At 39.6% G+C, this 144,179-nt stretch overlaps 3 protein-coding genes across 3 annotated transcripts in view; 1 reads left to right on the top strand and 2 right to left on the bottom strand.

The window, feature by feature from the left end:
• The window catches only part of LOC138819666 (T-box transcription factor TBX19), a 23,704-nt gene extending 19,980 nt beyond the window's left edge, over nt 1–3,724 (bottom strand). The window contains exon 1 of the mRNA XM_070011156.1: nt 3,314–3,724. Within this exon, the coding sequence (XP_069867257.1) occupies nt 3,314–3,510 (197 nt within the window). The 5' untranslated portion in view covers nt 3,511–3,724. The remainder of the gene's footprint in view (nt 1–3,313) is intronic.
• Nucleotides 3,725–30,122: 26,398 nt separating this feature from the next.
• On the bottom strand, nt 30,123–31,244 carry LOC138819696 (uncharacterized). Its single transcript, XM_070011202.1, has one exon. It carries the CDS (start codon nt 31,242–31,244, stop codon nt 30,123–30,125), a length of 1,122 nt encoding a protein of 373 aa, XP_069867303.1.
• A 9-nt stretch (nt 31,245–31,253) lies between these two features.
• On the top strand, nt 31,254–119,940 carry LOC138819727 (protein Largen-like). The gene is made up of 3 exons (XM_070011280.1): nt 31,254–31,473; nt 119,218–119,729; nt 119,793–119,940. The coding sequence occupies exons 1-3, from the start codon at nt 31,327–31,329 to the stop codon at nt 119,938–119,940; spliced, it is 807 nt and encodes a 268-aa protein (XP_069867381.1). The 5' UTR covers nt 31,254–31,326.
• The last annotated feature ends 24,239 nt before the right edge of the window (nt 119,941–144,179 follow it).

Raw genomic sequence — 144,179 nt, forward strand, 5'->3', positions numbered from 1 at the left:
GAACTGTCTGCCAACTTGCTAAAGGTCCTGGAACTGGACCTAGGCTTGTCTCTCAGCCAGTTCATCTACTGTCACATTTATAAACACGTTCCTCCATCTCCTCACCAAACAATGTTAGTCATCAAGTACACAATAGCCTTTCCAAAGGGATGTGTGTGTGTGTGTGTGTGTGTGTGTGTGTGTGTGTGTATGTGTGTGTGTGTGTGTATACTGAGTGATACACATGGTGCGTGGATGTGGATTAGTTAAAGTGAGCAGGTATAAGACAGCAGTGATGTCAGTTACATGAAAACCAAAGAGGAAAACCAAGAGTAGAAGCTGGGAGGGAAGATTGTCCAGCAGAGGCAGGTAACAGGAGCCCACAAGACCCTCTTAGCTGTAACTGTAAAGTTCAAAGGACACAAATCATGGGCTCCATTTCCCAACCTGGACTTGAGCCCACTGCAGGTGCAAGCTTAATTTTCTCCTCTCCTGCATTCTCCTCAGTAGAAGAAACTCACCAGGTACAAACTCTGTCATTCCCAGCACTTATTCATGATAGCAAAGGGATACACTGGGAAAATCGGAAAATGCTCCAAAGCTCTTAAACCTACTGAAGGCAAATTAAGTAAAAAAAAACATGTAATTGTGTGGGAAGACACATGAAATGCAGCATTTTCCCACTGGATGAATGAACACCTTAACATTAAAGAAAGGAAGTGTTGAGATGTAATCTATTTGCCTCTCTTGTTGGAAATGTCACACACAGCACAAGTCCTCAGCATAAAGGATAGAAATGAAAGGAAATCCAGGCTGGCTGCCTGGAAATCCAGGCTGGCTGCCCTAGAGCTGACTCAAACGAGCAGTATTACAACTGTCACTGTTACATCTAAAATCCATTTAATAAAAGTTTTAAATAAAAAAGACAGGGCAGAAGGAAAGAAGGAGGAGGTAAAGAAAAGAAGTAGGAAGAAGGAAAGGAAGTGAGAGGAAAGAAAGAGCAGAGGTCCCGCTAGGAACCCAGTTTCTGGAGATCATAGGGAATACATTTCCAGAGGAAATCCACTCTACAGAACATCTAATCAGCGTCAGAGACAAGTCTCTCGCTTGCATATATTTATACACATGAAAGATGTCCCCTTGAAAACAAGTCTCAGCTCTTCCTCAGCCCGTCCTATGGGAGCTTAAATTGTGCCATTACGCAGAACAATGAGGCACAAAGGTACAGGATCTCACCCCTGAAATAAGTGAAGAGGTCAGTCAGGAAATGAGAGCGAAAGGGACTGAGCTACATATTCCAATCTACTCCACCAGAAGGGTGACGAGTCTCCCTGGATCCGGTGAGGAGATGGTGAGGAAGGCAGAGGTCTCTGGAAAAAAGAGACTGGGCAGAAGGAAAACCTGAGGGATGGGTCGGGGAGGGAGGGACGGAGAATGAAAGGGGTAAAGAAGAGGTGAAGCAAGAAATCTCTGGGTCAAGAACACAATGTTCTACTAATGTCTTCATCTGAGAAATAAGGAGGTGGAGGGTGATTCTATACTGTCATTCGTTATCGATGACACCAACGTTCTGAGGACGTTTCTCACCTCTTTCTAAAGAGGAAGGGACTTTTCTACCTCCTGAAACGATCTGAACCTGAGGGGTTCAAAGCTCTAAAGAGCCTCAGAAAAAGATTCTAATCACAAAAAGGGGAAGAGCTACAGGACGCATTTGACCACAATCAGACTTCTTGTATAAAAGGTATTTTTCAGATAGGTAATATGAATTCCTTCAAACCTGAATTTTAAACTGTAACTACTGGGTGAAGATTTACTTAGATGAGAAAAGATAAACACTACTCTTAAATGGTAAACGTACATTCAGCTATAAATTATTTCATTGGATCTTATAATGCTTCAGAAATGTTCATGTTGTTGAAACATAGGAACCATATTTTAGTTTGTTTACTGTTTTATTGTAATCTATGGCCACACTGACAGCAAGATAGTTGAAGCTAGGATCTTAAACTACTATCCAAAAGACCAATCCATTAATAGTAAGTTCTTTCTACAAACCATACATAATAAAAATTTGACAATTGTGTCATCAGATCATATAAAAGTCAGTTTTATATTTAAGTCAGTTATATATATATATAAGTTCATAATCTTGCTCCCGGATAACCACAAATGTTTCCAAATGCCCTTACAGTGCAACCTCCCTTTGAAAAGCCTTTCAATATTATGCAAAAGCTCCCAAGTTCATAATTCTCCTAGATGAGAAAAAATCATTTATTTCTTATGCTGTTTTTATTCAAAATTAGAAAGCCAAGACATCAGGAACGGAAGCATTTTGTATAAGGACAGAAGCCTGCCAAAGGTTCAGCAGCCTTCTACTTTTCCCTGTTAGCAAAATTTCTCTCCAGGTGTGCTAAGAGTCCTGTCTGAACTAACCTGGCTGAAAATGCCTGCAGGGGATTTGTACTTTTGTGCCCCTGAGTAGCAAAAGCTACGTGAGTATCACCTGAGCGCATGTGAATGCACAGCCGTGACATTTGATTTCAGAATATTTGCATCTCCTCTGCTAGGCAAAAACATCAGATATTACTCCGACTTTCCATGACCCAAGAAATGCCCACAAAGTTCAGTTTCCTTCAACCCTTAATTCACTGCGGTGACAAAAACAGAAGGAAATGTGTTTAAGGCAGCTTACCATCGCTTCATTCACAATCACTGTTTCACAAGCACACCATCACAAATGAACACTCACCCTCAAACACACACGTGAAAGGAAGCAGTCCCCCAGCCCACCTCTTGGCTCCTCGGTCTCCCACTAATCAAGAATTCTGGCAAGTTTTCTGTGCTTAATAAGTAACCTTCCAACTTCCAGACAGAACTGACTTTTACATGATCTGAATGGAGTAAAGCTCAGGTCTCTGCCAGAGTACATTGCCAAAAATCAATACTGTTGCCTGACATTTGAGTGCATTTCTCCACATATATTCATACATACACAATACATATATATATACGTATATATATATATATATATATATATATATATATATGTCCTACATAAATATATGTAGGACATCAGCTCTTTGTGGTGATTGCCCAGAATCTCTCCATTTACAATGCCTGTGAGGCAGGTGGCTTCCTCTTCCACTCCTCAAGTGATCTCAGAAAAATTAATTAAGTTGGCTGGGGGACAGCCATGTGAGCGAGTTCTCTGAACGTGTCTAAGCGGACAGACCCTGCCACCTCTGGGTGGAGAGCGGCGGCCTCTTCCACATTCAAGGGCCTCTCCTCCCTTGCCTGCCAGCGCCGGCCGGGCCAGTGCAGCAGACAGACTCACCTGCCATTCTTGGTCACAATCATCTCATTAGTGATGTCTTTGAATCTCTGCCAGAGGGGCGCATCCTCCAGGACGATCTGAAGCTGCTTCTCTGTGGGGTCGCCTTTCTCCCTCCCTGCCTGGAGCTCACTTTCCACCACATTGAGCAGACGAGACACAGAACCATCGCTGTTCTTCTGAGGACCTGGATCACTCATGGCTACGGGGCCTCTCAAACTTTGCTGAGAGCCAGTGCTTAACTCACCTCCTTCTAGCGCCTTCCTTCCCTTACTTGCCTGCTTTTCCCACCCAGCTGCACGGTGCCTGGGGGTACTGGAAAAAAGTGCTGGGGCTCTTGCCTGAGCTCTTAGTCTGCCACCCCTGAAAGTCTCCAAATTATACCACCAACCTGTTAAGCTTCAGTTGGGGAGCGGGGTGGAGGGAGGGGAGAGGTAGGGAAGAATAAGCCCTCTCTTAATTACTCATTGGATCAGGTGGGAGCGAGCCTGGCTTTCCCATTGGCTGCCGTGCCTAGAGTAGACGTTTAAGAAGGGTACTCCATCCAAATTATCAGGCTTTTATCTTGTTGTACCTGAAGAGGTCTAATCGGTGTATTGAGTACCATTTTCCCGTTAATTAAAATTATTCCAGGCCCAGACTGCCACACTCAGGCAAATCATGTTTGTGTATAAATCATGGCATATGGCACCTATAGGGAAGGAGCTCCTGGGCAGAATTACGAAACTTGATGGCTGTTCTGATACAGTAGAGAATCTAAATCTCTCCGCTACTCCCCAGCACCCTGGACAGGTTATTGAGGCTTTAGAAAGACAGTTGGCAGGTTTGGAAGGTCAAAGGCACAGTGCCAAGAAACAAGACTATTGTACCAGGGAGCAAAAAATAAAAAAGGATGCTCAGTGTGCCACACTCAAGGGTCTGAGTTCAGGAAAAGGAAAGAGGAAAGGACCTCTTCCACCCAGAGGAATCGCTTCTGCTCATGTCTCTCCCAAGGGATCTCACACAGTCTTACACCCTACCCACCAAAAGGTTTCTGTCCCCCTTAGAATCCAGCACTCCAATTTGCCTTATGCCTATTTTTAGCCAAAGAGAAGGAATCAAAAGGCAATTAGTGGCATATTATTCTAAGAAATTGCTTGTTTGAACTCACCATGTGGAAACAAAACGTACACACAACTACGCAGAGCAATTTTAATCCTTGGTCTGCTAGGACATTCCAGTTTCTCCTTCAGATAAGACTATTCTAGCCTTCCAGGGTAAATCCCCACACTTCCTTGATGATACAACTGGTAGAAGAAAACTTTCCTTCACACACAACATATTAAGGAACAGGAAGCCAGGGCTGAGGGAACACAGGAACAGAGGTAGGTCTAACCCACTAACTCTGAGCACAGCATGCAGATGGCTTTGTAAAAATCTCTCATTAAAATAGAAAGTAAGAATAACAAACACTAAAAAGCTAAGGTAAAGTGAGGGTAAAGATGATGCAGCACGTTCATTCAGCATTTTAATGAGAGTATCGGATTTATTTTCATGATGTAGATGAAAATGGCATAAGAAAGAAAAATAACTTGTCCAATAAACAATAAGCCAGGAGAAGAAATAGCCAAGGAATAACCTTTCCACCCCTGACTCATCGGAGGACCCTTTGTACAAATAATGGAGCCGGAAGAAGTTTTCTCCTGAGTGCTCCTCCATTCTCTCTTGGACTTGGTTAACAGGAAACTAGCTGCGAGGGTCCTCCCAACCTTCTTTATCTTGCTTGCCCTTTGGAACATCCCATGAACTCTTATTCTTTAGTCAGCATCTTGCTATGTATCCGAGGCTATACCAAATTCTTGTTCCTATTACCTCAACTTCCGAAGTGCTGGAAGTACAGGTAATGTATCACCATGCTAGGCCCATAGAAATTGTTTTTTCTGTGTGTTAATCACACTTCTCACTACCATCCCAAATGCCCAAAGATTTTAAAAAGTGAGTGTAAGGGAGAAGGGATTTATTTCGGCTCAGGGTTTTAGAAGTTCCGTGTGTCTAGGCACTGTTGTAATGAGGCAGAGCATTATGGGAGAAGGTACAGTGGAGAAAAGTTACTCGTATGTGGCAGCCAGGGAGCAGAGAGAGACAGAAGAAGAGACGAGGGACAAGATTCACCCTTCAAAATGCTCTCCGTGGTTCACTTCCTCCGAACTTTGTAAAAGTGTTCACCACTTCTCAATCATGCTATCAAATTATAAACCCATCAGTGGCTTAACCCATTGATTAGATCAAAGATGACAAAAACCCACAAAACTTCATGATCCAATTATCTCTCGATAACTGAACCACTCAGCTATGGACCAAACCTCCAACATATGATGTTTTAAGAGGAGATGACACTTCATATTCAAATCCTAACAGTGTCTTGTAGGAAGTTCTTGTTGGAAATAGATATTTTTAAAATAGATTTTAAAACTTTGGATCCAAAGTGTCAGACACAGTGATGCTTAAGATATTTCCCAATTCCCCATTCTATGCATATTTTAAAAGGTGTTTTTAAAAATATTTCCTAACAAGCTGGGTGCCGGTGGCTCACACCTGTACTCCAAACTACTCAGGAGGCTGAGATCTGAAGATTGTAGTTCAACACCAGCCCAGGCAGAAAAGTTCCTGAGACTCTTATCTCCAATAAACCACTCAAAAAAGACTGGAAGTGATGCTGTGGCTCATGTGGTAGAACACTCTGGAGGAAAAGAAGCTCAGGGACAGCGCCCCGGCCCTGAGTTCAAGCCCCAAGACCAGAAAAAAAAAAATTTCCTAACAACTCCATAAAAATCTCATCTTCCTCGGTTATCGTACCACAATCTGATTTTTTACCTGAGTGGATTACTGCTTTCTAAACTGCTTTACAGACGCCTCATAGCCGTGCCCCTTACAAGTTTTGTAAGTACAGGACATAGTCAAGCATCTCAACAAACAAATCACTCATTTTCTTGCTTCCAGAATCTCTACAGCACTGAGCTTTTCTGAAATAAAAGTTAAATCTTAGACAATTTGCAATAGGTTATTGCATCTTCAATACTTGAAAGGTCTCATCTCTGCATTTGATTGGTTTATGCATTTTATTTCCATCTCCTATATCATAGACCATGCTTTTAAATATAAAGTCTAGTAGCTAGCACACAACAAGTCATCGAGGATTATTGTTGGTTTATCATTCAGTCTATCACAACATAATAAAGCACATGCTAATACAAAGACAAATGAACTTTCCAGGCACCAGTAGTTCACGCCTGTAATCCTAGCTACTCAGGAGGCTGAGATATGAGGACTGCTGTTAAAAGCCAGCTTAGATGGAAAAATCTGTGAGACTATCTCCAACTAGCTAGCAGAAAACTTTTACTGGAGATGTGGCTGAAGTGGTAGAACACCCACCATGAAAAAAAATAGTCAAGCAAAGCACAGAGCCCTGAGTTTAAACCCTTGTACTAAAAAGGTTTTTTAAAAAAGAGAAAAGAAAAAGGGACAAGGGCAAAGAAAGAAAAGGAAACTGAAAAACACTATAACTTCCACTCCAAAATTTAAAACTTACCAAAAAATGAATACAACGAATAATAAAACTACCATACTTTAGTCAAATTCACATAGACGGTGGCAGGGGTCTGTGGTCCCAACTTCTGAGAAGGGAGGGCCACTTAAGCCCAGGAGGTTTAGACCAGCAGAGGCTGATCTCAGAGCCACACTTCCTCCCATAATCAGGAAATGCTGGATTTCCAACAAAGTGTTGAATCAAATAAAACACACACACACATACACACACTTCCAAAAATTAATTTCTAGTCTGTGAAGAAGCTGATTTAATATGCGATTGGAGATAGGAGAACTGAGATCTGAAGCCAATTCCCAGGCTCTTCAAATTCTGACCCCTGCTAAGTCTTCCCAGGTAGGGAATATTGCCCCCTTGGCTCCATCACACGTCAGTGATGTCCACAACCTGCCGCTTCCACTTTCTGGCTGTCCAGCAACCTGTGCCAGTAGGCACTAGCGGCATACAGATGTCCCCTACAGAGATCATTAAGGGTCGATGCGGGATCACACAACAGACATGTTGGGATGTCATCCAAATTGCCTAAATCTTGTTTGTCTATCAACTAAGCGTAACAGCAAAGCTTGCTATTTAGCTAATCTGATTGTGGATCGCGTACTAGAATGAAGACTGCTGAAACTAACCACCCCTAAAGCATGTGCGTGCACATCTGGGCTTTCACTTAGAGGTCCTCTTCAAAGAAGGCCCGGAGGAAGCATCTAGGAAAGAGTGGAGAATTAGAAGAAAGTCTCCACATGGGAAGAACCCCAAGAATGAGGAACAATCAAACAGCCAGGCACAGGGTGGGCTAGAAGTATTTCCCTTCCTGACCCGCCATGTCTGGTTCTCACACTAAGGAGCTGTATTCCTGTGAAAGTCCAGCTCTTGCAGGAAATATGCGAATTCTTTATCCGTTGTTTACAACAAGAACTCCAGCCAGGAAATATCTGGCGGGAGGGACCAGGGGAGTCCTGGTCACTGGGAACTTTGCTCCCCAGGTTGGAGCCTCTAATACCCCCCACTCAATGCAGGCCAGATCATCAGGAGAAATCATAAATGCTGAGATCCGCGGGAAAGGGTGTAATCATGTGAGTTGTAAACTTTGCCAAGAATTACCTGTGTCTGTGAACAATTAATTTTGCTGTACCTCTTCAGAGGCTACAAGACACGAGAGGAAATCTCTGAACTCTCTCCATGTTCTTTGGCTTTTTTAAATGAGGCCAATGATCACATTTCCCTGGCATCACCTCACATTGTCATCTGCCCAGCATCATCGAGGGCTTACTTTAGGCCAGGCTTCAGATCTGACCCCAGGGAGAGACCACAGGTGGGGGAAGATTGTCAAGTTTCCTGCCATGAAAGTTGGGAAGGGAAATTGCCAAAGGAAGCAGAGCATAGAGAAAGCCCACCATTCTCTGCAGGAGCCAGGAAGAACTTCCCAGAGCACAGCACACTTCCACTCAGTTGTGAAGAAGTACAAGTTCAGCCTGGGTCCAGGGGAGAGCTACATTCCAGGATGAGAGAAAATTCCAGAAAAAGGTCAGAAGGCACAAAAACATCAAGTATTCAAGTAACATCAAGATTAGCCAGTGGACCATTAGACTAGACAGGGATGGTTAAGGGTTCTCAATGTTCACTGTTTCCCAGAAGGAAACTATTTTAGGTAGCATATGAACTAATAGTTATTATTACAATAGTTGCATGTAACACCCATCCATTGAAGGATAATATTGCTTAGGACAAAGAAAAGGATAAAATTAGTTTACCTAGCATGAGCTCAACCCCCAGCACCACTAAAACAAACCGGGGAATGAAGTAGTTCAAACTAAAATGCTAATAAAGCAACAACAGAAGTGAAGCTTGAAATCGCAAAAGACACCAAGAAGATAACTGAAGTTTAGCTAAGGTCATTGTAAGTGGGGAGGAAGGCTGAGTAATCCTGACGGGGGAGGAGCCCCTGGATGGCAGGGTGGATGGGAAAGCCATGGAACTCACACACATTCTGTGGGAAGGGGTGTGAATGAGCAGGCGTGGAGGAGGAGGAGGGAACGCAGCCCATGGAGAGCCATTCTGAAGGCACAGCCACAGGCATGCAGGGCTTTCCAAGGAAGAAGGCATCCACGATGATCGTTCAGGTGACCAGTTGTACAAGGGAGAAAATGACAGGACCGTTTGTTCACCAGTCTAGAGAACACAAGAATTCAAGAGCTGGAAGGAATGGCACTACGTGTTCACTATGAGCAAGCGCATTAATTCTTTCCTTCCATTGTTGGGGATGGCACCCAAGGCTTCAGGCATGCTAGGCATCCTGGGAACTCATCCGCTCTGATGAACATGTAGCTGTTCCTTGGAAATCACCTGAATATTCGGAACCAGGAACTGAGGGAAGGAAATGAGCTGGTCTATAAGCTCTGGCCTGAGTCCTGCTGAAGAGATCAGGGAAGGGCCAAATCTTCCTCTTCTGCCTGGCAACTTGATGTCTACCCCACTGGCCCAGCAACTGCCCTGGTTTTGTTGGCAGGGTAACAGTGGGGGAACAAGGGACTGGAAGGTGATGAGCTATTAATTAAAGTGCACAGTCTAGCTGATACCTGACAGTACTGTTCTGTCCTCTGGCACACAGTGACCCAGGTCTCCAACTTAAGGGACAGAAATTAAAAGCCCCGTCACCTGAGCTCACAAGCTAGAGCTCTCGTGCACTCTGCTTGGGTCCCAAGACCCAGACCAGGTCCAGTCTACATCTGCACAGTCAGTCCCCGCAGACTGCAGAAACCTAACACCCTTCTCCACCACAGCCAGCGCCAGCAGGAAATTAACACTCACCCAGGTACTAGGACATAATTAAACTCAACAAAAAGGCAGCTGCTCTTACCTTTCCTTTTTAATCACCTCCGTGAAGCCTGGGGATTACTAGCTTTGGGGTGACTCAGAGAGGATTACTCTTTCATTAGTGTCTAGGGTCCGTTCCAATACCAAGTCCTAAGAGCCTGTGCAGATGCCCTCCCTTCTCATTTCTAGAGGGGTAGATTTTGCAAGCCACTGGCAATGTACTCTTGTCAGATGCCCCTTCCCCAAATATCTATGAAACACTGCACACAGAAAGGATCTATGCTCTAAGTTTCTAGGTGAATACAAGAACGCCATCCTAAATCCCCAATAACCATAACCAGGACTAACTTTGGTCATCGTGCAGGATGACAAAGGCAAAAAGTCCCCTGACTTCCCCACAGTTAGCCAGGGTCTATCTACCATGGCCTCAGGAGACACCAACATGCTGATAATCTAGGAAATCACCCTCAGGCAGCCTTTCCACACAGTATTCTCTGTCACCCCTTCTTCTCTCACAGTGCCTACTGGCCCCAGGAAGGTGAGATCCAACTCAACTTCCAAGAAAAGGTAGAAATGAGGCTCTGAAGAGAAAAACCTGGCTGGTCCAAGCTAGGGATTTAAGCCAACTGTCTTATTGTAAAAACCCCTGCATCCTATAGCTCTTTGCATTCCCTCAGCCTTTAAAGATGAGGATTTGAAGCCAGTGACTTATGTCTGTAACTCTAGCTACTCAAGAGGTTGAGATCTGAGGATCGCAGCTAAAAGCCAGCCAGGGCAATGAGGCACGTGAGACTTCACTTCAATAAATCTCGCTCTCTGTCTCTCTGTCTCTCTGTCTCTGTCCCTCTCTCTCTCTCTCTCTCTCTCTCTTTCACACACACACACACACACACACACACACACACACACACACACGGAGCTGTGGCTCAATGGTAGAGCACTAGTCTTGAGCAAAAAATGTCAGGGACAGAACCCAGACCGGAAGTTGTTCAAGCCACAAAGGGAGAGAGAGAGAGAGAGAGAGAGAGAGAGAGAGAGAGAGAGAGAGAGAGAGAGAGAGAGAGAGAGAGAGAGAGAGAGAGAGAGAGAGAGAGAGAGAGAGAGAGAGAGAGAGAGAGAGAGAGAGAGAGAGAGAGAGAGAGAGAGAGAGAGAGAAGAGAGAGAGAGAGATTGGTCATCTCCATACCTCCTTTTTCTCAGGACTAATCATTTTTTGTCATGAGGTCTTAACTCTTGCCAGTTTCCAATTGTACAACCTGCAATCTAATATTATATAGCTATTAACTGGAAGGTCTAAACTTGCATCTGTTCTAAACCTGTATCTGTTCTCACATTGTGGAGGGGAAATCTGAGCAAGCAGTGAGGGAAGGAGATTGAAACTGTTGCTATTTCTAACAGGAACCTTAAGTATATTAAGGCAAGACCAGAAATACCCCCTATTCCCAAGCCTGAAAAAGAACTAACTAGTTCCAGATACTGTTTTCTTAGAAGTGATAACAGAGAAAATCTCAGGAATAGGCTTGTATACACCTGTTTCTTTCCACAAAAGAGGAAAATGAATAAAACCTTAGCTATAGTGATGAAGGCAAAAAGAAAAAATGACTCAAATTGCTAATACCAAACTGGACTAATAGGACTGAAGCAGTCTCTGTTACTGACAGATAAGTATAGCCCAAATCATACTCTATACATAGTGACTTGAACCCTAAAGTCTAAACAAATTGTAACCCAAGAATACATTCTCAGAATCAAGCAACCAAGTTAGCCAATCACAGCCATTTAGAGCTTCAGCCAATCACAGACTGCCTGTAGCTATGTAGGGAAAATTCCAACTGCAGCCAGTTAAGGTGTTTCCAGATGTCACTTCTGTTTGCTCTGTCTATAAATCTAACTCGGCGGGCAGTGGGTGGGACGTTCTGAACTATATTTGGTCTCAGATACTGCTGGCTTCTAAAACTATTTTCTCTCAAGTAAATCCTAAATCCTTAGGAAGGAGGAACACAAAGATGAGGGGCTAGCATCCCCTCGAGACCCTGGGTGAGGGCCCCCGGGGCCTGCTCCCACTGCAAGCCAGACCCACGCCCGCCCCAGAAGGGCTGCCCAAAGCCACACTGCCACCAGGAAGCTCCGGTGCTCCCCCTGCCTGCTCCCTTTCCCTTCCCAAGGTTCCCCCACATGGGATACTGTAAGAAAACAAGCAGAAAATGAGACTCCTCCATCTCGTAGAAGCAGTGACAATAAACCGATGGTCACCTCTAAAATAAAAAATAAGGACATACAGGAAAATGGACCCTTAGATATGTATTTTAATGTTTTTTTCTTTCATGCATGTGTTTCTAACGCATTTATAAGATTATCTCTTTGTTGCTTTGTATGTCCCTCCCCCACAGTATAACCCCTGCTTTCACTATATTTGATGTCAGTATAACTTGTGGAGGAGATGGGGAAAAACCAGTTGTTTAAGGATACAGGTGGACCTGTTGCAACAATGAGAAGTACAAGTTGTCATGTCCAAAACGAGCTTTACAACGTCGGTGCGGGGGGGTGGGGGTGGGGGAAGGGGGAGGAAGGAGAAGGATTGGGATTGGGGGGGGAGGGGGGAGGCTGGGAAGGGATGTGAAGGGTAAACAAAGGAGGAGGCTGCAATGCTTGGTAAGAAATGTACGCATTATCCTGCCCATGTAATTGTAACCTCTCTGTACAGTATGTTCACAAATAAAATAAAATTAAATTAAAAAAAAATAAGGACATAAAACCTCAAAAGCACAGAGGAAGAACGATCCTGTGCTGATATGTATTTGATATCACAGATGATGTGTCTGGGAGCGAGTTGTACATGTCCACACTTTAGTAGTGATTTAGTTGGCGTCACTGGACAGGCTGCCTTAGCTTCTCAATCATCAATAAAACAGTCATGTAAGCGTTGCCTATTTAGCCGGAAGAATTTTGACAGGTACTCTCTAAAACTAAAACTTCTCAACTGAAAGGCCCTGTGCAAAGTGATCGCCAACTATACAGACGCAACTGCATCTCCAAATAAACACAGTTAGTCTGACCTTGCAAATGGCATGCAGGATAGGCTACACCTACCATGGAGAGCAAACAAAAGGCCAAGCTGAATAAAGGTTTGTGGAGAGGACTCATTCCTGCTCCTGAGTTCTCAGAGTACCGACCCTGATTTATCTACGCCCGCTGTCCTCCCTGGCCTAGGCGTGTGCATGCACATGCGCACACAAAACTTTACCAGATGCAAAGCTGCAGCCATCGAAGAGGGGCAAAAACGCCCTGTGACAATAATCCTAAAGCCTGCAGCTGCACTGGGCTTCGGCCGTTATCAAATGAGCCAACAACAGGCACCAAAAATAGGCGGAGTTCAGAGATCCAGGTGCCAAGAAACTGTTCCGAAAGCACTGCAAATAAAGTCCAGAACAGTCCTCTTCAAATACTTTATAAACCCTCATCCGAATTGAACTTTGACTCAGCTGCAAATGCTCTTCTACTAATTAGAAAAAGAAAACCACTACCCACTCTATGCTCACTATGGAGTGAATATCTATGAGAGGCTTCAAGCCCCTGGTGGGCCCCAGTGAGCTCAGGATGGTGTGGAGAGGAGACTCTACAAGTCAAAACTCAATACCCAGGTGTCAGACAAGACAGAATCTAATCAAACAAAATAAGAAAAGCAACACATCATCATTCATCTCACCCATAAAAATGCTGGCCCTTTGAAACTTGCTTCATAATCCAGAAGCAATAAAAATAGAAAGAAAGAAAGAAAGAAAGAAAGAAAGAAAGAAAGAAAGAAAGAAAGAAAGAAAGAAAGAAAGAAAGAAAAAAGAGAGAGAGAAAGAGAGAAAGAGAAAGAAAGAGAGAAAGGAAGGAAGGAAGGAAGGAAGGAAGGAAGGAAGGAAGGAAAAAAGGAAGGAAGGAAGGAAGAAAGAGAAACAGAGAGAGCTGTATGTAGCTGAGTACCAATTTCTTCCCTCAGAAGAAAATAAAAATATCAACATAAGCCACCAAACTCAGCCTCTGCAGCACCTACAAGCAACATATGGGTCATTAAAACCAGATCTCCATGCTGCTTCATACCTTTTGCTTTCCAAGTACACGAGCTCATTCACTTGTGAACTGCCAATTCTAAAAGGCAGTTTGAAAGTATATTTATTCAAAAGTTCAAAATACTAAAATGAGGGGTTACAGATAAGCTTACAGTCTCACAACGTATTTCTGGCAGGTGCCAGTGACTCACACCTATAATCCTAGCTAATCAGGAAGCTGAGATATGACAAAAATGGTTTGAAGCCAGCCTGGGAAGGAAAAGCCCATGAGACTTTTACTTCCATTGAACCACCATAAAGCCAGAAGTAGAGTGATGGATCGAGTGGAAGAGCACTTGTCTTGAGCAAAAAAATTCAGGGACAGTGCATAGGCCCTGAGTTCAAGCCCCAGAATTGGCAAAAATAAGAATAAAAGATGTATTTCTACCAAGTGGGAGTTCACTGGTCCTGGGAGCTAGCAACTGTCCACAATCCTCTTTTCCCAAAATTGTAGTGAAATTTGTGTTTCCAAAATAGATCAGTCACTTCTCCACTGAAACTGTTCTGCCCAATAGCATCCCTTGATTCTACCTTCCTCTCCCTTGGGTTATTGTGCAGGTCTGTGAAGGCCATCAACCACAGCACCATTCATGGTTTTTTAAAAAAAAATTTTGTCAACGAGCTTTACAACGTCGGTGCGGGGAGGGGGGGAAGGGGGGGGAAGGAGAAGGATTGGGATTGGGGGGGAGGGGGGAGGCTGGGAAGGGCTGTGAAGGGTAAACAAAGAAGGCTGCAATGCTTGGTAAGAAATGTACGCATTATCCTGCCCATGTAATTGTAACCCCTCTGTACAGTATGTTCACAAATAAAATAAAATTAAATTAAAAAAAAATTTTGTCTCCAATTCCCTTTCCATTAGGTTTGGCCATTGAGCTAAGAGTCTTCAGCTAGAATCTCAGGCTAACAGGCTTCATTGTAATCACTGATCCCATCGCCTGCAGCCATGACGCAGCCAGCCTCGCCTCCTCTCCCACAGAAAGTTCCCTCTCTGTCCTTCCGTTCAATGGTTCATTCCATCATCACTGTAACAATTCTTGTTTTTCTTACCACTTTCCCCTTTCTGTTACTGACTCACCGCCTCCTCTTACCAGTTCTTACCATATTTTCATTGTACTTCCCGCATATGAGTATTCTCATAACATTTGTACCTCTCCAAACACCCATGAACTCAACAACAACAACCAAATGCTTAACAGCCATCCAACCACCCAAGACCACCAACACCATCTGCTGCGTGTGGCCCAGGAACCTGACCTCACTTGAGCGACGGGGAATTCTTCAAGGGCAGAGCTTCTGTATGCTGCGAATCCTCACACCCACCACACATGGGGTTTATCCCCTCCGTGGCAGGAGTTAGAGTTTTGAGTGGGGGGGCTCCTGCAAAGGTTACCCACCACGTCAAGGGCAAAGACCGCAGAATGCGGAAGATGAGCACAAGAAAGAAAGACCATACAGTCCCTGGGAAGTAGGTGACAATGGGCCTGAACCCCAAAAGTTACAGGATTTCACAGACTTCAGTTACCCACCAACAGGCAGAACGCAGGGTTAGCATAAAACACATGTAGAAGGAGAGAGGAAAGATTTAAGTAACACAATAATAATGAGGGAAATCTATCAAGACTTGCAAGGCACAGCAATTCCTGTCAGGCTGCATGAGTCAGAGTCTGTGATGAGCATGACAATCTCCAGCATCCTTCACTTCACAGCCGTTGGCCAGCTAAGGTCCATGCCGGGCAGAAGTGCTAAAATCTCCAAGAAATCAGATCAGCCAACAAGATTGAAGAGGGAAAGATGCTTCTCTATTTACAAGCATTCTTCGGACCCAGCCATTCACCCATCCACCTTTTCATTCAAACACACGGTGCGTCACACGAACCTGTGTGGTTTAATTCTTGCAAAACACCAGTCTCTGGAACAGCTTCCATCGCCAACTTGACTACTTCTCAACACGTAAAGGCTTCTGGAAAATTTTGGTAGTGTTATTAACAAAAGCAAATATGTGTGTATGATGAAATATATCAAAATTTAGGAGATTTGCATACTTCTCTTAAACAAATATTTTCAATGACTCCTTTCCCAATTAGCTTTTGCTTTTGATTTCTCCAATGAGAAGGATCTCCCAAGTTGGCGAGGTGTCTTTTTATTGGGATCCCATACCGCACAAGGTGTACTTCAGAACTGTCAAACTATATAAGTATGCCTTCACTTCTCTATATTTTCAAACAAAAAAAGTCAAGATTTGTATCTTGTGTATTATTCTACTTCTATTGGCAGACATAGCGCCTCTGCACAATGCCAAATAACAATAAGAAAATACCTAAATAACAATAATAAAAAGACATTACAATAGCTCTAGTGTAATGTGATGGTTACAAGTCATATGGCAGGGCTGAGTGCAAATTAATGCTTTAATAATCTAACGTCGTTTGAAAAAGTTTAAACTCAAAAATTTTCCTTAAATATGTGAAATACTTTGTATCACCTGCATTTCAATTAGGAAAAAAAAATCTACTAACCAAAAATTCTATGAACCATAGCAAATCTCATGCAGTTCATTTTAGTAGTTAATTAGGAAAAATATTCACGTAGTTCTAAGAAACTGTCAAATATTTGTGAGCAATTTGAAATAATCTTGAATAGGAAACATATGCAGTAGTCATATTCAAAATGATAAAAGTATGCATAGTTGAGCACTGTGGCTTACACTAGCTACTCAGGAGATTGAAGTATGAAGAACCAAGTTTTAAGCCAGCTAAGGAAAAAAATTCCATGAGATTCTTATCTCCAATTAACCAGCAAAAAGCTGGAAGTTAGCTGGGTGCTGGTAGTTCATGCCTGTAATCCTAACTACTCAGGAGGCTGAGATAGGAGGATCTCGGTTCAAAGCCAGCCCGGGAAAGTCTGTGAAACTCTTATCTCCAATAAACCACCAGAAAACCGAAAGTGGTGCTGTAGCTCAAGTGGTAGAGTGCTAGCCTTGAACTGAAGAGCTGAGGGGCAGCGCCCAGGCCCAGAGTTCAGGTCCCATGATCGACAAAAAAAAAAAAAAGCTGGAAGTGGCTCAAATGGTAGCTCCCTAGCTTTCACACTCACACGATGCTTAACACAAAGTTATATGGCCTAATTTATGTGTAAAAATACAACTGCTCCAAAAATTCAGATTGTTTTAGGTCTTGAACAGAAGGAATCCAAATTCAGAGAAGCGTTTGTGTGGATGATAGAGGAACTGTAGTGTTAATCAAAGATGAGGGAGCTCAGAAATTATTAGGAGATGGAATCATGACTACCTTGTGCAAAAAAAAAAAAAAAAAGTTGATACTGATGTGGAATTTCGGCTGCTCAGAGAGAGCTAGAGCCTCATCCAGCAGCATTCAGCAACTAGGGTAAGGTCTGTTGTAAGTAATTGAGAAAATACAATCAGCCACAGATAGTCTCACGGTACCTAACTCCTCCCTACCCCCTAACACAAGAAGAAATACTTTTATTTCTTTACTTATTCCCACCTCCCAGTTTCCATCCTGGGTAAATCTGCCTAGCAACCAGTTGGTAAGAGAGTTGGCTGATTGAGTAGGAGGGAGACAGGATAAGAATTTGTGGAGTCATAAACAAATATCTAACATAGATGCAGACTAATCAGTGCATGAGCCATTCTCTGAATAATGGTGTACAACAATAATTCAGTGAAGGCAAATTCAATGGCTATGTTTTCCTGGAACTATTATATCAAAAGAACATCAATCAAAATATATCTCTTTTAAAATGACTGTGTTATGCAGGCATCAAACCTATGTTTGCTCCAAAGATGTTATTCCCATAGTAAATAGGAAAATGTGTCTTCCATAATGAGTAACATGGCTCATACTCAGAGACAATGAGAAATATGAGAGGAATAATTTCCAGTGTGTATAGCCAGCTAGAAACACAAAGTACAACATAGGAAAGCATTTGCTTTTACAAATGTGGAAAACATTTACAGCTATTGGAATATAAATTGTACAATCATAAAATCTGTGTTTTTCTGACATTATTTTTATGAGTCAAGTAATAGCCTTTAATCATCAGGGTAAACATTCCAGAGCTTTGGTTCATTTATTTTTATTATTAAATAACTACAGGGGAAATAAAAAAAAATAGTCAATTATGTAAATGTGGGGGGTAATAATGAATATACTCTGCTGTTTCTTTTTTTTAAAATTTTTTCCCACATTTATTGTAATGGTGGTGAGTAGGCTGGAGTTACAGATACATAAGCTACATAAGTAAGGTGATGAGCACATTTCTTTTTGAACACTGTTACTTTCTCCCTCATTTTCTCCTACCACTCACCTCCCTGCAAGACATAAAGTTCATTTCCAACATAGTGTCTAGTGAATATCAATTACTGCTGTTTCTGTGATTCCCTTTCCTTTCCACGGATCAGGTGAGCTTATATACAAGACAAAGGGTACAGAAAACTAAAACAGAAAGAAAAAACATAGAAATAATGGCATACAGGCCATAATAAGAACTTCCTATTTCCAGTACTTGGAATTCATTTTGATATGCTTCATTATATATGGTCCTATGCACTTAGCGATTTGGCTATTGTGATCCTTTGCTAAGAATAACATAGACATATTCTAGTTATTACAAATGAGGGAAACCATGAGATCTATATTTCCTTGACCTCTTTCTACAATAAAGGGTGAGAAAGATGTGTGCCAACTGTTGAATTAGATTTTTGTTTCTTTAAGATGAGATAGCTAGGAAAAGAAGCAAAAATACACCTGGTCCAGACTCTTCTGAAAAAAAAAATAATGTAAAATATGAATGTTTTGAGCTTATATGATTCACATAATCTAGTGGTGCATTTTTAATAAGGCGATTTTACAAATATTTGAAAATCTGGGACATTATAGATAGAAAATTTCCTAGACATGATCAAGTAAAATGTCTTCATTATGAGGATAATGAAGAAAAGACAACAATTCTTCTAGTTGTAGATACATGATAGATAACAACCCCTTTTCTTGGGTTCCTTTTCTTCACCCTGAGACATGTAAAAAGGGTCTTCTGAGATCTTGTGGCCCATGCCTGTATTTCAGACTACTCTGATGACTGTGGTATGGAAACCCACTTGGGCAGGAAGGTCTGTGAGATGCTCGTCTCCAATAAACTACCAAAAAGGCCAGAAGTGAAGCTGTGGCTCAAATGGTAGAGGACCATCCTTGAACAAAAGAAGGTCAGGGCTAATGCAGCCCAGGCCCTCAGTTCAAGCCTCAGGACTAGCAGAAAAATGAACTTAGAGGTATGAAGTTGGAACGCATGGCAAGTATGGCTTTTCTGAAGGAAATGGCGAGACCTAGCATTGAATTCGAAAACGTAAACAACCCATAATACAATTGGCCTTAAAGGCAAAAGTGAGGTCTTCCATATACGCACCACTCTGAGTTGTTTATAGAATGGCTGCAAAGCGGTGAGGAGCTAGGTCTCCTGCCAGAGGCTCTGGGCAGGGCAAGCAGACAGCATGTGGGCAGCACAGAGAGCGAGGCTCAGGAGGAGGTAAAATCCAACACACAGATGAGTGCTGGACAAGGCCCACATTTCTTGGCATTTTAAAGTTATGCGGTAGATTTGGGGTTTGGTGGCAGCTTCTTAGTAATGTTAATGCACTGAAAAGAGGACTTACAAGGCTCCACATGTCCACCTACCAACTTACAGCAAAGCAAAAATCAAGAGAGTAGCAGTAAAGAAATTCTCCAACTCCTGTAACGAGAAAGCAGGTTTTACTGAAGAAAAACATAGGCTCACAATGCAGTCACAAAACTCAGAAGTAAATGTTTAGAGAAGGCGCAACTCACTGAAATGGCTCATGTTTTTAAAATAAGGCCTTCCTGCAGGTAATACACTCAAAATTATTCTTCCTTAGACTCATTTTCAAAAACCTATCTTCAATGCAGGAGGCAAAAGAATACATGAACAGTGTACAGGTGAAAGCTTTGTGCGTAAATGTCTTCAGACAATAGTGGACGGTGTGTTTGGTTTTGTTCATTTAAATCCACTCTGGCAACTCACAGATAGGGCTTTATTGATCTAACCTCTTACCCTCCACCTGTGATGTAGTACACATTATGTGATAGCGAAATAATTTCAATAAAAAATTATTTAGGCTCCCTATTTTATTTTGCTAACATTGTTACAATTTTCACAAATTTTAAGGTACATAAGGCCAAGTCGATGTGCTAAAATTAATTTTATGTATAGTCAATAAATTTATTAAAATATATATTATCTGATTTTTAAAAGTTTAAAGATACATGGGTTTTCATATGAATAAAAATGTGTATTTTTTACTAGATTTATCCATTTTAGTTGTTGATCTAGTGCAGCAAATAATAAATCCATGTAAATCCAGAGTTAGGAGTAAATTGAACCCAATGGTCATGTTACTGAATAATGCTATAGGAGAATTTGCCAAGTTACCTGACTTTTAGGCTATGGAGAAGAAAGTGATTGACATACTTGCATATAACATAGACTCAAAGTGTTTTCCATTTTTGTGTGCCAGTGCTAGGGCTTGAACTCAGAGGCTCAGCTTTTTCTTCTCAGAGCTGTAGCTCTATCACTTGAGCTACAGCTCTACTTCTGGTTGATAATTGGAGATGAGTCAAACTTTCCTTCCCAGGCTGGATTTGAACTGCAATCCTCAGATCTCAGATCCCCTCCTTAGTGACCAACATACAGGCATGAACTACTGACATCTGGTGTAGACACAACTCCTAAACACCAGTTTGCTTTTTCATGGAGGTGTTTAGTATGTAGTTGGCGCCTCTTTCCATTCCAAATGCCCTCTTTAATATATACATTTCATGTGCAATGGCTGATCATTTTTTTCTATGTCAACCAATCTCTAGGTGATGCCATCAATCTTCATGAATTTAAGAATTTAAGATACAAAAGAAAACAAACTGAACTTTTACTCAGCTAAAGGAAAAACAGGTGAGGATATCAATATGTTCAAGTAGTATTAGAACCTGAAATTCTAAGATTATTTGGGGCTGTTTCTTTCTGTTTATATCATCTCCCACTCCACTACTCCTTCGCGAATTAGTTTCTTTTACAGCAATTTCAACAAGTTGCAGCTTGATTACTAATGAATCAAAGTATACATTTTATAGTTTTACCACTGGATAGGGATGAAGTCATGACAACAATTTTTATAAAGCCATCTTAGGGCATGGACACACTCAGCGCTCACTGTGGCTTTGTTGGTAAGGAACTGTATTGTGCCATTCATATACCACTATTTTCCAGAAGATGGCAGTAAATGCATTATTTTTACCACAATCTGTATATTCTGATAATTTTCTGAAACATGAAAGTAAGCACTTTTGATGTATCAGAAATCTTGACTTATTTTTTAAATTTAAAAAAAAAAGCCATTTGGCTTTCTCAAGATACTACAAATAGAGAGCAGAAAAAGCTCTCTGACTAAGTCAAGGTTTAGGTATTCCAGGCGAGTCTAGAAAGCTGTAATTATAGAGATATACACTGATCTGGCTGGCTAGTTGAGCACATACCTTTAAAGAGCCCAAATAGAAAAGAAGCAGGAAGAAGAAGACACAGCCAAAACGATCACATCCAGACAGAGGGACAATTCACCTCCCTGCTGGACAGTCTGAATCCTCACCAGGAACGGTGAGGACATTTCCCCAGGAGAACAGCATCTGGGCTGGGGGACCCCTTCCCCACCCAGGAAGTGCCACTCTACCGAGGCATCTTTGCCTTCAGAGAATCTAGCCAAGGAACACTTGCCAGAAAAGCGGCACTGTTTTCAAAAAGCCCAAAGGAATCTGACAGCTTTCACCACTCCTCTCTGACTTTGAGCAAAAGACCAGCAGGGGGCAGTCCTACCCTTTGCAGCAGCAAGCAACAAGGTTAGCAGGCTTAAGATTCTGCCGCCAGCCCAGCACCCAGGAATGACAAAACCTAAAGTCTCTAAAATCTCACTGCAACAACCCAGACAGGTCATAAAAACCTACTGCATTTCCAGGCTGTCCTGAGAGTGGGAACTGAGGTATAGACACACTCCCATATATATCAGGGATGGCTACAGCTTCCGGTTCTGCCTCAGCTCTGCCACACCTGCAAGCACTCTGCAGAATCTAGGCTGCAGATAAGAGCCACCTGTGAACTAAAGGAACCTCCCCCACCACCACCCCTCCAGTGCTGCCCAATCTAGGCTGGGAGGAAAGCTGCAGAAACTACATCTGGAGACTCAAGGTGCCTCAGACAAACTCATTAGAGAATTCATCTATTGTCTATGAAACCTTCATGTCAGGAAAACTACAGGTTCTCAGCTGAGACCATGGAAATAAGGAGAGCCTAGAATGATGTATACCAAACCCAACAGGCAAATAACTACCAATCAAGAATGTTGTACCTGGGAAAGCTCTTCTTTATAAGCATAGGAGAAATAAAAACATTTTTAACTCTAAATGTTAATGGACTTAACTCTCCAATTAAAAGTCATGGATTGACTAGCTGAATCAAAGAGCAAGGGCAGCTAGAGCTCCTGGAATCCTAGCTACTCAAGAGGCTATGATCTGAGGGTCACGATTCCAAGCCCGTCTAGGCAGGAAAGTCTGTGTGACTCTTATCTCCGACAAACTATTCAGAAAAAGCTTGAAGTAGTGCTGTGGCTCAAGTGGCAGAACACTAGCCTTGAGAAAAAGAAACTGTGGGACAGCACTCAAGCCCAGAGTTCAAGCTTTAGGACAAGCAAAAAAAGAAAAAGCAAGACCCATCCATCTTCTCTCTACAAGAGATACATCTTGCTGACAAAAACAGACATATTCTCAAAAGTGAAAGTCTGGAATAAAAATCTATCAAGCAAATGGCCCCATAAAAGTACAATTAGTATTAGCAATACTAATAGCCAATAAAATAGATTTCAAATTAAACTTAGTAAGAAGTGACAAAGAAGGACGTTACATGCTATTAAAATGGAACTCACCATAACAATTCTAGATATCTATGCACCAAATGTTGGAGTACCCAACTTCATCAAACAAATACTATTTAACATAAAAGCACACATAAATCCAAACACATTGATTGTTAGCCACTTCAACACATCACTGTTGTCTCTTGATAAATCATCTAGGCAAAAACCCAGCAAAGATACCTTAGATCTAAGTAATTACATTGACAAAACTAGACTTAACAGAGATCTACTGAATATTTGACCCAGCAGTATCAGAATATACATTCTTCTCAGTAGACCATGGAACATTCTCCAAAATTGATCATATTTTAGATCACAGGAAAACATGTAAAAATTCAAAAATTTGAATTTATTCTCTATGTTCTGTCAGACCACAACACCAAAGACTATCACAGAAAAGTAACTCATGGAGATTGAGCAACATTTTGTTGAATGACCAGTGGTCATTCAGTGAAGAGATTAGAAGGAAAATTCAGACATTTATGAATTTAGTAAAAATGAGCATAGAAATAACAGCTCTCTGGGACACAACTAAGGCAGTACTCAGAGGAAAATTGATAAAACTCAGTGCTTACATCATCAAATTGGAGAAATCTCAAATCAATACTTTAATGATGCACCTCAGGCTCTTTGAAAAACAGAACAAGCCAAACCACATAGCAGCAGATGGAAATAAATAATAAAAATTAAATCAGAAACAAATTAATTAGAGCCTAAAAAACTATAGAGAGAATCAACAAAACAAAGAGTTTGTTCTTTGAATAAATTAATAAAATTGGCATACCCTTTGTAAATCTGAAAAAAGAAGAGCATAGACCCCGATAAATAAAATTAGAGAGTAAAATTGGAACATGATAACAAGAAAAAAGCAAGATTTAGAATATTATAAGAGAATGCTTTGCAAACCTTTATGCCAACCAAATCGGAGAATATAGAAGAAATGGAAGCATTCCAAGAAGATTTAAACCAAACCAACAGACCCATAACAAGTAATGAAATTGAAATGACAATAAAAGACCTCCCAACCAGAAAGCCCAGGACCAGATGGATTAATAGCCAAATTCTGTAAGGCCTTCAAGGAGAATGCATGCCAACACTCCTCAAACTTTTTAATGAAATTGAAAGCAAGAAATCACTACTGAACTTGTTCTATGAGGTCAGCATAACCCTCATCCCAAAACCAGATAGGGACCCTTCAAAGAAAGAGAACTATAGATCCATCTCTTTGATGAACATCAATGCAAAATTTCTCATTACAATTCTGGCCAACGGAATTGAACACCTACCAAAAAAATCATACACTGTGATCAAACAAGATTAAATCCATGGATGCAAAGCAAGCTGGTTCAATATATGCAAGCCAATTAATGTGTTGCTTATTTTTTTTGTCAGTCATGGGGCTTGAACTCTGGGCCTGGGCACTGTCCCCCAGCTCCTTAGCTCAAGGCTAGCATTCTACCACTTGCGCCACAGTGCCACTTCCAGTTTTCTGAGTGGTTTATTGGAGATCAGAGTCTCATGGACTTTCATGCCTGGGCTGACTTTGAACCGAGATCCTGAGATCTCAGCCTCCTGAGTAGCTAGGACTACAGGTGTGAGCCACCAGCGGGCCCCCGCCCCCCAGTTGCAAGTCAATTAACGTAATTCAACATGTCAATAGAAGCAAAGACAAGAACCACATAATCATGTCAACAGATGTAAAGAAAACATTTGAACTGACCCACCACTGCTTAAGTGAAATGCTCTGGAGAAGCTTGGAATCCTTGGAACATTCCTCAATATAATAAAGGCTGTATATGACAAACCCACAGCCAGCATTCTACTTAATAATGAAAATTGAAAACAATTTTCTCTAAAATCAGGAATGAGAAAAGGATGTCCACGCTCTCCATTCCTCTTCAGTATACAACTAGGATTCCTAGCAAGACAATAAGGCAAGAGAAAAACATAAAGGGGATCTAATTAGCCAACGAAGTTAAACTATCCCTTTTTGCAGATGACATGATCCTGTATTTAAAGAACCCTATAGATACCTCCCAAGTTACTTGAGCTTATCTGAATCTTTGGAAAAGAAGCAGGGTATAAAATTAACAGAAAAAAAATCAGTTGCTTTTCTGTATGTCAACAATGAGAAGAGACTGTATTAGCCTTAAAAAATAATAGCTTGGAAATAACAAAAGGCTGAAACAAGGATACAGGCTGACCCATTGTAATAATGAGATGTACATGACACTATCTTAAAAATGAACTTTACAACTTCATGGGGTGGAGAAGGGAAGAGTTGGGGAGGGGGGAGGGAAGGAATGGCTGGGGAAAAACAAAGGAGGAGGTAACAATACCTAATTGGAAAAGTACTCATTACCTTACTCATGTGACTGTAACCCCTCTGTATACTATCTTTACAATAAAAAATATAAAAAAGAAAAAAACTGAAAGGGAAAAAAGTAATAGATGGGAATTAGCTTAACCAAAGATGTGAAGGACCTTACAAAGCTGAAAAAAGAAATTCAAGCAGATTTAAGGAAATGGAAAAACCTTCCATGCACCTGTATTGAAAGATTAACATTGTGAAAATGTATGTACTGCCCAAATCAATTTACAAATTCAATTCAACATCTGCCAAAATTCTAACAACAGTCTCCAAAGCAATCCAAAGATTCATATGCAATAATAAAAGACCCCAAATACCAAAAACAAACAATCCTTAGCAGGAAGAACAGTACTGGAGGAATATCAACACCAAACTTCAAACTATTACAAAGACATAGGAATAAAAACAACTTGGTAATGCCATAAGAACAGGGCTGAGGACCTATGGAACAGAAGACCCAGAAATGAACCCACAGAACTAGAGCCACCTAATATTTGATAAGGGAGCCAAAAGCACAAGTTGGAAGAGAGCTTATTTAACAAATGCTGCTAAAAAAAAACAAAAACAAAAAAACAAAAAAATGATGCTGGCAAAATTGGCTAAACAAATGCAAAAACTCAAGCTAGGTCTTTATATATTACCCTGCACCAGAATCATTTCCAAATCGATCAAAAACCTTAATGTAAGTCCAGATAGGATGAAACTATTACAGGAAGAAATAAAGGAAACACTAGGGCTTCTTGGAATGGGTCAAAACTTCCTAAGATCAGATCCAGAAACACAATATATCAAAGAAAGACTGGATGAATGGGATTGCATCAAACTGAAGAGTTTCTGCATGGCAAAGGACATAACTGGCAAGATAAACAAAGCGCACAGAACGGGAGAAGATCTTTACTAGCTGTGCATCAGACAAGGGCTTCATAGCTAGAATGTACTTAGAACCCAAAAAATTAACCCCCCAAAAACAAATCCTTAAAGAAAACAACCCAATTAATAAATGGACTAAAGATTTAAAGAGAGGCATCTCAGAAGAACTAAGAATGACCAATAGACACATGAAGAAATGTTCTACATCTCTGGTCATCAAGGAAATGCAAATCCAAAGAACATTAAGATTCCACCTTACCTCCAGTTAGAAAGGCTATTATCAAGAGAACTAACAATAACAAATGCTGGTGGGGATGTGGACAAAAGGGAACGCGATTACATATTGTTGAAAATGTAAACTTGTTCAACCACTCTGAAAAGCAGTGTAGAAATTCTTCAGAAAACTAAAAATAGAGCTTCCTTATAACCTAATAATTTCAGTCCTGGCAATTCATGGAAATAACCACAAGCAAGTCCACACTAAAGCTACCAACACAACCATGTTCACTGAGCATTATTTCCCTTAGCCAAGATATGGAATCAGCTCAGATGCTCCTCAGTCGACAAATAGCTCAAGAAAATATGGTATATACACAATGGAATTCTAGTCCCCCATCAAAAAGAATGACATGGCACATTTTGTAAGGAACTGGAAAGACTTAGAGAAAATCATATTAAATAAAATTAGTGAGTCTCAAAGAAACATAGGTTGCATGCTTTTCCTCATTTGTTGTAACTAGCAAGTGCCTATAAATCTACACAAAAACACACTGAATTGTAAAAGAGAATAAAAATACACTTAGATATGATTAATTATACAGGACTCCAGACGTATTCACACAATGAGACAAAGGTGGGTATTCTTAGGACAGAAACACAAAGGCTCAATAGCTATTTGCATATGCTCATATAAGATTACATATATATATATATATATATATATATATATATATTGTTTTTGTTTTTGTTCCCTGGACCTTTTGGGTTGTATGCAAGTTTATCTGTTTGGGGGAGGGCAAAGGGGGGTGAACATATGCAGCAGTGATACTAGACACTATGTTGAAAGTGAATCATACAAGTTTGTGAGAGGAGGGAGTGAAGAACTAGTAGAGAGAGAGGAAAAGGGTGACATAGTTCAAATAGAAAGGTGCTCATTACCTGACTTCTGTAACTGTAGCCCCTCGGTACACCACCTTCACCGTAACAACTTCAAAAATTCCTGATAAGGTAATCAAAACGTTTAATAGGTCAAATAAATAAATCATGTGATAGCAAAACTTTGTGTTTAAACATTCAGATCACATTTAGTAATCCCTTAACCAATATTCACATACAATATGTAGCTTTCATTACAATAGCAGATGATACTTTGTGTTTGTTATTTTAAAATTATGTCAGTACTACAGGATTTCCTCCTGAAAGTTGATTTTAGGGGTTAGACATACACATATATCATATATACATTTTGCACACATCACACACAAACATACTTGAAAATACTGATAAGGGCTTATAACTGATGGAACTGAAGATGATCACCTGTAATCAGTAGGTGACTTCATCAAATCACCAGGTAATCTACTATAAAACCTGAAGTATAATGAATAATGATGTAAAAAAGAAAAAAATAATGTACAATTAGTTTATTAAAGATTCTTCTTCATTTAGAAATCTATGATTTGAGATCTATGATTTTGTCTGTTTCCCATATGATTTTGGTTTGTACTCCGCTTCAGATAGCTATAGTTCATAAATACATTTAAAGAGAGACTCATTACAAGAGTGTGTGTGTGTGTGTGTGTGTGTGTGTGTGTGTGTGTGTGTGTGTGTGTCATGAGGCTTGAACTCAGGGCCTGGACGCTATTCCTGAGCCTTTTTTTTCTCAAGGCTAGTGCACTACCACTTTGAGCCACTCTGCCACTGGTTTTCTGAGCTAAGTGTCTCACAGACTGTTGGGGCTTGCCTTGAACTGTGATGCTCAGATCTCAGCTGCTTAAGCAGCTAGGATTACAAGGGTGAGCCACCAAGGCCTGGCCTGTAGACAGGCTATGGTTCTTCTAGTGCTTTCCTGTGTCACTGGTGACTATAGTGCATCCACAACCACACTCAGCCATTGATTAACATGGAGGGTGGTAAATGTTTATGCCCAGACTGGCTTTGACCCCAAATCCTCTGATTTCCTCTCTCCCAAGCAGCTAGGTTGAAAGGTTTGAGCCAACTTGCACAAAGAACTTTTCCACTTTTAGTTGGCTTGCTCTTTTGATTTAGTAGCCGCAGTGATGTCATAGGGGGACAGGTTTTTGTTGTTGTTTAATCTTTTGTGAAGGAGATGGAAAGTAGCATAGGCATGTTCTTATATTTTGAGATTATTTTTGTCACTGGAGAAGAAAATATTGCTACCTTTTCTCCTGTCTATCATTCTGCTATAAGCTACTTTGAGTTTTCCAAGTTTCCTTATTCTTCTGTTGAGAGTCAAAAATTGAAATGTAGACAAGCCATCTTTTCCTCCCATTAGGTGATGCCATTTCTGGCCATTTACCTTTGTGCAGATATGAAATAATAAGATATGAAATTATGCGGAATTTCTAGTGTGGGTATGTTAAGACCTAGTTTTCCTCCTACAGCTTTATAAAGAACTGCAAGAGGCAGGCATGGTTGGTGGCTCACACCTGTAATCCCAGCTAATTGCAGGAGGCTGAGATCAGACGATCAAGGTGTGAGTACAGACCAGGCAGAGAAATCCTGGAAACCCCATCTCAAATTATCCGGAAAAAAATGTTGGACTGTGGTGTCACAAGTGATGGAGCTCTAGTCATGACTGAGAAAGCTCCGTGAGAATTGGAGGCCTGAGTTCGAGACCTAATACCAGCACAAAACAAAGAGAATAAAGAAGAACCTGAAGAGGTAAAGCAAGCTCAAGAAAACCTACTGGCAACACAAGCACACTACTTCTTTACCTGTCCCAGCATGTTTTTCTGTTCTCCACTGGCTCACCACAACGTGTCTGACCACTTTGGTACTTCGTAGCATGCTCTTCTGTCTTTTCCTTGACATTATATTTGACTTCGAACTTTCCAATGCATTTGTTGAGTGCTGTGCTGCTTTCTCTTACTACCACTTCCCAACGTCTCTCTTTTCTTCTATTCTCCTTCTTCTTCCTCATTCCAAAGACAGCTTCCAGAACCATCATCCAGACCCAGGATTCCCAGCAGAGCAGTGAGTAGGTGTGGCGAGGAGGGTGTAAAGGTTTCCTCCATCTCTGGGGAGGGTCCTGAGGTCTCCACAGTGTGACAAGCACCGCACCACGACTCCTGCTGCGGCGATGATGATGGTGATGATGATGGTGATGATGATGATGGTGGTGATGATGATGGTGATGATGATGGTGATGATGATGGTGATGATGGTGATGATGATGATGGTGATGATGATGATGGTGATGATGATGATGATGGTGATGATGATGATGATGGTGAGATGGTGATGATGGTGATGATGATGGTGATGATGGTGATGATGGTGATGATGGTGATGATGGTGATGATGGTCGTGATGATGATGATGGTGATGATGATGGTGATGATGATGATGATGGTGATGATGATGATGATGATGATGATGATGGGGATGATGATGATGATGATGGCGGTGGTGATGGTGGTGGTGATGATGATGATGATGATGATGGTGATGATGATGATGATGGTGAGATGGTGATGATGATGATGATGATGATGGTGATGATGTGATGATGGTGAGATGGTGATGATGATGATGATGATGATGATGGTGATGATGATGGTGATGATGATGATGATGATGATGATGATGATGATGATGATGGGGATGATGATGATGATGATGGCGGTGGTGATGGTGGTGGTGATGATGATGATGATGATGATAATGATAATGATAAGAGAAAGAAGCCTATGAGGAAATGATTTAAGGCAGCCAGAGCGAGGGCCTGAATTCAATCCCCAGCACTATTAAAAATCTCGAAACAATCACACACATACACACTGCTAGATGGTGCTACAAGATTCGGTAGGCCCCCTCCCCCCCAGCCCGCCTAGGAGGGCAGCGGAAGTAGTAACTCAACATGGACAGAAAGTTCGAGCAGCGCCACTCCTGTCGGGAGGGGCTCTGGTGACCCCAGGCTCTGTGGGATCGCAGCCCGTGTCCTCGGGTCTCAGGAGCACAGGTGAAAGGTCAGGGGTCGGGGCCCAGGGGACGCAGGAGGCAGGGGCTCGACCTCCGCGGGTGTCGCCGGCGCCGCGGGGCCCACGGGGCCCGGAGTTCGGCCGCCCGGCGGCGCTGCGGGGCTGAGCGCGGGGCTGAGAGCGGGGCTGAGCGCGGGGCTGAGCGCGGGGCTGAGCGCGGGGACGGACGGACCTGAGCTGGCAGCAGCCTGGAGGGCGGGGGTCCAGGGTGGGGTCCCGGGGAGGGGCGCCAGGAGGGGATTCCGGGCGGGGGTCGGGGGCGCTGGGAGGGGGTTCCGGGCGGGGGTCGGGGGGCGCCGGGCGGGGGTCCCGGGTGGGGGTCCCAGGCGGGGGTCCCAGGAGGGGGTCGGGGGTCCCAGGCGGGGGTCGGGGGTCCCAGGCGGGGGTCCCAGGCGAGGGTCTCAGGCGGGGTTCGGGGGTCCCAGGCGAGGGGCGCGGGTCCCAGGCGGGAGGCGGGGGTCCCGGGCGGGGGTCCCGGGCGGGGGTCGGGGGTCCCAGGCGGGGGTCGGGGGGGTCCCGGGTGGGGTCCCGGGCGGGGGTCGGGAGGTCCCGGGCGGGGGTCGGGGGTCCCAGGCGGGGGTCGGGGGGGTCCCGGGTGGGGTCCCGGGCGGGGGTCGGGTGGTCCCGGGCGGGGGTCGGAGGTCCCGGGCGGGGGTCGGGAGGTCCCGGGCGGGGGTCGGGGGGTCCCGGGCGGGGGTCCCGGGCGGGGGTCGGGGGGTCCCGGGCGGGGGTCCCGGGCGGGGGTCCCGGGCGGGGGTCCCGGGCGGGGGTCCGGGCCCGGCCCGGCGAGCGCGCGCGGCGGCGGCGGCGGAGGCGCAGGCGCAGGCGCGCGGCGGGCCGGGCTGCAGCCGCGGGAGCTCCGCGCCCAGCGCCACGCCGCGCCGCGCCTCCGCCGGAGAGAGCGCGGCCGCCGGCCCGGGCCCCGCCGGCCCCCGCCGGCCCCGGCCCCGGCCCCGGGCGCCCCCCGCCGCTGCCCGCGGGAGCACCGGCGAGCATGAGGGGGAGCCCGGGCGCCCGACCCCGGGGCGCGCCGCAGCCCGGGCTCCGTCGGTCCTGACGCGCCCGCCTGCGCCCGAGAATGTCAGCCCCGTCCCGGGGGCCCCCGCCCGCGTCCCCGCCGCCCGCCGCCGGCCGAGCCCGGGTGAAGGAGCAGATCCGGATCATCGTGGAGGACCTGGAACTGGTCCTGGGCGACCTGAAGGACGTGGCCAGAGAACTGAAGGAGGTGAGGACGGGGAGAGCGGGAGACAGACAGACAGAGAGAGAGAGAGAGCGAGAGAGAGAGAGAGACAGAGACAGAGACAGAGACAGAGACAGAGACAGAGAGACAGAGACAGAGAGAGACAGAGACAGAGACAGAGACAGAGACAGAGACAGAGACAGAGACAGAGAGACAGAGACAGAGAGAGACAGAGAGAGAGACAGAGAGACAGACAGACAGAGAGACAGACAGAGACAGACAGACACAGAGAGAGACACAGAGAGAGACACAAGAAAGAGATACACACAGAGAGACAGAGAGATAGAGACAGAGAGAGCGGGAGGGAGAGACAGACAGAGACCGAGACGAGAGATAAGAGAGACAGACAGACAGCGCGCGCCGGCGCCCCTGGCCGTCTGGGCAGCGCCGCTCGGGACGGCCGGGTCTCCAAACTCGCGGCCCGGCCCCGGCCCCGGCCCCGCGCGGGCGGCCGCTGCGGTTCTGGTTTTAATCCAGAAGAAATCAACTAGTGCCGCGGGTCGCGGAGTGGGGTGCGGGGCCTCCGCGCCAGGGTGGGGCCGGGGTTCGCCGGGGGCGTGTCCCCGAGAGTGCGCGGGACCCCGGAGCCGGCGCCGCCCCAGCCCGCGCCGCCCCAGCCCGCGGGACCCGGAGCCCGCGCCACCCCAGCCCGCGCCGCCCCAGCCGCGGGGACCCGGAGCCCGCGCCGCCCCAGCCCGCGCCGCCCCAGCCGCGGGGACCCGGAGCCCGCGCCGCCCCAGCCGCGGGGACCCGGAGCCCGCGCCGCCTCCCCAGCCCGCGGGCGAGTCGCGGCTTGCGGGCACCCCGTCCCCCAGGGGCAGGAGCTTTGGGCTCCGGGCGGGCGGGGGGCGGGAGACCCCGGTGCCCCTTGCTTCCCGATCCCTGCTGGGAAGGAGGGGCCTGGGCCGCGGGCGGGCGGCGCGGGCTTCCCCACGGGCGCCACTCGACCGGCTGCGCTCTGCTCCGACGCCTTCACCTTCTTGGCTTTGGGAGGCAGCGGCCCCTTCCCTCCGCCCGCCACTTCCTGAGCCTGAGGAGTAGGGCTGCAGGGTGTGCGGGTGTGTGTGTGTGCATGTGTGTGTATGTGTGTGTGCGGGTGTGTGCATGTGCGGGTATGTGTGTGTGCGGGTGTGTGCATGTGCGGGTGTGTGCATGTGCAGGTGTGTGCATGTGCGTGTGTGTATGTGTGTGTGCGGGTGTGTTCATATGCGTGTGTGTGCGTGTGCATGTGCATGTATGCGGATGTGCCTGTGTGTGAGGGTATGTGTGCGAGTGTGTACGTGCGTGTGCACGCATGTGTGTGAGGGTATGTGTGCGCGTGTGTATGTGTACATGTGCGTGCGTGTGTGTGCATGCGTATGTGTGGGTGTGCGGGCGTGTGCATGTGCATGTATGCGGATGTGCCTGTGTGTGAGCGTATTGTGCGCCTGTGTGCATGTGTACGTGCGTGTGCGCGTTTGTGTGCGTGTGCGTGCACGTGTGTGCATGCGCATGTGCGCGCGCGTGCATATGTACGGGTGCGCGTGCATGTGTGCGTGCACGTGTGTGCGTGTGCAAGTGTGCGCGTGCGCGTGTGCGTGTGCATGTGTGTGCGTGCGCGTCTGTGTGCGCGTCTGCCATCTTGTCATTTACATCCTTGCTCTTGGGAATGTGGACTTGGCCCCCTCCTGTCCCACGCCCGCCATCGGTTGTCCGCTGTCCGCTGTCGGCTGTCTGATGCCTGCCGTCCACTGTCCGCCGTCCGCTGTCCGGCCCCCTCCCGTCCCACGCCCGCCGTCCGCCGTCCGCTGTCGCCCATGGCTCTCCCGCGTGGATGAAGAGAAGGGAGTTCTCAGCGCTGGAGCCCAGCGCTTCGCCGCCGCTCTGCCCGGAGCGGGGGTCAGGCCAGGCTGGACGGGGCTCAGGTGAGGCCGGGCTGCCTTGGGGGCCTCCTGAAGAGGGCGGCCGGGTCCAGCCCGTCCCAGCCCAGCCCAATCCCAGCCCAGTCCCGTCCCAGCCAGGCCCAGCCCAGCCCTGTCCCAGCCCGGCCCAGGCCCAGCACACGATCCCACCCCCAGATGGACTTGGGGCGCACTGGTGACACAGCCTGCCTTCTGGTTGTGCCATGCCTCTGCACCCCGGCGGTGGTAGTGCTCGCCGGCTCTGGCGGAGAACAGAGATGGCCTCCCAGTCCAAATCCGACCTGCAACCTGGGGCTTCAAGCCAGGCCGGGGGCCTTGGGATCGTGGGACTACTGGCCATTTGGGTTATTGATCACAAGGAGTTTTTGCTCCTGTAATTCCCAACCCGAATTTGGGTCATTTACTCCACAAACTGAACTGCACTGTGTGTGTGTGTGTGTGTGTGTGTGTGTGTGTGTGCGCGCGCGCGCGCGCCAAGTTTAAAATCGGGTTGAATGTTCCAGTCCTTCCTGATTCTGTCTGTGGCAGTAACCAGGAGCTAATTACCACTAAGGTCCTGAGAGTAGTGGTGGTTGACACAGAAGCGGACATAATATTTGCATTTTCAGGGCTTCTCCAGGGTTATTCTTTAATACTCGGTTGAAAGGTGGAGGACTGTGAATTGAAAGTCAAGTCTGAAGATGTGGTTTCTTTATTTTCTGGGTGAAACGTTTGGCAAGCAGTGTTTTCCTTCACAGCCTGATGGAGGTTTAAAAGCTGTCCATTCTTTTGGCTCGATCATGTTTGGTCCATGTGGAAGTTTTTAAGGTGGGGAGGTGGGGTATCTATCTACATCAGTATGGTGGCACATTTATTTTCTTCTCCAGCCTGAGATTAAGAGAAAGGGTAATCAAAATCCTGCAGCTACCTTCCCTACTTCCTTAGGTTTCCTGTCCTTTCTCTCAGTACTTTGGACAGAAAAAATAACGAGCAAGTTGTGACACATAGGAAAAAGAGGATACAAAGTCAGGGCTTTGCTGTGCACCATTATTCTATGGACATCTGGAGACTAGTCAGGTCTACAGGAAAATATCTAACCTCTCTCTAGGGCCTGTTGTTCCTGTGTCTTCCTTTATTTCATTGCAAGATATAAGTAAGGGAGCCTGTTGATCTCTCTGTACTTTCCATTATTTTGAGATCTTTATCCAGAAAAGTAAGCAATTTCTGAAGGAATAAAAACGCGTAAGTATTGCACACCAAATATATGAAGAGACCTGAGCAGTTAGACACTCAATTTCTACTTGATGTTTTGGAATTTTCATTGACTACCAGAGCCTATTCTAGTAAAAAAAAATCTCAAAATTGAAAGTAAAATGTACCAAAGATAAGTGATGCAGTGTTATTGCTGATCACATTGGGATCGTATTGACCATCATGGGTTTCAACTTGGAAATGCATAATCTCTGACTGGACCCCAAAGCCCTAGTTATTAATAGATTATGAATGGGAGTTATTTGGAGAACAGTGTATTTACAGGGCAGGCTTAACCTCTGACACCTTGCAGCTGTCCAGCATTTATCTGTTCTGGAGAATGCTTCCTATGTGACTGAACATGCCTTTCATGTGTCTCTGAAGAAGAGAACAACTGAAAATTTGTACACTGCAAAGCTTATTGCTGTGAGAAGTAACAAATTATAAGAATCAGTGACTTAGAAATGTACAATTGATTTATCAATGGTCACATTTAATACTGTGGCATTTATAATGGCATTTAGTTTTACTTCAAGTCTAACAGCTTATATCACATGTAATATAATTCTAATAAGAAATTATAATTATATGATGGCTGTTGCTTTGCTTTTAAACCTCATGTAAATTAAGCCATAATATAAAATAGGAATGAGCTCTTATTAATTTAAAATGAAATTAAAGATAAATGGTTATGACTGGATTAATATGTCTATCAATATATAGTATTTTTCTCAATCCTATTAAAGTTCACCTTTTAATTTTTTCCTTACCTTTGCATAAATTTCTGCACCAACACTATTGGATATTATTTAAAGTTAATTTAATATTACTTTTCTTTATAACCCTTTGAATTATAGTTACTCATCTGAACTCAGACATGACGGTAGATATGAACATTGCAGTAGCTATTAGAAACATGATAATAATGAGAAACATAATAACAAAACAGCACTATACATAGCAAGAAAAGTTGTAATTGCAAATGCCTTAGTAGTTATTGAGTTAGAATTATTTAACCAGTTATATTTGAATTGTCTACTGGCAGAAGAGAAATATGATTTTCAGAAAAGATAAGGGCAGTCGTGTTCTACCCCTTATAATTGAGTAAAGCTTCACATGGCGAGTTTTCAGATAGTAAAGTACTTGCTTTTCATGATATAATGGGAAATAAATATATAATATATTCCTATAGTCCATTCTCCCTTCTCCTACTAAGATGAATATGTCATTTATGGTGTCATTAGACTCAAAAGTTTATTTGGGGGATACATATATTCTGTGTTTAATAAGGCATTTAAACTTAAAAAGCATTACTGCTGTTACTGGCCAATTTAATATGGGGTTAGCTGAAAATCATTCACTATGCAGCCATTTGCATATGCTTAGTGATGTAGCACTCCTGTGGTTTAAAAAAAGTAAATTTTTTTAAAAAGCCAAATATGAGCTTTATACTTTTTCCATATTTTCATGGTTAACATAAGGGGACCCATGCCATACACAGATCACATATCCAAACATTGTAACTACTCAAGACTTCCCTAAAGGTTTGTAAAAACAGTCAATACAGAATGGTGTTGAATTGTTCTGTAACATTTGAAGACAATATTTGAAGACGTAAGTGAATAGACAACAACACTGTAATACATGTTTTACATGTATTAGTAGATGTAAATTTAATATTAACACATGTAAATTCACTAATAGATGTAATACATGTTTATTTTACTTCACATTGAAGAAGTTAATAAATCCTAGTGAAATTCTGGAGGGTTTTGAATACCATAACTGGTATAGAAGGTATTGGAGATGCTTTTATACTAAGAAATTTAGAAATAAAACGATTATTATTTTGTTTTTGCTGGTTGGGGTTTCGTGTCAGGGTGCAGGCATTACTCTGAGCTCTCTTCCTCAAGGCTGGCGCTCTGTCATTGCAGTCATAGCTACACCTCTGGAATTGTGCTGGTAAATTGGAGATAGCAATCTCATGGACTTCTCTACCTGAGATTGTTTGGAACTGTGATCCTCAGATCTCAGCTCCCGAGTAGCTAGGATTATAGGAATGAGCCACTGGCTCATTGATTTAAAAACAAATCTGTATTTTATTATGTTTATATATATATATATTTGTCGGTTGTGGGGCTTGAACTCTGGGCCTGGGCGCTGTCCCTCAGCTCTTCAGCTCAAGGCTAGCACTCTACCACGAGCTACAGCGCCACTTCCAGCTTTTTCTGCTTACGTGGTGCTGAGGAATCAAACCCAGGGCCTCATACATGCAAGGCAAGCACTCTACCACTGAGCCACTTTCCCAGCCCATATGTTATATATTTTATTATGATTATTAAAAAAATAATCAAATAATCTGACATCTTTGATAGCAATTTGCTTGCTTTTTGCTGAAGATTTCTTTTGCATGAAATGTTTAGTTATGAAATTGGAGATACTAATGGTTGGACAGAGAGAGAGATCTGAATCTCTACTAAACAGACTTTATTTGAAAACAGAATTCATTATTGCCTCAACATAATTTTCTCTTAGTTTATAATGTTTATAAACATGAACATATAGCATTTTCATGTTAAGTAAAAATATTATGAATTGAAAAATCATTAATGTACATATATAGTTCTTATAGAATGGTGAGTATAGTTAGCTCTTATAACGTAATTATTATACTATATATAAAGTAATTACATATGTAACCTTTTTGAAAGTCTTTGTAGGTAGACCAAACTCTTAGAGAGTGCAAGTTAAGATGGGAGTGTTTTGGTCAGGGACTACTGCTCAGTGATGGCACTTCCAAAAATTAGCAGATGCTCGACGTGGCACTTAGCTGGAAAGCACTCATGATTTTTTTCTGTAATGTTGGCAAAATAAATAGGTTAAACCTTAGTTTAGTATTAAGAAACCTGATGAGCAATAGGAAAGTCTGATCTGGGGTTTTTGTAAATAGAATTAACAATCATCTGCAAATTATTTTACATTTAAATGTGACTTCCATAGTGAGGTGCAAGCGTATCTCTGTAGATTATTGCTCTGGGAAAGCCCAAGTAATGTTTTTGGTTAATGAGTCTAGGCATATAAAACTCATTACTAGAGTGAATTATAGAATAATTTCTAGTTTCAAGCTATAAAGTTATAAATGAATGAAGAATGAATGAAAATTAGCTGGATAGGAGTAGGAGTAACTGTTTTTAACGTGTGTGTGTGTCTATGTGTCTATGCGTGCATGTACATCAGTCCTAGGGCTTGAACTCAGGGCCTGAACACTATTCCTGAGCTCTTTTGCTCAAAGCTTTTGTTCTCCCATGTGAGCCACAGCTCTACTTCTGGAGTTTTGGTGGTTAATTGAAGATAAGAGTCCCAGGGATGGTCCAGGCTGGCTTTGAGCTGCAATCCTCAGGTATCAGCCTCCTGAGTAAGATTATAGATGTGAGCCACAGGAGCCTTTGTACAATGTTTTTCCTTCTCAAAATGGGACATTTTTTTTTTTTACCAATTTCTAAAATACTTTATTTTTTCCTATAAGTATGATACCTTAGCATTGTTCCTGAAAGAAGACAAATTTGCAAAAGAAATAGCCAGTAGAACTATTCACTACCATCTTTCTCTCTTACCTCTAAATGTGCTTTGTTTAAAATTTTGTTTAATAAGATATGCAGTTGACTTCTATAACTCATCATGGTTTAGAGATGTAAGAACCAGCCATTAAAGCTAATACATGTTGCTTATTTATTTTGACACTAGAAAAATATCTAAATATATTTTAAAATTTCCACCAGAATTTATCTTTCTGTAACAGATAAATCTAAATTTTTTTCAATGAGAATCTTTGTCGTCAGAAACATTGAATGGTTTAGAAAATAATTCTTTATTTTACATTATTGTTATTTACATTATGATTCTTCTAAAAACTTATTATTAAACTATTAATTTTTTACATATTAAATCTTTGTACGTGTATGGTTTCTATATTTGCAGTTAATTTGAATAAGAATTCTGGAGAACTATAAAGAATTTATGATAGCTCTGTAGTTCAACTATAATTGAGGATAACTATTTTTCTAAGATTTTTAAGTAGGTTTTTGGTTTTATTTTATGAAGTTTAAGTTTTATTGTAAAGGTGATATTCAGAGGAAGTACAGTTACGTAAGTAAGGTGATGAGAACATTTCTTTTTGAGCAGTTACCCCTCCCTCATATTCTTCCATTTTACCCCTCTTCTTCCCCAGTTGTGGAGTTCATTTCCAACACAGTGTCTAGTGAGTATCATTGCTGAAGTGGTTCACCCTTTGTTCCACTGTTTCTGTGCTTCTCCTCCTCCTAATCAGATAAACTTATATATAAGACAAAGGGTGCAGATATCAAAATCAGTGACAACAGGGAATGAACCAAAGGAAAAAAATAAAGGAAAAAGCAGTAATTCCAAACAATACAATAAAAATCCTCTTGCTTTCATTTCTTGGAGTTCATTTCAATCAGCATCCTTTTATATGGTCATATGAACGTAGCTATTGAGCCATTTCTAATTTTAAATTAGAAATATCAGAGATATTTATGTATGCTAAAATTATAGAACAAAGCATAGATTGACTAATCTCTTCCTTGAATATTTCAAAGTTTTTGATAAATATCTGAATTAAATATGGAATGTTAGAGGCTGGGCTACATTGCTCTCAGTATAGAACATGCTGTAGAACAGCAGTGAGGGACAAGTTATATAGAAGTTTGAGGTACAATATCATATAAACTATGACTATTAAAGTAAGACGATAGAATAATAAAAAGGTTAGCTCTGAGCTGCTTGGATAGCTTTTCATGGTTCACATGCTGTTATGAAATATTGGGCATGTTATTTAAACAATCACTGCCTTCATTTTCTCCTTAAAATGGCAATAGCAAGACGTTACCATCACTGGGTATGGAGAAGAAATGAATGTGTATAAGGCGCATCAGGCATTAGCATGCGTGAAGTAAGCCCTGCAAGTGTACTTATTATTATTTAAATTTGTTTGGCCTTCTTTAATAATTTATTCAGCAAATAGCTGTTTAGGGCCCTTGTATGCCCCATCCTATTTTGGTTTCCAGGAGAGTAGTGGTGAGTAAAACAGACTAAATTCATGGAACATATGTAGTGCATGTGGAGGGTATGGCTAATGTATAAATATGCAATAAGTATCAAGTACGAGAAGGGGACAAGTCCTATAAATATAAGAGACGCTTACACTGGGATACACAGGGATGAGGAATTGCTCCAGCACATAGCGGGAAAGGGCGTAGCGGTATTCGAGGGCAGGCTTGCAGGTGGGGGGAGCTTGTGCTCTGGAAATGGAAGGTGACACTTTCTCAGGCCTTGGACTGTCCAAGGCCTGGGTGAGGACCTGTGCATCTCCAGAAAGCAAGAGGACAGCATGTGGAGATGCACAAGCAAGGAACAGTGTAGCGGGCGACGGGGTGAGCTGGGGGCATTTCTAGGGATGGTGCCTCTTACTGGGAGTGAAGTGGACAGGTGATGGGGCTGTAGGGGTGGAGCTGCTGTGCTTCCCACGGTGAGGGGAGGAAGATGGTGACGCTGAGTACAGACAAGGCCCCGCAATGCAGACTCACTTGGTTTGATACTTCTTATCTCTGTGGCGACACCGAGGTTAGATGACACACATTCCAGAAGAAATCTGGTGATGGAAATAATAAGGGTGCACAGAGCAGACAAGTGCTAAGTGCTTGAAGCATGTTAGGGGTGGTCCCGAGGAAGCAGAGATGCCAGCGATCAATCTTGAAAGTGCGTGATGGAGCGGAACCCTGTGGGTCCTGCTTTAAACGTTGTCACCACCAGCGACCCCCTCCTGAGAGCCATACACTTCAACACAGTCTCTTCTAACACTTCCTTCACCCCATACTTCCTTCACCCCTCTATTTCTTTCCCCCATTTATTCCTCTTCATTCCCTCCTTTCTCTCATTTTGCTTTAGGTTCCTCGCCTACTTCTTTGATAGGCCTTGGCTATAGTATATTCTTCTGAGCCTCCACTAGTAGGTTGATGAATCTTGAACTGGGTATTCAGCTCATCATAGCGGGCATCTACTAGGACATCTCTACTAGGGCATATCAGATACATCTTCCCCTGGCCACCATGTCTAAACCAGAGCTCCCTGAATTCTGTCTTCTGTAACCCCAAGTCACTTGGAAGAGGCTGTCTCTAGGCCTTGAAACCTTTATCAATTATTCTTTCTCCTATCAATTATCTCAAAGTAATCAGAAAAATTGGGTGGATCTATATTCAAATTCTTTCTAGACACTGGCCAGTTCTTATCTCTAATAATCCTGGCTCAAGTGAATATCCTCCCTCATTTGAATGTTTCAATGCTGTCTTTATTATGCTCCTTCCTTTTTGCTCTTGTTAGGGCCCAGCTCTCCTGTCCTGCTGCTTTTCTTCAGTACGCCTTACTTCAGCAACAGGATTCTTGCTATGTATGTTTCAGGCCCAACTCCACCTTTGGGCTAACTGGCTGAATTTATTCAAGATGGGATCAGTTCTCACCCCAGTGTGGGCTGCTCCCACAACTCTCTGTGGAATTAAAGTTTGTTGTGCAGTACTCATCACAGTACTCCTGGGCTTTTCAAGCACCAGGGAGCTTATTGCACATGCATATTCATTATTGTTTATTTTCCACCTCAGGGTTGTTAGCTTCTGGAGCTTGTGACTTCTTTTTTTTGTTCTTGTAAGTATACAAAGTTTTTCAGGCAGTGGCTGACAGACAGTGGATTCTCATAAACCGACTTTGTAAATAGGCAGATCTTTTCCAACCTGAAACTTATCTTTCCAAATGTATCTATGAATGGATCAAGACATATCACCTTTTATTTTTCACTGAATATCCAATACTTACACAGAATTAACACACAACAATCTGTATGAAATGTACTCTGCGGATTTCTTATCATTCTCACATAATGGTGATTTATTACTTGTTGGGAGCTCTTGCCTTTTCTGCTTTCATAATCACTTACTCATATTAAAGCTGTCCTGTTAAACTAAATCAGGGCTGAGGAACCTAGCTCAGTGCCTGGCATGTACAAAACCTTGGGATCTTGTGCTTTGCGTGGTCAGTGAATCTTTTAGTCTGAGCTAAATTGTTAACTATATTGCTCACTTTGCATCAGTGTTGAGTTAAAAAAAGATAATCCATTACTTTCTCATGCTTCTCTTGTAATATCAAGTAAATCCAAATTTATCCCTCTCATATAAAAACTTGGTACAATTCTTTCTATATAAATGATAACTTTGGGCTGCAAATTTAAGGCTTGCCATCAGAAAAATATCTTGATCTGATTTGAGAATGCTCATTTTTCCCTTTGGAACAGGATGCTGTAAAGTACATGAAGTACTTAGAAGTGTAGCTTCCTGGTCAGGTATACCTTTTTCTTCTACAATGATACTCACAAGACACTATGTTGGAAATGAATTTTATAACTTTGGCGGGGGTGGGGGAGTGAGGGAGGTCGGGAAGGAAAGGGATCGTGGGAGAACAACAAAGGAGGAGGTAACAAAGCTTGACAAGAAAAGTACTCATCACCTTACTCATGTAACTGTGACCCCTCTGTACAACATCTGTACAATAAAATTTAAAATTAAAAAAATCTGTAATGTCAAATAAAGAGGGAGGATGTTTACTTTTTATAATTTCCTTTCTTTTCTTTTTCTTTTTTTCCTCCTTCCTTCCTTCCTTCCTTCCTTCCTTCCTTCCTTCCTTCCTTCCTTCCTTCCTTCCTTTCTTTCTTTTTTCTTTCTTTCTTTCTTTCTTTCTTTCTTTTTTTGTCAGTCGTGGGGCTTGAACTCTGGGCCTGGGTGCTGTCCCTGCGCTATTCAGCTCAAGGCGAGCTCTCTACCTCTTGAGCACCACTTGATACTTTTATACAGCATTTATACTTCATTATTTTAATATCATGTGCCTTGCCATTTATTCTTACACAACTTAAGTGACATAACTTAAAATGGTATATTGAAAGGGATAGCCAATAGTATTTAAATATATTTTAAGGCCTTGTAGAATTCTGTTGTAAAACCATCTGGTCCTGGGCTTTTCGTAGATGGGAGGTCTCTTATTGCTGTTTCTATTTCAATGCTTGATATGGGCCTGTTAAGCTGGTTTAACTCATCTTGGTTTAGTTTTGGCATGTCGATATTTGCTAGGAAAAGGTCCATTTCTGCCATGTTCTCAAACTTATTAGCATAAAGTTTTGAGAAGTATTCCCTTATAATGTTCTGAATCTTGGTTGTTTCTGTGGTGATGTTTCCATTCTCATCTCTGAGTTTATTTATTTGGGTGTGTTCTCTTCTTTTTCTGATAAGATTTGCTAAGGATCTGTCTATTTTGTTATTTTTTTTGAAGAACCAACACTTTGTATTGTTGATTCTTTCTATGTTTTTTTTGGATTCTAATTCATTTACTTCTGATTTAATTTTAATTATTTCTTTCCATCTACTGGATTGGGGTTTATCTTGCTGCTCTTTTTGAAGGATGCTCAGATGTCTCATTAAATTGTTGGTTTCAGATCTCTCCAATTTGTTGATGTAGGAACTCATAAACTTGCCCCTGAGTACTGCCTTTGCTGTGTCCCAGAGGAGCTGGTAATTTGTGTGCTCATTTTTATTGAATATCATGAACATTTGAATTTCATTTCTAATCTCTTCCATGACCCACTGGTCTTTCAACCATGTGTTGTTCAGCCTCCATGTGTTACAGGACTTTCTTTGGTGGCCTTACCAATACTCCTTCAACTCTTCAATGAACTTGAAAGAGAAAGTTCACTACTGAACTCATTCTATGAAGCCATAATAACCCTCATCCCAAAACCAGGCAGGGACTCATCAAAGAAAGAGAACTGTAGACCCATTTCTTTGATGAGCATTGATAAAAACTTCTCAACAAAATTTTGGCCAGTCGACTTCAACATTCATCCAAAAAAATCATACGCCATGATCAAACAGGATTCATTTCAGGGATGCAAAGCTGGTTCAATATACGCCAATCAATTAATATGATTCATTACACCAACAAGAGCAAGGATAAGAACCACATGGTTATCGCAATAGATGCAGAAAAAGCATTTGACATGATCCAACATCTCTTTATGATGAAGGTTCTGGAAAAATTAGGAATCCAGAGAACATTCCTCAATACAATAAAGGCTGTATATGACAAACCTACAGTCAGCATTATACTCAATGGTGAAAAACTAAAGCCATTTCCTCTTAACTCAGGAATGAGACAAGGATGTCCACTCTCTCTACTGCTCTTCAATCTAGTATTAGAATGCCTAGCTACAGCAATAAGACAAGATGCAGACATAAAGGGGATCCAAATAGGGAAGGAAGAAGTAAAACTCTTCCCCTTTGCAGGTGACATGATCTTGTATTTAAAGAATCCCATGGACTCTACTCGCAAATTACTCAAGCTGATTCAAAACTTTGGCAAAGTAGCAGGGTACAAAATTAACCCTCAAAAATCAATGGCTTTTCTGTATGCCAACAATGAGAAAAGCATGGCTGAAATCAGGAAGCAACTCCATTCGTAATAGCCCCATGAAAAATAAAATATCTAGGAATTAACCAAAGAAGTGAAGGACCTCTATGATGAAAACATTAAAAACCTGAAAAAGGAAATCAAAACAGAACTCAGAAAGTGGCAAAAACTCCCATGCTCCTGGATTGGAAAGATCAACATCATGAAAATGGCAATACTTCCCAAGGCTATCTACAAATTCAATGCGATACCCATCAAAATTCCAACCTCATTCTTCAAGGAAATAGAAGAGGCAATCCAAAAATTCATATGGAACAACAAAAGACCCCGAATAGCAAAAACGATCCTTAACAGAAAGAACAGTGCTGGAGGAATATCAATACCGAATTCCAAACTCTACTACAAAGCCATAGTCATCAAAACAGCTTAGTACTGGCACAAGAACAGACCTCAGGACCAATGGAATAGAATTGAAAACCCAGAAATGAACCTACAGACCTACAGCCATCTAATCTTCACTAAGGGAGCTAAACAAATAGAATGGAAGAAAGACAACCTCTTCAGTAAATGGTGCTGGCAAAATTGGTTAACTACTTGTAGAAAACTAAAGCTAGATCCTTATATATCACCCTGCACCAGAATCAACTCCAAATGGACCAAAGACCTCAGAGTCAAAGCAGACACCCTGAAAGCATTACAGGATGGAATAGGAGAACCCTGGGTCTCCTTGGCTCAGGCCAAAATTTTCTGAAGAGACCCAGAAACACAGCAAATCAAAGAAAGGTTGGACAAATGGGATGGCATGAAATTGCAGAGCTTCTGCATGGCAAAGGACATAGCTAGCAAGATCAATAGAAAGCCCACGGATTGGGAGAAGATCTTCACTAGCCATACAATGGACAAGGGTCTCATATCTAAAATATACCTGGAACTCAAAAAATTAAATCCCCCAACAACAAATCTTCAAAGAAACAACTTCCCAATAAATAAGTGGGCTAAAGACATAAAGAGAAACTTCTCTAAAGAGGAAAGAAGGATGGCCAACCGACACATGAAGTAATGCTCAACCTCTCTAGCCATAAAAGAAATGCAGATCAGGGGCTGGGAAGGTGACTCAGTGGTAGAGCACTTGCCTTGCATGCCTGAGGCCCTGGGTTCGATTCCTCAGCACCACATAAGCAAAAAAAAAAAGCCAGAAGCGTGCTGTGGCTCAAGTGGTAGAGTGTTAGCCTTGAGCTGAAGAGCTGAGGGACAGCACCCAGGCCCAGAGTTCAGGCCCCACAAAAAAGAAATGCAAATCAAAAAACATTGAGATACCACCTCACCCCAGTTAGAATGGCTATAATCAAGTATTCTAATAACAACAGATGCTGGAGGGGATGTGGACAGAAGGGAACCTTACTGCATTGTTGGTGAGAGTGTAAACTTGTTCAACCACTTTGGAAAGCAGTATGGAGGTTCCTCAAAAGACTCCACATAGAGCTCCCCTATGACCCAGCAATCCCACTTTTGGGCATTTACCCAAATGTTTACAAACAAGACCATAGTAATGCTACCAGCACAACTATGTTTATTGTAGCATTATTTACCATCTAATCTGCCTTTTCCTATAAGATATGGAACCAACCCAGATGCCCCTCAGTAGATGAATGGATCAAGAAAATGTGGTATATATACACAATGGAATTCAATGCCTCCATCAGAAAGAATGACATTGCTCCATTTGTTAGGAAATGAAAAGACTTGGAAAAAATTATATTAAGTAAAGTAAGCCAGGCCCAAAGAAACATAGGTCCCATGGTTGCCCTTATTTGCAATAATCAGTGTATGTCTGAGTCAAGCAGAAAAGGTTAGGTAAGTTGATGTTAGGGGAATGAACCCCAAGATAAGTGTTCAAATGTTTTTTTTTCTTTCATGAAATTGTTTCTAGTATAATTATAAGATGATTTCTTTGTTGCTTTGTATGTCCCTTCCCCACGCTATAACCCATGTTTTCACTATATTTGATGTTGGTATAATTTGTGGAGGGGAAGGGAAAAAATCAATTGTTTAAATGGGGATACAGGTGCACCCATTGCAATAATTAGATGTACAAGTTGTTATGTCGAAAAACAAACTTTACAACTTTGGTGGGGGGGAGGATAGGGTGGGGGGGTAAAGGGGGGTTCTGCAAAGGGATGGGAAGGGGAAACAAAGAAGGAGGCTACAATGCTTGATAAGAAATGTACTCATTATCTTGCCCATGTGATTGTAATCCCTCTGTACGGTATATTCACAATAAAAAATACATTTTAAGCATTACTATTAAGGAATAATAAGCAGATTATTAAGACCTAATGTACAAAGCACAAAAGAGCTAAGTAATATCAATGTTTTGCTTCCTTTATTGTTTCTTTCATACACTCCCTCTAGTGTTCAAAAACATAGGTACTTATGTAATTAGCATATTTAATATAAAAGTGTAATTATTAATAAGTAGAATTTTGTTAAACAAATATTATTTTATTTAGAAGATCATATTGTCAAATTATTGGACTTTCTGAATGTTGTATGAAAATCACATTCTCTCTGCCTTTTCCTATAAAGATGGGTTCATTCAACAGGTGAGAAAATTAGACTTCTGTATTTAGGACTCTGTGGGGTTGGACATTTAGTTCACTTGTTCATATGATGTGGGAATTTTAACATTCTGTTTTCATAATTAAAGGATTAACTCCCAACAAGGGTATTGAAATATTTAATGACATAATTTTATTTTACTATCCTGGAATGTTGCTTAATATATTGGGTACAAATTTCCATGAGAAATAGTCAAATTATCTCTAGGAATAACAAATCAAAAGAAAAAGGGCTGGGAAGGTGCTCAATGATAGAGCGCTTGCCTTGCATGCCTGAGGCCCTGGGTTCGATTCCTCAGCACCACATAAGCAAAAAGAAAAAAGCCGGAAGTGCTGGAGGAATATCAATACCAAATTCCAAACTCTACTACAAAGCCATAGTCATCAAAACAGCTTAGTACTGGCACAAGAACAGACCTCAGGACCAATGGAATAGAATTGAAAACCCAGAAATGAACCTACAGACCTACAGCCATCTAATCTTCACTAAGGGAGCTAAACAAATAGAATGGAAGAAAGACAACCTCTTCAGTAAATGGTGCTGGCAAAATTGGTTAACTACTTGTAGAAAACTAAAGCTAGATCCTTATATATCACCCTGCACCAGGGTGGCGCGGTGGCTCAAGTGGTAGAGAGCTAGCCTTCAGCTGAAGAGCTGAGGGACAGTGCCCAGGCCCAGCGTTCAGGCCCCACGACCGGCCCCCCAAAAAAATCAAAAGAAAAAACATATATAGGGCTGTTAGTGACTATAGAATATTGATATTTGCTAGTATATCTGAGAAAGAAAATTGTTTTAAATTGTGAAGTTAAAGTGTTGCTATTTGCTGGATTTAAAAACATTCAGGGACAGTTCAGAAAAATTAAACTGAAATTAAACTAAAATTAAACTGTCATTTATGTTTGTTTAGTGCTTTATAATTTTAAGGCATTTTTATGTCTAGTATTTGACTTACTCATCATTATATCAAAGTTAAAAATAATAAAATTATGTTCTGTAATTTTCAGACATTGATTCCTAACCTCCATTGATGCCCTAAAAGTATGTTATGTTATAATGATGAATTTCACTTTAAGAGTACTCAAAATTCAGTGTTCACCGGTAATGTTTTTTTCATAGAGATTTACATCCAGTACTAAAACCTTATTCACCGCAGGCTTCATGGAATACCCTGGGGAAAACTTTCATTTTTCATATAGTGAATAATGTGGTACAGCATGTGAATTTATGCTTGTTTCATTAATCACAGATGATGTTCTCCCAAATGCTTGTGAGTTTAACGTCTGCTCTCTGGAGCCACTCATGCTTAGAAGAGCTCATGTGTTCTGAGACAATGATCTCTTAGATTACCTGAGCTCTGTAACTCATCAAATACTTGGTCAGAAATAACACATTTAAGATTTGGGTGGGGGGATAATATTGAGAAACTGTGCAGGAAAATTTTTATTTAAAATACTCTTTTTCATTGTTATAGCAATAAGAAGCCCTGGCGTACACTACAACTTAGTGTAAATTCCAGTAGCATGCAGCTTAGCTCTGTCTTTGATATGAAATAATTCCAATTATTTTATGTTCTTACTGGCTTCTGACATTTAATGAGAAATCTCTGACACTTGAGCAGAGATGTAAGCTAAGGGAAATTCATAGCCAGGGCTATCAGTGAATAAAGACTACACTGCAAAGCTCCTTTGTGTACAGATAGGGGACAATTGTGATATTTAGTGCTACACTAAATATCATTTTGAAATACTAAATATTAATACTACTAGGCTGATACAAGATAATGAGTTTCTTATATTGTGAAGGAAAATAAACCAGTTAAGAATTTTTTATTCAGAAGTTTTGACCTATGTAATTTAAAAATGTTTTTGTGTCAGTCTAGTCTAACAGTAAATATATAAGAACTGAGTCGTTTTATGTCTTCATACCTTCTCTTGTAAACCACATTGATTTAGCATTCATTTGAAGTACTTTAGAAGGCTATAAAGTCCACAGCAAGCAAAAAATTTGGTTGATATACTCTTTTTGTAGTTTATTTTCAGATAAAAATGCAGCTACTTTATCAACATTTTGTTGTATCATTAAAGATACTTGGCTTGTCCTTGTATAGAAAAGAAATTAGTATATATATATGTGTCTTAACCTTTTCTGGAAGACATTGGAAGAGACTTTTTGTAGTAGAGATAAAATCTGAAAGTGGTAAAGCAATTGCCCTTAGTTAAATCCCAAGTACCAACAAAGAGGGGGGCTGGATAGACCTCCAAGCAATTAGTAGTAGTAGTAAAATTATACATTTTATTGTACATTATAGTAACATGCTTCTCCTAAACTGTAGAAAGTACCTATTTTCAGTATAGGCAGAGGGAAATACATTAATGTAGCTAGAATTATAATTAAAAAATAAGATGCTATTACAAATTTAGAAATAACATCTGAAGTCTGGGAAGGTGGCTCAGTGGTAGAGTGCTTGCCTCGTCTGCATGAGGCCCTGGGTTCGATTCCTCAGCACCACATAAGCAGATAAAGCCGGAAGTGGTTCTGGGGCTCAAGAAGTAGAGCACTAGCCTTGAGCTGATGAGCTGAGGGACAGCCCAGAGTTCAAGCCCCAGGACCGACCAAAAAAAATGTGTAAAAACATCTGAATAAAAGTAATGTTTTGCTTACACGTTGTAAAAACTAAATTTGATTTGTGGTAAGAAACACTTTAGCGTTAGCTTGAATATGTCCGGTGATATCTAATGGCCTTGTTTAGGGAGACTCAGCAAACTTTAAGAGAAGGAATTTTCCCACTGAACTTCAAAAAAAAAAAAAATCTGGATTCTGGGCCTCACGTTTTTACAGCTTACATTCTACCACTCGAACCATGCCTCCAGCCCAACTTTTTGCTGGTTAGTTTAGACATGGTGTGTAGAAACTCTTCTGCCCAGGTTGGCTTTGAGCCAGGATCTTCTAGATTTCATTCCCCAGAGAAGCTACAATTGTAGTCACGAGCCACTATCAAAATAGCTAAATTGTAGTGTTTTAATAAAACAAAGTGAAATTTATTTCAATGGTCTAGAATAATTTTTTCTTTCAGAATTAATTTTGAAATAGTTTAATGATTACATTCAAGTAAATCTGTATTTCTCAAGAGAACCCAAAACTGCTCAATTTGTTTTAGTAATGAATCTATCATTCTAACAGATAATGACTAATGCTTCCTTTTTATGTTGCCAATTCTGCTATAATGTTAGTGCATTTTAAAAATAGGTTTAGCAAAGAAATAGAAATTACATAAACATTTAACACAACAGAAAAATTGCTACCTCTTTTTAAGAACATACATTCACTGGGCATTTTCTTCCTTACAATCACGAGTGAAAACTATGTATATTAACTTACTTTATTAGCTTACTGCACTGCTTTCTACGTAGCAGGCTAGTACAGTCTATTTAATGAAGAAGGTCTATACACAGAAAACTTAGTTTACTTCCTGAAAAATATATTTAGTTGGCATCTAGTGAGTAAGGTATTTGTAATGTATACAATCTACAATTATAGTCTTCATTCAGTTCCAAATATGTTGCCTTTATTGTTTCAGAGTTCAAATGTAATTTTTTAGGACAGGGTAAGTTCTGTCATAGTAAAACGTTAGCCTTAAAATCTCAGTGCTTATCTCCACAAAGTGAGTTCTCCAAAGCAATTTCATTGGGAGCTCTGCCCCAATGGTCTGCGAAGGGTCAGGCTCTTCTGGTACCGTTATCAACATAAGGATGCACATGGAAAAAAGTGGTACAGGAATTCATACCACACTTCTGCACTTCAGTCATAATTGATACAAATATGATTTTTGGTACTGTGAAAATTACAGCCCCAACAGAAAACAAGGAAAGTGGAGCCTTATAAACACACGATAGAAAGGAAACCTTTTTGAACATGAAGAATCTATAACTATCTTGGACATAACTTTATTATATTCTAGATTCTTTCTCTTCAGAGTAACATTTACAGAGTACTAATTCCATTGGGTAGGTTACACGTAAACCTCTTTCTCCCCCCCCTTCTCTCTCTCTCTCACACACACATACACATACACCTTCAGTACAAGCAGGTTCACATTCAGTATTAAACTTACTATATTAGCACTGTCTTCCAGATTTGGGAGTTATAAAGCTACTGCTTTTTCAAAATTGCATATCATTTCTCTTAGCATCTTATATAGTCATATGAACATAGCTTTTGGGCTTTTCTGCTCATCTGATAAATTATCCTAGTCATATACTAATTATTACAAATGAGGGAAGCCATGGGACCTATATTTCTTTTGGTCTTTCTTACTTAATATGATTTTTTCCAAGAAATGAACCCCAAGATCTGCACACAAGAAGTATTTCTTTGTTGTTGTTGTTGTTGTTGTTGTTAATGTACCATGTGATTTTTTTGTTTCCTTTTTATGTTCTTCCCCCTGTTGTCACTGTATTTGATTTTAGTGCCCTGCATCTTGTATAGGCATTTGTCTAATTAGGGGAGGGGAAGGGGAATAACAAAACGCTAAGCAAGGACCCAGGACGACCCATTGCAGCAAGGATACCCACAACACACTATTTTGGAAATGAACTTTACAACTTCGGGCTGTGGGGGGGTGGGGAGGGTGGAGTGAGGGAGGTGGGGCAGGGAAGGGATAGTAGGGAACAACAAAGGAGGGGAGAACAATGCTCCACAACAGGTGGACTCATGGCCTTACTCATGTAACTGTGACCCCTCTGTACAAAGGAGGGGTAACAAGAAATGGACTCATGGCCTTACTCATGTAACTGTGACCCCTCTGTACAGCATCTTTACCATAAAATAAAAATTTAAAAAACAACAACAAAAAACTGCATATCAGAATTAGCCATCCATAGAGGAATTTTACAAAATTCTGTTCTTGATCATCTGCATTGAAGAAGTGTCAGAATGTTACAAAGGGAGGAAAGTGACTTTGAATAGAATCTTTAGCTTATAGGTAATCATGGATTTAATCACTTTTTTATTGTACTTGTTTCAAAAAGCATCTCATGGGTTTTATTATGTTTGAACCTAAAATTAAACGGGATTCTTAAGCAAGAATAAAAATTAAACAGGATTCTTAAGCAAGAATAATGCACTTAAAAGAAACGTATTGTAATTTTTTGTCTCTACCAAGTTAGAATAAGTAGCCAGTGTTCTTCTCCAATTCCAGGATTTATACATTGGCACAAGCATGAAACCATAGCTTTAACACAAAGAACAGAATAACTATTAAACAGCAAGTAAACTCAACACTAGTATTAATGATCACAATGTGTCACGTCTTTATGTTCTATATTTTAATTTTCACAAATGCAGTGCACTTTTATTTGAGACTTCCTCTTCGCAAGTCTTCTGTTTAGCTTTGAAGTATCTGTCATTTTAAATTTCTCTTTTGTTATTCATTCCTAATTTGCTTCTTTTGAAGTAAGAGAACGAACTGCAGTATAGTTCCATTTCTTTTATACTAGTTGAGGTTTGTTTTAAGGCCCAGGGTATTTTCTATCTTGGCTGTTATTTCATGAACACTTGAAAGGATGTGCATGGGGCACTGCATGGAATGTTCCATAAATACTCACTCCTGTTTGGGATGGCATTGGTACATTTTGTATCCTATATCAGTGTTCATTTTGCAGTTGTCCTCTCTGGTCTCAGAGCTGAAGTTTCCAATTATAGTTGTGGCTTTGTATTTCATTTCAACTATGTCATTTTTGTTTCACCTATTTTAATGGTGTTTTGTTCCATACACATTAGGCGTGCTATAAACTTGATGGAGTAATCCTTTCTTATTATATAATGAGAGAGGATATTATATTATTGTATTAGATTGAATTCTATATTACATACAAAATAGAAAATGCATTATAGGCAAACATGTATACATATGTATTTCTCTGAAGATTCTTGTGTCCAATCAGGCCTACTCATAAGGATATAAATTGCTGAGCTATCACTGGAGCTGTGGACGTGATTGGAAGAGGGGGGACTGTTAAGACAGCCGCTCTTGCCTTTGTTTAAATCACTGTCTGAATGACATGTCTTTTTGCCTGTGGTCACCTGTTTCTATCATCAGCATAACCGCTCTCGCCTTTTGGATCATCATCTGAATGACACATCTCATCAGGAAACCCTGGTTTCTTACTCTGTAGATAGATCTATTGACAAATGGGGGACATTTTCAGCCATTACTTCTGTGACACGGTTTCGGTCCTGCCCTCTCCCTGAGGTTGGGAGGTGAGTGTTAGCTCCCACAGATTCCTTGGTGTCTTTTTTATTTTTTCAGTTTGCTTTCTCTCTGTTCAGACTGTGGGGTACGGGAGGCAGGGCCATTCGTGAGTAAAGTTTAGATGCGGCATTCACTGCCTCACCTCAACGCCCAGCATCAGCAAACCAAGGCTGCAGAGCCTCCTTGCGCTCTTTGAGGGAGGAGACCTTGGCTTCTCATTTGTCCGTTGTTCAGACAGGTAGGGTGATAGCAGAGTTTTTCCAGGGTGTTTAGTTGAAGTAGAATAACCTCTCGCAGTAAGTTTTCTGCTTTGTTAGACTATTCAATTACTAGTGATTTGCCTAGACATAGAAAGGTTTGGCTGGTGTTTGTTTGTTTGTTACTATCCTTCCCATTTCCAGGGTCCTGAACTTTTCGTCTCTACGTCTGAATTACCTATGGCTAAAAGAAAACCCAGAGTTTCTTGCAGGGCGGGGGTGGGGTGGGAGGCTGGGGGAGGGAGCATCTTGAGTTTTCTTTTTTTTTTTAAATTTAATTTTATTTTATTTGTGAACATACTGTACAGAGGAGTTACAATTACATGGGCAGGATAATGCGTACATTTCTTACCAAGCATTGCAGCCTCCTCCTTTGTTTACCCTTCACATTCCCTTCCCAGCCTCCCCCCTCCCCCCCATCCCAATCCTTCTCCTTCCCCCCCATCCCCCTTCCCCCCTGCCCCCCCCCCCCCCCCGCATCTTGAGTTTTCTAACTTGTCTTCCTTCTTTACTTACCCATTAAGGATGTAGTTAGTTTTGTCTTTAATATCCAGGGGCTTTTTATGCTTTTGGAAATAATAGAAGAAACTACACCTTCCCTTTCTGAAAGCAGAAATACTTTTCTTACAGGAAGGTACTTTTGACAATACATATTTTGGCATTTGGTAACACAGACATGATGTAGAAATGAAACATTTTAGTGAATACATTACATTTTAAATTGTGGCTTAAATATATGTAGTTTCCAAAGAAAAGCATGTATTTCTGATGTTATGCATATTTCTCATGAGGCAATAGCAACACTGTATAGAAACTGAATTTTAAGTAATTTGGGCTCTTTATACATCTCATCAAATTATGCCATAGGACCAAAATAATGCTGATTGTAACATTTAAGCATGCCAATTAAATCCATGGAAAGAGTATCATAAAATTTCAAATTCAAATTGGATAATTCTGTAAATTTTATGTCATTTCTTTATATTGTATGTTGGATACATTTATAGTTCATATAATACCAATTTATGTTTTAGTTTCTGATCTTATGCTTACATAATACCTAAAAATACTTAAAAATAAAGTGTATGTCTCCCCACAAGAGAAGAAGCTCAAATACTTCTTTCTAAATAATTCATTTAGTATCACATAAAAGAAGCATAAATTTGATCATTTGAATTGATACAAAATGTTCTGTAGCAATAAAGGACTGTGAAATGGCTTAGGGAGGTATATAGAATTAACTTAATGAAGAAATCCTCATAGAACAGTAGACCTACATTCGGAGTCTTGTTTCAACTCTAGAAAGACAAACTAAAAGGGATCTAAGTTTCTTTAAATTCTCATCAGATATTTTACCACTGAGCCACCTTCCAAGCCATCATCAGATATTTTAAAAACATAGTGTTGATAAATTTCTGAGATGCGGATATATATATGCTTGTCTTATTCATCTACCTGGGGACTGTCTACTTTGAAGAAATCTATTGTATCATTTTAAAAAATGACATGTTTAAAAGAAACTGCTTTATTCCAGGATTTAAGAAATATTTCCAGTTAACAAAGAGAACAGTGAATCATTCTTCATAGTGTTGACACAGATAATGAGCATTTGCTCTCAGAAGGTCAGAATCTCTGGGATACAATATTGGTGTGGTCACAGAAACTCAGTGGGAATTCAGAAAAGGCACCATAAGTCCTGACTGCTAAGATGCCCAAGTCTGCTCAGTCACAGGAGAGACCTCTAGAGCCAAGTTCCTTAAAGTGCGATAACTGTGCCATTTTGATACTGCTTCTGAGTTATATTAATTGGGTATCAGAGAGCCACACACTGTGAAATCACGGGCAATGCCATAACAAATCCTGAAGACTAAAGTCATAAGCCTGTAGGCAAGGAAATACCTTGTGTCTTTGACCACACCAACAGAAACTAGAAGGAAGGGTTGATAACAGAGGGATGATCTTTTACTGTCACCACTTTCTATTAAGAATTCACTAAGTGAGGAGCCAGTGGTTCACAGCTATAATACTTACTACTCAAGAGGCTGAGATCTGAGAATTGAGGTACAAAACCAACCTGGATAGGAAAGTCAGAGGTAAGATTCTTATCTCCAATTAACCACCAAAAACAAACCAACACTTAGAAGTGGAGTGTGCCTCAAAAAAAGCTTAGAGACAGTACCCAAGCCCTGAGTTCAAGTCCCAGTACTAGCAAAAAAGATGATTTGCTAATAGTTTACCTACACTCTGGAATATAATCTGAAATGTCAAGCTATCTTCCAGTCATTTTAGAGATAATACAAATAAACTGAATCCTACCGCAGTTAATTCTCTCTTTTCCTTTGCCTTCTTTTCTTTTTCTTTTTTTGTGGTACAGAGCCTTGAACCCCTTGGCTTGCTTGCTTTCTTATATAGCTCTCTACCTACTGAGCCATTCCTACAGCCCTGGTTTTTGCTGATTATTTTGGAAATCAAGTCTCCGGTACTTTTCTGCCATAGGCTGTTTTCTAAACTGTAATCCTCCAGGTCTTGGCTTCTTAAAGGATCTGAGAGTACAGGCATAAAGCACTAGCACCAGACTTTTTCTCTTATTTCTTCTCTTCTGACTTATTTTTCTTCTGTTTCACTTTGGAAATGAATCCCCAGATAATATAAATTTAATGAGGCGCCTCATAAGTATTTGAATTGAGAAATTAATGTCTTTAAAATGCTGATAGTATTCTTAATAAAGAAACAGTTCCTAATCCATTTGCTTATTGAATTGCTCCTGCCCAGTACATTAAGAGCCTCCATGTCAAGAGCCTGGCTGCATTGACTGTTGAGCGGCACCCAGCGCGAGCACATGACCAGCAATAAATGAACTTCCTAAATGGGCTTCTTTGCACCCCTTTGCCAGATGAGAAAGAAGAGCAATCAGAGCTGAGATGTCAAACCTGCTTCTCGATTTTCCTTCTAATCATAAAAAGTATTAGTTTACCTGTCTCTAGAGGACACTTGGCGGATATATAAATGTCAAACTACTTTAATGGATTCAGTATTCTGGGATTTTTCACTTTTATAACAGATTTCTACAACGTGAAGCATTAAGCAGGTCAAACATTTTGTTTTTTATCTATTTGAATTATTTCTCAAAACTATAAAGTAAAATATAAAATTCGTACATTTTTGGTATATTTATTTTGTCAATAACTTACCTATTACTTTCCTGAAAGTATGTATTTACATACACATATGAATATATGAACATATGTGTATTCATAATATATATATTCATATATAAACAAACCTTAGTGTACATAAAGTTAAGGTATATGTGTGTATTAACATATACATCCTTTCTGTGTGAAGTGTATAACTTCTTCATGTATACATCCATATCAAGGGCAAAGAATATAATTTTCATCCCTTTGAAAACCTCAAAGTATTGATTTTCACAAATGATACTTAAAATTAAGCAGATGGATCAAAAATACTTTATAGAAGGTGAGATGTATTTCCTATCAATTATCAAGTGTGTATACTTGTTTTAAACTGAAAGTTTTATAGAAAGTAATTTAAGTATTCATTAAGGCTTCTTCTAATATGTCAATTTTTTAATGGAAAGAATTACATGAATATTTAGAATATATTAGAACATATTTTTATTGATTATTTCTTTATTTTTGTGTCCTAGTCCTGGCACTTGAACCCAGAACACCAGCTTGGCTGGTGTTCCAACACTTGAACCACATCTCTACTTCCAGCCCTTCCTGGTTAATTAGAGATAAGAGTGCAATGGAGGTTTTTCACAGGCTAGTTTGAGTCTCAATCCTTAGATCTCAATCACCTAAATAGCTAGCATTTCTAGGTGTCAGCCACCAGTGCCTAGCCTTGATTGACTATTTCTTTTAAAAACTAAAACAATACCAGCAATGTGACCTGATATTTCACGAATACATATGATGAAGCTGAACTTGCTCCTATCATTGAGGGCTGTGTTCAGCTGTAAAATGTAGAAATATTATCAAGTATGTTTTAAACTTAGGCTAAGTGTTTTTCTAAGATTACAGTTTCTGCAAAAGGTAGTGGAGAGCTAAGGCCATAGGTGCTAGGTACCACCAGTTTTCTGTCTTTCTATTTCTTTATCCAGACTGTACTTTTTTTCCTCTTAAGGTGTGACTGTGGCTGCAGTAGCCCTAGCTGCCACATCGGGCCTCCAAGCAGAAAAGAGACAGCCAACAGACTAAAACAGAACTAAGGAGCTTTGCCGCCCAGTCTTTCCACTTGAAAAACTTGCATTGGCCACATTTGGGTCCTGTGTGTGGCCCCTCCTCCACAGGAGAGCTGGATGGGAGGGGAGTTCAGCCAGCTGGTCTCAGGAGAAGATGAACCTGAACCTGTCTGGTGTATTGTGGGTGAAAGTAAGTTGGGGGCATGCCACTCTGATAGTTTTAACTTTCTGTCAGTGGTCATCACTACGCTGAAGAAACCTAACGAGATAAATCATTTGTGTTAAAGGATAGATCTGTATCCAGAAATCCTGAAGAAACTAGAAATGAATGGGCATTAGCAATTGTACCTTGTATGAGATGTAATATACATTTAGCGTTAAATTTGAGAATTTACACTCTTGAAGACAAAACGTATATATATATACCTATGCTTTCGAATGTAAAATAGGTACTAAAATCCATTTCTGATTTTGATTGTCAGAAAATATTTCCTCAATTGTAAAGCAAGCTTTTCGGTATTCATCCTCTTAGTATGTGGAGAGTTTTTCTCATTGTATAAACCCTGAGGTTAGCAAAGGTGACAAGTGAGTTACTAATGTGGGACAGGTGATACGTATTACAATTGAGGCTGGTCCCCATACAGATCTGCATAACTTCCCAGGATCAGCATACCGTCCTTTCACACTGGTAAAGATAGCTGTAGAAAGGTGTCGATAGTAGGATTCAAGTAGGATTCAGTAAATAGAGAAGCTGAGGGGTCTAATTCAGTACTTGAAGCCTTTGCTCATTGGCTGACACTCTACCAATTGAGCCACTCTTCCAACCCCTATTTCATACCTTTTAATGTGAAAGAATGACATTTTCTTACAACTACTAAGGATGGGGTAGGAAAATACTGTGGAAAAGACAGGCGAGTTGATCATAATTAATGCCAGTCATATTGGTGGTGACAGCAGAAGGCAGGAGGTAAAAATTAGAGAGTGAACATGGGTGCATTTTATCACAAATGCAATGTATGTGTACAGGAATATGTGTATATATATATATATATATATATATATATGTATTGCACACACATGTATGCAATGACAATTGCTGAACTTATTTTAGGGAAGGGAGAGGAAATGAGGGAGAGACATGGAGAGGTGACTTGAATTAGGGAACCTTGCATACCTGTGAGAAAATGCTATCATGAAGCTCTCGCTTTGTTAAATGAACATATGCCAGTACTATCTTTTATAAAATAAAAGCAAACAAAAATGGCAGTTTGAGTTCGAATGTCTCTGGGATAAAAATTGCCATATGATGAAAGAAGTATTAAAAAAAAGATAACTCTGTAGAGACTCAATATGATGCTGTTTGGACACAGAATCACTGGACATCCACACAAAACCATGTATTACAATACCAGATACTACTGGTTGCCCACTCGTCAGTTACCCGTTTGTCCCTTTGAATCACGGTCCTATTTTGGCTTCAAACGTGTGTACCTAGATTCTACTGTGTGGCACCATCAGGTTAGCTCTTAATGACGTCATTAGCACAGCTTCCTTAAACGGGACGAAAGGGAGTAGACGCATTCGCACACACTCCCTGTTATCTTCCTTTCTTCTGCATCTGGCTGGGACAGAGATGACTGCCGAGACTCATAGGTCGTGGGATGGGTGGTGTGGGGCGTTTACTCCAGAGTTCTTGTAGTTATTGCACTATGCCTAGATAGTTAAAACTTGACTTCCTGTTAGATGGAATTCTGTGTACTCGTGGAAGTGTTATTTGAGTTTTCTTTTCTGCACAACGAAAGACACTTTTCAACTCTTGTCGAAATGTGCAGAGTCTCATAATAATCTCGCAGTTCTTATCAGTGTGTGGCAGTACGCCGGATCCGTGTTTGATTCCTCTGCAGACAAGCAATGATGTGGGAGGCCTCAGTTATTTCAGAGATTACATCAAGAAAATAAAAGGCTGCAGAGCAATGGTCTCACCTCCTCTCTGAATTGTGACATTTCCTTCCGTACGGTGGTAGGGAGGCTTCTCCAACACATCAAGAACGTACTCATAAAACCTGACTTTATTTAATAGAGCTTTTTGTGGGTAGTGTTTTTCCATATTTATTGTACTTTTGCAGCTTGGGTGGTTTTTCTCAATTACAGGGATCATTTAAGGTTTAAAAGTGTTAATATAAGAACAGAGTATCATATAAGTACAGCCTGTTTTGTCAGCAATTCAATATGTGACATATATAAATGCTGCCATGGAATAAGCTAAACCATGAGAAATACTAGAATGTTCTGAATTCGAGTATTTTTTTTGCCATATGCATTTTTTAATATAACCTCTAACTTTGGTTTGGGTGGGTAGTAGTGATGATGATAATTTGGTTAGTATAATAAATTAGTATATTTGAAAGTGTATGTTGATAACATTAGCTTGTCCTAAAAAGTGCTGCCACTTTAGAGTATATATTCCTATTTTGCGTGTATGTTTCTTGTGAAACAAAATATTTATCTGGCAAAATACAGTAGCCCATTAACTCTTTGGATTATACACGCCCATGCTTTATGTTTCTTGTACTTATCCTCTACACACTAAAACTCACACAGTTTATGAGCTCACAGGAATAGAACATCTGCAGGCCAGATTTCCCCCATATTTTTTAATTTTCTCTATACATATGTTGGGACTCTTTGTAGCCAGATGTCTTGGAATTATGAAAGAAAGGATAGTCTGAGGCCGAGGAAAGAAGGGCAAGTCACTGCGAACCACTGAAATCTTTTGGTTAGGCGCAGTTTTGTCTGGAAAGCCCGCTGGGCCGCTATGGTGGTTGGTTGGTGGAGCACAGGAAGAATGGACGAGAAAGTTTCCCTCACAAAAGATTTGTTTATTGAGTGGCAGTTGCAATTATTTTCAGAGTTAAGTGCAACATCTAAGCGTTACCTAATACCTGGTAGGAGGGTTTTAGGTTTATAAGAAAACATCCATTTTAAGCTACTGATGGCTGTTGAATTTTCATTGTCTAATAGTAAATGCATTAGGATTTTATCCTGTCATATTCGAGTTGCAGCAAAGGAAATCATTGTGGGTTGGTATTATATGACTATAAACGCAGTTCAGTTATTTTATGTAATCAGTTGAAAATTTCACTAACAGAATAACCTTCTATATTAATGTGGTATGTGGATACATTTGCTCAGATAATATGTAATCTATAATGACTTTTCAGGTCTTGATGTTGTTTTATGGGAATCTTTTTCCAGTTGGGTGTGCTGATGAACAAGACAATAAATTCTTTGTTTATCACACTGTTTTCTATAGGTGTGTACGTACGTTTGGACTTATGAATCAGTAAGGCTTCTATTAGCACAAAAGGATGCTTCAGAAAGATTCAGTCCACACATGTTAAAAGACATCTACAGTAGCCTGGACAAAGTTGGGTAAATATAAATTTTATTCCAGCTACTTTTGACTTTTGTCATTGATCTACTCTGCCTTAATGTTAATTTCTCAACTTTAAAATTCAATGATTTGCACCTGTCTTTGAGGAATTGATATAATGAGCACAGTAGTCATGAATATTTGATTTTCTTAAAAAGCCAGTTAAACACTAAATAATATTCAGTTTGTCACACAGGAGCTTGTTAATATGTTAGAATACAGTTCATAATGCAAATATGATCAATTGATAGGTCTTGACAGTAGAAATTGTTCCTTAGTTGAAATTGCTAAAAGAAAAAAATTACTGTCTGTCATGCTTTGTAGATAGCTAGCCTGCTATTTGTGAGTTTATTTTGCATTTTCTGTCATTGTAGAAGTGATGTCTCATGAAAAGCATCTGCATCCCTATATTGGATCTTAGACATGAGGTGATATTACCAATTTTAAAACTCTCAGAAACAGCCTTATGCATCACAGACAAAAGAAATAGAATACATTGAGCAAGGGAACAAGCTGGAAAGTAATTTATTTAGGGGAGTCATTTATACATTGCATGGACCCCAAATTAGAGTACTGAATTTTTGCATATCTGGACCTTGAAAGTTAGGTAGAATCAAGGACTAATGAGTCGTAGACATCTTGGATGTGGTAATGTTGCAGTGGAAGAGAAGGTGGGCAAAGACTGAGGAGGCTTATCTATTGATCCAAACTACTGTGTACGAGCCATTTGAATTTAGTGATCTCATCTGTAAATTGTGCGGGTTATTTTCCCCCAATTGTTTTAGAAAACAAGGAGCACATTGATGAGCGTGGAGGGCAGTATTGTGAACTATGATCTTGATTTTAAAATCTGCATCTCTGAAAACTGATTTATTTCATTCTGAATGTGGTTCTATCTCTAAGTAGTCCATATATAAGCTCCTGGAAATAATGATCATCATCTTTTAAATAGCTGCTTCTTTCCCTAAAGGCTAAATACTTTGGAAACACAATGTAATTAAAAATTTGTCTGGGTCACATGGAATGAGTTTAAATTAAATGACATCAAATCTACAATATCCTAACTCATACAAATAGAGTTCTGGTTGTCTTTGAGACATAAGTGATTGTTGGACTGAAGCATATTCTCACTAGGACTGGATCTTTGATTAAGTTCATTTCCAATATATTTTTATATTTTGATTGCTGACTCTTGTGAGTTGGTCATTAATATTGAGTTCACTCATTTAATAGCCAGTTAATTGCAATATTTGGAAAACTCGGGCCAGGGTCCAGGTGGCTCTTGCCTGTAATTCTACGTATTCAGGATCAAAGCTCTGAGGATTATGGTTTGAAGCCGGCTCTAGTAAGAAAGTCCATGAGACACTTATCTCTAATTGACTGCCACACACATTCAAAATGAACTACCGCCCCGCCACATACACACAAGTGCAACTGTGGCTCAAGTGGTATAGCACTATCCTTGTAAAAATGCTCAGGGAGGACACCGAGGCCCTGAGTGCTAGACTCAGGATTGACACAAACAAAACAAAATAAAACAAACCATAAAAATTCAGATCTAAGAAAAACTTCCAGTCACTTTCTCTATTTTGGAAGTTCCTAATGTTTAAGAGTCCAGTAGTTTACTTAGAATTCACTTTCATCCTATTGGGAAAAAAATCAACTTCCTTGGAAAAACTAGATAAGGAACCAGACCTTTTTGATGTAATCAAGAAAGAAGATGCAAATGCATGGACTAAAGCCTGAAACGTAACTCCTCCACATGTATCATTCCCTTTCAGCTGGTTCATTTATAAAACTGAGGAAACTTTCCCTTTCTTGAGACCTTCCAGAAAAATGAAAAGTTATTCTTTTCCAACATTTCAGTGTAAGAGAAAGGCATTTGGAGGCTCTGAAACTCACAGTTAAATTATTCAGTCCTATCACTCACCCTAACAATTAGTAATATTTTATTAATGTACTTAAGGAGCCCAAACTGGAAAGGAGTTAATGACATTTCACAAACACTACCTCCATTCTGAATTTCAGACCTTCCCCAGACTTGAGATCAGACAGTCAGAACCTAGAATCCCTCACAGATTTTAGACTCCCTTTCCTTGGTCACATTTTCCTCTGGAAACGTGAGTACCCCATAGGTAGCATGTCTCCTGCATCAGCTGCCACTAATCACTTTGTGAGGCCTCGTTTTTTTCATTTCCCTAGAGTCATGGAGGCATGAAGTTGGGACAGTTGTTATTGAACAAATACATATGAGATCATGACTGTAGCTCTGCTCCTGGCTGAAAATTCTCAGCACTCTCAGGGACAAGGGAGGAATTTCTAGTAAAACTAGCGGACACTGATGAAAATACCTTACTGGGAAGACGTTCTTCTGACAGTCCTTCCTGGATGTTTGGAAGGGAAGTATGAGTTGCATCTTTCAAATGCTTGGTTTCTGCCAGTCCAATCAACCAAAGAAACAAGCAAGCAAGCAAGCAAAGACTCAGTTTATTATGGCATTCGAATCCCCTTATTTCATTCATATGATAAAAAGATGGAGTATGGAACACAGATCACAAGCAAAGATCCTTCTCCTTAGAATCTGTGCTATATTTCCAGGATGTCTACGCATCCCCCCTCTAGGAACTCTCCACAAGCAGCTGCTCCAAAGTAACACTAACCATTTAAAAATATACTTTCAGTGACTTCCCAATGAATATAGACTTTTTTTCTTTTTTTATTGATTGCAAAGGTACTGAATAGGAGGTTTACAGTTACAAAAGTAAGATAATGAACATTTTTACCCCCTCCTTCATTTTCTCTTGTTTACCACACCCCCCAAGTTGTAAAGTTCATTTCCAACGTAGTGTCTAGTGAGTATCATTGTCACAATAGTTCATCTGTGATTCCCTTTCCTTTCCATAGATCAGATAAGCTTATATACAACACCAATGATACAGAATGCTAAAACAGAAAGAAAAACATGCAGGACATAAAAACAACCTCTTGTTTCCAATTCTTGGAGTTCATTTTGAGACACTTTACCATGCAACCTTTATTTCTTCGGGCCTGGCTTGCTTTGCTTAATCTAATTTCCTCCAGGTCTTTCCATTTCCTTATGGGTGGATTTAGTCTCTTGTTGTATGTCTAACATTTTCAGAGCTCACCTCATTTGCTCAATTATTGTCTAGTCACAGTCACCTCATTCCAGTTCTCAAATATTTCAGAGGCTCAGGGCTCAGTGTCTATGCATGCTTCCTCTTCCTGTCTCCTCTCACCTGCTTTTCTATCCTGAGCTGGAATGCTGCTCCTCACCCACCCTTCCTACCATAATATTCTTTGTTTCATCATCTTGATTACTACTGGTGCTTTGCCACTTGAGCCATGCCTCCAGCCTAGCTTTTTCTGGTTGATTGGAAATGGAGGATTGTGGGCTTTCCTACTCAGGTTTTTCTTGAACCATGAACCTCTACGTCTCACTCAGTCCTTAGCCTCTTGTGAAGGATTTAGGGAAGGGCCATTGGCATCTGTCCCCTTTTGCTTTCTTCTTTTTGAAGCATGGTGAATATGCTTAGCTGTCCCCTCCTGTTGTTAATAAAAGTCTTTTGCTAAAATAGTTTACTTATAAATAGGCTGAAATTTTACCTTGGATAAATAATGGTGCTGATATAAACCACCGATGACATGGATGGGGGGTCACGTGGGATCTTGCCTGGGTAGGCAGCCTTGGGGACGGCTGCGATCTGGTCACTTTGTTTCTTAAACTATTTAATCACTCCAATGTTTAAAAGAGACAACAGCTTCATCGCATATTGCAGACACCTGCCACAGTCTCTACAGGTAGATGAAAATAATTTAAATAATACATACAGCCCATTTCTTGTCGCCAGTTTTAAGCAACATGTATGGGAAAAGAACAACCGTGTCTCTGTATGGATTGCGGGTCATTTCCCTCAGGTGACTCATTGAACTCTGGAACTTCTATAGACTTTATTTAATAGGGATTTCTATGCATTTATTTCTTCAAGGATTTCTTGCTGGAGAGGGCCTGACAAAAATGTCTCTCAACTTAAAATACATTGTAGTTCTCTCCTCATTGAGAATTTGGGTGGACACTGTTCTCACTTTCCTAAGGTTTTCTTCCTTTAGGACAGTTGCTTCCCTAGATTGTACCCAGGATGCAATTTGGCATTAAATATTTTCTGTTAGAAAGGAAAATTTAACTAGGGCTTCGATGTTATCTCTCAAGAGATAAGTACAAACATTAGTGATTATTAAGATATTGACATTGTGCTGTGAAAAAATCACCTAGAGAATACTAATACTGCCAAGGATAGTGTGGCTCATGGATGATTCGACTTTTCCATTTTTCTCTTTCAAAATGTAGTTTTCTCAGAAATTACTCCAGATAATCATTTCTCAGAAATTTATTTCCTTTATAAAGGACATTGCCTATCACACTGCATTTTTAATATTCTATGGATATTGTACATTTGAAGCATAGCAAGCAATGCTTTGTGCCACAGACTCATGCTAATTCTACCCTGCCTAGGGTAGCTGGTGACTTCAAAGCCTGCTGCTTCATTTCCTGATTTTGTCGTTTCCAGATGGCTCAAATGGCTCATGCCAGCATTGCTTTGCCAGGTAGTACAACCTCATTGCCTGAGGCATCTTGCAGATCCTTCTGGGTCTGGATCTTAAACAAGAGCAATTACTATTGTTAGGAATTTTTGTGAGAAATCCTCACATGGTAAGTAAGACCCAAAGAAAAAGCTGGTTTGTGATTTCCTCCAGACAGCGTCGAAACTGGTGGGAAGGAAACCTTGGCAGCAGAAACACTGCTGTGCTGGAAAAATGTATGATTAATTTTTTTCCTTTTAAAAATTGTATTTTGCTATTTTAGGTATTTGTACAAGGGAGTTGCCAGCCAGTGTTCAGTTTATGAACACACACTTCTTAATCAGGGTCGCCCTCTCATCTGTCTCAGGGAAATGCTGAGAACACCCTTACACAATCGGCTCTGCTTAAGAGTCCTTTTCAAAGGCCTACCTAACAATTATCTTAAAATATGAACTCCACTACATCATTTCATTTACCAATTATGCTGGCAATGCAAACATTCAATACATAGCATATGAAAATAAATCTAAGTTACTCTTAAGCAGAAATCTGCTTAGCTTCTTATCTGCATCCCCCGTTATTCTCCACCCATTTCTACAAACCCACAATTACCATTCTTTTTTTTTTTTTTTGCCAGTCCTGGGGCTTGAACTCAGGGCCTAGACATTGTCCCTGAGCTTCTTTTGTTCAAACCTAATGCTCTACCACTTGAGTCACAGCGCCACTTCTGGCTTTTCTGTGTATGTGGTCCTGAGGAATCGGATCTTGGGCTTCATGTATGCTAGGCAAGCACTCTACTACTAAGCCATATTCCCAGCCCGCAAACATTCTTAACACTTTGGATATTTTAAAAAAGTATATTCATACTTTTAAGATATTTAAAAAGGTATATTTCACATATGTCAGTGGAGTTTCATAGAAAATATCTCATTTTCTTGGTGTTAGTAAATAATAAATGGAAGAGAGCTAACCTTTGGGCAGTGACAAAACTTTCTTACAGAACCTCCAAAGTTTACCATAATAGTTTTATGCAGTGGGTTTCTATGTGAGACATAAATACCTAAGAGGTTCTGAGATTTTATTTTAGTATTCTGACAAGGCAATAGTGCCTCATACCCATAATCCCACCTACTCAGAAGGCTGATATCTGAGGACTGAGGTTTGAAGCCACTCTGGGCAGACAAATAGAGACACCCATTTCCAATTAACCTTTAAAATGCTGAACGTGGAAGGGTTACTTAAATGGTCGAGCACCAGCCTTGAGCAAAAGAGCCAAGCCAGGTGCAAGCCACACTAAAAGAGCAATTGTAAACAATTCATGCTTAATTAGTTGTGTGTAGCATAAAATGATTTGTCAGAAACTCTCCTACTGAGCAGAACTATTAGTTACAGACAGCATACAGCTACAGTATTATATTTACAATAGTAGAAAGAAGCTACTGTTTTGTTTGAGATACTATTGTTTTCAATTTACTGTTAAGTAATGGGGTTTCAATGTGACATGTCAGTTTATGAGTATAATTTATCTTGATCAACATCACCCCTTTGTATCACCATCCCTTAGCTCATCCCGCCCGTGCATCCCTTCAAGTTACCGGGTTCTGTTTCGAGATATGTGTACTCTTCATCTTTGCATTCATCTAGTAGTTTTATTCACTGAGTCTCCATGCTTAATGCAATGCTGAGAGTTTGGGACTAAAGAAGTCTTGGTTACATTGATGCAGTGAAATTCCTGTCCCAAGCTGTCCAGAAATGTCTTCTGCACGGTTACTCAGATGACTGAGTGTTTAGCGCCCAGTAAGAATCTGGAACCCAGAACATGAACTGGGCTCTGTGGTGGTAGAGGCATGATGATTCTTTTCCATCCATAAAAGAGCTTTACTTGCTCTAATGGCGAATACAGGAAGCGATAGACTATGTAGTAATAATTATATAATAAAAGAATGCTACTTCCTTAGCAGGAAGTGGATTTATTGGAATTTGTGTTAACAATCTTTACTATGTAAACTTTGAGGAAGGAAATAACCACCAATTTTAGAGCATTCTATAATAAGTGAAAGTACTTTCTGTGGCGAGCATCCTAAGGCAAATACAAACAAACCCTTTGGAGGAGAATTCTGGTATCATTTCATCCAACGGGAACTGCACATGGTGGCATGTGAACAGTCCTGCCAGTGTCGACTGGCACTAATGTTAGCAAGAATTAATTATGGTTCTTTCAGTTGTTCACTGAAGTCTCTTAGGAACTTGTGTACGCATCCCACCGAAAACATTCCTTGCAGCAACAAGTAGCAGCTCTGTTTTTTAATGTCACACCGTTTTAAATGTGTGATATTTTTCTGACTCTTCAGATTTGGAGTTAACCTCATATCAATAGCTTCCTAGAGTTGAAAGATAATCAAATAGGTTGATGTTCTTATTTGAACTCTCAATTATAAGTGTTTTTTTTAAATCTTATTGCAGGTTTCTAGTTATTTTAGGTCATCCTTCTGGAGATATATTATTGAACAAATGCTTCTGGTTGTTCTTTGTTGAATCTTCCCTAGTCTCCATTAGTCTTGGACAGCGTTGTTCTAAAAAGCCCCATAGGCTGATAAAGAAACTGAATCAGTAATAAGAATCAAGATGGTGGAGTAGAACAGGGAAAACCTGAGCCTCCTCTGATCAAACATAGGATGGGGGGAGGGGCCTCTAACACGTGACTCCACTTCAAGATACCATACCAAACAAACCAGAAATAATCCAGGTTTGCTACCAACCAGAAGATTCAAATGTAAGTGACTGCAAGAGAGGAAGGAGACACAGAGAAATTGAAGTAGGAGCAGACACAACTACACTGTAACCACAGGCTACAGCCAGAGAGCATCCCAGTGATTTCTTCTTTTTATCCCCTTACCCCCCTTTTCTCCCCTTTCTCCCCTCCAGTAACTCCTCCTCACCAGCAGATAGGAAAAATACATACCTGTGATCCAGAAGCCGAACCTCCGAAGTGGATACAGTAGCCGCAGGGGCATACACTATTTCAGAGACAGTGACAAACGTTTGGTGCACGCTCTAGCCCTGGGAATCAATTCACAGGTCCTCTAACGCAGGCCTCTGACCCCTGGAACAGTCTAGGCATACCCCTAATGCCTGTGAGCAGATGCAGGGGGGCCTCCACCCGCCAGGACACACTCCGTGGGTGTCTCATGCCAGAACTGCCCTGGAGACCTGTGACACCAGCTAGCAGGCGCGACCGGGCCTCCACCACCAGGGATGGTCCTGCCTGGTCCTCTCACCCTAGGAGTGGGCTCAGCGGCGCTCCAATGCCCGACACAGGCTGGCCAGGTCTCTGATGCCAGTGATTGGAAATTGCAGGGGTGTCTAAGGCCCCCCCCCACGCATCACCATCCAGGATTCTGAGGGTGCTCTGTCGGTGGAGGGGAGGAGGAGTTCTGGGCTCGGCATCTCCTGAACACGCCTCAGATGCTGCTGACCACCCCACAGCAAGGAGCCTGGCCTGGCCTGTTCAAGCGGGGCGCCATCAGCCAGCCACAGCACGCTGGTCTGCTCAGAGACAGGCCCCAAGGCCCGCACTGCGCTGTCCACAGGATACTGCTGTCCGTCTACAGCACCTGGAGAGGGAGATTCATGCCCAGCTGGACCCCAAAATAGCCCACGCACTCCTGTGTGGGGAGTGCCCACCCACGGTTGAAGGTTGTACCAGACAGATGCAAAGCCCACCAGGGCGTCGCTGTGCGTGATGCTCCTGCGCAGAGCACCTGGGGCCTGTGCCCAGCGGGCTCCTGAGACCCACGCATGCTTCCTCCAGGGGCACTGTCGCAAGAGTGCCAGCTGGGCCCAGAAGCCTGCCTGAACATCTGTCCCGCAGCCAGCAGCTCCGTGGTTCATGCCTAACCGGGTCCCAGACCCCCTCTGTGTCCCCCCTCCTGTGATACCGCGGGACACAGTGCTGGAGACAGCGGTCAGCTGGATGCAGGGGCCTGCCCACGCCACTCCGCGGGACACCAGTGGCACAACGCCCACGAGAAAGCACACCCAACCTGATGCCAGGCTTACTGCCCTCTACCACCCCTGGATCAGATGCGTGAATCACAGAATTCACCAGCAGTCAAGACAACATGCCACCCTCAAAAACTAACAACTCGGGAGAGGACTCTACTCAGAGCAAAGAAGAAGAGAGGGAGAAGAAAAGGACCCTAAAGCAAGGAAGACAGAATTGGCTGATAAAATAAAAGGGCAGATCCACAAACACATACACAGGGAAGAAAGGATCCAAGATGACATCAACCAGAAGAGGGAAACTTTACAAGCCTCTATGAAGGAAATGGAAGGTAAAATTAACAGGGAGATAGACACCATGAGAACCGACATTATCAAACAACTTGGGATATGAAAGGCTCCCTCTCCACGCGGTAAAGCACAGTGGAAAGCAATATAATAAAGGAAGTAGAAAACCGGATAGCAGGAGTTGATGATGAAGCAGAGGAATCAGAACAAAATAATGAAAGGTATCAGAAAAAGACTTCCAAATTTTTATTGATGAAATGCAAAAGAATTGAGTTCAAGATCTTGTAAGACCACTCTAATAATGAGACTAACTGAATTTGTTTGGGGGGGCTGGGGAGGGACGAGCAATTTTCTCTTTAGTTGTAGTCCCTGTCATCCAATTGCTGATGTCATCTGTAAAAACTCCTAGCATCTAGGCTAATAAAGAGCAATATATAGGCCTGACTGGCACATGACTATAGCTTGCTGATTCTTGTCTTAAAGGATTTAAAAATCAAAAGAACCCCAAGCAGTCCTGATCCAATTAGCATATCAATGATATTAGCTACATGACAGTTAAAAGTCACTGTCCTCAGATTAATTTACAGTCATAAAGTAAAAGTTTGGTTATAGTAGTGTCTGACATATTCAGATATAGAAAGTAATTTTAAACAAATTTGGGTACATACCAGGTGTCCCTGCTTTCTGAAAGATAGCTCTAAGAATCTGTATTTGAACGTCCATTTGCAAAAAGACTACACAGTGTTGGCGGATGCCTTCAAGGGCCCATGTTCCTGGATGTGACCCTTGTATCAGAAGCTAGACAGTATATAAAAGGCAGTACCAAAGGATATTCATTTAACTTCTTCTTTTCAAAGAATACTGGAAGTGAAATGGATAATTAGAATGGAAACTAGCCTTCCCCTTTTATGTTGCCTATATAAAAATAATAGGGAGAGGTGAAGAGAAATCCACGTATATTTCCCAGAGCCATTTGCGAATGTAAAAATTCCCGAGAGAATATTAGTTCATGAAAAACCCAGAGGAGAGGATGTATATGAGAGGCTTCAGTAATGACAGGGAACTTCACACCTGTTCTCATGCCATGAGGAGCTTCCTGTGACCCCAGGACCCACAGAGTGCATCCGATCTGTTGCTGTGCAAAATCCTCTACTGTAACAGAGAGGTTACCAGAGAGGAGTAGTTGGTTAGTCGGTTGGAGTGTGGTAAAGTTATTTTCTTAATGTAGCCTCCAGTAGAGTAAAAATGACACACCGGTTTGTAGGAATCAAGGCCATGACCACTGGTTGTGAGCTCGCCATATTTGAGAGCAAAGAGAATATATGTGAGAGGCACCCCATCTCTAAGTCATCTGTGAAGAGTTAATAGGCGCCTGATGCAGAAACAAGTTCTTCCCTCAGAAGTTTGAGGATGTAACGAAATAGATCAGAGACGATTGAATTCACTTTGCTGACTGAGGTCAGGCATACCTCGGGAATCACGGTGACTGAACAGTATGAGTTACTTGCATATGTAGAATAGTTTTGATGTTCTTCTCATGAAGCTCAACGGGAGGGAGCCTGCAGAAAGAGACCATGTGTAGCTGATCTTGCCATCCGTTCTTTGGTTGGTGATAGCATAGTTTTAGTGGAAGCACACAATTTTGAAATATTTTATTTATTTATATTTTTTGTCAGTCATGGGGCTGAACTCTGGGCCTGGGCACTGTCCCTCAGCTCTTCAGCTCAAGGCGAGCGCTCTACCACTTGAGCCACAGCGCCACTTTTGGCTTTTTCTGCTTACATGGTGCTGAGGAATCGAACCCAGGGCCTCATGCATGCAAGGCAAGCGCTCTACCACTGAGCCACCTTCCCAGCCCCATTTTGAAATATTTTTTAAACAAATGTTGAGATTTTTAGCTTTTTTTGTTCCTGCTCCTTGGAAACAAATTCAATCTTTCCTCAATAGACATTAGGTCATTTTTTAATTTAAAAAAATTATCCTTAAGTAGTTGTACTCTTGGTTTCCATTAATCGGTGGGTTTGTGAGTTCATTGTATCTTCACCAGTGTCAGCCTTCCATCCTCCCCTCATCTCTAATGGGAGCAACGGGGTACAAATAAGCTCTGAACGTGTAGTAAAACAGTTGCTGCTGATGACATGGAACAAAGGAATGTTGTGATTTTTCTCCTTACAATACATATTGAGGGTACACTTGTGCTAGAATTAAAATATGTATTTGACATGATTTCTGGGGAAAATGCCTGAATCAACTGTCAGTGTAACAATCTCTATTAAGATAAACACAGAAGTGATAATGACTATTCCTTTCTGGTAGTTTTTCACAAGAGCTTACTGACAACCTGAACCATGTCTTAGATTATATATGTACTGAAAATATATATAGTAGGAGCTTGGTACTCTTTTCTCACTACTGTAATTCTAGCTACTCAAGAGGCTGAAGAGCTAGATCACTGTTTGAAGGCAGCTAGGAAGAAATGTCTCTGAGACAGTCCATCTCCAAAATTAACCAGCAATAATTGGCATGGTACTGGTGGCTCAAGTAGTACAGTCCAGCCAAGCAAGCAAGCTAAGCAAGTGCCAGGCCCTGAATTCAAATCCAGAGACTGGGGGAAATATATATGGTAAGGCCTTATTTAAAAGTTTCTGTCTCTAACACAAAACTATCCTCTGTAAAACCAAAAGCACAATAAGTAACCATGAATGTGCACCAAACTCTGGTGGTACTTATCTGTATGAATTAAGTGCCAACACTTCCTGCTTCATGTTAACCGTTACTAAGTACTAAAGTCTCAGGGTTGAAAACTGTTCCTGTTCAAATTAACTTGATGTGGGGTGAAATAAAACAGAGAAAATTCTTAAAATATCCTCTGGGAAAATGTGGCAAAAATAAACTTTAATGGTGACTATGAATCTCCATTTTTCCATGATAGGATATTTTTTAACCCCTTTGTATTAGGTGTATTAAAATAGAAAATTTGTCAAAAGATCTTATCACCATGGTGATAGAGCTATTAAGAGCACATGACTAAAGTCACTCAATTATAAAGTCAGAAATATTGAATAAACTCTATGAGGATTTTTTTCTTTTCTAATATTAACCTTTCTTTTTCCATTTTTACATTTTATTGTGAAGGTGATGTACAGAGGGGTCACAGTTCCAGGAGTGAAGGAGTGAGTACACTTTCTCTCTCAGTCTCTCCCCGTGTTTTCCCTCCTTGCTCCACTACCCCCACATTGTATAGTTCATTCCCAGCATAGTGTCTACTGGGTTTCACTACTGAGTAACCTTTTTAGCTGCATTTAAAAAATGTGAAATTGAGCTTTAGGTGCTGGAATGAAATGAGAAGAGGATATTACAATATTACACACTTTTTACTAACTCAAATGATCTCAACCTGGTCACCTAAGAGCAAACACGATTGCTGTACGTGATGCCGCTTTTAACAGGAATACTTGTTTGGGGAAAGTGGCTCATATTTATAGGATGGCTTGGGGTCACCTGCTTCCTTCAGTTCAGAAGCCATTGTCACCAAGATGCATAATGGTTTGTATTGAGAGAACACACCCAACTCGCCATTGGTTCTCCACAGCACCAGCTGTGTGGATGCACACCCTTTCTAGGAGGTCTTTCTCAAATTCATTTGAGTTATTTTCCTTTATGGTTTTTTTTTTCTGGAATGTTTTACTGTCTCTTCATATTTCCATTTAAGCCTTTGCAAGCTTCACTATGAAGACTCTAAAAGTTGTGACTGACACCACAGAAACAGCCTTCACTCCGGCTGTTTTTGATCAGTTCACGTTAGTTAAATAGTTTGCTATCACCCCTGCCTACCAGTGTTTAGTTGAAGCAGCAGATGTTGGGTTGGTCAAATCACACTGCCAGCCAGCTCTCTTCTTATGGTGGAATGAACGCATGGGAGGCAGTGACCCAAAATGCAGCTAAAGAAAATCCCCTTGGGAAAGCTTTGAATGAACCTTGGAATCCAGTTCTCCCAATAAAGGGACTCTGGCAACTTCTCAAGTGCTCAAACTGTTATCAGTTTTCAAAGCTGGAAAATGAATCCCTAATACTAGGACTTTCTTTATTCTTGGGAAAGTACCAAAAAATTGGGAAACACATTTTATAAAAACTTGGGATATAATTTTGTTTGACAAGTCAATAGGAAGTAGAAGGACACTTTCCTAAATCCCATGCTTTCATTGACTCTCTTAGAGGGAGGTGTGCAAACGTAGAGGCTAGTTGTCCTCTCTGAAGAGGAACAGCACAAGGGCTGGCGACTTTCCTGTCTATATTCTTCCTCCCTGAACCCCCAACCAGTGATCTTGGACCAGTGCTTCTCTGTGAAGGCAAATCATTGTTAGATTGATACAACTTTCATTTCCTACTGTATTAACTATCTCTTGGTATTACTGACAAAAACAAGTGAGGGCTGGGAAGGTGGCTCAGTGGTAGAGCGCTTGCCTTGCATGCCTGAGGCTCTGGGTTCGATTCCTCAGCACCACGTAAGCAGAAAAAGCCTAAAGTGGCGCTGTGGCTCAAGTGGTAGAGTGCTTGCCTTGAGCTGAAGAGCTGAGGGACAGCGCCCAGGCCCAAAGTTCAGGCTCCATGAGCGGACCCCCCCAAAAAAAAAACATAAGTGATAAAAGCAAAATGAAGTTATCTGGCTTAGAAAAATTTACACTACTTCTGCAAATCCTTAAAGTTATCTTTCACAATTTTTTTGGTAATAGAAGCATTTGAAATTAGGCTAAGGTGGTGATCTTCCACTTGAGCTTTACCTCCAGAGCTACTTGTGCTGGGTAGAGTTTGGAGATGATATTCATCAGTGTTTTATTCCCAGACTAGCCTCCAACTACAGTCCTTCAGGTTTTAATATATATATGAACACATGTGTTCCTTTGAAAGGGAATCCTTAAATAACAGGATCCTAAAAACACATATTTGCTTTCACTGAAGTCTCGAAAGTACAAAAATTCAAATGTTGCATCTTTTGGCTCATTTGCAGCATCTAGACCTAACAATTGTGTGTGTGTGTGCGTGTGTGTGTGTGTGTGTGTGTGCGTGTGCAGGTGTGTAAGTAACTGTTGGGACTCTTTGAGTGGCTGGGAGGAAGGACAAAGAGGAAAAGAGTCTGTTACATGCGTCTGAATATACATCTTGCAGATGGAGCTCACTGAAATTAAGCTGTAGGGGTTGAGGAAAAGGGGGGACCAAATTAAATTATAATTCTGTATCCCATGTGCCTAACACCATGGTAAAACCCCTCTCTAGGAATATTCTATTCTAAAATGAGTAAAATCAATGGCAGGAGATTTAAAAAGAGCTCTCTTTGGGGAGAAGGAGCTACTGGTGATCAGGAAAGGACCCACGAAGAAGGTGTGTAAGGGTGATATGGTTGAAGTACTTTATATGAAGTTATGAAAGTAGCAATATTGATGTAATTGATAGTGTTTTAAGAAAGCAGTAGTTATCTTCCATGAATTCGCACATGAAGACAGCTGTAATATACCTTGTTGGATTCCAAGGAAAATGGAGAAAACCTAATAAGCATGAATTTTAAACCAAGGATTCTTTTTTGTTGCTGTTTAATTGTTGATTTTCTGAACAAATTTAGAATGTACAATTAAAACTCTTAATAGTTAAAGAGAAGTCTTAGACTTTATTGGCAAAGGCAATATATCATTGCCCTTTTGGTTATACTTAAGTTGAAATTAGTATAAACGTGAAAGCTTATTTATTTTTAATCATTTTTTTCTCTGCGGTCTTTAAATATTTCATTTTGCTATATTTCTTCAATCATTTTAAACATATAACTAAGATCTACAATTTAGTTTCAGCAAACATCATGCAAATAATTTCCATGTCATTTCCTTTTGGGTTTTTTAGGTTTGACTGGGCTGCTTTATTGAATTCCAGCAGCATAATGATGTAAATATTTGATAAATGCATTTCCTTAGGGCTGCAGCACAGCATTTAGGAATAGCCACTGAAAAGAGGCCGTGCTGCATTTTAATTGTTCAGATGTAGGCTCATGGCTTACCTGAGAAATCTGGACCGAGATTCTAATAGTCCTCTGTTGCTTAGCCTAACTGAGTTTTAATGAAGTAAATTTAATAAATAGATCTCCGTTGATTCTCTGGTCTACTGTACAGTTTTCAAGAAAAGAGATGACCTTTTCCTGAAGGAGCTCTTTTCTCTAGCCAGTTGTGTGGTGATTAGCATATGAATAAAGCTTTCCCTAGTAAAGCATTTTCACACACATGGATTCAATTGATGGATAATAGTGGTTTGTGGGTTCTGGGCAGTGAAGACTTGATTCTTATAGAAATCTAGTGGCTAAATAGTAACATATTTTTTCTTCTATAACCAGACTGTGACCCTGTGTATGTGGCACATTTTTACCACATACATCATTGCTTATAGAGGAGACAAAAGATAACTTGGCAAATGCTGTGTAAGTCTTATTAGGATTTCTGAGAAAACCATTCAGTGTTCTGTGTTCTTATGCTGTGGGATTTTTTTTTTTTTTTGCATCTTGGTTTTGGAAAGATAAGCAAATTCTCAGGGTAGAGTTATTAAAACAGATTGTGGTTGTTCGTTAATTCTGCAGTGGCCAAAGATGTAAATGTGCAAGAATTCAGGATGAATTCCCCTGTGATAAATTCAATTATCTTTTGTTGTCTCCTAATAGTCAATATTTGGGTTAAAGGCCAGACGTTCTCCTTTCAGAATGAACACGAATCTTCTGGGTAACTGAAATACAGCTTAATGATTCCATTTACACATTTACCAGATAATTTCCAAGTCACTTCCACTTTGGTTTGGCTGGCCTTGTGTGAGACTGTCTGAAATTCATGAGGAGAAGGAAGGGAGTGTTCAGCTTGTGGTTGGCAGTAAAGTTCTGTTACTGCATGAGACCACAAGTTTTGGCTGGAATAGTTTGGTCATATTTTTTTCCGCTGTGCAAAAGAAGGCAATCCAGCTAACTATCAGAAGACGTTCTGTACCAACAAAATGGAAAATGTGGTGGAAATTACCGATCTGTAGGTTCTGACAGCTCACTTAGAATTTTGACTTGGGTTTTGTTGTGAGGAGGAACTTAGAGTATCTTAGATCCTCTTGGAATCACACCTAACTTGAAGTTTGAAGAGATCCTGTACTTCCAACTTCAACAATAACAAAAAAACCAATAGCAAGATGTATTAAGTACATATTATGTGCTTTGAAGGTGTTAATTCCTTCCATATCTCACTTCATTTCCCTCTGAAGTTACAACTTGATTTATATTCCTTCAGAGACAGAACCGAGGAACTGAATGCATGACTTACAGTTGTGGAACTAGTCTCACTCTGTAATCTCAACTTATTTCCACCCCTGTTGCCCGCTGTCTTGTGATGAAGAATGAGAGAAATGTTAATGTGCAAGAGAAAAATCTGTCCACTCTTCCTTAAACTCTCCAGATTTTAATATGGGCCAGTGGCACAAGTCCTTCTGTCTGCCATTTAATAAAGAACAGAAAGTGAGGAAAGTGTTAAAGGTAAATAGGGTGCTTATTTGAAAGTGAAAGAAAAGCCATGAGAAAAAGTAGGTTTAAAAAAAAGGCGGGGGGGGGGGGGAGCTGGGAAGGTGGCTCAGTGGTAGAGTGCTTGCCTTGCATGCATGAGGCCCTGGGTTCAATTCCTCAGCACCACATAAGCAAAAAAAGCCAGAAGTGGCTCTGTGGCTCAAGTGGTAGAGTGCTCGCCTTGAGCTGAAGAGCTGAGGGACAGCGCCCAGGCCCAGAGTTCAGGCCCCACGACTGGCAAAAAAAAAAAAAAAAAAAAAGGCAGGGAGGGGAAGAATTAGATGCTCTGTTGATATTTGACCATTAGTTTTCTCCCTCTTGGGTTTGATTCCTTAAGTGGTAGATGCTCACTGCCAAAGACCTTTCTGATTAGATGTAGGCTCCTGTCCGGTTGGACCCCTCTTACCTAGGAAACAGTGGGAGGGTTGCTTTCTGCTTTGCAGTCTGGCCTACGCATGTGGCTTTATTTGGAGCTGCCTCCTGGGCACATGTATCCTGTGAAGCAGACCTTTGTCTTAGTTGCCCTTTTTCTATCCCAAACTACCTAACTTGGATCAGATAGCTATAGCTCAAAGCCAGGCACCAGTGGACAAAACCTATAATCTTCGTGACTCAAGAGGCTAAGACTGAGAATGGAGGTTCAAAACTTACCCAGGGAGAGAAAAATCCTCCAGACTCTTACCTCCAATTAGCCAGCAAAAAGCTGGAGGTGGTACCAGGGGGAGAGTGCCAGCTGTCAGTGAAAGAGGCAAGTGAGAACTTGGTCACACACACATGCGCGTGCACACGCACACACACACAAGATACAAGAGAAAAGAAGCATGCTAATTACTTCATAAGTATTAATAGATTGTAATTTTTATTATTCTTTGCATTTGCGCCCCAGCATAACATTGCTTCTCTGATTTCTGTACATGCCATTAGGAGCTTCAGAGGAGGCTACTGTGAACAGTGAGTTGCATATCTGATCACTCTCCTAGCTGTTGTCTGGGTTTTGTAAATGATTCAATCACAAAATTAATCTCAGTAATAATTAAATTGTGCCTAATAATGCTATCCTTGGGTTATTATTTCTAATTGGGATTTTAAATTTAATTTTATTGTCAAGGTGAGGTACAGAGGGATAACAGTTACATAATAAGGTAATGAGAAATGTACTCTAATTAGGATTTTAAGTTCTAGTTTATAATGAACAGAAATGGTTTCTATAATGTGTGGCCAGGATTATGTGCATGTTATTTATTCTCATATTCCTAACTACTGTAAGTTCTGAGCACATAGTTACTGCACAGTGAGTTTTGGTTGAATGTATTGCAGGGTGGATGAATGATGATCTTAAATGCACTGAGATGATACACACATAAAATGCTTTCCTGTAACAATTGTCCAAGTTTATTATTGCTAAGTAAAAGCTGTCAATATGGGGAGCAATAATAAATGGAGAAAATTGTACACTTTCCCTATTCCCATCCACTTACAATTCTTTTGAATTCCTCCATGAAAGAGACTTTCTAACACACTTCTGCCTTCTTAGTGCTGAACCTGGCATAGAGCTCAATAAGTAGTTATGAAAGAACAGGTTGGACAAGCAGAATAATCTGAGCTCTTATCCTTTTATTCACACTTCATTTGAGCAGTCTTCTACAACTGCAGGGCTTGTAACTAAGACCATAAGGCAGAAATGAGAGGCTGCACCTTCACGGAAGGCCGGGATTTCACAGGTCACGACTTCTAAGTGCCCTTTGAATGCAGAATCTCAAGAGGGTCACCAACCAAGAAATCACTTCAATTCTTCTTTAACTCTTTACTTATCACTCAGATTTGGTGTACATTTTGGTTCACATGACCTCAAAGTCTGATTCCTTTATGCTGTCTGATTGGGCAGCCCATTGACAAACCGGGCTTTTAGTGTTGGTGTCCCGACATCTTTCAAGTACGTGGCAACAGCTCCCTCATTTCCAGAGACTGTTCTAACCACCAAACTCTCCTGAGATATTTGTATCTGTTTCTATGACATGGTTTACCCCCTCATCCTCCCTTTTTGTTCTCTGATTAGTATCCCTGGAGCCAGTCCAGGGATATTCAAACAATATTTAGGACTCAGTGTTAGTATTAAGAAAATTTCCAAATTCATATGGAACAACAAAGACCTAGAATAGCCAAAGCAATTCTAGGCAAAAAAGCAATGAAAGAGGTATCATAATACCAGATTTCAAGCTCTACTACAGAGCTATACTAACAAAAACAACTTAGCACAAAAAATAGACCCAAAGACTAATGGCATAGAATAGAAGATCCAGAAATAAGGCACACCCATATAGTCAGTTGATATTAGACAAAGGAGCCAAAGACATATGGTGGATGAAACACAGCCTCTTCAACTATTGGTGCTGGGAAAACTGGGCAGCCACATGCAGAAAACTAGAAGTGGACCCCAGCCTATCACCATGCACCAACATCAACTCAAAATAGATTAAAGAACTCAACATCAAACCTGAAACTCCGAAACTACTGCAGGACAGAGTAGGAGAGACACTCGAACTTATAGGCACAGGCAGGAGCTTCCTGAACAGAGTCCCAGGGTCACAACAAGTTGGAGAGAGACTCGACAAATGGGACTACCTTAAATAAAAAGTTTCTGCACAGCTAAAGCTCTCCCAACCAAGCTAGAAAGACAACCAACTAATTGGGAACAAATATTTACCAGCAATATATCAGACAAGGGTCTAATATCCATTATACACAGGGAACTCAAGAAACTAACCCCTCACAAATCTAACAAACCAATCACTAAATTGGCAAGGGAACTAAAGAGAGACTTCTCAGAAGAAGAGGTAAAAATGGCAAAGAAACACATGAGGAAATGTACACTATCCCTGGCTATAAAGGAAATGCAAATGAAAACAACCCTGAGATACCACCATACCCCAGTCAGAATGGCCCACATCCTAAAGTCAGCCAACGACAAATGCTGGAGGGGATGCGGAGAAAGAGGAACCTTACTGCATTGCTTGTGGGAATGTATACTAATACAACCACTTTGGAAAATAGTCTGGAGATATCTCAGAAAGCTAGATATAGACCTCCCCTATGACCCAGCCATACCACTTCTAGGCCTCTACCCTGAGCAACAGGAACCAGGATGCAAGGACACGTGCACCTCCATGTTTATTGCTGCATTGTTCACAATAGCCAAGATATGGAAACCACCCAGATGCCCCACCACAGATGAATGGATCCAAAAATTGTGGTACCTATATACAATGGAATATTATGCAGCCATTGGAGAAAATAATGGCATTTGCAGGGAAATGGATGGAGCTAGAAGGAATCATGTTGATCAAGATAAGCCAAGATCAGAGAGACAAATGGCCCATGTTCTCCCTGGTATGCGGATGTTAGAATCAAAATGCAATGAGATATGACAAAGTCAACAGGATTCAAGAAACAAAAATCTCTTCTTAATTTGTCATATAGTTTCTAGATGGCGACATTCTTGATCCTATAGATGCTGTATATATGTGCACGTGTGAGGGAAGCTGGGAGGAGGGCACAGAATCAGAGGAAAACAGGTGAAAAAATACAGAAGGGGCCATCAGCTGCACTGGACATAGATGAAAATGAACTAAGCAATTCAAGGGCAGCAATGGGAAGGAGGAAATGAGAGGGAAAGAGGGAACAGCTGACAGTAAGCAAAAGGAAAGAAAGGTTCATATCAACCAATTTGGAAGAAATAGTTTTACTGTTAACGTTTGTAGAATTCATGAGCTTTATAGATCAAGATAATGACAGTTTGCATTGTGAACGTTAAAATGTGTTTGCGACTTTAGTTAAGTATCACTATGCCTCAAAACTGTGAAATTTATGTAATCACTTAACCTCAATAAAGAGAAAAAAATTTCCAGTGCTTCCATTTTCAGAAACAAAGAAAATGTGTTCCATTCTAAAAACCTGATTATCTGCAGTCTTGGATCTCACGCTCTCACTCACAATACACGGCCCTTCATATGTACTTTCTTCACAGATATCTTCATGTGTTGACCCTCTTTTCATATACATATAAGTGTCCACTGGCCATTACCATCTTGCCATTCAATACTTCATCATTGTGTTCCAGTCAGAGTGATTTCGAAAGCTTAAAGTAAATGACTTATTTTGAAATATTCTCTAGTTTCTTTTTTTTTTTTTAATTTTATTTTATTTTATTTGAGAACATACTGTACAGAGGGGCTACAATTACATGGGCAGGATAATGCATACATTTCTTACCAAGCATTGCAGCCTCCTCCTTTGTTTACCCTTCACCTCCCTTCCCCGCCTACCCCCTCCCCCCACCCAATTATACCCCCCTCCCCCCACCCAATTATACCCCCCTCCCCCCCCACACCGACATTGTAAAGCTGGTTTTGACATGACATTTTGTACTTCTCATTGTTGCAACAGGTCCACCTGAATCCTTAAACGACTTGTTTGTCCCCATCTCCTCCACATGTTATACTGACATCAAATATAGTGAAAGCAGGGGTTATACTGTGGGGGAGGGACATACAAAGCAACAAAGAAATAATCTTATAAATGCGTTAGAAACACATGCATGAAAGAAACGAAAACATTTAACCTAAGCTTTACCGCCTATTCCCACCTTTCCACAAGATGAAACAGGAGAAGTTGCAGCAGGCAGCCAGTATGGCAGGACCGCATAGATAGGAAATCAAACATCAATATCAGCATCTCTAAGATCATGCAAGTGTAATGTATCATTTCCTAAGCAACATCTGCCTAGAAGTTGGGATCTAAGAGATCTCTTTGATCATTAGTAAGTAATGACTGAGAGTCACATGACTCGTGTATTAACATATAAATTCCTGTGTATTCAGATTATTTTTATGTTTAGATTCCATGTAGAAACAAACTACAATAACCAAACTTCATTACTATGTATTTGTAGGTACTATAAGATTTAAATATTGAAGTGTCAGAATTAATGAATACGAGGGAAATTTCAGTTTCCATAAATCACACCAGTTCAAATTTTGATAACTTTCTTTGTATGTTGATTGTGAAATTAATTTGACCTTTAAGGTACAATAGAAATCCTATTGTAAGGAAATATTAATTCAGCGCTCCCTTTTCCCGCTTACAGATTGATTTGTGGTGTTTAGAACGCTGTTAGTCCAGGGTTCATCTTGGTTCACTCTGTGTGATGTAACAGGGATCATGACCTCTAACGGCTGTGAATGCCTAATGACATGAAGACATGCTCAGTCCAGGTCAGCAACGTTCTGTGGCTGTGATTGCTTTTCCTGTTGTTCCACTGTAAGCAAGCTGCCAATGAGGATTGTTTTAGCTTCAGTATTTTCTAACTAACAACAAATATGGATGGATATTTTCCTAACTAAGCTCTGATGCTTTAGGAATAATTTATTTTCATCCTTCTCCTGCTCAAAGGGCTCTAGTTATTGTTTGTGTTGAATAGAGATGCCAGTCAGTCAACGATTGGATTTACATAGCAAATGTATTAAACCTGGAACAAGAATTGTGAAAAGTCTGAATTGTGTCATTATAATAGATGCATTAGCAAGTTTACAATCACTACTTGTTCCTGCTTTCCTTTTTTATTGTGTTTTATTTTTTTAATCAAAACGTCATGTTCCCTTGTATGAGCTTGCTTATAGCTGGTTCTCTACTACTTGAGCCACAACTCCAACCTAGCTTTTTGCTGGTTATTATAGAGACAGAGTCTCATAGACTTTTCTGCCCAGCTGGCTTCATGCCTTGATCCTCCAGGTCTCAGTCTCCTGAGAAACTCAGGTTATAGCTAGCACCCTCAGGCATAAGCACTATTTTTTTATTTAATCAGTTATATCCTTTAATGATGAACTTGGAAATTCTAATTAACATTCAATATTAATTCAAGTGAGTAGTATTGACTTTTTAAATTGAGCTCCTATTAAATTCTCTACCTTGGTATACAGTAAATGTGATTATGTGATTAACAAACTTGCCATTTTTGTGATTATACTAAATTTAATTAGGTAGGCAGTAATGGAATTTAAACACAGCCATAGTGAGGCATAGGTACAACCCTCAGCACTTTTGGTTTTAGTTATTTTACAGATTTAGTTATTTAGTTATTTCTAGTTATTTTACATTTTTCCCAGGGCCAGCTTCAGACCATGATCAAACTAAGCCACTTCTGAGCAGCTGGATTATAGATCTTGGCCATGTATCTGTCCCATACTTTTTAAAAGTTAGATCTGTGTTATTAAACACATCTTTGTTTTAGTGTTTTAAAATGAAAGGGGATGCCATTTTAGCTATGCTTATCTTCTTAACTTGGAGGTAAGTTAAGGATTTATAGAACATTATGTTAAATAAGTTTGAATAGGAAGTCTAGTGAAAAGGGTAGATGAGCAGAAAAGGAAATGGGACAAATACAGTCAGATTATTCAGTGTACATATATGTGATTTAGAGAAGTAAGAAATGGGAAGCGAGTCTGTGGGGAGGACGGGAGGGTGATGGAAAGGATGACTGATCAAGAAGTACTGCTCACTGAAACGAGCACGTGAGGTTACAATCCACTGTACAGCCTTATGAGCATGTGAGGTTACAATCCACTGTACAGCCTTATGAGCATGTGAGGTTACAATCCACTGTACAGCCTTATGAGCACGTGAAGTTATGATCCACTGCACAACCTTATGAAGTTTAAAATATAAAAAATAAAATCCATCTATGTATAATATTAATTGACAAAATTCATGGGGGATTATTTGAAATTCCTTGTTTATTTTCCTGATTTTTTTGTAATAATGTGAATTCACTATGAAGTCATAAAACCTGCACAATATTGTGTTATAAAGAGAATATAGGACTAGAAATTAAATTTTCTGAATTTTATATTCTAGCACAAAATTTAACTTGGCAATTAATGTTTGATAAGTCACCTACTCAAACAAATACAGCTCCTAAGACATTCAGTAGACATAATGAACCAGAAAATTCAGGATGTACTTTCCTGTATTTTGTTTGATGTGACTTTTATGAAAGAAAGGGAGAGAGAGAGAAAGAGAAAGAGAGAGAGAGTAAAAGAGAGAAAGAAAAGAAAGAGGGAGAAAGGGAGGAAGAAAGAAAAGAAGGAAGGAACAAATAAAGGAGAGAAAGAAAGGAAGGAAGAAAGGAAAAACGTGAAGAAAAGGGAAAGAATGTAAGAAAAGAAGGTTGTCTAGACTACCCCTTTTCTGTTGGAATAAAGTCTCCATGGTCCACAAGCAGAAACAATCGTTCTTTACCTGGATGGCATTAGACTGGTGAACATATTGTTTGAGGAAGAAATTGGTAATATATTTAGAAGTGACCTTCTGTAGATATCACCTGAGTCCACAGACATTGTCCCATCAAATGAAATAGTTCATGCCCTTTAGATTAAATTTATCAATCACTGGCAGAAGCCTCTAAATTCAATTACCACTTTTATATAGAAAAGATTCTTATCTAAATATTTGTTTCAAGTGAGCTCAGGTATAAAAAGAGATAAATCATCTGACAATTATAAACTTAATCAGTAAAAAAGACATGAAGAATTTACAATGTCTTCTCAACATTACTATAGGAAATATAAAGTATATAAAGTATTTTTCTGCATTGAGCAAGAAAGGGTCTGTCTCTAATGTAGCTGCTGATTGTGATTATGTTGCTATTTCCTGAATACTCCAAGTAGCTGAGTATTAATAAAACTGTGCCCTAGAGGATAGGGAAATAATTTGAAGGGAATATCTGTCACAGAAAAAAATTTAAATATCATAAAAACAGTTCTTTAATTTTGTCAAGCTAAAAATTTGAATCAATCTAATGTTCAGTTCATTCATTCACTCGACATTTACTATGCATGTGCTTTGTGCTGTGATAGAAACAAAATAAGGGAATTTTTAGTAAGACACAGATCTGTGCTTTATAGGCTCAGGCTGGAAAATATTTTTTTAAAAAATGTAAAACAGTTGTAAGTAATTGCTTACATATTTTTACTGACTTGGAAATAAATCAGAAGAATTCAAAAAAGATCTGAGTAATTGCATAAAACATTTGTTCTAATCTGAAAATAAATGAGAACACAAAAGTTAGTATGCAGCGTTTTATGAGATAAGTAAGAGGGTACCAGAGAGGAGCTAAAGTTATTGTAGTAAAAAATCTAAAATATTCTTGAATAATTATCTGAATTTCTGAAGAAGAAATGCATAATGAATTGATAAGCCATGGCAAAGGCAGCTGCTTTAGTGAAATAGTAAAAAAAAAAAAAATAAGAAAGAGCTTTCAGAAATTTAGAAGATCAAATCATGAAACCATTAGTGAATCAATTCGTTGATTAATTCGGAGCCCTTGTAATTCTATTACTTCACAAAGCTCATTGGAGAGCAAACCTTCAGTTATACAAGCCTTTTGGGGTTATTTCAGATCCAAGTCGTAACACAATGCATACAAGAACTGAGATAGTCATTGTCTTTTTCTAAGAAATCTTCAGGATTCATATCAAATGAGATTATAATGTTTAGTCACTAATTTCCTTTGATTACAGACCATTTCTGAAGTTCCCTTAACCAGAAAACATAGTTGTGTTGCTAGTGCTATAAACACTAACGGAAGAGAAGATACTTGTTCATTGCTGCACTATTCACAAAAGCCAAGATATAGAAACAGCCCACATGCCCCACAATAAGGGAGTGAATCCAAAATGTGTGGTACCCACACACAATGGAATTTGATCAGTGAGCCAGCAGCCATCGTAGTGATGCATGAGAAGAGGCTGGAGAAAGCTACCTCTGGATATTTTTGTTCCAGTGCTATCTGTTGAGCTTCATGTGCAGAGAATGGGTAAATTTATATTTTCCTTCTATCTCACTGGCCAACCCCTGTTAAGACTTTGTTTTTCTTTTTTGGCAAATCCTTTTTCTTTCCCTTCTTTATTCTCTTCCTGTATATGGTTCTTACCCCACTTCTGAATAGTATCGTGTGGTTTCCAGCTTCAAACACCAACTGTATGTGAATGACTCCTAACTTTATATTTCTTGCTTTGACCTCATTACTAAAACAATCCATAGTCTCTGTTGATGTTTAATAGTATGTTACAATAAACATGTCCAAGAGCTTAGTTTGAGACTGACTGGTCCTAGTAGGGGGAGGCAGAATCGGGAGTATTACTTGCGTCTAGGAGTTTGAGACGGCCTGAACAACATAGCAAGACCCTGTACCCTCCTCGCCTAGTCTCCAAAAACACAGACAGACAGACACACAGACAGACAGACACACAGACACACAGACATACACTAAAAAGAACAAGATAAAACAGAATTCTGGAATCATTCCCTACGGACACAACCTCTTTCTCCTTTAGTTTCTTCCTTACCAGTAAATCACTTCATCTAACAATTGTGCTGGCCGAAATGCTGAATAGTGCCTTCTTCTATTATATCTCACATGGTAGAAATTTTATGAAATCTGACTCTGAAATAAACTCCAAGTCCTTCTTTCCATCATCTTCCTACTCCACTTTAATCCTGTTCATTTTCTACTTTAGAAGGGCTTTTGCTTACAAGACTTTCTAGCCAAATTTTGCTTCTTCTCTTGCTTTTCTAGAATTAATTTTCCTCACTTCAACAAAACACTTATTTTAAAATATAAAAGGATCCATAGGGGAGCTCTATGTTTAGTCTTTTGAGGTGCCTCCATACTGCTTTCCAGAATGGTTGAACAAGTTTCATCCTCACCAACAGTATAGTAGCATTCCCTTTTTGCCACATCCCTGTCAGCACCTGTTACTAGCTTTCTTGATAATGGCCATTCTAACTGGGGTAAGGTGAAATCTCAATGTAGCTTTGATTTGCATTTCTTTTATGGCCAGAGCACTTCTTCATGCATCTATTAGCCATTCTTATTTCCTCTTCAGAAAAGTCTCTCTTTAAGTCTTTAGCCCACTATTTAATGTGGTGGTTGTTTCTTTGAGGATGTGTTCTTTTTTGGGGGGGGGAATTTAATATTTTGAGCTCTAAATATATTATAGATATGAAGCTCTTGTCTGTTGTATGGCTAGGAAGGCTCTTCGCCCAATCGATGGACTTTCTGTTTATTGTGCTAGCTATGTCCTTTGTCATGCAGAAGCTCTGCAGTTTAATGCAATCCCATTTAATCAACCCTTCTTTGATTTGTTGTGTTTCTGAGTCTTTTGATCCAGCAATCCCATACTGGGCATTTACCCAAATGACCACAAACAAGCCCATACTAAAGCTACCAGCACAACCATGTTCATTGCAGCATTATTTACCATAGCTAAGATATGCCCCTCAGCAGATAAATGGATCAAGAAGATGTGGTCTCTACACGCACACATTCACACACACACACACACACACACACACACACACACACACACAGAGGAAGTCTATGCTTCTATCAGAAAGAATGACATTGCCCCATTCATGAGGAAATGGAAAAATCTGGAAAAATTATATTAAGTGAAGCAAGCCAGGCCCAAAGACGTATAGGTTACATGGTTTCCCTCATTTGTAATAACTATAATATATCTATTATATTATTTTTTTGGGTCCAGTCATGGGGCCTGAACTCTGGGCCTGGGCGCTGTCCCTCAGCTCTTCAGCTCAAGGCTAGCACTCTACCACTTGAGCCACACGTGCCACTTCCATTTTTTTTCTTTTTGCTTATGTTGTGCTGAAGAATCGAACCCAGGGCCTCAGGCATGCAAGGCAAGCACTCTACCACTAAGCCACCTTCCCAGCCCCTATCTATTATATTCTTAGCAGGGGATCACAATAGCCCAATCACTAAGTGCATAGGATAAATCAACTTTAAGAATTGGAAGCAAGAGGTTGTTATTATGTCCAGTATGCAGTTATTTCTATTTTTTCTTTCTGTTTTAGTTTTCTGCACCCTTTGTCTTGTATATAAGTGTATCTGATCCGTGGAAAGGAATCACAGAACGATCAGGACAAAGGATGATCTAATGCAACAATGATACTCACTAGACACTATGTTGGAAATGAACTTTACAGCTTGAAGGGGGGAGGGACGTGGGGAGTGGTAAGCAGGAGAAAATGAGGAAGGGGTAACAGTGTTTAAAAAGAAATGTACTCATCACCTTACTATGTAATTGTGACCCAACCCCCCTGCTCATCACCTCTACAATAAACTTTTAAAAAATGGAAAAAGAAGGATCCATGCTCCATTAGACGCTTCCCGGCCTTCACTCTCAAGCTCTGAAAGTGCTCCTTGCCCTGGCTGTTTACCCTGTGATGAATGAGGTGAGCTCCACTGATCCCTGAACCCATCCCCCCTTGGTCTCTGATACCATTGCTGGGCATTTTGCCACACAAGCTGTTCCCTTTGTTTTTGCAGCTTCCCACACTCCTCCCCATTCTTGGGCCATGCACAGGGCTGGATCTCTTCTTCTAGCCCCGTTTCATAAGTCATCCTCTGAGGGACCTTTGCTGACAAAGGCACCTGAGCTTTCACTCCTCCACACTGGGCCCCGATGCAGCTCCACCCCTTCTGCCCAGGCTGCGGCTGCTCACCCTGCAGCCTCTGTGCAGATGTTTGCTCACTTCATCTTTGTCTGTCCCCTCATGTTGCATCTCTTACAATCATAAGCAGTAAAAGAAAGACATAGTAAGTGGGTGTATAGAGTGAAGGATGGATTCTGGAGCTCACGTTGATCTTTTTCTGACACCACCTGCTATGGAGTGATTCCCAAAGGAGAGAAAAGAGAATCGAATTCATTCTGATACTGTCTTCTAAGAGCAAGGCACAAGTGTACAACTGCTAAAATCAGCATTGCGCATTTGAGCAATGTCTCTTCTCACATTCTTTCAATCTAGTACTTTCTGCATGATTTTCTTTTGGCTCTTGCAATGACTGTGTGACAATTAGAATTTATTATGAAGAAACAATATTAGCAATTGAAATAGTATGTAGTAGAGGGAAGGAACAATAAAGTTTGTATTCTGGAAATTAGGGATTAATGATGAACAAAATTTCTATAGAAAAGTAAAACTATGAAAATTTGAAGATACCTTTTGTTATTTTTACCTATTCACAGAACATACTGTCATTTAAAAGTGCTATCACTGTACTGTAGGATAATGAACCAGAAAGTTAAAAAAGTTCCCATCTGTAGGCTCCCAAGTGAAAAGTAAGAGATGTAGGAAAGTGGAATGTGTTATAATAACAAAAGTGTGCAGAACTGATTTAAACAAATGTGATAAGTAAATCTTACATGCCATTCTTAGATTTTCATTGGTACTTTTATGAATTGTCATGTACATTCTGGATTGTTCATACTGGAACTTTGGTTGTTGTTGGTCGTGGGGGCCTGAAATCTGGGCTTGGGTGCTGTCCCTCAGCTCTTTAGCTCAAGGCTAGCACTCTACCACTTGAGCCACAGTGCCACTTCTGGCTTTTTTGGCTTATGTGGTGCTGAGGAATCGAACCCAGGGCCTCATGCATGTAAGGCAAGCACTCTACCACTGAGCCACCTTCCCAGCCCCTAGAGCTTCTATGCATGCAAATGATCTGAGTCACAGTTGCACACAGTTCAGAGTGTTTAAGAAAATACGGATTCTGGTGTAGAAACCCAGTCATTTCTTACTTAGCTGAAAGCCTTTAACCTTTGTAAACACTCATGTTGGTCTGAGCTTTAAATGTGATGGATTTTGGCCTTTATCACCTCTTTTCTGGAGGGAGGTTGAACTCTAAGCTTTATCTTTATTGACTGGTTTTTCTCTGATAAGGTCTTAGTTTTTGACCCTGGCACTGGCCTCAGACTTTGGTCCTTCTGATGGTGCCTCTTGCAGAGCCAAGATTAAAGGGGCGTGCTACTAATGCACACAAGTGCAGGCCTTTTTCCCTGCAAATATTTTGTGATCCTCTCAATCTCCACCTCTCAGCTGCCTGGGAGAAAGTTCTGTGTCACCACATCAACCCCTCCTCTCTCTTGAGGAATTCTTCTCATTTAGCCAAGCTGGCCCTAAATACACAATCCTTATGCCTCCGGTTCCTCAGTACTGGATTACAGGAATGTGCTCCTTTATTGTCAGTTGAAAAACATGTTAAGGCTATTATACATTATTGTCATTATCTCATATCATAAACTTCCAAGAGTATGTCAGGGTGAAACTTCAGAGGGAGACAGGGATGATTGTACTATCAGACCAAGGGTTCGTTCGACCTCTAGAACGGTGCTTTCCAATGTAGGTAAGTAGGAGTTCCACAAGAGATGCTGCTGAGCCTCTGACTAAAAAGCAACAAAGGCTGAGTTAAATAAGAGTGATCAAGTTTCTGTCCTTCACAACTTTCATTTCTTTTTGTTTTGTTCTGGTTCTAGGGGTTGAATTCTGGGCCTGGGTGGTGTCCTGAGCTTGTTTTGCTTAAGGCTAGCATGCCATATCTTTACTTCCACCTTTTTAGTAGTTAATTGGAGATAAGAGTCTCACAGTCTTTCCTACCCAGGCTGGATTAGAACCTCAATTCTCAGATCTTAGCCTCCTGAGGAGTAGCCAAAATTATAGGCATGAGCCACTGATACCCAGCTACCCTTCAAAACGAATGTGTTAGTAGGGGTGAATATGGTAATTGCTGTGATTATCTCACATTATATATCACAATTTAACATCAACCGCTACCTAAAATTACATTAATGTGGAAGATAAATATGATCTACTTGTAGGTTTCAAGTTTTTTACAAATGTATGTCTAATACATACATGTGGGAAAATATGGACTGTGATCTTCCAGGAAGGGTGTACATTATACAATAATTTCACATGAGATATTGTTCCAAGGAGGGTCTGGCTACTTTCTCAATTGACACAATGGCAGAATGATTATAAAATTGAATTAAGATACCTCATTTATGTACCTGAAAGCCTTTAATTTTCAGTATTGGATTTATGTAAGATGGATAAGAAGATCTAAGGTGAAACAGAGTTACTCTTTAGGCCTGCCTGTTTCAATTCACTTTAACGAAACATTTTCTTGTGGCTTACACTAAATCAAACAGAATGAATCAAGGAAATTGGTCTGTAAAAAGAACAAACTTACCCTGCTTCCACTTGTCTTGCTCAAGAATGTTTTACTGCTACCAGATGTTTCGACTTTAACTCCCCGTAGTTGCCCAGCATGCCTTGCGAACGCAACTCCAGAGCCAAGTGGCCTGCCTCATTTGTGACTCAGATCTGGAGATGTAGTGTTGTGATCTGGGTAGCTGTGTGGCTTTGGCAATATTTTTCCGTCATCACTGAACCTAAACTCTCTCATCTGAAAATAAAGATTAAGAATATACTGTCTCATAGAAGTGTTAGGAAGATCAAATGAGTTACTGTTTTTAACAAAGTTAATCACTCTTCCTGGTCCACAATGTGCACCCTTTAAATTACTAAATAAAATACCATCTAACTGCCGTTTCTCTTTTGTTTTTTTAAGTTCTTTTTTGGGTTGTGTGTATAATGTGATATTCACAAGGGTGTGATTGCAGGAAAGACCTGAGTGTTCAATGGTGCATATTTAAAGGCGTATGATTGCTACTTTCTACCTAGACCAGTAATGTATCTTCAAGCAAGTGGCTATTAGCAAGTTTCTCTGTACTAATTACTGTAATATGGCCAGGCTGGAAAAAAGGATTATACTGCCCTCCATAGAAACACATGTTGCTTGAAGATATACTTTAACAATCAAGAATGAGATTTGTGCTACTGAAGGGGAAAACAGATTCAGAGTTTTTCTAAACATTCATCTCAGTGCCAGTGACTCTGGCCTCTAATACTAGCTATTCAGGAGGCTGAGATAGAGGGGACCACAGGACCACGGCAGCACCCACAGAAAGCTCTGTGAGTCTTCATCTCTAAAATAACCAGCCATAACTGTGTCTGGAGGAGTGGCTCAGGAGCTCAGCAAGTGTGAGGCCCTGAGTTCAAATCTCAGTACTGGCAAAGAAAGGAAGAAAGGAAGAATTAAGGAAGGAAGAAAATAGGAAAAAGAAAAGGTGAAAGATTCATACGGTCTGAAGAGAAACCAGAGTATGTTCTTCCCCCAAAGTAGAACCCCTGTTGTCACTGTATTTGATTCCGGTGTCCTGCATCAGAGGGAAGGGAAGTAACAAAATGCTGAAATAAGGATTCAGGTTGACCCATTGTAACAATGAGACGTACAAGACACTACATTGAAAATGAACTTTACAACTTGGGAGGGGGAGGAGTTGAGCAGGTGGAGAGGGGAGGGATAGTAGGGGAAAAACAAAGGAGGAGGTAACAATGCTCCATAGGAAATGTAGTCATTACCTTGCTCGTTTAACTCTAATCCCTCTGTATAGTATCTTTACAATACAAATTTTTTTAAAAAAACAATGAAAGAAAGAAAAAACAGTGAGAAAGAGAACGAGAGAAAGAGGCAGAACAGAAGAAAAGGAGGAAGGACGAAAGGGAGGAAGGAAGAAAGGATGGAAAAAAAAGAAGAAAGAAAGAAAATTTTTGAACATAGTGTTTTATCTGGGGCATAGTGTTATCTGGGGCATAGTTGTCCGGATACACTGTGCTCAGTGTATTTCCAGTATCTAATGACATGTGCTCTTCAAGACAAGAGGGTTATCATCCTTACCCCACAGGGATAGACACCTGGAAGTTAATACCTTGCCTGGTTCAGAATGAGGAGGAAATCCATGAGCCCAACGCAAGAAGTGTGTTCTTCATCACTGCAGTTTCCTGGTTTAAACTTTAGAATACATTAAGTCCATACAAAGCTTAAATATGTACTTTGTATATATTAGTTTTGATGGAAGATCTGTTATTTAATTTGAAACAATCTTTACCATTTTATCAGATTTTGGAATATCTACACAAGCTTTATGCATTCAAAATCACTAATTCTCTATATAATTTGAGAATTAAAGGTGATTTTTTAAAATATATAACAAAAATTAACAAAGTTGGAATTTTTATTTATTCAGAATTGTGTACTGATTTTACTTCTCTTGGACGTGATAATCTGAAATCTAATTTAGAAAATAAATTAGTTTTATAAACTTCATTTAGACAATATCTTCAAGGGTAAATGTTTAAAAGTTGTATCATGTTGGTAGAATCCTATACAAGACAGATCTTCAAAGTGTAGAAGAGATACAAAGTCTATAGCATGTGTGGGTAATAAATATGATTCTCTAGTCAATAACTCACATTTGCTATGTTCTGACCTAATTCTACATTGTAAGTGTTCAGGGTATTCATTTACTTTCCTCATATTCAGATTATGCAGCTGAGCCCAATAGAAATTATGCCACGTCATGGTGCTTACCTATCAATGCTTTACATTTAAGAAATACTAATTAATCCTTTAGAGCCATGGTATATATCATAGCGAAGTTAATTACATTGATATCAACGTAGGAGTCTTTTTAGCATAGGATAGCATAATTTGATTGTAAAGAATATGGAGTTCCAAAGTGACTTCTGACAGACTTGGAAGTGTATAGTCAATGCTTCATCCAATGATCTCCACGTGTCTGTCATATCTGAGCCAAGATAAGGTTTCCAAATGCATCATTGTTCATTCCCGGGCTGTAAGTATTGGAGAAAGAATTAGAAAGGCAGTAAGTGTTTAATTGATTTCCATTCAAGAGAACAAAAGAAGACAGCATTCTGTTGTTTTTACACAAGGCATAGTCTGGCTCTGATGGGCCACAGGTGGTTCTTAGGAGAGTTCTGAATGGTATTGCTTAGATCTCAGTCCACGTGTTATCAATTAAGAAGATACTCCAACTGGCGATGTAGATCAAGAGGTAGAGTTCTTGGCTAACAAGCACAAGGGCCTGTGCTAAAAATTCCATTGACTTGAATTCCAAAACTCAGTTCCTTCCTTCTCTTCCATTTTTAAAAGAAATAAGAGGAATGTCTGTTTTGTTTTACAGAATTCACGTCAGCATGCTCTTAGTAGGATGTTCTTTCTTGCGTTTCCACTTTGTCCTTTCCCTCCTGTGGAGATCATTCTCTTCTAACTGTAGCCTGGATCTCCACAGTCATTCTGTGATGCGCTCCTTCAAGTGCTGTGCTCTGGGAATTAAGTCCTCACACAGAGTATCCGTTGTTTCTTGGGCATTGGAACACCATGTCTGGATAGTCTGGCTTTTTCTTTCTTTCTTTCTTTTTGTAGTGGGCCTGTTTTTTACTTTATGTTATTTTTTGTATTCAGAACCGATATGCTGACAGAAGGGAAGAAAGATGGGTATCTTTTTCACAAGGCAGCCTGCCTTGGGACTATGTAAACATTGTCCTGGCTACATTATTTTGTCTTGAGACAGTTGTTTTTTTTTTGATAGAAGTGAGACTGAGTCGCTGCACTTAATGTAAAGCGCATGTAGGAGTCTGCAGATGTGTGTTAGGGAAGTCAGCTCATGCAGAATAACAGATTCTGTTTGTGCTGTGAGCTCTAGCAGAGTCTGGCAGAGTGCTTGGTAAATCTAGGAAGTGTGTCGGAACCTTTTCCTCACTCAGGCCTTAAAGGGGGAAGCATAAAAATACAGACAAGAGGGATCAGATTTCTCTAGCATAAAGCAGGATTTGTGTGGATTTGCATAATTCACCCAATGAAACAAAAGATAAAAATCAGCTTTACCCATCCAACATTAAGACTCCTAAAGGCAGAAACCTATAGTTTCTCCTTGTTTAATTCCCTGGGTTAAAATAAACACTCAAGATGTTTAACAGGCACATTAAATATTTCTGTGTGCCTCTTGATCAATAGATAAATGTTAGAATGTTTTCATTTTGTCGTACCTGTATTATGCAAAAATTTATGACCCCTCTTGTTTTAAGCAATCGTTATGATGGTTATTGCTTACACTACCAATACTGAATTAGATTTAGTGTCATACTTTCCAATTTCTTGCTTCACATAGTTTTCTAGCTCAGGTTATGTTTTCCTCTTCCTCTTCTTTCCTCTTTCTCTTCCACATTTTTCTCTTCTTGCTCTTCCCTTCCTTCTCATGGCAGTACTGGTGTTTGAGCCTAACACCGCTAGGAAGGTTCTACCCATCTGAACCATACTCTGAGCCATATTTTTGGCTATTATTGAAAAGGTAAAGGCTTCCTCAGGCCTTTTAGTTCGCCATGAAGTGAGTAGCTTCCTCTACTCTGAAAAGCAATGGGTCAACTAACGAAGGACTGAAACCCCCAAACTGTAGGCACAGGAAAATTATTTCCTTATTATCTCAGATATGTGTTATGGTGATAGAAGGCTGATTAAAATAACCTCCTAACCATGTTTTAATATTTTCAGTAACTCTTATTTCCCTACTTCATTTCTTCTTATTTCAACTTCTGTTTTCCCATTCAGCTCTACAAATTTGAGATTTAACGTCTTTATTTTGTTTATTTAATTTTTTTCCTTTAGTCACTTTAAGCTATTTGCCCCCACCCCCTAGGTATCAGTTTGAGATCCCTTTTTTACTGTAAAGGTGATGTCCAGAGGAGTTACAGTTACATTCATAAGGTAATCAGTACACTTCTTTTTGACCAGTGTTACTCATTCCTCATTTTCTCTCACTTTGCCACCCTCCCAACTCCCCCCTCCCTGAAGCTGTAAAGTTCTTTTCCAGGTTGGTGTCTAGTGAGAGTCACTGTTGCACCGGTTCACCCTTTGTCCCCCTTTCTGTACTTCCCCTTCCCTTCTGCAAATCAGATAAGACAAAGGGTACAGAAATCAAAAGCAGTGTCAACAGGGCATACATCAAGGGAAAAAATAAGAAAGAAAAAAGAAGTAACTGCAAACAGTACACTATAAAAAACCTCATTTCCATTTCTTGGGAATGAAAATTTAATTTTGTTTTTCTTTTGATACCTATGTCTTTTTTATGGTAAAGGTGATGTACAGAGGGGCTACAGTTACATAAGTCATGAGTACGTCCCTTTGTGAGCAGCGTTACCCCTCCATTTTCTCCCGTCTTCCCTCTCCCCAGGTTGCAAAGTTCATTTCCAACCGAGTGTCCCATGAGCATCACTGTTGTATTGGTTCACCCCTTGTCCCACCATTTCTGTGATTCCCTTCCCCATATCAGATAAACATATACAGAACAAAGGCACCAAAATAAGAAACGGTGACAATGGGCAACAAACCAGAGAAGAGAAAAATGAAAGACAAAACAGAAATAAAAACAAAAAAAAACAAACCCTGAAAACAGTGTAAAAAAAAAAAAGACAGCAACCATAAAAAGTCTCATTTCCATATCATGGAGGTCATTTTGATTAGCATCATTTTATAAGGTGATACGTCTTTCCATTTCCTTATGAATGGGGTAATGTCATTTTTTCTGATGGAAGCATAGAATTCCATTGTGTGTGTGTGTTTGTATTACATTTTCTCTATCTGTTGACCTACTGAGGGGCATCTGGTTTGATTCCCTATCTTAGTTATGGTAAATAATGCTGCAATGAACATGGTTGGGCTGATAGGTTTAGTGTGGTCTTGAATTGTCATTTGGGTAAATGCCCAGGAGTGGGATTGCTGGGTCGTAGGGGAGCTCTATGTTTAGTCTTTTGAGGAACCTCCATAGTGCTTTCCAGAATGGTTAAACAAGTTTACACTCCCACCAACAGTGTAGTAGTGTTCCCTTTTGGCCACATCCCTGCCAGCATCTGTTACCATTAGTTTTCTTGATAATGGCCATTCTAACTGGAGTGAGGTGGAATCTCAATGTTGTTTTGATTTGCATTTCTGTTTTTGGCTAGAGATATTTCATTTGTTTATTGGCTGTTCTCACTTCTTTTTAGCTTATCTTTTCTGTTTTTCTTTTTTCATTCTTGAGTTTTCGCTGCCAACTTTCGTGCTATTATAACTCAAGGTCATAGTAGCTTTCATTGTACATTGTCATTTTTAATGTAAAGACCTCTTACTCTTTAAAACCTCTTAAACTCTAACTTGTAATCTTTCTGCCAGATGGTCTTCTGCTGACCAGAGTACTTTGCTCCCCAAGTGCTCCCAGCTTGAGTTTGCCAAGATGTGTAAGTTTGATAATGTCGTATCCTGAGAAAGATAAGATACATTTTATAGAAAGTGCTGTGTATGTGTGTGAGAGAGAAAAAAGAGAGAGAAAGAGAGACAGAGACAGAGCTAGAGAGAGAGGAAGAGAAATAACATTTTGTTGTTATAACCAGAGTACAGAAAGCATCCTTGCTGCTGCCCACCAGCTCCTACTGGGACAGCGGTTCTAGGCATCTCCACCACGGTTACTCTGTTACTGTGCTGCTTATGAGACTCAGACACCAAGTCCCTGATTATTTAAACTAATGGTGTCCTTGGTTTCCTTTCCAACATTTAGTTCAATGCCAGTTTATTAGCTTACATTTCCATCTGTGGCACTTAGAGAGTCTATATCTTATTTCAGCAAATCTAGAAGCACATGAGAGTGGTGTTCATGTTATCTGGTGTATTTAATTTAATAGATTTTGAGAAGAAAATTCTTCATCAGTTGGGTACCAGTGGCTCAGTCAGTAACCTAGCTACTGAGGAGCTTGAGATCTGAGGATCACAGTTCAAAGCCAGCATGGGCAGAAAAGTTTGTGAGATTCATCTCCAATTAACCAGCAAAAAGGCAGAAGTGGAGCTGTGGTACTAGCCTTGAGCAAAATAGCTCAGGGAAAGCCCCAGGCCCTGAGTTCAAGCCCCAGGACCATCTCTCTCTCTCTCTCTCTCTCTCTCTCTCTCTCTCTCTCTCTCTCTCTCTCTCTCTCTCTCTCTCTCTCTCTCTCTCTCTCTCTCTCTCACACACACACGCACACACACACACACACACACACACACACACACAGTCTTCACTGTCCATTAGTGATTTAGATATATTTTCTCTAACTATTCACAACCTACCACAAATTAACAAAGTTTTAATACTTGGAATTAATATTATAAAGAAAAATATATAATAACTTGATAATAAGATATAAACAATTAAACTTCAGAGGGCATTTACTGCACTTAAAATACATGGTCTCATTTCTATATCACTACAGTAAAACATGTTGATATTTTAAAGCCAATGATTCTGGAATATATTAGGAGCCTGAATTATTATTTTTTCCTTTTGACCACTCTCTTTCGTTCCTATTTTATTGAAGCTTTTCAACTCACTATCTTCTACATATATAAAAAAATCTCTTAAAACAATCCTCATTTAGCAATTCAATTGTTGGTGTGCTTTGAATGTTATGCAAGATAATACACAAAGATAAGGAAATACTGAGACATTTGGTTGACATTGTGACATCCCCATTAGAGGGAACTTTAGACACATGTATTCTTACATTACTCTTGGTTTGATAGGTTGATACCTTTCACAGTATCCTTTCTAAAACAGTCAGGTTATTTCATCAAGGCCATTCATAGGATAGTATAGTATTTTTAAATAAAAGTGTAAGTGTTTAAATAATGGCCTGCAAAATCAAACTTAAGAAAACTAGACCCAATTCTTTTTTAGGAAAATTTATAATACCTAGAGACCAAAATAATTTCTTTAACAGTGACAAATAAAAGCCAAAAATATGTTGGAACTTGCTCTGCATTTAATCATGTATTAGATTGTATTTGTTTAATACAAATTTTTAGTAGTATAGGCATTTCTTTGTGATATTTACATACATGCATATATTTTGATTAAATTTCTCTCTCTACTATTCATTCTTACTCTCCTCCCTCCTTTTAAAGCAATTTAACAGGTTTCCCTAGTTGCACGCATTTGAAGTACTTCAATCCTGCTCACCACCTCCTCACCCTCTCTGATCTCTCTGATTTCCACCCCCAAATACCCCATCCCCATTTTACATTGGTGTCAGTTATTTTTTAATTTATTTACTGTTCTATATTACACACAGGAGAGGAAATATGTATTATTTTTCATTTATTTCATTTAACATGATGCTTTCCAAATCATTTTTCTGCAAACAACATAATTCAATTCTTCTTTACGGCTGAATAATATGCCATTGTGGGTGTGCACCTCATTTTCTTCATCCATTCATCAACTGAAGGACCCCGAGGCTCATTCCATATTTTGGATATTGTGAAGTGTTACTATGAACACGAATGGGCAAGCATCTGTATTCTATTTTGACTTCTATTCCCTCAGACACATACCTAGGAGTAGTACAGCTATCATATAACTATCATGATAGTTTTGTCTTTAATTTTGAAGAACTTCTGTGATGGTTTATTCTATGCAAATGTCCCAATAACTGTGTATAAGAGTTCTACTTTCACCACCATTTGTTGTTATTTGTTTGTTTTCTTGAACTAGAATGAGATGGTTGTAAGATGAGAACAACTAGAGGAATAAAACATAGAAACCCTTGAAGATATAATCTTAGATAATGTCTTTTGTTCAGAAAACAGGAACAAAAATTAACAAATGTTATTGCATCAAACTTAAGTACTTCTTCATGGCAAAAGAAACAGTTACTAGAATCAACAGACAACAGAGAAAATGAAAGACAGTCTTCACCAGCTATTTATTGTATAAAGGATTTAGATCCACAATATACCAAGAGATCCAAAACTATACACTATGAGAACAAAGAATCCAGTCTTTAAATGATCACATGAATTGAAGTTACCAAAGAAATACAAGATTGATATATGTGTGAAAAAATGTTAATATCCTTAGTCACAAAGGAAATGCAAATCAAAATGGCATTGAGATTCTATTTCACTCAATTCTAACAAGTTCCCAAAATTCCATTATTATTTTATTTATGAGGAAGTTGTCTGAGGTGTTTAGAACTTCAAAGCCATTCTGGAATTTGTACTGGTTCATCTGTAGTTTGGCTGCACAATGTAGCAAATCTCTCTCTCTCTCTCTCTCTCTCTCTCTCTCTCTCTCTCTCTCTCTCTCTCTCTCTCTCTCTCTCTCTCTCTCTCTCTCCTTCTCTCTCTTTCCTTCCCTCTCTCCTTCCCTCTCTCCCTTCCTCCCTCCCTCCCCGTGTCTCTTCTCTCCATCCCCTCCCCTCCCCTCTTTTTTTCTCTCCCTCTCACATATAGAAATACACATACCCAGACATACACACAAAGACCGACGTATATCATACATACATACCAACACACTTTATTAGCACTAACACACATGCACCAACATGCATTATGATAAATATACCTATGACTTGTAGTCTATACCTTAGAAACAGCTGGACATATGTCTATTATTTCACTAGGGTGAAAAAAGCAATATTCCCAAGATTCAGTTTATAATAGTGATGCCAACATGGATTGTTTGATTTGTGGCAAATGCTACAGTCCTTATTAAAGATATTATTTTAGAGGAATTGAAGAATGAATTTTATAGACTTAATGCCCAGGCTGTAATTATACAATTATAATTATTGTAACTATATAATTATCTAAATTATTGCAACAGATTTCATTTCAAACATCAATATCTAAGGACTTAATTTAGCATCTGTATTTTTTCTACACATAACATTTTAATGAATAATTTTTCCCATTTTAAGTAAATTATCTTTTTGGTGCTTAGTCATTGGATATCTAGTAAAGACTGTATTTAGTTAGTACATTTTTAATGTTTCATTGTTTTGGCTTTCGTTTTCCTAAGTTTTTAAATTCTAAAATTGTTTGGAAATAAATCTTACTTAAAATTAGAACAGGTTTTAATATAAGATCAGCTTTAATAAAGGATTAAACTACTTTTTTTTATATATTTGCCTCTATTATCTTCTGTAATCTTGTTGACTAAATTGAGCTAATGAAAAATTCTATAAAAATGACGTTTATCTGCTCAAAACCCAAAGCATCAAAATGATAGCATTCCTGTTGCTTCTTTTCCTCACTTTTAGTTAATATCATTGAATTCAGACCAGTGACATATAAGTAAAGCTACAAGGACTTTTATCTTGATAGCCTTAATATGCTGAATGCCAAATGGGAAAATAAATATGAGAAAGGCACCCACAAAGGTTTTGGAAAGGTCATCAACCTAGAGCCCCAACGATTTGCAATCCACTGTCAGTCAGATGGCATGTCATATATTTCTTTTCTTCCATTTTCATTTCACACATGTTTATATTGTTTTCATCACAATAACCCCTCCATTGGTTGCTTTCCCCAACCCTCTACCCCACTATTGTTCAACATCTTCCAATGAAATTCCATGTGCCAACATGAACTCATACACAGATGCAACATATTTTTATGCGAATTGGCAATTTTTACGTTTTAGTCATAGGAGAGTTTGGTGTCTCTCCTAAGCACGTACATAGGGATAAGAAATTGCAGTCACATTTTTCATTGATGTTGTGTGCTAACAAATGGAGTCCTAGCCATTTCAGTCAAAACAGGATGTGAATTTTGATGCATTTTGTTCAAAGGGTAAGATTTGTCCAACTCTTTTATTAAAAAAATTAGAATGAATGATGTCATTTCCCTTTTAAAAAAAGAGAAAGAAAATAAGAACAAAATCTACTCCTACAGCCATGTTTCAGACACATAATTTCCCTTTTGTTTCTCTAGCATATTGGTAGGAAATGTCCCATATTTGAAAAGAGCATGTTTACTCACCAGCCCATTCACAAATTCTTTCCTCTAAATGAATTGTGCTGGGATTACCACCCATAATTACATCATATTTAAGTAACATTCAAGGAAGTATAAATTTGAATGTAGTAATGTTTGGAAAATGGTTAAAAATATGATTTTCCCATTGTTGGGGAGGGCAATGTTAAAATATCGCCAGTCTTTAGAAATGAGCCACAAAATGTCCTTTAGTCCTTTTGCTACTATAACCACTAAAATTCCTGTTAAATATCTATATTATAAAACTGGTGAGTTTTATAAGCTATGACTTCAAAGTGTAAGATGGCTCATATCCTTCCATGCTTATGCACGCGGTGGTGTCTTTTCCAGACAGGGCCTCAGTAATCCTGAAGCAAGTGGTGTTTCAGGAGCATAGAGTCCAGTGGACTTTCAGCTGAGTCTGTAGAGTTCATTGACAGCTCATAGAGACCTGGGTTCTGAACCCACTCATCACCTTGCTACTGGGTCAATACCAAGGTAATCTGCTGAACTCCCCTAATCTCCACTGTCCACTTCCAAGAAATAGGAATGATGACAGCTGCTTTATAATGAAGATTAGATCATTGCTATAAAGTTATTATTTGAATTCCAGGCATAAATTATTGGAGGAGTGAGTGATATTCAGGAGTTACAAGTCCCTCAAAAATAAACATAAATTTAATTTCATATGTATATATACATTTATCAAATTGCAAATGTACACATACATCAAAATTTCAAAAATACCATGATGATATCATTGAGTTTTCATTAAAATATAGACATTCCATGGAGGGTAGCGACAGGGGAAACATGACCTTTGCCAGGATAGTTCTGAGGGTAGCTAAACGTATAAAAAGTTTTACTTTTACATGGTGGTTCATGCCTATAATCTCAGCTCCTAAGGATGCTGAGATCTGAGGATCTTTTCAGGAAAGAGGTAAACATACAGGTAAAAGGAGGATCATCAGGCAAGATCAAAAGTCAAAAAAAAAAAACCCATTAGACTATTTGAATCTTATGTGTAGTAGAAGAGAGAATGAAAAACTAAGGGCATGACATGAATGGGTTCATGTTAGTAGCCATTAAAGAGAACTGAATGTCTCAGAGACAGTGATGTGGTAAGTACACTGCTTCGGTCAAAAAAGCAGAGCTGTGAATGTCAGGTGGACAAGAAAGGAAGAGTGGATATGGGTTCTGTTAACAGGCTGTATCAACCGTAAGGAAAGTTATTGGGGTTATTGGTGGTTAGAAAATGAAGAAAACTGAAATTAATACATGTTAGTAATATCATAGATATAAATAATGAGGACTTAAATATAAATAGAGAAGGAATAAAATACAAGAACACAGCAATAGAACTGCAGATATCAGTAGCAAGAATCTAATTTTCTTTTTTTTTTTTCAGAGATTATGAGCCACAGAGTCAGTGTATTAAGTTCAGGAAGAGCAATGGGTATTCGCTGACTTATTTCCAGCTCCTGTTCTGTATAAGTGATGCTTAGTAGGGAAAATTTTTAGAGGCTGGACATTAACAGTAATCAAGGTTGGATTAAACTATTTTTAGAATGAAGTAATAATCACTTCAAGCAGACACAAGAGATCTAATTACTAAGAAAAGTAGTAAGATATGAGCATAAGATAGAAAGCACAAAATGAGATGGTTAAAGTAAGAAATACCATGTTACAATGACAAGCTTCCGCCAGTAATTATATTATTACTCTCTAGTAGGAGTCTTGGCTATAATCATCTATTTGTAGAACAGAATTGGTCTGTTAGATGTTCAGCCTTTCCTCTATTTTTTAAGTAGATGACATTAAAATATTTCAGATGCATAAAATCTGCTTCATTTTGATGAAATTTGGGAGAAAGGTTTTGTTAAAAATTGCTTTATATTTTGGTGATAAACACGTCTTTGCCAAGAAATTATTTCCTTTTAGACTAGTTATTTATAATAAGTTTGAGCTTATTTGCTCTTGGTTTCTGACTTGATAGATTTAAATGGACAAAGTTTTTTATGAAGTTTATTGTGTCATTTTTCCACTTATTTCTTTACTGATTCCAGTCTTCAAGTGTTACTCATAGCTACAGTTTTAAAAATGTAAATGTTTCTTGTCTAACCCCTGTACTTTTTATAAAAATTTATAACTCTATGCAATTCTTTTAAAATAAATTTCAATTATGTTGCAGCCTTTGTAAAAGTATCCAAGAATCATAATTTTATTTTAACACAATTTTCTTACTTTATAAAAGTTATTGTTTAGTAGTTATAAAATACAAAATCTAAAATATAAAATACAAATTGCCACTTTATATAAAATATTGAAACCCTGATATTTGGACCAGCTGGTAAATAAAATAAATGCATGTGCTACAAAGGTAGAATTTAGAAAAAGAGGACTTATCCCTATTGGATGAAATTTCTTGTTTATAAGGTGCTGGCTGGTAGTGAATCTGAGATCTCACAAATGTTAAGCAAGGTCTCTCCTTAGGAGCTGGTTAACTCAATATTTGCTTTGGTTAATAATCAGCTCACAAATTTCAGTTACCTGTTAGTATGAGTGGTTCTATCCACTGCTATCATGGATGTGATAGCATGGAGGAAATACACTGTCTCTGGGATTTGAGCTCTATTTTAATATAGTTTTCTCTTTTTGAAGTTTAGCATACGGTTTAAAGTGATACAACTGCAAAGGCATAAGTTTTCCCTGAAAAATTACAAATTCTTTGTAACATGACTTATTGCTAGTAGAAAGATCATTTGCCTCAGTATGAGTAAAGTTAGCAGAATCTGTAAAAATTGTGATCATACATACATATGTATATATACATTTACTTTTATGAGATGTCCAGTTAAGATCAATTCAGATGGAAGGGTGAGCACTGAGTGTGAGCATGTGATGCACATGGGCTTTTCAAAGCCTAGGATTGGTCATTACAAAGCCTAGGATTGCTTATTACAAAGCCTAGGATTGATTATTACAAAGCCTAGGATTGGTTATTACAAAGCCTAGGATTGGTTATTACAAAGCCTAGGATTGATTATTACAAAGCCTATGAGAGTGGATTGATATAATTTTCTCTACAGCATGTGAAAAGTGTATAATATTATTTTCTGGGTTGGTAGATTAATATATTGTACATATTTAAGCTACAGACATAACTAAGACTTTTCAGTTTTATTTCCATTAGCACTTATAAATTGCTCTTTTCCTGTGCATTCCAATGATGGTAATAAAAAATGAGCCTTAGCAGCACTATTCACAATAGTCAATCTATGGATTAGTCTAGGTTTCCATCAATCAATGAATGGATAAAGAAAAATATCACATTTTTTACACCGAGGAATATTATACAGTCATAAGGAAGAATAAAATTGTTTTGTTTCTGGAAAAATTGATGGGAAATCATTGTGTAGAGCAAAATGAGCCAGACTCAGAAAGACAAATTCACATGCTTACTGTCCTATGACGTGTCTGTGCACACACAAACATACATTCTTGTATGTATAACAAGAGAACTTTTATTTGCACAGGAACCATCAGGAGAGCAAAGAGAACAAAACGTTGGGGGGTGAGAGGCTGAATGAGTCTGAATTACATTGTATGCATGAAAGAAATCAGCATAATGAAATTCATTAAAATTATTAATTTTTGTGGGTTGTGGGGCTTGAACTCTGGGCCTGGGCGCTGTCCCTCAGCTCTTCAGCTCAAGGCTAGCACTCTACCACTTGAGCCCCAGCACCACTTCCAGCTTTTACTGCTTATGTGGTGCTGAGGAATTGAACCCAGGGCCTCATGCATGCAAAGCAAGCACTCTACCACTGAGCCACATTAGGAGGAGGATAAGAAAGTAACAGAAGGAAGGAATATCACAAGGTATATTGTATATATGTATACACACATGCCTTTGTACAATTAATAAACTTGAATAAAATGTAAAAGAATGGGAATTAGGAAAAATAATGTCATTATTGATTTGTTAATTGTGATAAATGTACTGCAGTAATATGAAATGATAATAATGAAAACTGAATGAGGGACATCTGGTAATTCTCTGTATTTTATTCTTAGTAATTCTATAAAGTTACAGATGTCCTAACATAAAAACAGTACTGAAAATAAAACTGTACAACAGTGTAGAAACCTCATTCACGTAATATTCAGCCAAAGAAGCTAGACATGAGTTGGTATGAGATATTCATTTTCGTACAAAGATTGAAGTTAGGCAAAATTAATTAATGCCATTAAGGAAAAGAGTTTCATCTGGAGATAGACTGACTGGGACACTGGGATTTTGTGGAGGGTTCGATGTTTGTATGTTTGTCTCTGTGTTGCTCACATGAGTGTGTTAACCTTGAAAACCTAATTAGCCTATGCTTAAGATTAGACTTGTCTCTCTACTATACTTACAAATTTTAAAGATTTTATTTTAGCAGAATTTGGATTATATACCTTATAAAAGTTTTGATTTGAGAATTAAATATCCAATTTAAGAAAAATGACTCTGAGAGCATACATTGAGGACACAATAGTATCAACCCATAAATAGAATACGTAAGTCCAACAGCAGGATTTTTGAATGATTTATATTTCATTTTGTAAATTTATCAATATTCGTACAATTGTTTTAACGTCTGTGTGCTGGTACTCATGCATGCATGTAGGGTCTGGGTGCTGTTCCTTAGCTTTTTCCCTCACAGCTTGCTCTATCATGTAAGCCATAGCTCCACTTCAGCTTCTTCTGGTGGTGAAATTGTGTTAACGTCTTAGAGATATATTCTAAAGCAAAAGACAATCCTTCAAACTCATCCTCATTCTCATCATCATTCTTACTGCTCAGAAGGGAAAGCCAAAATATTTAGAAAAATATAATGGAAAGAAAAGCACTCTTTAAATATTAGGAATGAGCATAGAAAGAGAGAGAGAGAATATTGAATGAATCACCAAAGAATATAATTCAATAAAATACATAATATAAACAAGAAAAGCTTCTCATTCATGAAGCATTTTATGGTTATATTTAAAGGTTCAGTACAAAGGAAGACAAAGGCTCAGGCAGTAAAAATAAAAGAGAAAATGAAAAACAAGAAGATATTAAAGTACTAGAATGGTAAGATCAGCACGGGAAACCTGTTGTCCAGCACCAACTACCAGAGATGATCAGGATGAAAGAAGAAGTGGAAACATAATACATACATATATAATATGTAACATTATGCATAACTATCTCAAAACAAAAGCTAATGGTATTAGTGTCTATTTAATGAAATATACATATATTAACTTATTTAGTCATGAATGCCACTCATAATTACTGATCACATACTACCTGGCAGAATATATACTAGTCACTGGTGAGAGAAATTATACGCAAGATAATGTTTCCAATCCCTAGTTTCCTGTTACCTTGTTACTTGAAGTTTGTGCTGAGTTTAGCCTGCTGTAATGATGAATACTTAATTCTGTGGTACTTAATGATAATTGCTCCTTTTTCCTTGGTGACTGTGCAATGGACTCATTGATATGAAGTCCATAAAATTTACTTCAAACAGTAAGAAACAGGTATTTACAATGCTGATGGGGATTTTCAATTAGAAGGATTTTCTTTAGTTCAATATTTGACTTAAAAATATTTTTAGTGATTCTAACTGATTAATGATGAAAGAAAATGTGAAGGTAGCTGGGTCAACTTATTGCAGACATATAGAAATTGTTGTATAATAAGGAAAAACAAGTAGAGTTGAACAAGAAGTATAAGTCCTTTAGTGGTTCTCATGAATTGAGTTAGTATTTTATTGGGAAAAGAAGGAGTTCTTTAAGGCAGGGTCGGTTGTGTTACCTTAAACTCAAAACCCTGCTGTCTCAGCCTCCTGAGTAGCTAGGACTACAACAGTGGACCACAACCCACAATTGTACTTTATTTTTTGTTTAACGTTTCTTTTGTTTATAATCTCAGGGATGTTTTCTATGGCATTGCCCATTAAAATGCCCAAATACCAGAGACAGCAGAATAAAACATGCAGTACAGTCGCCCTGATAATGAAGATTTGGATGAGAGAGATGGAGGATTGGTTTGTAACCTCATCCCATCCCATGTTTTCAAATAAAGATGGCCAGATGAGAGAGAGAGGGTGGGAAGAATTGGAGACCCTCTTAAAGGGTCAGATTGAGAAAAGTTCTTCATGTTCTTGATTCTTTCCAGGCCTTGGACAGGTTACAGCTAGTCAGGAGATGCCTTGAATCTTCATTGCTAGTCAGCACATCTCTAATCCAGTCTTCTTCCTCTCTGCATTTAAATCAGGTAATGTGACATCCCACTGGGCACTTAGATTTGGAACACAACAAAAGACCCATAATTTGCCAAACCTCTAAACGCTTAGGTTTCCGTAGTTCATTTCAATATTCTCCAAATACTGCCATGCATTTTTACGTGAATGAATCTCTTGGGCCCTGATTACCACATTATAACAGGGTTTTATTGTACTTTAAATTCTTGTAATTGAAATTCTGTGATTAGCCTACAGAGAAAACAGTAAACAGCATTGCTTGATTGTGTGATTAATGTAAAGTACTTCATGTCCTTGGCTCTTATAGCACTGATTTCTCTAGATATAAGAGGAGTGAAAACTGATATGTTAAAAACTGCTTTCCCATGATCCCTCATGTCATAGTGAAGTTTATTTTAAAAAAGACAAAACTTGCTTAAAATTGAAAGGGGAAGATCACTCCAAACTCATTCTATGAAGCCAGCAAAACCCTCATCCCAAACCAGATAGGGACTGATCAAAGAAAAGAGAAACAGAAACTCATCTCTTCCATAAACATTGATGCAAAACTTCTCAATGAAATTCTGGCCAACAAAATTCAACAACCACAAAAAAAAATCATACACTATAACCAAACAGGATTCATTCCAGATTTGCCAACCTGGTTCAATATACATTTATATTTTATTTAAGTTTATCTGTTTTGAGGAGGGTAGGGGCAAAACCAAAGAAATATTGGGACAAAGGGTGAACTAATTCAGCAGTGATACTCACTAGAGACTCTGTTGAAAATGAACTGTACAACTTGCTGGGGAGGAATTTAGAAGGGGGAAATTGGGAAAAAACGAAGGAAGAGGTGACACTTCAAAAAGAAATGTACACACTACCTGATCTATGTAACCCCTCTGTGTATCACCTTTCCAATAAAAATAAATTAGAAAAAATTATACAACTAAACTTGCTAATAGTAGTATTCACTCTTCAAAAAAGTACTTATTAATATTCTTATCAAGACATACCAGAGCAGGGAGAAAACCATTCTTAGTATAAATATTAGCACATAAAATCCAGTATACCTATATATGACTACACATCTTAGTTAACATATATCTGACTAAACATTTTACTATTTTACAAACTGTTAATCTGTTACTGCTCAGTACAAATATATATATATATATATATAAATTATTGATATAGTCAATGTTAATATACACAACTGATGTTTGTGATTTTTATTTTATTTCATATATAATTGTGAAAATACTGTACAGAGGGGTTACAATTACATGGGCAAGGTAATGAGTACATTTCTTTTTTTTTTTTTTTTTTTTTTTTTTTTTTTTTTTTTTGGGTCCGGTCGTGGGGCCTGAACTCTGGGCCTGGGCGCTGTCCCTCAGCTCTTCAGCTCAAGGCTAGCGCTCTACCACTTGAGCCAGAGCACCACTTCCGGCTTTTTTCTTTTTGCTTATGTGGTGCTGAGGAATCGAACCCAGGGCCTCGAGCATGCAAGGCAAGCGCTCTACCACTGAGCCACCTTCCCAGCCCATGAGTACATTTCTTATCAAGCATTGTTGCCTTCCCCTCCCCCCAAAAGTTGTAAAGTTCGTTTTTCAACATAATGTCTTGTACATCTCATTGTTACAATGGGTCCACCTGAATCCCTATTTTTTTTTATTTTTTTATTTTATTTTTTTTTATTTTATTTGAGAACATACTGTACAGAGGGGCTACAATTACATGGGCAGGATAATGCATACATTTCTTACCAAGCATTGCAGCCTCCTCCTTTGTTTACCCTTCACCTCCCTTCCCCGCCTCCCCCCTCCCCCCACCCAATTATACCCCCCTCCCCCCCACACACCGACATTGTAAAGTTGGTTTTGACATGACATTTTGTACTTCTCATTGTTGCAACAGGTCCACCTGAATCCTTAAACGACTTGTTTGTCCCCATCTCCTCCACATGTTATACTGACATCAAATATAGTGAAAGCGGGGGTTACACTGTGGGGGAGGGACATACAAAGCAACAAAGAAATAATCTTATAAATGCGTTAGAAACACATGCATGAAAGAAACGAAAACATTAAAATACATATTTAAGGGTTCATTTTCCTAACATCACATTATCTGACCTTTTCCACTTGACTCATACCTATACTAGATATTGCAAATAAGGGAAACCATGGGACCTATGCTTCTTTGGGCCTGGCTTACTTCACTTAATATATAATTTTTTCCAAACCTTTCCATTTCCTAACAAATGGGGAAATGTCATTCTTTCTGATGGAGGCATAGAATTCCATTGTGTATATATACCACATTTTCTTGATTCATTCATCTACTGAGGGGCATCTGGGTTGGTTCCATATCTTAGCTACGGTAAATAATGCTGCAATAAACATAGTTGTGCTGGTAGCTTTAGTCTGGTCTTGTTTGTGATCATTTGGGTAAATGCCCAAAAGTGGGATTGCTGGGTCATAGGGCAGCTCTATGTGGAGTCTTTTGAGGAACCTCCATACTACTTGCCAAAGTGGTTGAACAAGTTTACACTCCCACCAAAAATGCAGTAGGGTTCCCTTCTGTCCACATCCCCTTCAGCATCTGTTGTTATTAGAGTTCTTGATTATAGCCATTCTAACTGGGGTGAGGTGGAATCTCAATGTTGTTTTGATTTGCATTATGGCTAGGGAGGTTGAGCATTTCTTCATGCGTCTATTGGCCATCCTTCTTTCCTCTTCAGAGAAGTTTCTCTTTAAGTCTTTAGTCCACTTATTTATTGGGCAGTTGTTTCTTTGAGGATTTGTTATTGGGGAATTTTTTGAGTTCCAGGTATATTTTAGATATGAGATCCTTGTCCATTATATGGCTAGTGAAGATCTTCTCCCAATCCATGGGCTTGCAATTGGAAAGCAACTCCATTTGTAATAGCCCCACAAAAAATAAAATACCTAGGAATTAACTTAACCAAAGAAGTGAAGGACCTCTATGATGAAAACTTTAAAACCTGAAAAAGGAAATCAAAATAGAACTTAGAAAGTGGTAAAATCTCCCATGCTCCTGGATTGGAAGGATCAACATTGTGAAAATGGCAATACTTCCTAAGGCTATCTACAAATTCAGTGCGATACCTATCAATATTTCAACCTCATTCTTCAAGGAAATAGAAGAGGCAATCCAAAAATTCATATGGAACAACAAAAGACCCCTAATAGCAAAAATGATCCTTAACAGTGCATGAGGAATATCAATACCAAATTTCAAACTCTTCTACAAAGCCATAGTAATCAAAACAGCTTGGTACTGGCACAAAAACAGACCTCAGGACCAATGGAATAGAATTGAAAACCCAGAAATGAACCTACAGACCTATAGCCATCTAATCTTCAATAAGGGAGCTAAAAAAGTAGAATGGAAGAAAGACAGCCTCTTCAGTAAATGGTGCTGGCAAAATTGGTTAATCACTTGTAGAAAACTAAAGCTAGATCTTTATATATCACCCTGCACCAGAGTCAACTCCAAATGGATCAAAGACTTCGGAGTCAAAGCAAACACCCTGAAAACAATACAGGATGGAATAGGAGAAACCCTAGGTCTCCGTGGCACAGGCCAAAATTTTCTGAAGAGACCCAGAAACACAGCAAATCAAAGAAAGGTTGGACAAATGGGAATGCACTAAATTGCAGAGCTTCTGCATGGCAAAGATCAATGTGTTTGATTTTTCTATATTAAATTATTTGGAATTTATTTAATTCACTTTCTAATTTATTTTTTAATTATCTTGAAGTGGTTGTTCAAATAGATTTCAAGTAAACATGTTGGTTTGTGAGTAAAATGCAACTTTATCAATTTGATCAGTGTTATCCCTTTCATACATGAAGACTTTTCAAGCAGAAAAAAATACCTAAATGCATTTGGTAGAAATATTTGAGGCTGGGGCTGGGAAGTTGGCTCAGTGGCAGAGCGCTTGCCTTGCATGCCTGAGGCCCTGGGTTTGATTCCTCAGCACCACATAAGCAAAAAGAAAAAAGCCAGAAGTGGCGCTGTGGCTCAAGTGGTAGAGTGCTAGCCTTGAGCTGAAGAGCTGAGGGACAGTGCCCAGGCCCAGAGTTCATGCCCCACGACCGGACCCCAAAAAAAAAAAAAAAGAAATATTTGAGGCTAAAAATTAAGAGAACTCAGGGAAGAGAGACTGGACATACTCTATTACATATATGTAACATATCTTACCTGTATTGTTTATATTTATTGTATGTATCCATATTTCATATATATGGAATATCCCTATACCATCACAAAATTAAATTTATTTTTATTTGCTAAGTGACCAGGATGGATGGTTTAATAACTAGTTCGATCACAGAAATATAATGGTTTACATATATTTTGATATTTGAGGGAGAATAGTAATTAGTAGTTCTCTTCTTGATTCTGGTCTCTAAGAACAAAGTACAAAGAAAGCAAGCTAAAGTTAAAATAATAAAAATAACCTCATATACATGGTGTTTTCCAGCAGGTTTGCATGGCTGGTGAGAGCTGATTACTCACAAGTGTTCCCACTGTGTGCTCACTAATGTGATTGTGTTGGCACAGTAAAACCAGCCTGGGTGAGTGTGACTGAACTGTGGACTTGGGTACTATCACAGTTAGCGACATCTTTCCAGGAGATTGCTGGTGGTTGAACAGTTAACCAAATACCTCTGTCTGGAAGCTTGTCTTCATCCAAATACTGAATACAAGTGTTCTCCACTTAGTCTCCCAGAGTGGGGACAGGTGCACACCACACACCTGCAGTCCCTGCAGCCAGCTTCCTTGGGGGAGGGGGACAAAGGAGGACCCTTCTTTGTGGTTCTTTCCAAATGTTCCTATTTGCCAGCTTCCCTAGGATCAGTGGAGGTGAAGCTGGCAAACAGTGCACTGGCAATTCCACTTGGAAGGAAACCTTAGGATGGGAAGCAACTTCTCCCCCCACGCACCATGTCCAGCTTCTGAGTTCTCATGAGAACTGGATGCTATCAATTCCATCACGCAGGCAGGAATTTAACATCCCATAAGGACAGTCTCTTCCTAGCCTCTTGAGCCTGCAACCCCAAAACCCATCATTGCTTCATGGTTATCTTTCTGAGAGTAGTCAGTGACTGTGCTCTTCTTACTGGACTCACACGTGAAAACAAAAGATGAAGATGTGCATTCACTTTAGGTCAAATCCAGAGTTTTTGCAGGTTTTTTTGTACTAATACACAAATTCATGGTTGAAGGCATTCTTCATGCTGTATGGAGAAGCACGTAACGGTGTAAACTCCCAGTGTGTAAATTCCAGACCGCTCACGTTCATAGAACATGGGCATCTCTGCAGCAGTGGAACAGTGTCACGGGTCTTCAAAGACATGCTCTGCCATACAGTTCTTCACAGGACACTTGTCAAAGTGCAAGGGAAGCATCAGGGAAATCGGGTAGGCAGGAGACACCCCTGCCCAGATCCCAAATAGTACAGTAATTCAATCCAAACTCTTAAGTTGTGGAGGGTTATTTCTACATTTTCTCATCCCCTATTTCTAATTACATTGCCTAGTGAAAGCTTGACAATTTGGTTAACAGATAAAAATAACATACTCCAATAATATATGTGCACACAGAACACCGATGAAGACACAAATACTTAACAAACTCCATTAATAAAATATCAACATTAAGATGCCACATCTATGCTCTTTGTTCTAATCACTTGAAAGTAAAGTGCTCATTTAAAAATAAATTATCTTTCAGATAAAATCCAGAAATTGTTCAATTATTTTCCCTTGTTCAAGTCCCAAAAAAAATAATGGGCAATTTTTTACTCTGCTCTCTACAGTCATAACCAAGAACCTATGTGTAATTCAACAATAGTTCCTACTCTTCTCCCTCAAAAGATTAAAAAAAAAATCTTATCAGTTCCATTACTTTAGTGGAAAATCTTGTGATCCATATAAAAAGCTATAATGAAAAGTCTATGAATATTCAATGTCAAAATCTATACATTCTGAAAATATATGGTTTCCAACAATATTTTAAATTGCTATATTAAAAGACACATTGCTCAGTTATCTCAGAGCATGCTGCCGTTATTTGCTAAGCCATTGTTTAAAGCACTTTTGAACAGAAAGCCCTTCAGTAATATATATTGATACCCATCACGACGTAAGTTAAGATGAATGAAAAGGCAGCTTTGATTTACAAATGATAAATACTGAATTTATAGACTTAATTGATGACTGTAAGACAGTGGAGTCATTAAAATTCTCATAACTATATGCACTACTTATAACTCATTTAAATTGTATTTGGTGATATATTTTTTGAGCAAGGCTTCATTTGTCCTCATACCTTCATGTGACGGCCGGGAGGACAGAAGGAGCCAGTCCCATCCGCCCAAGCTGGAGGGGGCAGAGGACTAGGAAGCGACACCCTGGCAAGCAGCAGACCCAATGTTACTTGATTGCTTAGGAAAGCGCGAGAGATGGACACATGCGCTTCAATGTTCTTTTCAGATCTGCAAAGAGAGAACACCACTGTGGTGACTTTATGTGGTGACTGAGTCCACAAAGCCAGGGGTCAGCACAGTGACCTTCAACCAATTAGGCAGGTTTGGCCGTTCCCATCTACTGCTTTTTTATGTATGTATTTTTTCTTGTTACAGTAAAGGTGATGTCCGGAGGGGTTATAGGTCCATGAGTCAGATAATGAGCACATTTCCTTTTGAACACCCCTTCCTTCACTCTACCAGTTTTTCCCTCCCGTCCCCACTCACAAATTTTCAATTGTTTGAAGATGTTTAAATTACCAAAATCTGCCTTTCTAGCTTCTTGGTGTTTCTCTAAAAGGACAGTGAGAGTTCAGCTGAGTGACTCATTCTTGTGTTCTCCACGCTCCACCCCGTGCCCCACTCTCTCTGTGTTCCTTCCTGCATATTCCCGTCACAAGCTGCCGAGTCCTGGTGCTGCATCTGAAAATGACTTTTCATTTTATGGCAAACACTAGCACAGTTATTGTGTAAATGCTTACCATTAGCCTTCTGAAGAAAATGCTGTCTGAATGGACCGATGTCAGAATTTGCTGGAAATGTTTAGTCACAGACTTGAATGCTTGTTACCACATGAAGAAATCATGTTTCCTAAAATCCATATGCAATCTCTAGCTTTTAATTTTTAAAATCCCAAACTACTTTGTCGAGACTCACAATTTTGTGTTAAATTGTATAATTAAAAACAATCCTTTCTTGTTCATAGAGTGGTGTCTTAAACTGGTAGAACTCTAGCCCTGAGCACAAAAAGCTCAGGGATCGAGCCACGGCCTTGAGTTTAAACCCTCTCACTGGCAAAAAACAAAACAAACAAAAAATCCTTTCTTAATAGAATCTTAAATGACACAATTTTTCCTTTTCTTTTCACTTAGACTGAGTGAAAGGGATTCTGTTTTGAGAAAACAAGCATATAGCTTGATTTTAATTAACCACATAATCAATATGCTAATAAAATTTCTGAAAGTAATTTCATGTAGATTTGGCATAAAAATATATATAATATTGGCCACTAGAGGGCTTCAATAATTTTTATAAATGAGTATGACATGTGCCAGTGAAGTTTTAAGTATAAAATTACAACATTTTATCTGGGATTATATTATATGAAACATGAAATCTTTTTATTGAAATGTTAAACTTAATGTGGGGAAAGAGGTAGTGTAGTTTCACAAATTAAATGTTTTACATTTTTTTCCTATGTTCATTGCCCTAACATTTTAAGTGTTAGAAAATATTGTACAGTTTGCTGCTTCTAGTATCATACAACAATATTTACAATATCTTTGAGTGCCCTTTTGGTAAAACTAAAAAACAGGAGATTTTTGTTGTAAATATTCTGTTCTCACAAAGAAAAAATAATGACAAAGCCTTTTGTGGACTTAGCAACAGAGTCAGGGGCATGAAAGATTACTTTTCAAAATTAATCCGATTTAAAAGAAAAAATGTGATGAAAACCTTCCTTGATTTTCAACATATGCATAATTTGTCTTTATAAAATATCTCTAAAGCCATGACAGTGAAGACAGCATCCTGGAAGGCCTATTCTACAGCAATTCCAAATTTGAAATTCTCTCTTCTCCTTTCATCTTGTTTATTCTAGTTCCCTAAATTAGACATGAAAGGCTATTTTAAAATATGATACCGCTTGCTCCATTATGAATGCTTGAACATGAGTTCAGGAAGAATATCATAATGCTTGCATACCTGGGTGAATCCAAGGATAATGTCTGCAGATGCATTAACGCTAAGTACACTCCCTTTGTAATTGAGTGAGAGTAAGTAGTTCCAAGTTCAGGAAGATATTCTAAAGATGGGCATTAGAGATTTTCAAATTTTTTTACAGATGCCAAGATAATGTAATAGAGACTCCCATTAGCATCATTTTCCATAATTTCCATAATGTTTTTTAATGACTTGCTTTATGGCAATGTCTTTTTATTTCTTCGTGACTCTGCAAAATCCGAACTTCTTCACTGGCTGTCCTTAAGTCTTACGGCTACCTGTGTCCTTTGGGATAAGTTCAAATTTATCCCGTGGATATTGATGAAACCCCATCGCTTTGTATTTCTGTCTTTACAGCTACTCATCCTAGCTTCCCCTTTTGTCTCTAGTGTTCATACTTTTTGAGAACCATATCCATCACACCCCTCCATGTTAGATAGAACTCTACTTTTGAAACTCTTTTCCTTCTTGTACTTTCCATTTTACTGTGCATGAAATTCTCTTCTATTTTTTTTAAAAAAATCTTTTAAAGTTCAGATATGAAAGTCACTTTCTCTCTTCCTATTCTAAATTAAGTAGGGAAATAATGCTAAGGAAAAAAGATCCAATTTTACTATCAATTAGTCTTAATTACAACTACATTGAAGACTCCTACCTTCAAGCCCACCAGTGCTCTCATCAAAAAAACATTTCTAGTGATGACCCTCTGATATTTTGATAAATGCTGTTATTGTCACAGTGCAATCACACGTTTTCAATATGGAGAAGATTGTGATTTTTTAACCAATAATTTAATATTTTAAGTAGTTTCTAAAGAAGTCAAGCACAGAATAGTATCATTTAAGTATCATTAGCAGAAATTACATACCAAACATTTATCTCTATATCTAAAATGTAGAAAGATGTAAAAAAAAAGCCAAAGTGTCAAGTTAATATAAATTGAGTTTTTGTACTAGTACATGAGCTTTGAAAAAGAGCTTGGGCTCTGTTCCTTAGCTTTTTCGCTCAAGGCCAGTGCTCTATGTCTTGATCCACAGCACCACTTCTGGAGTCTACCCGACTTCTTGTCCAGGCTAGCTTCAAGTTGCAATCTCCAGATCTCTGCCTCCTGAATACCTTGGTTTAGGCATGAGCCCCTGTCACTGGCCAATTTAAATATTTCTTTAAATACAAGTAGATGAAAGGGTATCATTTAAGTATTTTCCCTCACAGAAAGCTATCTGTGGGAATATTTTACACATCTTAAATGGATGTGTGTTTGTATGTTTGAAAAATAGAGAAATTAGTAATAAATGGCTTAAGGGCAATTTCATTATTTCAGAATTTCATAGGAATGCAGAGAACTGAAATCAGTATCACATGCATGTGAAAGGTACTTTATTCCCACACTTTCCCTTTCAGTCATTTATATTTATTCATTTAGTATGCATTTCCTATTTCAGCTATAAGACAGATTCACTGAGCTCTGGGAGATTATAGTCTAACCAAGGAGACAAAACATTAATGAACTAATAATCATGGTGTCATAGGATAGTGATGATGGGAAGAAAACAAAAGCTGACTGTAATCAGAAATATGCTCTGCGGAAGTTTCTGAAGCAAAAGTCTGGAAGTGGAGCTGTGGCTCAGCTGGGGTGACTCCCGTTCTTTCTGGGGGAAGCTCTTTCTGAGAGGACGTTGGAGCAGGGGCTCTTCTGCCAGGGGCTCAGCTGACCTTTCAGGAGGACTTTACCCTCCTTCCCACTGGGTACTGGTCTCTTCCTGTCACTTGACTGTGCTTCCTCGCAGAACCTGGCAGTTGGACTGTCAGGTGTCTGATGATCTGGTGGAGGTCAGTGCTATCTGGCAGATTCCCTGTTCAGTCACAGCAGCGTTTAGTTTTTGTGTCTTATCTTCTTGACGTTTACTGCGTACTTAGAACGCAGCACTGTAGAGAACTACGCACCCCTCACCTGGGAACCATCTCTGCCCCCTCGGGGCTCTGAGTCTTCTTTCCTTTGCTTCCGATATGATGAGTACACAATACGATTGAGAGAACGGTCCTCTCCACGCATGCGGTCATGTTCCCAGGATCCAGACTGCTCCATTTCCGTCCACCGAGTCCTGGAGCCTCCCACTAAAGTGGCCACATAGCCCCCTAGACATAGGGAACGTACGGACACTGTGGCCATGTGTGGGTAGGTTCTGGAATGTTTCTTCCAGAATAATCGAGCAATTCCTCATGGAGTGACTGTCTCCGACACCAAGTAGGAAACCAACTACTCCTGCAGGGAATTCGGATCTGACCCCTGGCCGACACGCAGAGATCGTCCCGGACGCGGTGAGAACGGAGGCCGCTGCGGATTGAAACCCTGACCAGTATTCGTCTTCCTGTCTGTCTTTCCCCGCCTTTGGAGGCTGGTGTTCCATGCGGGGAAGAACCAGGAGGGCAGGCCGGTGGGCTGCACAGCAGGTCAGGCCCGGCCGTGTGCGGTCAGGGGGGCGCAGGCACGCGGGCCCTCGGCTGGCGGCACAGGCCCCGCGGCCGGGAGCCGGCCAGGGCTTCGTCTGGGCGCCGCTTTCGCACCAGCCCAGCGCGGCCTCTGCCGGGCTGCGCGTCCCGTCTGCAGCCGAGGCGCCGCCCGATCGCTCCCCGGGCCCGCGGAGGGACGTCCTCAGGGCCCCGCCCCGTCGGCCCCGCCTCACCCCTGTCTGCTCTCTGCCCTAGGTCGTGGACCAGATTGACACGCTGACCTCTGACCTGCAGCTGGAGGAGGAGATGACGGACAGCTCCCGGACCGACACGCTCAACAGCAGCTCGAGCGGCACCACGGCCTCCAGCCTGGAGAAGACCAAGGAGCGCGCCAGGGCCCCGGCCCCGGCCCCGGCCTGCGCGGTGCTCACCGTGCTCCGCAAGCCCAACCCGCCGCCGCCGCCGCCCCGGCTCACGCCCGTGCGGGGCGCGCCGCCCGCAGGGGCCGACCCCGCCGCCCGCCCGGCCCGCCCCCGCGGCGCCCCGAACGGAGACGCGTGCGGCCTGCCCGGCGGGGCCGCCGACCCCGCGCCCGGCGGGGACCGGTGCCCGCAGGCCGCGCCGCGGGAGCGCGTGCGGTTCAGCGAGGACGTGCAGTACCACGGCTGCTGCCCGGGCTGCGACGCGCGGCGGACGCGGAGGGAGCGGGAGGGCCGCGCGCCGTGCGCCCCGACGTGCGCTCCGGGCAGGACGCCGCCGCCGCCGCCGTGCGCCCCCCGCGCGCCCCGCGCCCCGACGCCGCCCGGCAGGACGCCGCCGCCGGGCCCGAGCCTCCCCCGCCCTCCCGCCGCCCAGCCCCCGCCCTTCCCGCTGGAGAACGGCGGCCGCTTCCCCCCGCCGCGCCCCGCCGCCCTGCCTCCCCCCGCGCCCCCGCCGCACAAGACCATCCTGAGAAAGTCCACGACCACCACCGTGTGACCCGCCGCCCGGGGCTGCCGCGGATCCGAGACGGGGAGGCCCCAAGTTACCGACCAGCCGGGGCGAGCCGAGCCCAGCAGGGCAGTGGGTTAGTCCGGGCGAGCCAGGGCGTGCTGCGCTCGCGGCCCACCGCGCGCGTCCCGCCCTCGCGGCCTGCAAGGCCGCGGCCCGGGGGAGCCCCGGCTGGCCGGGTTCCGGCGGCCCGAGGGGCCCCCGCTGGCCGGGTTCGGCGGCTGACCTCCGCCCACCTTCCCTGGAGATGCAGATGCTTTTATTTATGGCGAGAGCAGGCTTGGGCCTCGGTTGGGCCTCGTTGGTGGATGATGGACCCGGGACCCGCGCCCGCCCCACCCAGCTATGCACTTCCACACGCCACGCTCCCTAACTTTGAAATTATACTTTTTGATAAGAGATTTTTTTAATACCGAAGGACTATTTTATTATGCTTTTCCAGAAGATGTTTGTCACTAGTTTTACATTACTCAATGCTGAGACAATACCAAAAAGTTTATTTTCTCTACTATATCGTTACGAATTACACATTCAGATAGAGGTAATACTGCATTTTCATCGGTGGGAAAAGCCTCGTGTCACCAAGTGGTCGTAGCCAATGCCCAAGCCAAACATTTCCCCAGAATTAAATGAAAGAAGTGGTTCATTTTATCCCATGTCCATATATTCAATGACGAGTTTGGACACGTTCACGGTGGATGCTATCAGAGCTTTCTAAACTGATAGCACCATCCATGTTGTGAGGGTATCTTACACACTGGGATAACAATTCAGTTCCAGGCTGATCCTTCTAGAATTATCTGCTGAACTCATTATGCTCAGCCGCCCTCCTTCCCCTCCTTCCCAGCCTCCTTGCAGAATGATGTGCATTATACACCAGCCAATTGAAGCTGTGATTTTCTTGCCATCTACATCAGCAAGCTCTCTGCCTTCCTGAAACTATCCAGATTTATGGGAGAATTACAGAACAAAATGTCGATGTTTCTGGCAATAAGAAGTAATCAGCAGCAGCCCTAAACGTTTTTCTTTGGAATTGAAAGCTGTCATAGTTCTTTGCTACTCCAGGCAGAAAGAGGGAAGGTTTTTTTTTTTTTTTCTTGTTTCTTTTTCTTTTACTGTCATTTAAAAGTCCTTCTTTTCAGAAATCTGACTACTCATAAGCCAGTCTGAGTTCCCGATAGCACTGATTTGGATCGAAATGATGTTTTGCCCTAGAGTTAAATTTTTTCAGGTTACTTTTTCTCCTTTGAGTCATAAGAAGAAAGAGTGGTGGAGAACATTCTGATTCTTTAAGTGGTCAGAAGAGAGGGAGTTGTGTTAAGTGGAAGTTCATTCACTCTGTAACTTGAAGAATGCCACGATGTTTGGGTTGTTTTTATTTAATTTCTGAGGTAGTCTTCAGTCTTGCAAAAATTTCAGGCCATATTGTAATAATTTGAAATACTGTTTTTAAGCAGCTTTCTATGAAAAGATGATAATGTATTTTTGAAAGAATATATAAAAAGAAAATGGGCTTTATTTTTCAAGGAATGAGAAAATGAAGAGCAGAATGTCATGTTAAACATTGACTCGACATGGAAATTTTTCTTTATGTTTTGCATATAGAGGTAATGAAACCAGAATTATCCAACTTTCCAGAAAGTTGTGAAACACAGAATCTATAACCAAGAGAGGACATAATCTATAAGTTATAAAATGTATGATCACTGTATTTAAAACTTATGAAGATGTGACAAAGGTAAATAAATGATTAACATGTTGAATGCAAAACTAATGTGTTCTTAATTATTTTTGTATGGGAAAACAAAGCCAAGAGCCTTGTGCCTGCTAGCAAACGTGTTATCCTTGAGCTACCTCAGTCTTTTGGATTTTTTTGAGGCAAGGTTCCATACTGTGTAGACCAGGTTGACCTTGAACTTGGGATCCTACCGATTCAGCTTTCCAAGTGAGGGGATTACAACACTCCACTTTTTACTGTAAACACTCACCATGTGTTTTCCTTTTATCATTTTTCCAGGATTAAAAATTACTGTGTTTCATATGACCTCCAAGTACCTCACCAGTTGAGTTTGTAAACAGTCATGGAGGACATGAAGGTTTTGTTAAATTTTAGATTGTCTTCCTTTTCCTGCCAGTGACATAATAATTACCTCAGAGTTTGAAACTTACACCTTTTGATGTTTGAGAACTAAGGTGGATCTCAAGGTAGAACTTCCATGGAATCACAAATCTTTCACATAACAGATTGTTTGCTTGTAGTAAAACCAGTTGACTGTGTTATATCATTAAAGCTGGGTGAGTAAGGAATTAGCCAGATACGTTTGCAAAGCATAGACAAAGATTTGCCATGAAAGACCATTTCACTGTTGGATGGATGATCTATGGCTAAACTACACTTGTTTTAAAATTAACTTATTTAAAACATTTTCCTAGAAAATTGAGTGAAATCAATAAAAATGTTGTAATTTTTATTATATTGCAATTTATAATCAACATTAAATGTTAGATTACAACAGGATTGCTCTTTCATTTAGATTATTTTACTTCTGGTTATTTCTTTTTTATTAATGTATGAATATATTGTGCCAATGTAAGTTTTGCCCAACAGAGAATTATACAGCATTCAGTAGAATTTAGTATTTGAATTGGCATAAATTTGTAAAACATGAAAGCAATAAGCAGAGCACCCTATTTTACGGAAGCATGTACTCATATCATAAATGGCAGTGCTGTTTTTGTAATCAGCTAGCATTGCTTTCAGAATTTGAATAATTTACAGTGCGTGCTCTGCACATCACCCACAGAAGCATGATAAGGCATGGTCACACTTTCCCTGTCCCAGAGATCTCAGGTAAGAATGGTCCTAGTCATCTGAGAGCAGCTGCTACACTTCTATCTACATGTAATGTGCACGACAGAACGGTACCCACACTTGAGTGAAGGTGGTGTGCTTACAAAAGGTCAAGAGGCAAAGCACTGATGATAGCATTTATTCATAGTGCAAAAATGCTGCATAGCCACATACGTAGGGTATTATTCATTGAAGTTTCTTTTAGCTTAAGAGATTAAACTTCTTTTGATGAGAGAGAGAAAGCAGGTTGGAAAAGAAATAAAGCAAATTTAAGTCCTGATTAAGTATAAAAATAGCTTAAAACAAATACAAAGATATGTAAGCAGAGACTAACCCACTCTTTGAATTTGACATTATTTTTATACCCTCATTCATAAGTTTAATACTTTTATGAGACTAATCTGTTAGCAGAAGCAACTTAATTAACCTAAAACATTCTTAAATTTGAACTATACAGCTTATTATTTAATGAACCAAAGAATAAGACACAGAATTTTATGGTTTTCTTTACACATATCAGTACTTGCTTGTAGCATGGTCAGCTGGCTACTCAGTTCCTGGAATTACACAATACCTTTTATCTAAAATTCTAATTGTAGCACTTTGGGGACATGCCATTACTTAAAATCTGAGTATTTATGCATACAATTGCACTGGAAATTGTGTAAACAAATCATTCATCACTGTCTTGCCTGAATTTTCCATGGAATATAAGTGATAGTGTGATGCAGTTACTACTATTTATCATGCAGATTTGCTTTCTTCTCATTGTCTAACAGTTACGTATTTATATAAGGTGTACACTGAATTGCAGCAAAAGACTGCAGTGTAATTTATGTTGATAAAATACTGATGATTTCTCAGTAAGGAAATGGTCTATGAGCAGTTCAGCTCTGAAAGTGCTATCATCTAATTAGGGAAAGGGCATGAAGGCTGACAATTACTAGACATTATCACAAAATCACATGGCATTTCTCAAGCCAATGAGTAGCTGTGACACTGTAATTAAGTTTTGAGAGTAAACATTTTAGAGTTTTAAAATCATTTATATTGCATAATTGTGTGATATGACAGATGTGGCACTGGCATTAGAGAGTGCACAGCAGCTTTGAACATAAAACGGCAGTTACCTGCATCTCCCTGGGAGCAGTGATTAGGTTTGGTGCCATTTCCTTTGAAGCACTTCAATTTATCATGCTAGTCTTTTGTGAAGAAGCAAAAGTATAACGTAAAGAAGTTTTGTAAGTAACCCTTACACTTAGCTCTGGTACTATTTGCATGGTATAATGACTATAGCTCATTATGTACACATATTTTGAAGAGCTACAGGAAAGCACTTTTGAAAGTTTGGCTGCAAATCAAAGATAAATGAGGAAATAAATGTGTAAAGCAATTTTAACATTATGCAATGTATAATTGTATCCAATACATAATGCACTATTAATATGTACAACTTATGGTTTATTTCTGAATTAAAAAATTAAAATGCAGATAAATCCACATGTGATATGGAATTATGTGAATGACAAAGGAAAGTAATGCAGAAATATTTCTTACCCAAATTGTATTTTCAGAGCTAAGTGCCAGTTGCTCACACCTGTAATCCTAGTTATTCAGAGGCTGAGATCCAAGGATTGTAGTTTGAAGCCAGCCTGGTCAAGGAAGTCTGTGAGACTCTTTATCTCCAATTAACCATCAATAAAGCTGGAAATGAAATTGTTTCTCAAGTGGTAAGGTACCAGTCTGGAGTGAAATAGGTAAGGGATAGTTTCTCAGCTCTAAGATCAAGCCTCAGTACTGGCACACAAAAAAAGAAAAAGATGCAGCTTCATGAATGAACAAAAATAGGTAGTCTAAGGTATAAACACCTTTCTAGATCTTCACATACATAAAGTCACTCTAATAAGAAAATATAAAATAACATAGTTTATACATGCAAAGCCTAAAACTTCACAATTTTGACAAAATACTCTCTTCGTAAGTACCAGGCTGACATCTTATGATCACATGAATCCCTGTGATTGTTTTACCTTTCAATCATTATAATTTTGTTGTGTTCTTCATATCACTGAGGTATGCAGATTTTTTTTCCTGAGCACTTATTTTGACACTTGGAAAGGGTTACTTCATGTTGTTTTGACATTCATAATGTGTTTGATCTTTGCAAAATATGAAAAAGATTTTAAGCAATTTAGCTACTGTCTAAATGAATGAGCTGCTGAATAATGAAAACCTCTTTTACTCAGGAATTAAGCTAACAGCTTCATGTTTCATGTCTTTATTTTCTCTGATTTCATACTTGGGGTCTATTTCTGAACAAGGTCATGCCATAGACCCTGGATCTGCTACCATCATTCATCACTGATGAATTCCATGTGTTTTACTTTGATTAGAATGGCTCAGATAGAATAGATTTAATCTTGGAACCTAGAAAGGAGGAGAGAGGAAGAATTAGAATTCTTTCTAATGGAAGTATTTCCATTCTTTGGTTCTTTGACAATATACACGATATTTTCAGTCTGGGGAGGTAATTGTAAGTTCTTGTGTCAAAGGGGATTTGGGACAAACTAGGTACTCATTGATTGGTTGGGCCTCGTATTGGTGAGGCATATGACATTTAACCCTTATGGATGGTTTAGTCCATAGGAGACACATTTCTTTGGTGTAGTCTGTGATTGTACCAGTCCTTGGACTTAAATTCAAGGCCTGGCTGCTGTCTCTGAACTATTTGTTGCTCAAGCTATCACTCTACCACTTGAGCCACAGCCCCACCTCCAGCTTTGTGGTGATTAATTGGTGATAAGAAACTGATGAACTTTTCTGCCCCAAACCTCTATAGTAAAACATTTAATATTTGAAAAAGATAATTGAGGAAGAATTAAGGAAATGGAAAGACTTTCCAGGCTCCTGGATTGGAAGACTTAACATTGTGAAAATGGCAATACTGCCCAAAGCAATTTACAAATTGAATGTACAACCCATCGAAAGCCTAACAACGTTATTTAATGATAGAGAAAAAATCCAAAAATTCATATGGAATAGAAAAAGACTGCAAATAACAAGGGCAACCCTTAGAAGGCAGAAAAGTGTTGGAGGAATAACAATACTAACCATCAAACTGTATTAACAGAGCCACAGCAATGAAAACAGCTTGGTACTGGCATAAAAAAAAATAGGCCAGAGAACAGAAGACACAGAAGTAAACCTACAGAGCTATGCCATCTAATATTCAATAAGGGAGCCATAAATATAGGCCAGAAGAAAGACAGTCTTTTCAACAAATGGTGCTAGCAAAACTGGATATTCATGTGCAGAAAACTGAAATTAGATCCTAATACCACAGCTCATACCAGCATCAATTCAAAATGGATCAAAGACCTTAATGTAAGAGCAAAAACCATGAAACATTGCAAGAAAAGGAACACTAAGGTTCCTAGGTTCAGTTCAGAATTTTCTAAGAAAAAATCAGAAGCACAAAAAGAATTGATAAACATCAAACTTAAAAGTTTATGTACAGTAAAGGATATAGCCAAGAAGATAAATAGAAAGCTCACAGGATGAGAGATGATTTTCACCAGCTATTGATCGGACAAGGGGTTAATACCCAAGATATACTTAGAGCTCAAAAAATTAAACCCTCAAAAAATAATCCCAAAGCCAGGCACTAGTGGCTTAAAACAGTAACCCTAACTACTCAGGAGGCTAAAATCTGAGGATCATGATTTGAAGCCAGCTTGGGTAGGGAAGTCCGTGAAACCCTTATCTCTAATAAATAACTCAGAAAAAGCTGGAAGTGGCATCATATGTGGTTCAAGTGGTAGAGGACTAGCTTTGAGCAAAAGTAGCTCAAGGATAGGACCCAGGCCCAAAGGTGAAGCCCTAGGACTAGAAAAAATATAAATAAATAATCCTTACATGAAACAACCCAATTAATAAGTGGGCTAATGAGTTACAGAGAAGTTTGTCAGAAGTAAAAATGGCCAAATGCAGAAATGTTCAACATCTCTGGTCATAAAGGAAATACAAATCCAAAGAAAATAGAGAGTTTACATCACCACCTTGGTTAAAACGGCCAATACCCAGAATATTAACAATAACAATAGCTGATGGGGATGCAGCTAAAAAAGGAACTCTATTACACTGTTTGTGGGACTGTCGCTTATTCAACTACTAGGGAAAGCAGTATGGAGCTGCCTCAAAATCTAAACAGAGCTCCCCTAGGACCCAGCAATCTCACTCCTGGGCAATTATCCAACAGAGCACAAACAAGGTATATTAAAGCCACTAAACAACCATGATCATTGCAGCATTATTATTCCATATGTATTATATGGAATCAACTCAGATGCCCCTCAAGGGAGGAATGGATAACGAGAACATGGTATATCGGACTCTAGACATTCACACCGTGGAGGGCATTCTTAGTATCATGGAGAGGCTCAGTAGCTGTGACATACGATAATACAAAATGATGCTTATTGAAATGGAAACAAGAGGGTTTTTTTTTCTTATCTTGCCTTTTGTTTTTACTTTTTCTCCTTTGTCACTGTTTTTGTTTTCTGTATCTTTTGTCTTGTACGTAGGTTTATCTGTCTTGGGGACTGTTCATGTGAAGCTGTCGGACAATGGGTGCATAACTGCAGCTCTGCTACTCACTAGACACTGTGTTAAAAATGAACTATACAACCTGTAAGTGGGGAAAGGGTGCCAGCAGAGGGAAACTGGGAGAAAACGAGGGAAGAGGTGACACTTTTCAGTAAGAAATGTACTCAATACCTGACTTATGTAACTGTATGCCCTCTATACATCACCTTTACAATAACAGTTTTTTAAAGAGTGGTATACACACAATGGAATTCTACTTATCTATCAGAAAGAATGATAGTACCATTTGTTTATTTATTTTTTATTGTGAAAATGCTGCACAGAGGGGTTACAATTACATGGGCAAGGTAATGAGTACATTTCTTATCAAGCATTGTTGCCTCTTCCTTTGTTTCCCCTTCCCATCCCATCCCATTTCCACACACCACCCCCGCCCACAGCCAAAGTTGTAAAGTTCGTTTTTCGACATAATATCTTGTACATCTCATTGTTGCAATGGGTCCACCTGTATCCCTATTGAAACAATTGATTTTTCCCTTCCCCTCCACAAATTATAACATCAAATAGTGAAAACGGGTTATACCGTGGGGAAGGGATATACAAAGCAACAAAGAAATATCTTATAAGGATGTTAGAAACAATTGCAAGAAAGAAAAAGCATTGAATTCCTTATCTTGGGGTTCATTTCCCTAACATCAACTTATCTGACCTTTTCTGCTTGACTCAGACATATACTAGTTTTGCAAATAAGGGAAACCATGGGACCTATGCTTCTTTGGGTCTGGCTTACTTCACTTAATATAATTTTTTCCAAGTCTTTCCATTTCCTAACAAATGGAGCAATGTCATTCTTTCTGATGGATGCGTAGAATTCCATTGTGTATTTATAAGGAAATGAAAAAAAAACCTGGAAAAATTATACTATGTGAAGTAAGCCGAATCGAGAGAAATACAGATCGCATGGTTTCCCTCATTTGCAGGAGACAGAGTGTGCCTCTAATCTACAAGTAAACACATAGGCGACATGCAAATGAGTATAAACAAATTAACTGAAGTATAATAGAATCTCTGGAGAACACAAATAGTTTAATTCTTTGGAAAGACTAAATCAAAACTCAACAAAATACATACTAGGAATTGGGTACTTGCAAAGTGGGGGACAAGGGGAGAGGGGTAGAGGAATAAATAGGAAGGGAGCAGAATGCAGGAAAAATGCATTATATAAAGAGAAAAGTAAAAGAAGGGGTGGACCAAAGGAGGGGAAGATGTTGAAGGGTGACACGGATCGTTATATAAATATATATTATATATTATATACAAAACAGCTTTGTTAAATGGCAAAATAATTCAATACATAACATAAAAAGTAAGAAAAATGAGGGCAGGGTGGCATTGGTCAAGAGGCACTGTCATAAACTGCTTTGCTGAATGGCTACTACTTGTACAACAACTTAAAATATTGAAAAATACATAAATCTCTTATACATATTCATCTATCTAAAATTGCCAAAAATATATTGTAGCCCTGCTGTCGAAAGACAGAATATTTGTATGCAGCAGGTAGCAGTTTGAAACTAGAAAACCTAGCTCTGTACCAGTTTCCTCATTGCCTCATTGTTCTTGATCAAGTTACTTGCAGGTCTGTGGCTTGCTTTAAAATGAAGGCATTAGTACAATGTCTTCAATGTATTAGAACTCTAGGTTTAGTCCTATCTGATCAATCAAAGGGCAAGGAGTCTGTCCACCACAGGTGGCTGCAATTGCACAACCAATTCCCAGCCAGTTGCGAAGGCAGCAAGAGCAGGCGTCTCAGTTCTCCTCTAGGCATTGATACTGGAATGGAGGATGAATGAGGTAATACAGATATGTGACTTCAGGGCTCAGCAGTCTGCAGCCTTCAGAGTCTCTGAACAAACAGAATCTCCAGTCTTCTACCTGATATACCTGCATATATCACAAATATTACCGAGTTCTTGCTTACCCTCCCCCCACCTCTCTTGTTTTAGGTCATGTGATTGTAGCAATAAAAACACAGTGCTTTCATTTTCCTGCTTCATTTGATCTATGTCTTTACTAGGTTTTCATCATATACTTGTTCCCCAAATTACATGTCTTTATGCATTTTATATCTTACATCATTGCTACCATGATCTATCCTACTACCGTCCAGGTTTCTAAGATTTTGCCTTTCTTAAGAGTTTATCCTGCTAACAACTGCTAATCAGGTCCCAATTACTTACTGAAAGTCAGGTTAATTGCTAACAATAAACCATGAACAAGCACAAACCTTTGTAAATTTGTGATTTTTTGGCCAGATTATTCCTCTTCCTTGCTAATCTGCTGGATTCTTTTGTGTTTGCATAGTTCGACGCTAATGATATTTTATTCATATTTAATGATATTTTATTTACATGACTTTGTAGTTAAAACAATAAATTGAAGTTAATGAATTTCTTTGCGAATTCTAGTACATATATAAATCTCATTTCTGACTTAATGCATTCTGTGAGTTAACAAATCATAAAATTAGCATGATAGAAATTGGAGTAACTGCAATAGGCATGCTTTATTAAACTCTTCAGACAAGAGTGTTTTCATTTTAATTGCTTCTGATAACATGTAATAATAGCACCCAAGTAAATTCAGTTAGATCATAATTTATCTGGCTAAATAAAATCTACCTCTAGGTGGTTATACTTCAACATCTGTTCAAATAAGAGATTAAATCAAGATCTTTCAAAAAAGTAAGAATATTCATGTTTATAGTTAAAAGAGTAATATGAAAACAAAACTTGATAAACCATAAACTATAATTTTGCTGTAGTCAAAGTGTATAGTATAGCCTATTTGAATATATGTCTCAGTGACATGGCTTTACACAGAGAATCATAGGAATTTATGCAACGAATACTGCTAATAACAGACCAGAATGCCATTTGGCATTATTTTTACTAATCTGAGTGACTCTTTAAGATGAAATCTGAGTGCTTGTATGTATTCTCCCTCCTAATTAAACTTCACAGTTGTAACAGAAGGACTATATTATTATTTAAAATGCAGTACAGGATGCTCTGGCATTTATTTTTGTTTTGTTCTGTTCTGTTTGGGCCAATCCTGGGCTTGAACACGAGGCCTAGATGCTGTCCCTTAGATTTCCACCCGAGGCTTATTCCTTACCACTTGAGTCACAGCTTCATTTCCAACGTTTCCATGGCTAATTGGAGATGAGAGATCCACGGACTTTCCTGCCCAGGCTGACTTTGAAGCTTCATCCTCAGCTCTCAGCCCCCTGAGTAGCTAGGGTCGCAGGTTTTAGTCACTGGCACCTGTCAGGAGTTTTGTCTTTCACAAGTCAAGGTGAAAGAACCCTTGAAAGTTTCTCGGTTCGACTTGGGAGGAAGTTTTCTGATCACCTGGTTTTCAGTTCTCAGCGGGATTCTTGTTGAGTTTATCCAACTCCTTCCTTCATAAAGTCAGGCCCGCACTTCCTCGGAGGCAGCTTCCTGCCCCTGCTGACAGTCGCATCTGTCACCTGCTGCCCACCTGACCTCTCCTTCACAGAGCACGCCCTTTTGTCTAGGTGCCACAGAGAGGTTTTCCTTTCAGCATTCAATCACGACGCAGACATTGAGAAGGTTCAGGATCATCTTTTAACTAAAATGCTTCCCTCTGGGCTGGAAGTTCTAACACAAACCCTTTCTAGTCTACTTTTATTTTACTGTTTTATTTTTATTGTAAAGGTGATGTACTGAGGGGCTACAGTTACATACGTTGGGTACTATACGCATTTCTTTTTGAGCAATGTCACCTCTTCCCTAGTTTTCTCCCAGGTTTTCCCCTCCAGATTCCCCTCCCCCGCAAGTTGTACAGTTCATTTTCATCATAGCGTCTAGTGAGTATCACCGTTGACTTTGCCCTACTCTAACTTTATATGATCCCAAACTATCCAACCTGCTATAGAGATTGTTTCAGCCTATTAGTCTAACTCCTGACAATTCTTTCATGTGCTCTTGCACACTTTTGATTCTTATATCTTTTCTTATTACTTAGAATAAAATAAAATACAACTCGGAAGGGGGAGGGGTTAGGGAAGTCCCAGGGGAAAAACTGGGAGAGAATGAAGGAAGGGGTGAAGTGTTATAAAGAACTGTACTTGTAACGCCACCCCTCTGCACATTACCTTTACCGTAAATATTTTATTTAAAAATTAAAAATATATTGACTTAACTTCTAAATAGCCTTTTAAAAAAGTCTTTGAGACTCTTATCACCAGTGAACCACCAAAAAGCCAGAGGAGGAGCTATAGTTTAAACAGTAGAGCACTAGCTCTACATATAAAAACTCAGAGACAGTGCTTAGACCATAAGTTCAAGCTCCAAGGCTGGTGTGCATGCAGATACACACAACATTAAGACAAAAATTGGTGGGACAAAAGTATGGTGATCTTATGAGCTAACACATGAATTAGTTACACTTAACCATTTCACAATGTCTCCATATTCCAAAAAATGCAAAATTTTGTTAATTTGCAAACGTAACTAAATGAAAATGTTTGTAAAGAAATAAGCAATTAAAATTTTGGATTAAAAAGTAAAATGTTCCTTGCTGGAGTGCCTTAGCAGGCACTCTACCAAGTGGTAAATCATTCAAACCCTACTTCTGAATTTTTAAACTAGACACAGTATGATAGTGTAAATGGCATACACTTAGTATACAAAAGTTTGGTTACACTTGTATGTTTCCAATTTGAATTAAAACATGAGTTTCACTTGGTTTTCTTTTTCTTATTTTTGAACACTTTATCTACTTTTAGTGAAAAGTAGATTTTTTTCCTTCCAGGGATGAATTTAGCTGATAAGAGAGATTTCTAGGACAATTATGCTATATAAATATTCCCTTAAAATTGAAACTTCTAGTTTGGTTTATATTTATTCACTGACTTAAATACATTCAAGACTCTTCTTATCCTAAATTCTAGCAGAGTTTCTGTGCAAATGTGGATGTAGTGATACCAATCTGTATCCTCAGGGTCAGAATCAAGTTAAAAATAAAAGTATGCTTCGCAGATGGAATTAGACTAATAATATTTTTAAACCTAAACAGTTATGTCGGCTTTCTTCCATTTATGAAAATTCTAAACCTTTTCATATGCTTTACTCAACATTTATATCAAATTGATTTTCTAAACTTGCAAATTTGAAGCCTCATGTTTCCTTTCCTGTACAGTGCTTTGCATGTGAATGCGGGTTTTATTTCTGTTATGTTGAATGAAATCACTGTGGTGAGGATAGAGCCACCGTCTCAGCTGACTGAATTCATAGGATGAACAATTAGACATAAAGCACTTTACTGTTTTCTATTTTCACATTTGTTTTTCTTTCTTCTTTTTCTCCTGTCAGTACTGGGGCTTGAACTGGTGCTGTCCCTTAGCTTTTTCACTCAAGACTGGCACGCTGGCACTTGAGCCACAACTCTACCTCAGGCTTTTTGGTAGTTAATTGGACATAAAGATATTCTCAGCCTCTCCTATCCCAGGCTGACTCGCCCTCAGATTTTAGCTTTGTGAGTACCAAGCACTACAGGCATGTGTCAGCATCACTTGGCTTTCTGTTGTTTTTATTTAATGTATTAATCTTTGAAGATAACCACAGGAAAGAGAATAATTTTTACATTTGTGGTTCCATGCATAAGAATTTTCTTACTAACATTTCAAAAAATGTAACATTTATTTTCAGTTACAAAGGTTAGTCTTCATAAATCTCCCAGTCCACGAACTGAGGAAAGCTTATTCTAAATTTCTTATCATCCATGTAGGTATAAATATTTGATGATTATTTGATTTGAACAAATCCTATGAAAAACAGGTAGAAGACACCGGATATGGCAGAAAGTACTGAGGTTGGATAGATGGATAGAGCAACTGGGAAATTAAAAACAGTAAACCTTGAAAGGGCTAAATGTTTTAAATAAAATCAGGAAGCAAAAACTGAACAGAGCAACAGGCTCTCCTCCCATCACCTTCTCCTTTTAGATGTGAAGTTACACAAACAAGGAGACATAGTCGGCTCTCTGCAGCTACCTTCTTTGAAAAGCTAAGAACTCAGCATGGTAGGAAAGACAATTGGAGGGCATGTCTGGCCCATGAGTCTTGAAACTCTCCTACTGGCTCTATATTTCAGGCAAGCCTATGTCCATGTTTTTGTTTTTTGTTTGTTTTTGTTTTTAATAAGAAACAGCACCCCCTGGCAATGTTTTGGGCCACAGCCCACCAAGAACCCTATCAGCATTGTTCATAATGATGATGGGTTACTAGAGAGCCTACCAATACTACAGCTAAGAAAGGGTAAACGCCTATTACAAAGACCACCATTTTGATTTTTCACTCTCATTTCATGTATAGGAAGCAGGAAATGTTTCTTCCTCTTATTGCTCATTTTTGGTTTTTCTTATTTCCCTTCATTTCTTTCCTTCCCCTGATAATAGTGCTACCTCAAGATATTTTAGGAGCTTTTGTAAAATAAATTAAGTCTTGGTGATGTAGGTGAGCTTGGGTAAACAGAATGTGTGTATATGTTGAATGTGTGTATATGTTTTTCTTTTCCTCCTGTCAAAATTGAAAATCAAAGGTAATACGAAAGCCTTTAAGAGAACAGAGACTCTTTAGATAGTTTTCTAATCTCTGTATAAAAAGTTTGTTCATAAAAGGGTGTGGGAAACAAATTCTTGAAGATAGTGGAAAAGAATTAGTATGTTTCTAAATTCTAACCAGATCATGCTTTGGGGAGAATTCCTGTCTAATCTTGGGTCTGAAGAGTAGACAGGGATGGAGAGGGGTAGAATGTCTACTAACACAGGAAACTGACAAGTCTTTTCTGCCCCAGTATCTAAAAGAGCTTATGTTTTAGAATTTCCTTTTTAAAATTTTATTGTCAGGGTCATGTACAGAGGGGTTACTGTTACATACATAAGGTAGCAAGTACATTTCTGGTCAAACTTGTTACCCCCTCCTTCATTTTCTCCCATTTTTCCTCCTCCCTTGATCTCCCACACCACTGTGGTTCCGACTTTGTCCTTTTTCTCACCATTTTGTTGTTCCCCTTCCCTTCCCCAATTCAGATAATATATGTACAATACCCCAGGTACCAAAATCAAATACAGAACAACCAAAGAGAAAAGAGAGCATTTCACATAGTACATTAAAAATAACAATAATGAAAAACCTCTTGTTACCATATCTTGGAGTTCATTTCACTTAGCATCATCTTCTATGATCATATGTACATAGTTTTTGAGCTATTGAGATCCTCTGCTAGGACTATCCTCGTGGTCTACTGGTTAGGTCTTGGTTTAGAATTGCTATACAAGTGTGGAATGATTGTTAAAAGGACAATATGGTTGAGATCTGAGGAATTCAGTTCAAATCCAGCCCAGAAAGAAAAATTTGAGAGACTCTTATTTCCAGTTAACCAGCAAGAATGCTGTGCTGGAGATCTGGCTCAAGTGGTAAGACCATCGGTCTGAGAAAAAAGCAAAGTAAGAGCAAGATCAAGCACCAGTACTGGTAGGCACACACATACTCGCACACGCACACACACACACACACACACACACACTCGCATGCGCACGTGTGCAAGGTTTTAAAAGATAAGTAAATCTGAAAACATATGTTCTAAGTATTCTTAGCATCTTATAGTAGAAATGTTGTGACAGAGGGGATGAGGTGTGGAAAGATTCCCTGTGTTTACTCGCACCCCTACAAAATCACAGGTAACTGAGATTCACACATGAAAACAATATGAAGCTGTCTCACCAGCTAGAAATTATTACTTAGTATAGTAAAACAACGTCATGAGAAATGGAAAGAAAAGCAGAAACATGTTCTGCTTCCCACAGACAATGGGAACAAAGACTCAAAATGTTGGCTCCTGTTTTCAGTCCTCCAAGGGGAAGGAGAGAGGCAAACACAGGGTTGATGAAATCATGTCTAGCAACTGCTAATCATTGCACACTCATGCTAAGTGCAATAAAACATGGAGCTCTGATCTAAGACTAAGAAAAACCCAGGGAAAATAAAATAAAATTTTAGAAATAGTCCCTTTCCTTACTCATGAAAACTTTGTGTATGCTTTCTCCTTTGAGATGTTGAAAAGCAGCAGATAACCATTTTATCTCTATCATTCTAAAATGAGGTAATGGGAGATTGCAATGGTTTTCCTTTTATTTGTGTGTTTGTGTTTTCTAGTTTTTTCCTGGTTCTAATGCCTATGTGTTGCTCTTTTAATATTTGTGAATTTTGATTTCCCTGTCCCTTCATCTGTCTACCTTGTTTTAGAGACAGCAAATTACCAGTGTATTGAGGAATATTTCAGAACTCATGAGCCTTATTTCTTTGTTTTCTCACATAAGAAACTGTCTTTTGGGCTCAGTCATCAACACAGTTAAAATTACCCAAATGATTCTAGTATGTCACCAAAATTGAGAATCATTAAATAGCTCTCTGTACAGATTACATCTATATATTACACAATTATGTTTTAAATAACAAACAAACAAAATAAAATGTTAGTATACATGATTTGCAATAGCATGAAATCAGTACGTAAGGAAATCTGTGTCAGTTTTATGTAACAGACAAGAATGACTTAAGAATCTACATTTCTAAATTACTGGTTGCTGAAGCTTGCATTATTTATGCACAGTTACTAAAGTAGAACTCAGTTCATTTCATCTGGGGAGTATGATGCTCATATTCTGTTTTTTCCCTTTTATGCATTTGCATTTCTATTGCTATTTTAAAGGAGTTATACACAAGGTTTACGGTTACATAAATCAGGTAAAGAGGACATTTGTTTTTGGACAGTGTCACCCTTCCCTCATTTTATCTTAGTTTTCCCTCCTGTGCCCACCCACAAGTTGACAGTTCATTTTCAACATTGTGTCCAGTGAGTACCACTGCTGCATGTGTGTACCCTGTGTCCAACCACTTCTGTGTACCCCTTCCCTCGCAAGGACAGATAAATGACTAAACAAAAGAAAACAAAAAAATCAAAGAAAAACACCTTGTTTACATTTTCCTGGAGTTCATTTCAGTACTTTTTATAAAATGTTTTTTATTGTAAAGCTACTGTACAGAGGGGTCACAGTTACACGAGCAACGTCATGAGTCCATTTCCCGTCAAGCATTGTTGCCTCCTCCTTTGCTTTTCTCCTACCATCCCTTCCATCCCACCTCCCCAGGTCCCTGCCCCCAAGCTGTGAAGTTTGTTTTCTGCATAGTATCTTGTACGTCTCACTGTTACAATGGGTCATCCTGTATCCTTGTTTCAGCAGTTTGTTATTTCTCTTTCCCTCCCCTCATTTCAATGCTTTTTTATATGATCGTGTGCACCTAGGGATTGCACCTTTGTGTTCCCATCCTAAGAATATCCTCCTTTGAGCCTGTTGTGTTTGAATGCCTGGAGACTTGTATAATTGATCATATCTCAGTATAATTTAGATTTATAGGCACATTCTAGCTACCACGAATGAGAAAACCTATGCACCCTATGTGTCTTTGGGTCTAGCTTACTTCATTTATGATAACTTCCAAGTCTTTCTATTTCCTTCTGAATGTTAACAATACCATTCTTTGTGATGGGTTAGTAGAATGGCATTGTGTATCTATGCCACATTTTCTTGATCTATCTGTCCACCAAGGAGCATCTGAGCTGATTCCATATCTTGGCTATAGTTAATAATGCTTCAGTGAACATGATAGTGCTGGTAGCTTTAGTGTGGACTTGTTTGTTTGTATTCTATTAGATAAATGACCAGGACTGGGATTGCTAGGTTATGTGATAGCCCCATGTTTAGTTTTTTGAGGAACCGCCATAGTGCTTTGCAGAGTGGTTGAAGAGGTTTACATTCATGCAAACAAATTAACGGTGGTGAGGTTGAATCCCAGTGTGGTTTGGGCTTACATTTCCTTTATTACCAGACAAGGCCAACATTTCTTCATGTGTCTATTAGCCATTCATCGTTCTTGGAGAAATCTCTAAGTCACTAGCCCATTTATTAAATTGAGTTGTTGTTTCTTTGAGGATTAGTTTTTTTTTGGGGGGGGTTAATTTTTTGAACTCCAAGTATAGTTTGGATATGAGGCCCTTGTCTGATGTATAGCTAGTTAAAAATCTCTGCTATTCTGTGGACTTTCTGGTTATCTTGTTTTCTCTGTCTTTTGCCATGCAGAAACTTTTAGTTTTGATGCAGTCCCATTTGTCCAATCTTTCTTTGATTTGTTGTTATTCTGTTATTACTTAGGAGGTTTTGACCTTTACTAAGGAGTGTTTAACCTACATCATCCTGTAATATTTTCATGGTATCTGGCCTTACATTGATGTCTTTGATCAATTTTGAATTGATTCTGGTACAAGGTGATATATAAGGATCTAGCTTCAGTTTTCTGCCAGCACCATTTGTTGAAGAGGCTGTCTTTCTTCCAATCTGTGTTTTTGGCTCCCTTACAAAATATTAGATAGCTATAATGGCCATTATGTTCTAACTTAGTGCTCAAAGAGAGAGAGAGAAGTAAAATTTAATAAAATAAAATTTAATATTAAATGGCTATCAAGAGCTAACGTTGAGTTGTGTGGATTATAAGAATATTATTTAGATATCTAGGCAACTTAGGTATCTGTGATTGTGAACTGATAATAGAGTATTTTTTAACTACGTGAAAAGAATTCACTAATAGGTTTTATAGAGACTTGTTGATGCTATAGTTAAGTATCCAACACAACATTCTGATATTGTTAGATATGTATAGTCTTTGTGATCTTCCTCAGGTTGAACTTAATTTAAATTATGTTAATTACATATACTAAACTGATATCTTGGTTTGTTCCACTTTGCTTTGAAAAACTTTGAGTAGGTGTTCATCTTTTAAATTTTTATTGTTAAATATCAAAATCATTTTTCAGTGTTCAGGAAACTAATAATTTAAAGAGAATCTTCAAATAGTGTTATCTACTAGTTATGTTTCTTAAAATCAGCTTCAAACTTACCAGCATATCATCTCCACACTTACATAAATGATCAGTGGCAGAGGCAATAAAGATTCTATTTTGACATTCAGGATGTACACATAGTAGTGGAATGATCACTAAAAGGATTTAAATTGCATATCATCATAATGGCACCGTAAACAAGGCACAGTGCACGCTTTGGCCTTGTGGTTATCATCCTTGCTTACGTCTTACTGTAAGATTGAGGCTAGAACCCCAGGACCTTGTTTACATGTGATATGCACCCCACCACTGAGTTACATGCCTATTTTATATTATTTTACAAAGTATCACCAACTAGTAAAACTTGAGATAGTGCCTGCCATAGGATGATTTGAATAGAAAATAAGTTATAATGCACCTTGGCTTGAAAAATATCAAGTATTTCAAGAGATCAGAGTATTTCACTTAATTTTGTTGCATAATAGAAAAATTCACCTAAAATAAAGCTTTTTTAATATTCAACATTTATCTTCTCATCATTCTTCTTCAACAATCATGCCACAGAGCTTGGAGAAATATAGTTAATTAAAATGGGTATAAAAATGACTTCAATGGTCTTGCAGGTGATCCAAGTCAAGAATATAAAGGGAAGAGACAATTTCTATATTCATAAGACTGGAAATGACAATGACATATTTTGTTCTTTTGTTCCTAGAGGGTACTCAGAAGGGTTGGTTTAATTTCAGAGAACATTTAGTCAAAAATGGACTGTAAGATTTTTCATTTGATCCTCACTGAATATGTCTCCTGGTGAGATGACATTTAGATATTCTTGCTTCAGGATTTTATCAGTTCATAAGAAGGAAATTTGAAATTTGGCTTTGGAGATATGAGGTCTGAATTCTCTGCTTGAGATTGTGTTGGTGCCTGTGTGCTTTAGGCAAGAGACTCTGTCCTTGATAAGCTGTGTAGCCCCAATCACTGTTACTGGAATTCATATGCACAGGCTCAAGCCAGCTCAGTAGATGCTAGAGGTGAAATATGTCGTTGTGTTCTTACTTCTATTTATCCACAAAATGCAAATTACAAAAAACAGAAAAAAACCACCCACATAAACATAAAGGCTTATTTTCTAATATGTTGAATCCTAACATAATACCTAAATCCATAGGAGTGCTTGGAATTATGAGAGATAATTTCTGTGGCTTCAAAGAGATGGAATTAGCAACAAAATAGTATTTAGCAAAACACCATCTAGGCAGTATTTATTATTTCCCATGTGCTACTTGAGTTAGTAGGTTTTAAGACAACTCTCATGAAAAAAGTTGTTCTAGACAGTTGACATAGGCAAGGAAGATATATTTAGGATTATTTCAATAAGGAAGAAAACTGGAATTTTCCTCTTGGAACAGAGGCAGGATGGTTTCAGTACCAAGGTGAGCTGGTAGGGAAAATGCTACAATTAGGAAGTACGGCAGCCATCTTTGTTTACTTGTTGGTTTTCTACTAAGTTGGGAGTTGGAGTCAAGGGTATTTTCTGTCTGAACTGGCTCCCAAATGAGATTTTCCTGGTCTTTCCTCCAGAGTAATAAGGAGTACAGAATGTGCGACTGACTCCTTGTCATTCTTAATTTTTAATAGTGTCTACTTTTAGCATATAAAGTGAGGATTTCTAATTTTCTACCGTTTGTGAGTCACCCAGCAAAATCTCTTGCATATAGCAACAGGGATGGTCATTGTTCAGTGTATTTATTTATTCATTTATTATATACAAAATGTAGTCAATGAGTTTTTTCAAAAGCTAAGAAAATTTCAGTCAAATGCTTTAGAGGTGGCTGTCCATTCTTTCTTTGGGTTTGCAATAGCATGGTGATTACTTGCTTTTCTCCCATTCTTTCCTTTATAACAGCTATAATGAGCTCCTGGTTGGATTTTAATTGTCAGGAAATGATTTTCATTGAATATCTAACATAAAATTCTCAAAATATCTTCTCTTGAATATTCCAATGTTCTAGTAAACTTGAATCAGGCAAAGCAAAAACATTACTGAGAACATAAAAGGGAAATGTATAGAGGAGACAGGTGTGAATTTAGGAGGGAGGGGAGAGCTTATTCAGTACAGTCAACGCCAGCGCCATGAAGAAGACCGCTATGGTTTGTACAAAGCCTGTCTCTTTCAGAATCCACAAGGAAGTGGAAACATGCAAGCAGGTGCCTGGGCATTATCCAGCATGCGTAGTTTAAATTGGTCAGAAAGCACTGGTTACAATGCTCAACAAGAAATGATCTTACTCCTGTAACAATTCCCCAAAGGGTCAACTCTTTGTTATGTTCTTTTATTGTGTGTGTGCCAGTCCTGGGGCTTGAACACAGTGCCTAAGTGCTATGTCCCTGAACTTTTTTGCTCATGTCCAGTGCTCTACCATTTGAGCCACAGCTCCACTCCTGGCTTTAAAAACATTGCATTATTATTATGAAAGTGATGTACAGCGGGGATACAGTTTCATAAGTCAGGTTATGAATACGTTTCTTTTTGGACAGTGTCAGCCCCCAGGTTTTCCCTCCTGTCCCCACCCACAAGTTGCACACTTCATTTTCAACATAGTGTCTACTCAGCACTAAGACTGCATTTGTGCACCCTTTGTCCCTCCCTTTTAGTGACCCCTTACCCTCCCAAGACAGATAAACAAGACAGAAACAGAACAAACAAAACCCCTGCAGTTTAGCTCTGTACATACTGCTCTATTTGACCAGAGGCACATAGACATTGTACCTTTGTTTTCCTATCCTAAGACTATCCTCCTTTGGTTTCAATGTGTTTGAATGTTTAGAGTTCTATACAGTTTATCACACCACTTCTGGCATTTTTTTGAGTAGTTTATTGCAGATAAGAGTCTCATGGACTTCCAGCCTGGGCTGGCTTTGAACCTCAAATCCTCAGATTTCAGCTCCTGAGTAATTACGATTACAGGTGATTGACCAGCACCCTGCTAGGTATGCTATTTTAAAAGTCTTTATATAACCTAATATATGATGACCTTCTTTTTTGAAAAAGAAGCCAAAACTGAATAATTTTTATTAATATGAAAAGTCCAGTGACCTTTTGACTTTAATATGGTATATCATAACCAGAAAGGGACTCAATGAGAGTGACATTTTTGGTGATAGTGTGTTTTTAAATTTATAGTGGTCTACTACAAATTGTCACATATGAGAATATCCCTTTAAAAATGATTGGACCTCTAGAAACAGTATGAATTAATATTTATTGCAGGTGTCTTGCATTAAAGATAATATTTCTCCCATGATCATGAACCCTGAATTGTAGGTCCCTTCAGACATAATCCTTCAAATAATATGGTCTTGCCAATGTAGTCCTTATTCATGCTTTGGAAGAAAGGCTTAAAAATTTCACTTACATCTACAGCATATTTTCAAGATGAGTTTTTTTCAAATAGATTGTAGCATTTTTAAGAATCAGCATGATACTTTATTATTAATGGAAGTTACAGTGTATATCTGGTCTGAATAAGCAGGTAGATACATATCTCTTGGATTGGACACGGTTGGCCATGGTTCGAAGCTGTGAATTAGACCATATAGGTGATAGGAGTTACTGTGCAAGTGTACTAGTTATCTCACAGAACATAGTTAGAAAAGCAAAATCAAGAGACTCCCCTACCCTAACACACAAATAACCCAGTTTTAAAATGGATAAACAAGCTTAGTTTTTCCCTAAACAAGACACATGAATGGTCAAAAATATAGGAAAAGATCATCAATATCAGTTATTTCTCCTAAGTCACTACCAGAGTACAAATACTTCAGTGAAGCAACTCTTCATATCTGTTAGGATACTATTGTAAAGAACTCAGCTAGCAAGTACTGGTGAGGGTACAAAGAAAAGATATCCCCCAATTAGGTACCAGAGGTACCAGGCACCAATAATGCATGCCTATAATCCTAATTAATAAAGAGGCTGAGAACAGGAAGATTATGATTTGATGCCAGCCTAGAACAATGTCTGGGAGACTCCATCTCCAATTAACCAGCAAAAATCTGGCATTGCGCAAGTGGTAGAATGTAAGTAAGCCATGCCGAGAAAGTGAAAGGCTCCAAATCATACCATAGTATCACCAAAGGGAAAACAAAGGAAGGAAGGGAAGAAGGAAGGAAGTGAGGAAAGGAAAGAGGGAGGAAGAGAGGGAAAGACAGGGAGGGAGGAAGGGAGGAAGGCAGAGACATACAGAGAGATACAGATTGGAAGAAAGGAAAGAGAAAGAAACATAAAAGGAAGGGAGGGAGAGAGGGGGAGAGAGAGAGACAGAGAGAGAAAGAATGCCATTCTGAGAAATAGTATAGAGATTCCATCAAAAGGAAATATAGCATCCCTCTCCTGGATTTATATCCAAAGGAAATAAAAGTGACCTCACCTCAGTATAATATTGCCAATACCTAGTCATTGCGCCATTAGTCAAGATGTAGGAGCAACCTATGTTTGTGGACAGATGAATGCGTAAAGCATGCACACACACACATACACACACACAGAGCAGGATATTATTCAGTCCTCAAAAAGGAGGAGATTCCGCAATCTGTGACAAGAAGCATGAAACTGGAGCACACTGCATTGATGGAATACACCAGAGAGTGAGAGAAAAACATTTCTTGATCTCACTCTTCTGTCAAATATATTTCAGACCCTTGAAAGTATATTTTATAACCCAGTTAGATAAATGTGACATACTATGTTTATAATTGGCATCTACTCCAGGCTTAAAATTTTCCATTAATAAATTAGAAGAAAACAATATTCTGATTAATCTAGAAAGGTTTTCAGATACACAGGAGAGCTGAATTTTCCCTTGATATAAGTAATAAATATTAAATATAAATTTATAGCCTTACTTTCATAACATTTGCACATCAAAATCAACACTTTATGTGAAAACTAGAAACACTTTATGCGAAAACTGGAGACTTGAAATCTTAGAAACTGTATGTTAAGATTTGATGATAAAATTATCTAATTCAGCCACTCATGTCATGAATGACAAACCTAAGGCCAAACAGCAGTAAGCAGCTGGTCTGGTCTCCCACATCTCCATAGTGGGTCAAAACTTGGACTTTGAACTATCTATCTATACCTCAGTTATTGTTGTTTTGGACTCATTTTTCCTCATGTGTTCATTTCCAAATTAATAATTGACTCAGGTGATAGTATGCGGATCCTATAATAAAATTGGATTCCAAGAAAACTGACGCTAGAGCCTTATATAGCACCCTGCACTAGAATCAATTCCAAATGGATTCAAGACCTCAATGTTGGACCAGATTACTTGAAAATATTACAGGAAGGGCGAAGGCAAACAGTAGGGCTCCTTGGCATGTGTCAAACTTCTTGAGCTTCAGAAGCACAACAAATCAAAAATTGATACATGGCATTGCATCAAACTGAAGAATTTCTGCATGGCAAAAGACATAGCCAGAAAGAAAAATAGAAAGCCCAAGGAATGGGAAAAGATCTTAATTAGCTATGCATCAGACAAGGTTCTCATATCTAAAATATACTTATAGCTCAAAATATTAAGCCCCCCAAAACCAAATCTTCTAAAAAACAACAACCCAGTTAATAAGAGGGCTAAAGACCTAGAGGGAGACTTTTCAGATTCTCTTTATAATGTACTCCACTTGTTAGAACTTGATTATTAGAAGTTCATATTACAGCTGCTATTTCAATAATCCTATAATGAACTCCTTGAATGAACAGATATTTCTGCTGAACA

This window comes from Dipodomys merriami, unplaced genomic scaffold, assembly GCF_024711535.1.
Source record: "Dipodomys merriami isolate MVZ:Mamm:240054 unplaced genomic scaffold, mDipMer1.0.p SCAF_81, whole genome shotgun sequence".
NCBI classification, from domain to species: Eukaryota; Metazoa; Chordata; class Mammalia; order Rodentia; family Heteromyidae; genus Dipodomys; species Dipodomys merriami.

Coding starts and splice junctions, on each gene's coding strand:
- LOC138819727 (XM_070011280.1), top strand. CDS start 31,327: ATGTCAGCCCCGTCCCGGGGGCCCCCGCCCGCGTCCCCGCCGCCCGCC. Junction 31,474..119,217: donor TGGCCAGAGAACTGAAGGAG/GTGAGGACGGGG, acceptor TCTCTGCCCTAG/GTCGTGGACCAGATTGACAC. Junction 119,730..119,792: donor AGGACGCCGCCGCCGCCGCC/GTGCGCCCCCCG, acceptor GCCGGGCCCGAG/CCTCCCCCGCCCTCCCGCCG.
- LOC138819696 (XM_070011202.1), bottom strand. CDS start 31,244: ATGCTCGCCGGTGCTCCCGCGGGCAGCGGCGGGGGGCGCCCGGGGCCG.